Source organism: Coturnix japonica, chromosome 1 (genome assembly GCF_054131305.1).
Source record: "Coturnix japonica strain WE chromosome 1, WE-NBRP24, whole genome shotgun sequence".
In the NCBI taxonomy this organism is placed as follows: domain Eukaryota; kingdom Metazoa; phylum Chordata; class Aves; order Galliformes; family Phasianidae; genus Coturnix; species Coturnix japonica.
In genome coordinates this window covers 153293857-153438035 of record NC_140663.1, presented here as the reverse complement: position 1 = coordinate 153438035, position 144179 = coordinate 153293857, and the positions used below count along the sequence as shown (strand labels likewise).

Here is a 144179-nt window from a genome sequence, read left to right as displayed (position 1 = left end):
ACAGAAGACTGTTCAGAAGACACTCAGACATTGTGGTGCTGTGTTTACAGCAGACAAAAAGGAGATGTTGCAATGCTTACCTGAAGATCTTTTGACTGTATCTGTACAGGTTTCCATCACAGCAACATCCAACTTGTTAACACATACTGTTTACATTTCTGATGTCCAGATTAGAGTTACATTCTAAAATGAGACTTTAGATGCATGGAAGGTTTATGTATCTGAGTGGGAGTTACACTACCATAGCAATGGGGAGTTGAAGCTATTCAGTGTGGAATAGGAAGGTGACAAATTCCTGCCTTTTCTACACTTCAGGGATCTGCTTCAGGCCTACAGGGAGCTGCAGATGTGAATCCAGGGTTCACAAAACTTTTATACACAGCCTACACACACTATTACACACGGTGCATTCATGCAAGAAACTGGAAGATCTTGTTCTAAATCTCCTTAAGAGTCTTGGAGTGGAACAAGGGGGCACAGACCTGTCTGCTACAACTGGGCTTTGCTGGTGTAACCAGCCTCTGATCCACAGCTCAGGTACTTACCTGCTAGAAAGTATCTCCCATTGAAACTATTACATTAAGGAGTCCTTTGAGCCTGGAGGGAGCCATGTGAGAAAACAGCAGGGCACCTGGTCTCCTAAGAAAGCACTTACACCTACCCCTAGCTGAGGGGTCTTGTGCCCCTCTTTGCAAGTACAGAACCACAGAATAGAATAATGGAATCAACAAGACTGGAAAAGACTTCTAAGATCATCCAGTCCTACCAACAGCCCATCTCCACCACGCATGTCCCTCTACTGTACCACATCTACTCGGTTCTTGAACCCCTCCAGGGACAGTGACCCCATCACCTCTCTAAACCACCTGTTCCAGTGCCTCACCATCCTTTCTAACAAGTTCTTTTCTAATATTTAACCTGAATGGAATCATAGAATCATTAAGGTTGGAAAAGACCTTTAAGACCACTAAGATCACTAAGTAACCATGTTCAGCAACAGTGGAGCATGTCTGATTCAGTATTATCAGCCTTCTTTGCCAGCTTATGCTGTCTGACAGTCTCCTGGGCTCATCTATGGGACTGAAAAACTTAAGCATTGAGATGAGTCATTTCAGACATCCAAGTAGTAGCTGCTCTCTGGCTTCTCTGTCCTAATCTGGTAGCTGCTGGTATGGGCGTAGATGGTTGCAAAACTGATCCCAAAGCGATTTTACTGTGAGAGACTTTACAGTAAAAAATACCTCGTAAGATACAGGGCGTGTGCCCTGGGACTTCCTTTGATAAAGCTTTGACCCCTGATGAAATCATCACATAGCAGCCGAGCTGTGGCAAGTCTCCATGTGCTTGCAGCCCCCTGGGATCTGCAGGAGGGTTAGGGATGCTGCATGCCAATCTGAGCTATAGGAGCACACACCCAACTCCTCAGCTTAGTTTTTGGCAAGAGTTAGTCTACGGGAATTTCTAAGGAGCATCTGTGCTATCTGGAAAATGTAAGAGTTGCTTAGTTTCACTTACTTCTTGGTTCTTGTGGCAGAATGGACTGTGAGGGGCTGATCTGTGGGGGAATACACATCTCCCCTCTGCTGTGTGCCACTTTGCCTTAGTGACCTGCTTCATTTGGGATGCTTCTTTGGGACAGGCTGCTGGGGTTTGCTGTAACATCCCCTCCTGACAAATGGGAGGGACTTCAGGCTGACTTCACATCTTTATAAATAGCCACTGCCAATTTGATAAGCGTGCCAGCGCAGACTTGGAGTTAAAACTGAAGGGGACTGATCCTTATTTCTTCCTTGTAAGGCTTGTAGAATTTCCCCTGTGCAAGGGAAAAGCATTGCACTTAGGTTTTTCACTACTATCTATCACTACGAGCCTTAGATTTCATCTCTTTAAGCCTACATCCTGTGAAATGCTGTAATTGCATGCAGCTGTTTGCAAGGCATCCTCTGCAAATGCAACGTATGCAAAGAAAGTGTGTGAAAAAGACCCAAGCTCAACACCTCCAAAATACACCATGGAAAACTGCTGGTTTGCCCTCCCTCCCCCTTTCTCCCCCTAAAAATAAAAGCTCCTGCTTGGACTGCCCTCCCCTGCCGTCGCTACCTTGCAGTTTGTGACATCCAAATAGTGGGAGGTCTGACAAACCGAACGAGGCAGTGAGCAAGAAATTCCATTCCTGTCGAAATCAGTAATTCCTCCTTGCTGGCTGCTTTTCTTCGTGGTGTGCGTGCTTTCTTCTGTGTCACTGTGTGCGAAGGGCTCCGCTATTATTATTATTATTTCAAATATAGCTTGCCCCGGGGCGGGGGAATAGCACAAGGAAAGAGCCGGCGAGCAGCCTATCTCTCAGAAGAAAAGAGCGAGCCTCGCAGCACGGGAGCTGGCTTCACTCGAGTGTGCAGTTTAGAAGTCAAAACAAAACAAAACAAAACAAAGCAAAAAGATTGATTCCAAATGCCACCGTTTTGGAGGAGGCTGAAGAAAAAGAACCCCAAACTGGCTTAATGCTGAAGGATGCAGTCAGACAGGGCGCAGAGCGAACCCAAACGCAGTTTGAGCTTGGGCTCTAAAGTGCAATGTAAGTCTCTCTTAAATTGTTTTGTTTTGTTTTTAAATCATAGTATCTGGGTTTTTTCTTTTCCATTTTGAAGCCAGGCTGGGCCAAAAGGTAGAATTAGTGACAAAAATCAGCACGGAGCAGAACACGTAATCTCTCATCTGGGGCTGAAAATGATCCTGAAATGCAACAGAAGTCAGAGACTATGGGGCGTATTATGGAAGATGCACTATAAATAAGAGCATATCTAATTATTTCAAGAGAAAGATGCCGGACGGAATCTTTAATCAACTTTCTTAACAGGGAAGCAAGAGCTCTGCTGTTTTGTATGGAAAGCTATTTTAATACTGCTGTGTTCAAAATTGTGTGATTACAGTTACCAATAGCAATAAGATGTAGCTCCAGAGGGGAGTCCTAGTGGCTGCAAAAGTTTTTTCTCTCTTATTTCTACAACATCTTTGCTCTCTCAAGCCTCAAGTCCATGGTCTCTATCCTCCACTTTGGCTTTGCGTTTTACCTGGGTTTTCAGTGCCAACTCTGGACTTCCTATGGAACAGCAAACAAAACATTTGGGCATTTGGAGTAATTCTGGTATGCTTTTCTATGTTGTGCCAATGGTAAAAATGCAGTTGACGAAGAATTGGGCTCCACCAACTTCTGCCACGGACAGCTGAGGAATGCAAAGACTGATGGTGACGAAGGGTGACCATTTCCTATTTTTCACCATTTATCTCACCGATTTCGGACTTAGCAATGGATACCCTATGTGATGAGGAGAGCTCTGTGAACCCAACTGCAAACTCCTTAATACAAATAAATCACGAGAGGAGACTCTACAGAAACGTTTACGGACCAGGAGAGAATAATGTGTCACATTTCTGTAACTTGACTGCAGATTCGGAAAACCTGACCAATCTTTCATGTGAAACTCCACCATGCTACTCTTCCCTCTTTCAGCTCTCAGAAAAAAACTGGCCGGCTCTGCTGACAGTGATAGTGATCGTTTTAACCATTGCTGGGAATATTCTTGTCATCATGGCTGTGTCACTGGAGAAAAAGCTGCAGAATGCCACTAACTACTTTCTCATGTCACTTGCCATAGCTGATATGCTGCTGGGTTTCCTTGTGATGCCAGTGTCAATGTTAACCATACTTTACGGTGAGTACGAGCTGCGGGATCTGCTGCATGTTGAGGGAAGCTTTAAACATTGCATGCACATGTTGGCATTGTTCTTATTTCGTTCTTACTGTAATCACTCCATGCAAGAAGCAATAGGTGTGAGTGGTTAGTGGATGTAAGAATAGACTGATAGATATTTACTCATTTGCTGATGGAACTGTCTCAAAAATGTATATGAAGATGCTTTGTTCTCCTTATTCTTTCATTATTTTCCCTGGCTTATAAATGTCAGTAATGCTGGTGAGAATATAGGGTCCTGCCAGTTACTTTGCTTTGCAAAAATGTGTGGAGGAACTAATGACTGCCTTTAGAGTAAAAGCTGGCAACCCCTTTAATTTTTTTAATGAAGTAATTCAAACTTAAAAATTCCCTTAACACCAACATCTTACTTAGACCTCCACTTATAGAGAAAGGCTGCAATAAATACTGTGGGAGTTAAAAACTGGATGGGAACTAATTCTGCCTAATTTTTACTAACATTTACAGAAGCAAAGCTAAATATCAGCTACAATACCATAAGATATTTAAGAATTACATGGATTATGACTCACAGTTCAGCCCCTTGTAGGTGATTAATATAGCAGACCTTTCTTCTCGTTTGTACTGAAATCATTTGCAGCACAGCTCGCGTAGGAAAAAGCAGCAGCCTGTGTGTTCAGTGTCAATATTGTCTGGCTGTTATCATCCCTCAACTTTGAGAAATGAGTTTTCCAGTAGCAAGTGGCTATAGTCGAAATAGAAGCCAGACAGTGCCAGGAGAAAAGTGAGGTTGTTTGCAAAGGTTTCTATAGCTGCATGGTTTCAGGAGTAGAGCTGTCTGAGTGCAAGGCTGTAACTTACGAGAGGTTTCATCCAGCACACTGGAAGTTTATTTCCCAGTTTCCACATTTCTACATGGTGCTGACATCGGTTAGCGTATAAGGCTGTGATTCACTGCACTAATTGTGCAATCACTCCAGCATCTGGAAAGGCAGTGTAAAGCTGCAGAAACCATCCATTGCATAAGGTGAACATAAACCCTTCCTGACACTGCCTGCCTCCCTGAGACAAGCAACAGGGACTCCTGCTGGCCAGGTTCTGCTGCCAAGGAAACCCCAAAGGGCCCGAAGCCCCAATGGATGGGAAATATCTGGGAGATGAGGACTGGCATTCCTTCAGGCAGTCCTGCAAACCTCCAGGATGTGGGCAAAGCAGGAAGGCAGCCCACAAGCAGCATCAGAGAGGCAGTATCACATGGTGACAGAATGGAAGAGAATGGCTTCAAGGCATGCCAGGGGGGTTAGAATGGATACTAGGAAGAATTTCTTCATGGAGTATGTTGGTTGAGCATTGCAATGGGCTGCCCAGGGATGTGGTGGAGTCCCCATTCCTGGATGTATTTAAGAAATGTGTGGATGTGGCACTAAGGGATATGGTTTAGTGATGGAATGTAGCTCATAGTTGGACTGGATGACCCTAAAGATCTCTTCAAGTCCAAATGATTCTATGGTTCTATGCCATCCATAGCAGTAATCCCTAGTCAGAATAAGGGATCTTTGTAACAATGAGGGTGCTCCACCACTTGCTCTGCAGCCCCTTGCAGGGAGATTCTGACAAATTTGCTCAAAACAAAGATGATTTATTTCCCTAAACCTTATCATTATTGTGTGCAATTCCCATTGGGGTTCCTTGGTCAAATGTCCTGCCTAACAGAGGCCAGGCAGACTTTTCCATCTACACAACAGCTCCAGCCTCCCACTGAAAAGATATTCTGCAACACTTTCACATTATCCAGGAAAGGTGAATATGCCCACAGAGCAGAAAACATGGAGTTGAGCAGCACTTTTTCCCACTCAAACTTGTTTCGGAACATCTCTTGGAGATTTGCCCCATGGCAGTATGGAGATGCTGTTGGGTTTATTGGCAGATGCTTCTTACCTGCTGAAGCAGAAAGACCAGGTGCTTCAAAGGGCTCCTGATGAGCTCAGAGCTAACTCTGAGGCCTCAGCTGAGGTGCTTCTGACAAGGTAGGACAGTACACAAGTCCTTCTCAGCAATCATGCCTGCCTACAGACTCTTTCCATAGTCCTTCTTCACTCAGTTTTCCCATATCCCTGGTTACCAATCTTGGCCAGCTTCACTTCTCCACCTCCTCTCCTGAAAGGCCTTGGGATAAAACATTTATTTTCTTGATACTATCCAGGTACAACAGGAGAAAAATCTTTTCTCATTCCAGGTGTTATTTGCCCTTCCTCTCAGCCTCTCAACCTGACAATGCACAGATGCACAAGCATCACTTGCCTCTTCTGGCAAGGTTTATCTATAGAAAGCTGCCTGCCCCTACACCATCCAGGTTTAGAGCAAGGACAAGAAGTCTGGAAGGTGTGACAAATCTGTTCAGAAAGAGAACAGGTGCACGTTGTTGAGTGCAAAAGTAGTTTATGCCTTTTCCCTGTGCAAACTATCCTGGCTTCACAGAGAGGCTGCTAGGAAGACATGCTTCTGAAATCCAGCCCTCACTTAATGCTCTCCAGAGACTGGCTTCCTCTTTGAAAGACCAGGAAAAAGATAAAACTTGTCCATAAATACCGTATGGCTTATTAGAATCAGTCACATTACAGCCAACCAAGAGCACCAGGAAATAGGACTCCACGGTGCTTAGAGAGAGTAAATGTAATTAGGCACAGACGTAACTCCTCTGCCTCTAATCCTTCTGTTGCAAACTTGGTTGTAATGTGTTTCCAAATGAGCCAGGCACTGCCTGAAAAAATTATATCTTCACACAATATCAGCTTTACCATTGTCCTATGCAACACACTCTTGGGCAGCTTGGGTAATATGCTAAATTAAATCACCAACAGACAAGGGAAGGTTAACTGCAAAACATGCCCCAAGAAGACCTACTGGTGGTTCCTTAGGACTAGAAAGGACCTTAGAATGATGGTCTTGCTTAACTTGTGCCTGCTTAGCAACTTGGATAGACTATGAGCTTGTACGATTTTCTAAAAGCCCAAGGTAGGAGAGGCAACAAGCACTCAGAGGAACAGGATCAGAATCATCAATCCAAAAAGAGAAAGTCTAAAATGAACAAATAAAATTTAGAGAGGATAAATGCAAAGTTATCCACTTAGAAAGAGATATCAAACCAACACCTGCTGGGGAAATTAGTCCAGGCTTCAGAATGTTGAAACATATCTGACTGTCAAAATGAATCATAAGCTAAGTATGCATCATAAGTATGATGCTTTTATACAAAAGGCACTCATCATTCCAGGTTAGATAAGTAAGAGCATTCCCTGCAAGACCCATGAAACAGTTGGGAGGCCTTCTCAGCAGCATGAAGAACAGCATCCAGCATTGGTCCCTGCAGTCTTAGCAAGATAAATTAAAAAGATTCTGGGGCAGAGAAACAAGAGGCATAAAAGTTCTGTAAACATCATCTGCAAGCAGAAGATAAAGGAACTAACTGGCTTTGCTTAGTCTGGAATAGAAAAAGATAGACAAGACGTGATAGCCATCTTCCAATAGCTTTCAGTAAGGACAGTAATCAATTATTCTTCATTACCAGTGGAAAGAATAAGGAAAAAGAAAGGCTTAGTTTGCAGCAAAGAACATGTAGGATTGATACTGATAAACTCTAGCTTTGGATCGCTGTCTCTGGAGTAGCCTAACAATATTCACTGATGATATTAGAATATCCTTCTTATCTAAATATGTGGAAATAAGTTACTTAAAGGTAGGTGTCACAGACATTAATGATATGTAACTAAGCATATTTCCTTCTCCAGCTGCCACCAAATCTGAAGTTTCAGTTTCAGAACTGAGAAGACTTTGTAGATCAACAGGCATTAATAACACAGTAATCACACTAATGAAAAATTCTAATGGAAAACTGAGAAATTCCACACTTGCAGTGACAAAATTCTTTCTCCTTCCATAGATTTGCTGCCAATAATTCTTGATTACAATATCAAACATTAGGAGAAATAGAGAAATTGTCAGACAGCTTCCTTACTGCCAGCTTGTCCTAGGAGTACATGTGCAGTCAGAAAAATGCTTCACAACAAAAGATGTGACTACATCACATTATAGCTGATGTCAACTTTCTTTTGTGCAGGATACACATGGCCTCTGCCTAGGAAGCTCTGTGCCATTTGGATCTACTTGGACGTGCTTTTCTCCACTGCCTCCATCATGCACCTCTGTGCCATCTCATTGGATCGTTACATTGCCATTCGAAACCCCATCTACCACAGCCGGTTTAACTCAAGAACAAAGGCTTTTGCCAAAATAATTGCTGTTTGGACCATATCAGTTGGTAAGTGAGCAATATTGCAGTATGTAATTGCTGATTTCTAGCTTTTGAGATGCTAAGACAGATACACATCTCAGTCTAAAACTGTGTTCTCTGACTGCAATGCTTTTCTTGCCACAGCCACAGAAGTGCTGTAACATAGTAATTAAGCAATATACAATCAGTAATGACAACATGAAATGGAGTTGAAGCTGAGCAACACAGTTATAGAAGGAATAAACATCTGCAATAAGACTGTTAGGTTCAGTTTTGTCTTAAAAATGTTTTTATTTCCCACACTGATTATCCACCATTGCCATAACATCTGAAAACAAAAAAATGATATTGACTGAAAAGATTTCCCTGTAAGTGCATTGACAGCAAACTTATTCACTCACTGATCTCACTGCAGCCTTCCAGTACCTAAAAGGAGACTACTAACGGAAAGGGAGTCAACTCTTTACAAGTGTAGACAATGGCAGGACAAGGGGAAATGGTTTTACGTTGAAGGAGGGAAGATTTAGGTTGGATGTCAGGGGGAAGTTCTTTATACAGGAGAGTGGTGAGGTGCTTGAACAGGCTGCCCAGAGAGGCTGTGGATGCCCTGTCCCTGGAGGTGTTCAAGGACAGGTTGGATGGGAAGCCTGATCTAGCATTAGAAATGGAAGTCAGTGGCCCTGCCTCCATTGGTGGGGGTTGGATCTTGATGGTCCTTGAGGTTCCTGGCATCCCTCTCTCAGCCCAGTGTGCACTCCAGCATATTTCTGGGTTAGAATATCTGAATCTTCTGCAGAACATCAAGTGATAGTGGTAGCTCTCTCTCAATAGCAGGGCAGTTGTGCACTCTCCAATGTAACCCAGACCTAGTGAGGTCCAACAGCATCACATGGGGCTCATAGCATGTCCATCTGACCAGATGTAGATGTCTTGCACATGACATATGAACACCACCCTAAGAACACCTAGCTCTCTGTAAACTACACAAAAAGCCTAGGCCAACTAATTCTGCTGCAGATGTCTCCCTTTAGATGACATGAATCATACATTATGTTTCTATAGCCATAGAATCATAGAATGATACCCTCTGTACACCATAGTCCCTCTGCTTATTGATCCAGTAGAAAACACATCATCATCTCTGTTCTTTCTTTCCCAGTCTCAGGCATTGCTAAGTGTAAGCATTCTCTGCACAACATAAAAAAGTGAAGCATTCATTAAGTTTGTCTGTACTGCATTTGTTGGTATTAGTGTGTGGTGCCTGCACTAACAAAGTCACAGAAAGATCAGAAGGAGCAAATCAAGGGTCTGTGCACCTCAGCAGTTTTCTGTAGACAGTGACTTGCTAGCAGAGCTTCTGAATAAGATCACTATTTAAATGAATTTAGAAAAAAATCTATTACTTAAGCCCTTTTGGTTAGGATATGGTTTATGTCCTACAGCAGGAGCGGTTTGCTCTTTGATATCTTGAGCCACAGATTTTTCTTGTTATCACTGTGGCAAGTAATCAAACATAGACCCTATTTAATCTGAAAGATGTAACTCCTTGCTTTACTGAAAGGCACACAGTGTGGCATGAGTGAAGATGGTATCCACTTTTCTGCAGATGGATAAGGACATATGCAAGGCAGTGGTGGATGTTTGAAAGATGGGCTGATAGGATGAGCTCTGTTTCATTCACACATAGATCATCATCAATAGAACACGGAGGTTAAATAGATACAAATGAAATCAAAAAAAGGACCCTGAGGTGTGCAGGAATAAAGCAGTGCTCAGCTGTTAGTGCTGTGGAAGCAAGGGACACGAGGAAGTAGGCTGAAGGAAGACAGTGTCAGTTCCCTGCTTGGGAACTGGGTCAGGAATGATCTATGGAGAATGTGAAGTGCTATAAAACAAGCTATAAAGGGTTTTCTGACCTGCTCATTGCCAGTCTGAGCTGAGATTGCATCATGGCATGTTGCTATATTGAATAAAAAAAATAAATTATGAGGAGACTTGCTATATCCTGGATTTTTCATGCAACTTACTGTCAGTTGGTCACTGATCCTGTCTTTATCACAACTTGACTCAGAATAGATTGGAAGTGGTTTCTGAAGAATGAGGTCATTTATACATCATTTACTAATAGAAAATGGTTTCTGAACAAAGAGGTCTCTATGTATCATTTACTAATCTTCAGGCTCTCGGTGCTACTTAAGAGTGGCAGTGCTATAAATTATTTAACATCTTGCACGTTCACACAGGAGCAGCTAGCACAGCCAGAGACAGTGCCAGGCACAGCACACTCTCCCCAGCTCACAGTGTGGCTGCAATTTCAGTGACAAATACAGAGGGATGGGAGTTTCTCAAGGTTTTGCCCTCCAGCATCGGTTCAGATAACCTTTGGCTCCCCTTGCCTCAACAGTTTGCAGTTCAGATGGTGCCCTGTGAACTCACACGATGCATGAGATGGAGAGTAAGAAGACAAAGAAAGAAATGAAATGCCCCGTGTTCCCCTGTGCAGAGGCTCATTTTGCCTGGAGAAAGCAGGGGGATCTTTCAGTTAGCTTAAATAGCTCCCTCACTGTCAGCATTCTTAGTTAACCCTCTTGCATAGCCCTCTCTAATAATTTCTTTACCAGGCTGCGTCCCAATCCATTTTGGCTTTTTTGGCATGGAAGCATCCCATGTCCAGGTCATCTTTGTATCCCTCTCTGAGTCTCTTCTAGCACTTCTAACATTATCTTTGAGACAGGTGGCCAGTCTGTAATATTCAAAGCATGAACATATCACAAGTTCATCCAATATCATGTTTTCTGTCTTGTCATCAGTTCCCAACTTAATAACCATGCTGCTATCCTTTAGTACACATGAAGCTGAATGATTCCAAAGTCTCTTTCCTGGATAATGCACATATGGGAAGTATTCCCCTCCAACTCATGTACAACACTTTTCTTCCTGATGTTACCTTTCTGCCTGTTGGCTGAGGTTTATGAGGAACTTTTATAGTAACCATCCAGTCAAGGGCTACCAGCATGTTTACTCTGTTCCAGCATCCACACAGACAGCCATGGATGAGCTGACTGGCACTGGCCAACACAGAGAGCTGCCGGATTCTAACTTCCCTCACCATCATGGTGGGAATCACTCACCAAATCCTACTGCTTGTTTCCTGTCTTTCAACTCATCCTTCACATATGAGAAGATCCTTCTTCTCCTGCAGACATAGCTTAATTTCCTTAGCAGTTTTTGATCAAGCAGTGTTGTGCTTCCTGGAAATTCAGAAATGTTATACCAGCTGGGTCACTGTCATACACCTTTTTGCTCTTACCTGCTGACTCTCATAAATGATTCTGTCTGATCTGTGGGGTCGTGGCATTCTCTCTCTGCAGAGACTCTCCTCATATTTCCCACTCTACCCATATCTCTTTCATTATGACTTCTAAGATATGTAAGTAATGAAATTTCCACTCACTAAATGTTTAATTTTCCCTTTATTTTCTAAAAGCACAAATTCGTCCAGTGAATCTCATCCAAAGCCCAGTCCATTTGTGGTCATCCTTCTGTTAGCTGTTAGCTTCAGTGATGTGAGACATATATAAAAAACATATTGCATAAAAAAGGACAGGCAGTTTGATTGACTTGACTTCTGAAATCCTGATTTTCTTAGTAAAAAAAAAACCAACAAAAATACTGTGCTAACATTTGTTTTTGCATTAGTGGAAGAAGAGCATTTAGCCAGCAGCCTTTCTTTTACTAGACCATGTAATGCCACAGGCAATTGGCTTAAAATGGATTCTAATTACTGTAACAGATTCTAATCGTGTCTTTAATTCTTAAATCATCCAGTACCCAGGGTGGCTAGATAATTAGATTATTTGTAGCTGTTGAAGGCAAAAGCCCATTAAACCCTGAAAATTATTCCATTTGTTTTAAAGCACAGAGGTCATTAGTGAGAACAGGTGTAAAATGCCCAAGAGTTTTCTCTTCCTAGAATAAAATTACAGTGAAATGTATTCAACAGCATTTAGCTGGAATCTATAGAAATGTAAATGGACCTACACTGAAAAAAGACAGGTAAAGAACCTTCCAGTCCTAGGTTAGCCTAGCAAACGTACTGCTAAGCAAATCAGCATCCTCTCCTTTAAAAATTCTTGACAGGGCGTTGGGAAAGAGATCATGACCATTAAGCCCTTATAGATCTCATTCCTCTGTCCTTATTTCTCTCTATCCTTCTGTTAATGATGAAGTTTGATGAAGCTCAAATCCTCTTACTCTGAGTTTTCTCTTTGCTTATAATTTCTCACTCAGCCTACACATCTGCTCACTGCCTTCAGGCAGTCTCTGCTCTCCCCAGTCATCACAGCTTGGATTTATTCTGTGCTTCTCAAGCAGAAAAAAGAAAAAGAACGAAGTGGAGTTGGACAAAGTTGGTGAAATTACCCCCATATATCCCCCTCTTAGAGTTTTCTGGTTTGTTCAAGTCTAGTTTGGGGATGGTTTGGTATAGGAAAAGGACCGCTTGTTATTACATGGAACATAATTACCAGTATTGCAAGTGATTACACACAGTGCTGTACTCTGATAAAAGACTTAAAGTTGAGCACCTAAATATGGAAGAAGTCCTGCCGCTAACCCTAAAATATCTTCTATGCTACACTCTTTATCAAGTTGTCAGTCTCTTTGCTTCAATTTCTTCTTTTGAAAACTTGCCTTTGCAATTCATAGTACCATTTATCATCATTTTCTTAGTTAACACTTCTATATTTTTAATATATTTGTGAAATCATCTGAGAGAGTGGGCGCACAGTTTTCTCTGCCCAGTTTAAGTATCTTAAGGGCAAACGTTATAGCTTTCATGCTAGGACAATCCCTTGGAATCTTTTCTATATGTGAATGCAAATGTCACCATAAAAATAAAATACCATAAAGAAACTGTCAAAAACTGTGACACAACTCATAGAGAAAATTGCATTAATGATGACTAAGGGTCATGGCATACAATTTCATAAATACAATATTAAAGCTTCATCATCATCTCATAGGGATTTTCTTTGTTATATTTTAAAGGCACACCGTGAAGCTCAGTAGTCAGCAACAGTTATGCCAGTAGAGAATTCTTTGCCATACTAATGACCCCACCTGCAGTAACATCTAACAAGTAAATGAGCTCTTCATGTGCACGTTGTCTGAGAAAATCTAACATCAAATGCTGTGATGCACATTTCTGAGTTGGATAGCACATGTATTCTGGTTATAAGGCATTATTTAAGATGGTTTTGAGAGACATAAATATCATATTTCCTTACTGATGTAAATTTTTGCCATCTTTACCTCGTGACAGAATCCTTTGTTTGATTTATTCCTCCCAGAAGAGTAAACACTTCTCATCCACCAGACCAACACCTTACCTGGTATCTCTCTCATAACTGTGTATGTTAGAAAAGCTTGCATTTTCAGTTCCTGCATATGTTTACAATATTTGACAAGGAGGTTTTTACTAACCCTCTACTGTAAAAAGAGAAAAAAAATAACAAATTGGAATAGCATAAAGTAGAGCAGCATAGAGAATAGTGCAGTAGATTGGAGTAGAGTAGAAGATAAAAGTAGAGCAGAGTAAAATAGAATGAAATGGAATGGAATGGAATTGGGGTAGTTCAGTTGGAAGGAACCATCAAAGACCATCTAGTCCAACTGCCTGACCACTTCAGAGCTAACCAAAAGTTAAGGTATGCTGCTGAGGAGTTTGTCCAAATCAATCTTGAGCATGGCCAGGCATGGGACATCAACCACCTCTTAAGGGAGCCTGTTGTAGTACTTGACCTCTTTTACAGGAAATAAATGTTCCCTAATGCCTAGTCTAAGACTCCTTTGGTGCAGCTTTGTGCCATTCCAGTCCCATCTTTGTTCCCAGATGCAGAGCCCGGCACCTCCCTCTGCTTCCCCTCCTCAGAGAGCAGCAAAGAGCAATGAGGTTGTCTCTAGGCTTTCTCTTCTCCAGACTGGACAACAAACATCCTCATCTTCTCCTCAGCGGATGCACTCTCCAGCACTTTTGCAAGCTTTGTTGCAATCCCCTGGATGCTCTCAAGGACCTTAATACCCTTTTTTTATATTGCAGAGCTCAGAACTGCACAAAGCATTTAAGGTGTGGCCACAACAAAGCTAAATACAGTGGGAAAATCACCTCTTTTGACTGCCTGTCCATGCTGTGTTGATATTAGCCTGTGATGTCTTTTCTTTCTGCTTTGATTTTATTGATAAGGGCAAGTTTTACACAGCAGATGTGTATTTCTAATAGCACAGCTATGTGGAAGGAACAGGGTTAACCAGGGTACTGATGACAGAATTTTTTCATTGTCCTTTTCTTTATTTTCTTCTAACTTGTCTTCACTCAGAATATCATGAAGACTGTGTTCCTCTCATTGAGGATACTGGCAAAAAAAAAAAAACACCCCAAACCATTAAGTTCAATTGGCCCAAGCTGGTCCTATTATCAGGCTTCTTTGAATTAATAAGTAACTGTTCTTGGCTTGCAATAAGCCCTATAATCAGCCAGTCTCTCTTCTGTAGGACATTTCAGAGTAATTGGAATGTTTTAAGAAAAAGGGCAGTATCAGTACAGCGCCTATTATAAGTTAAGTTATTCCTCCTTCTCTGAAAGGCTATATTTTTGGCCAGTTGTGTACCCAGCACAGTGAGTAATACATGGAAGAATCTAGAAAGGATTTCCACGAATGGAGAGGGGAGAATGCATTTATGTCCTTCCCCAAGCCAACATTTCTGCAGATAGTGCTATGTGAGGTGTTGCAAAATGCAAAAGGGACATGTACAAAGGCTTCTTTGATAGATCTGGTAGATCTCTACAACAGTGTACAGACAAGAGAGGATTCTGTATTAACCAAAAAGTTATTTGAGCATGTCTAATCAGAATAACTGGGATTTCTGCATAGAAGAAGCCACTTGCAATACAAATAAGCAGGAAAGAAGTGTGCAAGAAATCACATTGGGATTTATAAACTCTGTCACCTGTACCCTGTAATTGCATTTAATGACCTTATAAATTAAAAAATGATGTTAAAGTAACACTCAATTGCATAAAGAAAAAAATATCAGCAAACAGAAGTTTTAAGTCCTTTTCAAATTACAGAGCCATTTCATAGCATCTGTTAAGCATTCTTAGGAATGAGATTTATTAAAGCTGGATTTTGCATTTTATAATGTTAGGAAAGATAAAAGTATCACAGAAGTGTGCTTTAAAATGAGATCTATGCATTTACCCCAATTAGCATGAACATTGCAAACTACTACTGACTTGGGCTGCAATTAAGTTTCCCCACGCATTTCCCAGCCTGGGCCATTGGTACCATTTCTTAGCAGAAGCCCAGCTAATACGTGTCATGTCAGAGCTGAGACAACATATTCCTAATTAACCTGCAACAAAGTTTGAGGCTGACTGTTCCCAGGGTAAAACAAGCCCCACTCTTCATCCTACTACAGGACATGAGGAGGGCCCTCCAGCAAGCAGAGTAGATATTGTTTGCAATAGATACAAGAGTAGTTCAGAATTTATTTATTTTTTTCATTGTCAGGGTGGTTTGTGACATTTAGCAGAAAGATAAGCCTGGAGAATTTTCCCCAACACATACATTGCAACCTGTAGGTGGCAAATATGGGCAGATATAATCTACCATTTTTCTTCTACTCTCTTAACTCTGGTATTTTCTAGATATGAGGAGAGCACTGCCTGAACGCAGAAAAGAGCAATTCAGTCAGTGTGAAGGGCATTATCCATCAGGTGGGCAGTGAAGTGTGAAGTAGAGTATCCTGAATCACTAATATTCAGACCAGTATATGTTGGTAAGCTGCTTTATGCCCCATTTTTCTTTCCAAATTATACACTGTGGTGGGACAGCTACTCAATAATAAGCCACTGTTGCAGTCTCTCTATGTAACTAATGTAACTATGTAACTAATGGAAATCTGTTCATTTGCTTGGTGAATGGTCTCTGCAAGAAGCCACAGGAGGCTCAATGAGATGAGACAAAGATTTGTGTTGAAGTGGAACCTTGGCAGAGCAGCTCAGCCAGAACCAGGGCAGTGAGGTGCAGAACATGGCCCTAAGGACTCAGCGGGCAGCAAAAATAATGTGCCCAAGGCCTAGAAAGTTCAGAGCAACTACAGGGGTGGTTTTCTATCTCAGTACAAAAATTGCTGTTAAAGAAAATAAAATATTAAACAACTTGTCTGCCATTCCGTGTCCAGCTGAACTACACGAGATCAAGCCAAAGTGCAGGAGAAACCTCAGATAGATACCAGCAGAAACCCCCCAGTCCAGTGGAGGGTTAAACCAGTGTTAAGCAGATTACCAATTGATAAAAAAAATTTATCAAATTGTACAAACTAATAATTAAAAGCCCAGAAGTGCAAAAACTGCGATACTGGAGGATCTTGTCACTTAGACTGCTCCAGGAGCCATCTCATTAGTTGCTTATGATAGTGGAATATCTAAGATCTGCCCGTAATTTCTAGCTTATTGCTACTATATTTTATAAAGCATTACTGCACGCTTAGCAGGTGGAGAGTATAATAAGTTAGCCCTGAGGAGCCTACAGGAGCTTCACAGCTGAACAGCAGACTGATAACATGCGAGCAGGGAAGGTCCTGATAAAAATGTATTGTGTGTCTTTCATTCCTGAAGTACAATTATACCCAAATCTGTTCTCCTGGGGGGCTGAACAGCAAACGTGGCAGGAAGCCACCTGACATGGAAGACAAAAAGGTGATTTGCTAAACAAGAGGAATGCCACAAGCAGATAAGAGTTGATCCTACTCAGAGCCTTTTGCTTTTCAAAGAGCAACATCCACAAAGACAGTGAAAACTACAAATTCGTAACTTCTTCCAAGTGAAATTAAGCCATTGCTACAGGGAACTTTGAAACACCAGTGTGATTTAAAGAACATTAAATGTACACACAAAAAGGGAAAAGGATGTTTGACCTGCTCTGATGTGTTTTTGTTTAGGAGTGACAGTATTATGGCAGACTCACAGAATCATAGAATCATAGAACCACAGAATGGCTTGCTTGGAAGGAACCACAAAGATCATCTAATTCCAACCCCCTGCTGTGGGCAGGGTTGCCAAGCCCTACATCAGACACTACATCAATTTGCCCAATGCCACAGCCAACCACTAGCAGATTTGTCCATCGTGGAGCTTTAAGGAAGGGTGAGGAGCACTTTGACCCTGTACAGAGAGTGAGGTTGGAGATCCATGGCACATCTTAACGTTTTTCAAACAAATCATTCAGCTCTTTATGACTAAGTCAATCACTTCACATCTTCATGGATCAAGTAGTTACACAGCCATAATCAGTCTGTGTCTGTCAGAGGAGAGCACCAAGGTCAGCCCCCACTGGATCCCAGTTGACAGCAGCGCTGTGGATGCCATCTGGATGCCTTGGGCTCAGAGCAGATCAGCAGCCTCCCCCAGGGTCTTCCTTCATCTTCTGTCCAAGCTCAGCCAGACACCTCTTCATTCCTTTCAGATTCAGGGATAGTTGCAATCTCATATGATTTGCCATTGATAGAATGGCTTGGGTTGGACTAACCCAGGAACTAGATCAGTCTGCCTATGGCCCCATCCAGCCTGGTCTTGAACACCTCCAGGGATAGGACAACCACAGAATAAACTTCCCTATCCCACAGATTTTTGGAGCTGCAGTGTGATTTCCTTTAGGCCCTGTGTAATGTGGCACAGCACTCTCTCTCCCTCCTGGGAGGTTTACCTTGGTTGGAGGCAGGGACGGAAGCACAGACAGATGTGCAGAGCAAACCAAACTTCATGTAGGAGAACTGGCTTGTGGGGCCACATTCCCTGCCCACCTCACCTGAAATGCAGTGCCATTGAAATGGACACTGGGGCAAGAAGATGCCAAGAAACCTCACCAAACCCATACAAAAAATTAAGTTGTGTTGTCAAACTGCAGGGCTACCAGTTTTGTAGAAGCCTCCACTGCTAACCTATGCCTTTTCTTTTGCTGATGTGTGAGTTGGCAGAAAATCTCCCTTGACCTAACAGACACAGCAGCACTGATACATTGCCAGTCTTCATGCTAAAGGTCTCACAGCATTGGCCCCACTGATCTTCAGGGTTGGCCCTAAAATCATAGAATCAGAGAATGGCTTGGGATGGATGGGACCTCAAAAGCAGGGTTGCTACCCACTAGTTCAGGCACTGGATCAGGTTGCCCACTGGTTGCAGTGTTTGTAACTACCTACACACACAGCTGTCAAAACAAGTCTGAGGCAAGTAGTAAAAAGCTTTGGATCATGAAAACACAGCTTATAGCTCAGTCATTTAGAAAATTCGGCACGCTTGTTCAGCAGGTGTGTGTTCATCTGTAAATGCATGTGTGTCCATGTGAAATTAATGCTTATTTTCAGCCCCACTTCATTTAATGTGATATATTATGGTATCCACATGCTTCTGAGATGAGTAGGAGGTAAAGAATCATCAGCTTTCCACTCCAACAGGTTTGAAAATGAACCTGAGGTCATAGGCAGGTATCTCTGTCCTCTCCTCCCCCAGGCACTTTCGAGTTCTAAAGCAGAAGGAAAAAGTGGGTTGAGAGGGAGCTAATGAGAAAGAGAAGCCCATTTCCAGATGCAAAGCTAGTCTGGTCCTATGCATGAACAGTCTACCCAGAAAGGCTGTGGGGTTTTCTCCTTGTGGTTCTAGGAGTGCCATGTGGACATGGCCCTGGGAGCCCTGCTCTGGTTGTCCCTGCTGGGGCAGGGGCTGGAGCGGAGGGACCCAGAGAGCCCTGACAACCTCAGCCAGGCTGGGGTTCTGTCCATGAGTTCTCAATATCTGGGAAGATGGGACTGAGCATGGAAAAGTGCTACTTCATCTGAGTCGTGACGCAGTAACAGTGTGTCACAACACACGTGAATCATAAATATTTCTTGTTGACATGGAGTGGGCTCCTGTAGGGATGAGCTAAGGTGTCATCCTGGGAACAAAGGGATGGTTCTTGTTCAGGTGAACAGGTCAGTGCTTTGTGCCACCATAGAATCACAGAGTATCCCAAGTTGGAAGGGATGCATAAGGATCCCAGAGCCATAACACACCCCTTAGTGGAGATCAGGTTGAGTAGGTTCCTATGAATCAGTAAAGAAGCAAACAATTCAGGAACCTTCTAGTGTTGGTTTTTAATCTTCTATGTATCCTCAGAGCCTTCTGCTGCAAAAGCAAAACTCAGGTGCATTCTTCTACCTTCTTCTCTGTCAATGCATTTATAATGCATTGTGTGTAAAGGCCTGTGAGAAGCGATGGCTTTAAGTAGCACCAAGGGATGTTCAGGCTGGTTATTAGGAAACATTTATTCCTAGAATGAGTGGTGAGGCAGTGGCACAGGCTGCCCAGAGAGGTGGTGGAGTCACCATCCAGGGAGGTGTTAGAGAACATTGTGGATGTGGCACTGAGGGATGTGGCTAGTGGGCACTGTGGCATGGGCTGAAGATTGGATTGGGGGATAGGGACTAGAAGATCTTAGTGGTCTTTTTGAAATTCAATGATTCCATGATTTGCAAGCAAGAGCCAAAGAAAGGTTAGGAAAGAACTAAAAAAACAGAAAGTCATGTTGAACTTAGGTACCAAGACTAGCTCTGTGAGACTCCTTGCTTATGACCATGCAGCACAGATTAATCCAGCATTTCCTTTCACCTTGGAGGCCTCCACTATGGCCATCATAGTGAACAGAAGGGGAAGGCCACCTATGCACACCTACCAAGCTAACACGTTGCAACAGCAAGGATCTCTTTATTTCAGCTTGGTCAATCAAACTGGGGTTTGTTCCCCATTGCTCTTTGCTGCACGCATGAATGGCATAATCTGAAATTCTCAGTCCCTAATCCTTTCTTTATTTCTTTCTAGTTGTTTGACAAGTGCAGGTTTCTGTTACTCCCCTTAGTGAGTGGATAATCATATTACACAGAAGGATAACAACTACTCTTTGTCTGAGATAGCTGCTGGAAGCCAGTAAGCACCTTGGCAGAAGCTTCTGCCCAAATCAAAGATAATGTCACTAGATGAAGAGCAAAGAGGGCTGGCAAAAATGGAGAAGCTCAAATGGAAATTGAAATGCAGAAATTGGTATCTTTTCCCTCACATGCTCAAAAGGATGAGAAAATCCAGCAAGGAAAATGAGAGTGACTGGACATGAAGGACACACGATTGCCAGAAACTAGTCCTGCTGCACAGATAAGAAAGGGGTTATGGAGTGTGTATGGGCAGAAATGGTACTTGGAATTGAGAGCAAGGAAACTGCTTCCCACTGTTTGATTCCTGCTGCATCTAGGAAATAGGACGGCATGTACATTCTGTAAGTGAACAGGATTATACTAAAGCAGTAAGAAACTCCATCAGCAGTTTCCTCTCATAACTTAGCCTACCCTGGAGCCCTGGATTTCTAATCACTGGGGTGATAAAGAGGCATCTGGCCTTCAGTTCTTGTTCTGTACTGCTCCACTAATTCTGTTTCTATTTAAATTATTATCACACTCCTGCAAATTAACTTGGACAGACAGATCTCTGCACTTTAGGAAACAGGCTACTTTAAGAAATAGGTTTCAAGATCACAAATACCAATATACCAGGGGGACATTGCTACTTTTCTGATTTTATTTTTCTAAACTGAAATAGACCAGTTATGGCATTATATTATAATAAATGATCATTTACAATAAATTTTTCACACGAAAAGAATTGAGTTTATCTGTCTCCCACTAGGCTAAATAATATGCTTTCCAAAAGATTTTCTGAGCTCCCATCAGCAAAGCCATTTCAAAATGTGCAGAATAATCCAGGTATTAGCTGTTGCCCCATCACATGAAGCTAAATGTAGCATAGCTTTACTTTTGGTTGTATTTAATACTTCACTAAAGGCAGTGTTCCAACGCAAAGCTACAGGAAGCCCTCTGTGTGTGCCCTCTAACTAGGCTTGGCCTATGGACAGAGATAATCTGGACCTGCTCAGATTCCAGCCCTTTGAGGATGGTGTCTCAGGGATGCAGAAAGGAGATGGTGCTCCACCAGCACTGTGAATTGCTTACCTCTTACAGAAATCTATCTGAAAGGAATATGGCGTGAGGGCTTGTGAGAGAAAGCTCCTCACCCTCACCCATCCCCATCCCCATCCCCATCCCTATCCCCATCCCCACCACCATGTATATCTGCCAAGGAGAAGTTCCTGATGGGGATTCTGGGATCCCCCGCCTAAGAAAGGAAGATTTTTCATGCTGAGTTACATGGAGACTCACATGGTGATTCCCAAAATACACATCGTTTTTCAACATATTCTTTCGCTGGTGGAAATTTCCTCTTCTATTGCCTCCCACCAGCAAACCGCACAGCCATGCTGTCAGCAATGTGTTTGGGACAATTTGAGCAGCAACGACATTGCAGCAGTGAAAGGTTTGTCATGACTTTAGATGAATCAGTTGGGAAACAGCACTTTCAGGTGCCTGCAGAAATCAGTTAAGTGTTTGCAGGTCTAGGGAAACAATTACCTCCCTGGGTAACGCGTCAAGCAGAGACATTAAGCCAGGCTGCATGGTTCTCCTGTGAATGTGTAAATGGAAGTGTACAGATATAAGAACCAGCCACATTTACATCCTTGATGTGCAGAGGAACATGATCCCCCTATGATCCCCCCCCCCCCCCAAAGTTGTTCCCTGGGGTCTGTGTTCCTGGAGCAAGCAGACTCATCCACACAGGAACATGGTAAATCAAAGAAATACACACAATATTTTGTGTGACTATTCGGGTCCAAAATATTAAAAGCAATGTGATGACAATGTTGCCCCAAAGCTGTGCCCCAGGATTTGGCCTTTGGCATGTCTGAATCAGCACAACTGCTAAATTTGATCTGGGAAAGCTCCATATCTTTTTCATTCAGAGGTGAACAAAGGTGCTGACTTTTGTTGAGAACCTATAGTGAGATTTCTAAAGGTATTACCTACTTCTTGGACTGTTGTTAGAGTGTATAATAATGCTCATTTGTATTCAAATCAATCAAAATGGGAATATATGAGCTGAAAGTAGAGACATACAGCATGTCTTACAGTTTCTGCTTGAAGGAGACTTTATGGAAGGAACCTTGACATGATGCATTCACTCCCCCTCCTTCTCTTCACCCTAGGTAGCCCAAGTTTGTCCGTTTTCTGGGCATATTGTATATTCTGGCTCTGATTCATTTATAATCTCAGCAGCTCAAGGCAGCGTCAAACCTAGTTTAGCTGTCCACTTAAAGTGGTTTTATGGCTGCTGTGCATCTCTGAAGATTTGCAAGCCAGCAGTGTGTACCACTAAATCAACTTCTGTCGGTTTTACCAGGCTTTTGGAGAGAACAGCAGGAAGGATGCTATTGCTATACTTATCAACCCTTGGTGTTCTTAAGAGCCTTTTGTCATTCTGAAGTTGTGCCCAAATGGTTGAGGTTTAAAACAGGATTTATTACCCCTCTTCACTGCTTTTGTTCTGTCTTGTGGTTTATTAAAGTCTACCGAGTTTGAAACAGCCACCTCTGTATAAATCAAGCTGTATAAATAAATCACCTTATACCAGAGGTACATGATATTTAGGGTTTGTCCACAAAGGAAAATGTGCTGATTTAAGTAGGAATATTAACTGGAAATGCAATAGCCAGCATACCTTCACAGCTTGAATGGATGCTCCCATTCTATATCAAGAGCTTCCTTGCGCCTTTTATTATGAAGTTAACTGGTGAATCAGCATAACTTTTTCCCTTATCAATGAATGCACGAATAAAGCATAGGCTGGGACATTTTATTATCTCCATCTGCAGTATGAGTTCAATCTTGTCCAGATCTCAGTAGTGTGTGGTTGACATTCACAGCCACGTGTGATACCTTTTAAAAACCCCCTCAGAGTGGTAGACTTGGGATGCACAGGGAAGCTTTTTTATTTACATTTAAGAATGACTGCCATTGAGTTTTTTGTCCTCACTGGGATGCATTTACCATCTTCATGCCACTTGTCAAAGAGGCACAAACTCTACTTCACTCAGGAGAGAAGTTTAGTCCCCACAGAGATATGAAAAGAGTCATGTTGGAAATTAATATATTCCACACAAGAATGCCAAAATATCACTTGTAGGATCCCCCATCTGGACTGGTAAGTACACAGAAAACAGGTTACAACTGTCAGTGCTCTCTGCTACCAAGCTGTTCAGATTTCATAGTGGCCAGCTACCTGTGGCTGTATGGCTGTAGGGTTGTCAGCGCCTGCTACAGCTCTGCTGTGAGCATCTCTTTTGCACTTGAAGGAATCACAAGGAGACATGATAACTCCAGCTACAAGCTGAAGCTCATTTCCAATCAGTCGCATTTCTAAGCCAGGAATCTGGATGTGAGGTTCCAGCTCTCCAGAACATGCTCACAGCAAAACAAAGCAGATGGAGAGCTGCTGCCCTGGTGTTTTGGGTGAGGAGTTATAACAGACTTTGGCCTTTTCCTTGAAAAAGCTTTCAATTACGCTAAAAATATTCCTCTTTCTAGTGCTGCTGACTCCTCTCCCATGACTCTTGGAACAGCTGAACCATAAGGTTCGTAGTAATGAAAGGCATCTTTTTACTCTGCCAACATCATTGCTTATTTTATCTCTGCAGCTCACACAAGGTCCTTGAATGAACTGAAAAAAACACAGCCCTGCTGTTATCTATGCTGGGCAGAAATGGACGGAAAACCTGTGGTATTGCTCTGAGAAGTGTTGTATTTCCACACAGCTTAGATGTACTGTTAGGAACACTGGGTGTGCTTTCAGTATCCCTTCATCTCATCCTATAAAATAAAGGGGGAGTTCGCAGCTTGCCCCAGTTCCTAGAAAGTGTTCATCACCTTCAACTATTTGGGCAACGTGGCACCTGTAGGTGACCTCTCCCATGGTGCCATCAGCCAAAGGGCAATTACTATAGGGAACCTGCTTTAGCAGGGAGGGGTGTTGGACTTGATGGTCTCCAGAGGTTCCTTCTAACCCCTACAATTCTGTGTTTCTATGATTTTGTGACTTCAATTTTTCTAAGCAGGATGATTCTCAGAGCTGCTGGAGCTTTCCTCACCCTAGGAGTGCAAATTTGCATCTCACACGTTGCCTTCTCAAAGCTCAAGTTCAAGCACATAGGCTTGTGTAGCCTTAGAAACAGAAATAGAAAAACAATACCACAGGCTATCCGTTGGTTTCTGCCCTGGGCAGATAAGGAGGGTACTCCTGTAAGATGGCCCAAGGCACTGCCATGACTCAGTGCAAAGCTGTGCAGATAAAATAAGCTACACTGCTTAGAAAAAGCGTGAGCCTTACCGAAGCCCCAGAAGAATGGAACATTTGAAGAGAACAAAAGCTTAATATTATTACTATAATTATTGTTTGTATCGTGCCTGAACTGCAGAGCATTCCTGCAGGACTGGAGATCTGTTGGCAGTGGAAACGCATGAAATGAAGAGACAGCTCGTGCTTTCACAGGACAATCAGTTTGTGCACTGGAGCTGGAAGAAGAAGGGGAAGGGAGGTAGAGGGCAAGTGCCATTTAAGTGCTGGTGGTGTGAAAGCGAATGTCAGGACTCATCTGGGAAACAGAAATGACATTCTTGGACACATAAGGGACAAGGGAGGGCACAGTATCACGCTGTCATGTCAGTCAGATCATAAAATGTTTAATTCATTTTTTCCCCAAAAGCCAAACATGGTACCCAGGGCTTCTCACTGAAGATGCAGAGGGGAGTGGGGCTCCAGCATGACACTGACTTTCCACAGGATCTGGATTCCCAGCTGCTTTTGTCCAAGCAAGGCTCTACGATCACTTCACAGCTCCACTTTTGCTGTCTTCATTTCACATTATCCCTTTTGCTGGCTGAATGTTGCCTCTCTTGGAGAGACAGCATCCGTCTGGGGGGAGGGGAGGAAAGAAATGATAAAGAAAAGCCCAACCACAAAGCAAACGTACAACAAACAGCAGCTGTTTGATTTCACATGGGCACTAGCAGCATGTGCAGAAGTCCCCAAGGAAATGTTTGAGTGGACTTGAATGAGGAGAATGGACTTCATCACCTGGCTTTGCTGTTCCTTAAAGAACAAGAACACAGCACAAGCTCCAGGGGAAGATGAGATTCATGCTGCTGCCAATGCCTCTGGGGCTGTGCTTTCAGGGGGCAGCCTGCAGTAGATGGCTGGCAGTATCCAAAAGAGATCCTGACCGTCTGCAGGGTGCACTGCTTCTTGGGCTGTCTCATATCCGTGTCTCTCAGCGCTTAATTTGTCCCCATCTTTCCTCTGGCCGTTGCCATGGAAAGTTTTTTTAGCATTTATATTGTCAACTGTATGGAGATTACAGGAAGGGAAGAAAATAACCCAATGGATGATTATTCAGACCTGCTAAAAAAAAAACACAACAAAAACAAAAACAACAACACAACTGTCTTTCCTCCTAAAAACAGCATTTTACAGTACCGAGGACACTTTTAATCCTCATACTAAATAAATAAATAAAGATAAAAACAGCCCAAGATAAGACAACTCTTAATTCTGACCTTAGAAAAGAAAAACAGGATGTCATCTTGATCACAGCTGAGAAAAGCCTTTGCCAAGGCAGTAGGACCAAAGGGCAGACCCTGAGATTGATGCAATGGGGCAAGACCAAAGAATGAGAATTTATGCTTTTGTTGACACCAGGTGTTATATGCCAGTTTGATGGCAGTAAACATATGTTACCTGTGGCTGAGTTTAGTTGGATGGGAGAGGGAATGGAGATTAGAGTAAGTGCAGAATCCTGTGTAATGCCTGCGCTGCTCTTCACCTGCCCTCCTTTGCTGGCACCCTCTAAAGCACAAACCACAGCACTGTTCAACAGACTCAGCATCCACAAGACCAACATTTTCCACTGCATCCTTTCTTAGCATGGCCCCAGTAAACGTGGCATGAGGACAGGAGATGTGTTGTGTTGCTGCCAAGACTTAAAATACCATTCTTTTCCCTTCCCCTGTGTAAATTCAGTTTCCTTTGGGATGTCTGTCAATCACAGTTCTACCTGCTAGCAGTCATTTACATTCTGTAACTGCCATTTCTTTAAGAAATAATCTGTGTACAGTTAAGGTTGTTTTGTTTAATTTTTCTTAAAGGTTGGAAAGCGGTCTTTTTTTGTTTCTGTGTTTAACCGTCCTTTTCTCTAACCCACCTTTAGGTATCTCCATGCCCATCCCTGTCTTTGGACTACAAGATGACTCCAAAGTGTTTAAGAAAGGCCACTGCCTTCTTGCAGATGAGAATTTTGTACTAATAGGCTCCTTTGCGGCATTCTTCATCCCTCTGACCATCATGGTGGTCACTTATTTTTTAACTATCAAGTCGCTGCAGAAAGAAGCCACGCTGTGCGTGAATGACACTGGCCCAAAGACCAAGTTTGCTTCTTTCAGTTTCCTCCCTCAGAGCTCCCTTTCTTCAGAGAAACTCTTCCAGCGCTCTTTGAACAGGGACATGGGGACCTCTGGGAGGAGAACCATGCAATCCATCAGCAATGAGCAGAAGGCTTCCAAGGTCCTTGGCATCGTCTTCTTTCTGTTTGTTGTGATGTGGTGCCCGTTTTTCATCACCAATGTGATGGCTGTAATTTGTAAGGAGTCATGCAGTGAAGAAGTCATTGGTGGGCTACTTAACATATTTGTTTGGATTGGGTACCTTTCTTCAGCCGTCAATCCACTCGTATATACGTTGTTCAATAAGACCTACCGCTCAGCTTTCTCTCGCTACATTCAGTGTCGCTACAAGGAGGAGAAGAAACCTTTCCAGCTGATTTTAGTGAACACCATCCCAGCGCTTGCATATAATTCTAGCCAACTCCACCTGGCTCAAATGAAGAGTTTGAAAAAAGAAGCAAAATTGATGACTAAGGATTATTCGATGGTCACGATAGGGATACGCCATATGGATGGTACCTCAAAGGGAAGCATTAGTCCAGGGAATGAAAAGGTCAGCGGCGTGTGACTCTACCAGCTGTTGGCAGCTGCCATGACAACCCCAAGTGTACACTGAGAATTTCATCTCGTGGTGAGATGCTCTGAGAGCGCAAGAAAATCAGCCCTGTCTGAGAGACCCTCCAGTAACATCACACACACCTCATGTTATCCTGTTGATGAAAGGCAGGGTGGAATGGTATCAAATGTGCAATTTTTTTTCATATAGTACTTTGGCTGTTTTAAGCACAGGCTTTATTAAACTTATTTTTTTAATAATATAAGGGATATATTTCTTAAAGAAAAAAAAATGCAGTTTCTGGTATTATAATTATGGGCTGTGAAGAAATCTACGCATTTCTTTTCTCTTTGCAAATGAAAGCTAAGCTGTCCTTTGATTTCCATGCAGGGTAGGCTCCAGCTAGTTCATCTTGCTGCAGTGGGATTTTGTTATCACTAACCGAATGAGCACTTTATGGAACTTTAAACAAAACGATGGTTAATTTACTAATATATATTTAAAATGCATTTTAAAGCATTAAAGAAAGATCTATTAAAACCTGTACAGATGAATTATATCGAAATTTTGGTAACAGTGTTTTTATGTCTATTTTTTTCTTCCGAGTGACCATTCTAAAATGTTAATGGACTTTTCCACTGCTTGTTCTGTGTTTAAATTAGCAGTCTTCAAAAGTAAATGATACTTGAATGATCCCCTTTTTCTACCACCATTCTTAATCTTCTATTTCATGTCTCGCACTTTATTTCCATTTTAAAAACTTCATCTGTTCTAAGGTAAAACTTCAAAGTAACTTTTACAAAAGTCATTATTGGACTTGATTCTCTGCTCCTTTCCACTGGTGTTGACAGGGAAGTGAAATGAGAGAAGAGTGGAAAATCAAGCACAGGACTGCTAAGTAATTTCAAGAGTGATTCCACGCCTCTGCTTGATTCCAACAGGGCCTGTTTTAAGTAATGTCAGTGAAAGTTTTTCATGAGAAAATCCTTTAGGTGAAAGCTTTCAGCAGATTCTCTCTCAATGTTTCTCTTTGGTTTAGAAGGTCATTATGAAGGCGCTCTTCTGGATTTCTTTTAGTGCTCATAGAGTCAGAATTATTCAAAACCCGTTACTTGTTCAAAATTGTTTTCCCTGTTTTGCTGTTTTGCTGTTACAGTAGATTGCTCAGGAATGTTAGGTAGCTTGCACTATTAGGACTCAGCCTTAATGAAATGTGTTGGGGAAAAACGGGCCCACTTGAAAACAACAGGACTTATCAGCTACACCGCATTCCACCTGCACAGCTCCAAGGGAAGAACGCATTACCTGATGAGGTTGGGGAGCGGTTTCATTCATGGGCATGTGGCCATTAATGCTTATCACCCAAAAATTGGAACTTTTGGATCTCATGACAAATCAACTGGTGTAAATATTGTGCTCACCAAGATGCTTGATGGAAACACTCAGACACCAGAATCAAAATAAAAGAGCTTTAGCAGAAAGAAAAATCAGCTCACTGTTCCTCCCTTCCTACACCCTCCCAAATCCTGCATGGCACATCAAGAGGGGTGCAAGCCCACAGCTCCACACAGGTAGAGAAGGGATTTTAGGGGGAATCTGAAGAACACAGCTGAGCATGAGGACAGCTGCAGAGCAGATAGGAACAGTGATTTCCCACTGTTCATTGAGGAGTTTAATACAGACCCTAAATCAGCAGGTTTGAACCAAGGACAACCACCAGCTCTTATTACACCATCCAGCCAACATCACTTCAGGGTACCCCACAGAACAGGGTGTTCAGAACATCCTGGGTCCCAGACATCTCTCTGCAAATGAAAGATGATTTTGAGGATTCACTCTTGAGAACTCCAGGGGAAATGTAGGGAGCAATAAAACCTAAGTACTCTGAGTAGGGAGCTCTGGATCCAGCACCCATCCAGACTGCCTTCAAATGAGGAATACTGACTAAAGGACTCCAAGTATGAGGAGAAAGGAAACATAGGTGCTACTAAAAGTGGAGGGAAATGCTTCCTTTAGTGCAATTCCTTCCAATTTTGTTGCATTTCTGTCCTTTCAAGAGAAATAAGAGGAAAGGATAGAGAGCCCTTTTCCTACTGCCCACCTGTGCCAGGGAGCAGAGCTGGCACACAGGTACCTTAACATGTATACGGGCGCCCTGCACTTTTGCACAGCTCAGTTCTTCCAGATCTCCTGTTGCTGTTCAGCAAAGTCTCCCCTACTCAGCTGCTCTTAATAATCTGCTGCTGAACATTTCACATCCAGTGCCGATGCTCTCTGCTTACCATCTGCATTTCACCCACATGGCAGTGTAAATCAGCCTGCTGTCTCTCTCTCCTTTCACCTTCTGTTCCTCCTTCACAATGTGAAATTGCTCAGGTTGCAAATACTGACAGGGAATGTTTCAATGCAAACAGAAAGGGTTTCAATTACTTGCTTGATGTTTCATTAGAAGACGACTCCGAACATGAAATCCTTTCCCGCTTATTAAAACAAAAGCTGTGTTTGGAGCCTAAGAGACTTGACAGCATTTCTTTAATTAACAGCTGGAGGCAACATAACATTTATTTTTTGTTAGAAGCGGGGATATCTGATGCCAGAGATTGTAGCACCGCTAGCACTCAGATCGATGGCTTTATTGAGCGGCTTCTGCCCAAGAAAGCTCTGTAAGCCAGGAATGCACAGCAGATGAAAACCACGATCTCCAGCTCCTTATGAAGATATCTGACAGTTTTGGAAGGACTGATTCTGCCACTTCGCACCAAAATTTTAATAGATTTTTTTTCTGTGGTTTTGCCTTAGGGATGATGACAGAGTCAATGTCTGAATTTGTAACACCCACCGTGCCAGTTCTGCAGGAGGCTGTTAATCAGGAGATGGCAATTAGAAGTCTCTATACTGCTGCCAGATGTCAAAGTTCAGCCATTTCCAACCAGAATTTGTTTATAGGCTTGGGATGAATGCTACTGTTTGATATGACCAGCTTCAGAGCAACAACTCCAACTTGCAAAAAGAAAGTGAGTGTTTTCATTATGCATCAGACCAGAATGGAAATTGTGAAAATTCCCAGGAAAGAAAGAAGAAAAAAGACATTCACGTTGACTAGATCAGAGGTCAGGGCCTTCCCCTGCCATACAGGAAAAGCATGACAAGTCCGTCTGTCACATCCACGTCCAACAGAACTGATTCATCTGTAAAATGCTTTAACTGACAATTTTTAAAGCAGTTCTACATTTTATTACTGCTGAGACTGCATCTGAGAAATGCCCAAAGACATGAAGCTCACCATGTATCTCCTAAGCTGGTGTGCATACTTTATATACTTCAGGGTAAAGCATCCTAAGTATCGATCCCATCCAGCCTATCATGCACTGTACTTATGTAATTATTGGCAAATGGTGAGATGCATTCTATTTTGAATACCTGTATCTTTGCTTATGTAAATACATAGAGAGAACAGTTTGCTGTATTTTGTAAATGCTAATGTAAAACAGTGTTCTAAAGCTTTATTGTTTTGCCAGACCCCACTGCTCATAAAGCAGATTAAAATATTCAAATGCCATCGGTTGTTTTATAAACTGGAGATTTGTCTTAAACAGTAATTTTCATAGAACCATAGCATGGCCTGGGTTGAAAAGGACCACAGTGATCATCCAGTTTAACCCCCCTGCTATGTGCAGGGTCGCCAACCACCAGACCAGGCTGCCCAGAGCCACATCTAGCCTGGAATTTTAGTTGGGTTTAATCACCCCATATGTGTACATAGTACAATATCTGCTGAAAGCAAAGGTTGTGTTAAAGCTCCTACTGAACTGGCAAAGAGGAAGAACATGTTGCACAATTTAACTCCATCTCAGTAGTCTGCAGTCCACAATGAGCCATTGCAATTATTCTTTCTACTAAAATAGCACTATTGGTGAAAAAGGATGCACTCTTCAGCCAAATACACACAGCTTAAAATACTGAGTCTCAGAAACAACGTAACAGTAATAAACCAATTATATAAATTTCCCCAAAATGTCACACAGTGAGATTAAAATTAGTAAGCGTCACATATAAATAGCATTACAACACTTTGTGAACATAAATAACACCTGAGTCACAGAATCACAGTGCCATCTATTGGTAATATTTCCTATTTCATACAGAGTATTATAGCAAGAACTCAAACTGGACTTTATTGCTACATGATTTTTTCCATGGCAATCCCCAAACGAATGTATTCCCCCAACCTGATCTTATGGCATACATGCTCTTGTTTACAGCTGCAACATATATTAGACTAGTAAGGCTGGTAATAAGAAGTCTCCTTCAAACCTAGGTTTGTCCTAATGATTCATCAAGCTATAAAACATAGCTTGTTTTATAAGAGAGAGCATACAAAGACATCTTTTAATCCAGAAATTATCTAACAGACGTAAACACTATTTTAGTTACAAACCCGTGAGGCACCATAGAGTGAAATGCGCCTGGTAAATCCCTGGCACGTTAACACTCATTTTTGCCTCTCTAGTACTGATCTACTGGACATTGGCTCCAAGATATGATTATTACTCACATTAATTGGAAAACCCACATGCCACATGTACCTGTTCTGACATACTTTGACCTGACCCTTGAAACAGAACAAATCTACTTTATCCATCTGGCACTCCAAGACCTAGAAGCAAAGAAGATATATGGAAAAGAGGATATTTGGCCTTCAGATTTACAATATAATCTTCTGAGGTTGAATTACATTGCTGTGTTTCTAGTACAAGGCAAGGCAAAATAGGTGATGTCTCTGAAGGAAAATTAAATACTAAAGCAAAGGATTTTAGTTGGCTGTGGAGAAAAATGAGAGTGGCCAGGTACTCTGTTTTACAAGCGTTGGATTTGTTCAGGTTTAATTTAAAACATGTAAGGTAATCAGTCTTGGTGTGAAATGAGTATGGAAAATCAGACCTAGGATCTTTCCTTAAAAGATCCTCATATGTTAGTAGAAAAATCTCCCTTTTTTTATTAACATCTGTTTTCATGGTGGGAACGCTTGGGAAGGATCCTATGCCAGCAGGCTTCCTAATGGCCACATGTCAAAAGACTTGCTTCCAATCAAATCATTAGCAAAGAGATGATGAAGTAGAAGAGCATGGAGTTTGTGTAAAGGACCTACATCAATCTATGGATGTATATACTGAAGAGAGTCACCGCTGATGTGCATAACTTTGAGCATAACTTTAAAAGATGAGAGAAAAGCTACATGGACAATCAAAATCAGAGAATGGCATCCATATCTATTAACCAACTTGACAGGGATTCTTCAAGGACTGTGTGAATTCATGAAGGAAGAATCCAAAAAGGACTCTTTATCATACGGATTATACGTACCTCCAGTCAGAGATCTCAGATTGCTAGACATTAGCTAGAGCTGCCTGCCAAATTCTTGTGCACATTCTTTTGCCAGGTTACGCTACAACTAAATGAAGTGTTGACTTGAATGTACCACTGGTACAACTGGCAACTGCAGTTGCTCGAGTTAAGATTTCAAACAAAAACGGTGATCTGTTTATGCATGTAATTAAGCAGTTACCCTTTTTCTATTCCTGCTCTTCCATAAACGCTTGTCCAAGTGTCTAGAAGATGTCGAGGAGTCAGTTCACAAATTCTTAGATCATGATCCACTGACAACATAAATATTAGTATTTCATAAGTTCACTTTTGTTCTTCCTGTTATATGATATATAGGAGAAGGGGAAATGGTTTCAAACTAAAAGAGATGCGATTTAGATTGGATAAAAGGTGAAAGTTATTTACAGTAAGAGTGATGAGACAGTGGCACAGGTTGCAGAGTTGGCACAGAGAGCAGTGGATGCCCCATCCCCAGGGACATTCAAGGTGAGGTTGGATGGGGCTCTGAGCGTCTGATGGAGCTGTAGGTGTCTCTGTTCATTGCAGGGGAGTTGGACCAGATGGCCTTTAAATGTCCCTTCCAACTCAAATAGTTCTATGATTCTATGATTCTAACTTTACAAAAAGCCTATTTCATAAAGTCATTGATACTGAATCATTTAAATGACAAAGAAATTCAGATGGTCCCTTTCTCTATGCAGCAAAAGCAAAACTCATTTTTCACTGTGAGTCACTCACGGAGGCTGGGTACTGATGAGAGTCTGCTAGCTAAGGCTCCATGTGTAAGCTGGCTGCCACAGCTCTGAAATGAAGCAGAGAAAGGGAGGCAGTCTAAAACGACTATTTACAGCAAATGGAAAGTATCTCTGTTTGGAATTTCCGAGAGAAAATCCTTCCCTTCAAATCCAACCAGTACAAAACAGTTCAGATGGGCCTAAGGGCAAGCCTGGAGGTGTCATACAGGGGATAATTTTCCCATTGCAAGAGAATGATTAACAGCTACTATTAGGATCCACAAGAGAGAGTACAGACTATTTCCTAAATGTGTCTATCGAGCAATAATCACCCAGGGAAGGATGAAAAAATTGAGCTGTGCTCTGATCTGATGTGTCCAAGCAGTGGGTGGATAATGCAGGTGGGTCAGATGAAGGCAGAAAATTTGACCTGATGTCTCTCAGTCACAATAAGTTCTTTCCTTTTTTCCCCTCATTTTAAATACCTGATATCATCAGTAGTTCAGAAGAGCATCATCCTTCTTTACTGCAGCTTCAATTTTTTTATTTACTCCAAAATCTATTTCTAACTGAAGCCTCTTCTTTTCACAAAGGCCTATTATTCTTGTCTCTGTATATTTCCTACTGCAGGAAATGCAATATTATATATATATATATATTTCCTTAGCTGTATATCTCAGATTGCACTTCATCCCATCACCCAGGTCGTTAATAAAATCACTAGACAGTCCTGGCTCTCGTATCGATCCCCAAGAGGTGTCACTCTGCCACCTGGACTCTGTACTGCTGATCAATACGCTGAGCCCAGCAAGCCAGCCAAGTTTCCACCCACTAATTGAGCCTGTAGCTCAACAGTCTGACTAAAAAAAGACCCAAGGGAAGTTGTTGGAAAGTCCTTGCTGAAGCCAAAGTGTTCATCATCCACTGCTCTTGCTTTGTTCATTGAGGGAGATTTCTTATCACAAAAGGTAATTAGACAGGTCAGATAAACCATGCTCTTGGTAGATCCATGTTGGCTGTTCCCAGTCACTTTCTTCATGTACTCAGAAATGGCTTCTGGGAGGATTTGTTCCATAACATTGCAATGGATGGTGATAAGGATCATGAGTCTTTAATCCTTTAGTTTGCTGGATTCTCCTTCTTAGAATTATAAAATCATTAATGTTGGCAAAGGTCTCTAAGACTGTCTAGTCCAACTATAGACCTATCAGAAATACTGTCCACTAAACCATGTTTCTTAGTAGCACATCTGCACATTCCTTGACCACCTCTGGAGACAGCGGCTCAACCACCTCCCTGTGCAGCCTTGCATTACATTGCAAACAAGACCAAAAGACCTATGGACTCAACTGCCTTGCTAAGTCTTTAATGAGCAAAAAAGAAGCAATACAAGCAAGAAATGGAGCAAAGAAGAAAAAAACTGTAATGGAAATAGATAAAACAACAGAGAGCATATAGTCTCCAGCCTCTGCAATGGGCTTTGGTGGAGAAGAAACAGCTTGGGCGAATCATGGGTAAAGAACCGCCTTGAAGGGAGAGCAGTGAAATAACATCACAAGTTGCACCGAGGTGAAATCTTGACAGTAAGGAAGGAAAGAGAAGGAAATAAACTTGAGGAGATCTCACTTCTATTTAAGACAAAAAGTAAGATGGATGGATGTGATAAAGAGTGGGAAATTGGAAAATAAATCAATAATAATGAAGTGGTAGATAAATTCCCTTTCTCCCCGTGTAAAGATTCTGCCTTGAAAAGCTCAACACTCAAAGCAGATTACGTCAATACAGTCAGCTTGAAATACACTGAGGAATCATACCGTTAACAGCCATATATGCTGCTTCAAAATGACAGATAGGATAATATTCATTTAAGACAATGTAGAAAGTGTGGCACTACTATCATAAATTACTGAATTATGAACAACTGCTATATGAGATTGTTACATCTGTCTTGTTACTTGTTTTTATGGCAGCTGAATGCCACAAAAACAGCTCTCTGGAGGGGTGTAACACAGCCCTCATGTTATTCTCCTATGCATTTATTTTGGTCAAATCTCCTGGCAAAGCAGGCAGCCAAATATGAATACAATGGTGTGAATAACCATGAAGATAATGAGATCACATGTGAAAAAGCTACAGGCTGCCCAGGGAGGTTGTGGATGCCCCGTCCTTGGAGGTGTTCAAGACCAGGTTGGATGGGGCCCTGGGCAACCTGATCTAGTAAATGTGTATGTTTGGTGGCCCTGCCAGGCAGGGGGGTTGGAACTATGTGATCCTTGAGGTCCCTTCCAACCTGGGTCATTCTGTGATCTGTGATTGGCCCAGGGGGTTATTTCTGTCTGAAAAGGCATGCAAGATAATAATCAAGTCCTGACGTCAGGGTGATGTGAGGAGGTCAGGTAAGCTCACCAGTGGGCTGCCAATTGGATCCTTCTGAGTACATCACTTTGAAATGGGAACAAATTGAATGGAGGTTATCTAAGAGACTTGGATAGGAAATCAAAATCTTATCAGCGTCAGTGCTGAGATAGGCAGGTTTTATACTGCCAAGAGAGAAATAGCTAAAAACAACTGCAGATACCATCCTAAACGAGATGTATGTAATGACAGCTGACTATATATATATATAGGAAAGAAAATAGCCTGGCTGAAGTTTGGATCAAGTAACTAACTGGGCAATGCCTCGGTAACAAGACAAGGACAGAATCACAGAATCACAGAATCACAGAATGACCCGGGTTGGAAGGGACCTCAAAGATCATGTAGTTCCAACCCCCAAAAGGTTGGAAGGACATTAAAAAACTAACAAAACAGACACAGATAGAGGTGCAACAAGGCCCTGAGCAAGGCGTAGCACTCAGGTTAAGGCAATATAATGTGTACAGACTGAGACAAGCGCTCGTACAGAGCTGCCCTTGGGTCCTGGTAGGTTTAAAACACAACAGGAGCCACACGAGGGGAGTGCCCCGGCCGTGCAGGCGGAGCAATGGGGGGCCGTGCCAGCCCAGGGGCCGCCCCTTCCTTTTCTCGTTCGCCGCTCGGCCTCTCCGCTGCTCTGAGGTAATGGAGCGGGGTGTGGGGCTGTCGGAGGGGGTGGAAGTAGGGGAGGTGGCGGAGATGCTTTGTGGGCCTTCAGGATTAACTATGGGAGCGAAGGGAGGGAGCGCTGCCTGTGGGTGCGCTCGGGAGCGGGCCCTGCGGCTTCCTTCAGGAAGTCCAGCCCCTCTGGGCTCGTAAAGGAGAACAGACAAGCCTGTTGGGGGGGTTATGTTCGTTCACTCAGCTCCTGTGACTTTAGTACGAGCCAAGTGCTGGAATGGTTTATTTTCAGGCTTAACTCGCTCCTTTTTCTTTTAACAGTTAAGGCCATGGCGCTGAAGCAGGTTTCTAGCAACAAATGCTTTGAGGGGTTTCAGAAGGTGTTTGAACACGACAGGTAAATGTTGCAGAGACAGCCGAGGTGTTTATCAGGGCAGCGAGTCGATCTCATTGCTGCCCATGTCCTCGGTGTGGCCTCCTCACTAACAGCTGTATTTCAGCAGGGGATGTTGCCTGTAGTTTTATCTGCCTTCCTGTATTTCTCTGTTAATGTTAAACATGTTTATTGTACTGAAATGCTGCAGACCTGAGATGAGGAACCAGTGTTTTTCCCTTTTAAGATGGAGCTCCCTTAGTTGAGTTGTCCTTTTGCTGTCTGTACAAAGTTCAGTTCTCTCTGCTGGGTATTTTGCTCCTGTGCACACTTACAGAGTGCTGCAAGCAGACAGACAAAAGGGATGGGTTCATACAGTTGGATGAAGGCGAACACGGAGGCATTCGTCTTCTCATTTCTGCCTTTTGAATGCAACACACTGATTCTGCTTTCTCTTTTTGATGTTACCAAACTTGCTAATTGCGTAGCGCTGATAACAAGGACTGTTCTATTGCTACAGCACAGAGCTAAAATGCAAAATGAGATTTGGAATCTACTTGCCTCCAAAAGCAGAAACTGGGAAGTGTCCTGTGCTGTACTGGCTCTCAGGTAAGTAAAATTAGGATTTCAGATAGATAACCTTCAACATATTTAAGCTACTGTAGCCTGCATGTTTATGGCTATAGGAATCCCTTCTATTTTTCATAACCTTTTCTGTCAGAAGGGTTTTGGAAACTGAAACGCTGTGGGCAATATGTAACAGAATGTGTTTTTTCTTTCTTCTAGGGTTAACTTGCACAGAGCAGAATTTTATAACAAAATCAGGTTTCCAGCAAGCTGCAGCTGAGCATGGCCTCATTGTAGTAGCACCAGACACCAGCCCACGTAAGCTTTCACAAATGACAGAAGATACTTCAGTCCTTGTAATAAAGTCTGCTGTCTTTTCTAATTCTTTTATCACACATGGAAAACACAGCTGCATAGTTTTGTTTGTTCACAGAACTGTGTTCAGCCAACATCTCAGGACCCTTTAAGCTTATCTGCCATGCCTTAAGTTAGCACCATCCTGTGCCCTGAGCCCTGTTTCCAGCCTAGATGGTGTTAATACCTGCCTGCTTAATAGCATACTGCTGAAAGTTTTACATTTGAAACCCTACACTAAAACTAGAACAAGGGGGCCATTGAACTGAGCACAGATGAGGAGAAGGAAAAGATGTAAAGCAGGAGGCGTGTGTTACGAGAGTTGCTTGTGCTTTGTGGCTTGCTGAGGCTTAAGGACCCAATCAAATGAAAAAGCCCACCTGTAACATCACATAAAGCCATCCTATTTACTTGTTACTGTGTATTGTCTTCTGTAGGCTATTAAGTGCATGTCTCCAGAGAGTTTTGGTCTCTAGAAAAGTTTAAAGCAATCCAGGGCTTTCTTTTGTGCACCTGCTGGTGAGATGGCTTTATGGATAACTTCATTGATGAGCCAAGGTAAACTGTATGAGTTTCAATAGGGCCAAGTGTTGGGTCCTGCATTTTGGTCACAACAATCCCAAGCAACCCTACAGGCTTGGGGAGGTGTGGCTGGAAAGCTGCCTGATGGAAAGGGACCTTGGTGTGCTGATGGACAGGCAGCTGAATATGAGCCAGCAGCGTGCCCAGGTGGCCAAGAAGGCCAATGGCATCCTGGCTGGTATCAAGTTGTCTTACTGGCTGGGGGGGGTAGAGACATACTGAGTGAGAAACTAATGTCCAGGGTCTCTGACTTGAGTGACAGATTCTCTTATTCTGAACATCTAATAGTGGTGACATAATAGCAATAGAATCCATTTTCATGGTAGGTGGCTGCAATATTGAAGGAGAAGATGAAAGCTGGGATTTTGGTACCGGTGCTGGTTTTTATGTGGATGCTACGGAAGATCCTTGGAAAACAAACTATAGGATGTACTCCTACGTGAGAGATGAGGTAACCTTGTTGCTGGGTTATAGTGGTATTGTTGGTGAAGCTGAAGAAGTAATGGCTGGTAGATGAAATGTTTCTTTTTGATTTTACAGTCTGTCAAAATTGGTTTCAGACCACAATTGTGAATATTAGGGTAGAACCAGAGATGTGCCTTTGGTTTCAGTGTCTTCCTGGCATTAAAATGTGTCAGTTCCTTAGGTGCTTCTCTGTGTAAATGTATGAAAATGGCTTTAATGTTTTTATCCCTCTCTTCCTTTACAGTTACCTAAACTGATAAATGCCAATTTTCCAACCAACCCTGAACGGATGTCTGTTTTTGGGCATTCCATGGGAGGTCATGGAGCTCTCATTCTTGCTCTGAAGAATCCTGGAAAGTACAAAGTAAGTTATCATACAGGTTATACAAGGAATGCTCAGGGTAATCATAGACTCATAGCATGGCCTGGGTTGAAAAGGACCACAATGATCATCCAGTTTCAACCCCCCTGCTATGTGCAGGGTCGCCAACTACCAGACCAGGCTGCCCAGAGCCACATCCAGCCTGGCCTTGAATGCCTCCAGGGATGGGGCATCCACAACCTTTCTGAGCAACATCTTTCTTAAAGATTGATGGGTTTTTTAAATTAATTAATTAATTTTCAAACAGACAGGGTATCTGAAGTTGCATTCATCTTGCAAAAACGAAGTGAACGCTGTGGTTCTAGGGAGAGTGTATAAGAGAGTCATAGAAAGGCCTGGGTTGAAAAGGACCACAATGCTCATCCAGCTTCAACCTCCCTGCTATGTGCAGGGTTGCCAACCACCAGATCAGGCTGCCCAGAATAGGGGAATAGGGTGATAGTTACGGCACTTAGATCAAAGAGCTGGTGGCAGACTCAAGAGTTCTGGCAGTAGTTTCTAAAGCTGTTTAGAAACACCATCAGTTTGATTGTTATCTGAAATTGCTTCTCGTAATTCATGTTGTGTTTTGTTGTTTGTTTTTTTCATGCTTTCTTTCCAAACAGTCTGTATCGGCTTTTGCTCCTATCTGCAACCCTATGCAGTGCCAGTGGGGGAAGAAAGCCCTTGGTGGATATCTGGGATCAGATGTAAGCAAGTGGGAGGTATGTGCTGGAACTTGCAGGCCTTTAGTAATGTGTGAATGAGTGATGTGTGGATACATTGCAGCAGAAATCTGGAACAAAACTCTTGAGTTGCCCATGAGCTTAGGAGTGTAGTAAACACTGCTGGGCTGGTGTTGCTGTTGCCTGATGGTGCATGTGACAAGCATAACGAGACAGAAAGCTCTCATCAGACTGACTGGTGAGCCTTGTGGTATCTGCTGGAGCAGCCTGGCAGAGGCAGTTGCAGAGGAGCCCATTGGTACTTGGAAATTGATATCCCATAGAACACGATTAAACCAGGAGTGAGGTTTTAGCTCTAGGTCCCTAATTTAGAAATAAAAAGTCTTATGAGCATTGCTAAGATATATTGATTGCTGTGTTATTTGGGCATACATCTTTGCGCAGGGTAGCGCACAGGAGCCTGATGGCTCTCCCAGGTTGTAATTCGATGTCTTGATCAGTATAACACAGCACTCTGAACTTACCGTTGTTTCCTCACGGTCAGTAAATTCAGCCCATTTTAACTCACATACGTGGGTGTTGTCTCCCGTTTACTTCTGCAGGCATACGATGCTACACAGCTTGTGAAGTCCTATCCAGACTCTCGCCTGGACATCCTGATTGATCAAGGCAAAGATGATCAGTTCCTATCAGCAGGCCAGCTGCTGCCAGATAACTTCATCGCCGCCTGCACAGAGAAGAAAATCCCAGTAGTCTTCAGACTGCAGCAGGCAAGTCACTTCCACAGACCCTGCTGTTGGGTTGATGCTGTGTGAGTTTGGGGTGTGAGGGTGTTTTGTCACCGGCTGTGCTTTTAGTGACCTGAGAGTCTGCCTGAGGAAAGAAACGTTGCAGTTTCAGCTTCCTTGTACCACTAGGTGGGGTCGTGATGGCACTTTCCTCACACTGATCTGATGGTATGTCTGGCTGCTGTTAAATCTGCCAGCGCTAAGCTGAAGAGGCAGCTTATGTAGCTGATACTGCTGTTCACAGAATGGCTCAGGTTGGAGGGGACCTTAAAGCCCACCCAGTCCCAACCCTCGGCCATGGGCAGTGCCACTCAGCAGCTCAGCTGGGTCCCCAGCCAACCTGACCCGGAGTGCCTTCAGGGCTGAGGCAGCCACAGCTCCTCTGGGTAATCGTACACATTCAGCCTCATGAGGCGGTCTTGATTTTTGCCTGGAGGTTCAGGGATGCAGGAGGTGTGGGAAGCCTGTCAGGGACTTCTGGGGCAAAGAACGCGTTGAGTACTTCAGCAGTTTCTGTGTCTGTTGTTGCCATCTGTCCCTTCTCACTTATCAGAGGCGGTAGACCCTCCTGGGCCTTCCTCAGCCGACCATTATACTTGTAGAATCCCTTGTTATTTTTCACACCCCTCACCAAATTCACTTCCATTTGTGCCTTGGATCGAGATCCTTTTCAACCCAGGCCATTCTATGATTCTATGAACTATCCGCACTTGCTGATTTCTTCGTCGTCGTTCTTCCAGGGCTATGATCACAGCTATTTTTTCATTGCTACGTTTATCAATGACCACATCAAACACCATGCCAAGTTCCTTAACGCTTGAACTACACAAATGGGAGCATGGGAGTCGAAGGGTACGGCTGAACGGAATGCAGATCATGTGTTGAAGCAGCACCTGTAAAATGGAGCTCTTCTGATTGCACTGCTAATAAAGTAAAAGTCCTGCTCAGTTTGTTGCTTCAGCGTGTCTTGGATATTCTTGTACGCTTGGAAAGTTTAACACCACGAAAGTGAATGTTGAGTTCTTGGTTGAGAAGAAAATTAACGAGTGAGTTAATGAGCTCTTAATAATATGAATGTAAGTATTTGGGACCTTAGGCCTGCTTCTAACACACTGTAGGCTAAGGCAGTGAGCAATAGCGTGCCTCTTTCATTAAGAAAGACCTGTGTTCATTTCATCAGTTAGCGCCACAACCAGTCAAGGTAGTTAATTAAGCTGCACGTTGTGGTTTCCTGTTCTGTACACTTAATGACCAACACAAGGGCTGATGCTCTAAGAAAGGAAGTAGTCTGTGCTAAAGGAGGCGGTTTGTCTTCCACTCCTTCAGTTTAATAGGATCGTTCCTATTCCCCAACAGGATCCTATTCCTACTTGAGCTCTGCAGTTCCTTTAGTTGGCTCACACATCCACCTCCTCCATCACCCACACTGTTAAGTTCTCCAGGCATCGTCTCTTTTACAACAACCTGCCAGCCAGGCACTAAGCAGTAGCCATTAAATGGTTTCTACAAATGATAGAGTTTAATCGTAACTACAGTAAGGATTTCCTATATACGTTATGTTCACTGCTTATGGCATTATCGATCCACCATGCATGTTTTATTGCACATATAAATAGTGTACAAAGACTCGTGAAGATCCTCTTTTTAGCCATACAGGTTAAGACTGCATTAAAAAAAAAGCCTTATTACAAAACAGGTAGAGCCATTTACAGCCAGCTTTGAGCAAATACCGACAGACGCAATCGGGAGGAAGAATGACATTTTAATTATGAAAAAACAAGATTCTGTCAAAAGAATAATTACAAAGCTGCCATATATACAGTGTAAAAAAATACTCAGGAAACCTGCATTTTATCACTCGAGACGCAGAAATCAATATTCCTATTTTATAGTCCAGCTTTGAATACTCTTTAAAACGTGATAAACTCTACCTCGGACACTTATATTTTCTTTACATTGCTCATGCTCTGTGACAAGACGGGTATTTGTGCAGCTCTGCAGAATATTAAAATACATTTTAATTCAGCGGTAAAGTGCACAGTATGTTTTATAGGAAACAATATGCCATAGCTGCCCATCCAAGTTACCATTGTAAGTAAGTAATTCGCCGTTCCCTCTATAAAACAAATGCTTTTGCTTTGGTTGAAGTAACTGCTACCCCGTGCATACTGGGTGCCTGCAGGCCTGCTCTAACTCCATACGTCTCAGTACAGACATGGGCAGTCCATGGTGTTACAACGCACAGCCTGCATCCAAATACTGTACTGAAGACTGAAAGCCTGCTGCGAACACGCAGCCATCTTAGCCTAGATGTGCAGTAGGGACAAGTATGCGTCGTGCTTTCAGAAAGCCCTTAATACAACGCTTTTCTCCACATTCACTTCCTGTTTGTTCTCCCACCACATCGCCTCATTTCCATCATGGTGTACATTTCCAACCACAGCCCCTGTGCAGCACAGGCTGCTCAGCTCACCTTTCCCTCCCAACACCTCTCCCACCCTGCCCACCCAACTCACACCTGCAGCCTCTGTCCAAGCTACGTAAAGTGGAAGTTCCAGACACTGTGATAATGGCTGCACTGGGACTTCTGGATCTAAAGATGACGTTTTCATAATAAATTATGCTCCTGAAAAACCTTTTCAAAACATGTAAAGTAGTAATAAGAAAGAGGAGCTTCTGTCCTATTGCTGACACGAATGTTTGTAGGATCAGACCTCTGATCCTACTACAGAACGTTGTGCTTGATTCGGGGGGAATCCAATGACCTCAGTGAGCATGTAAGACAGGCTCTTGGCCCTATTAATGACTTTAGCTCCTCTTAAAGGAATTAACGAGGGATTTTTTTTGACTCCCTGTTAGCGTTCTTGTGCTCTGTTCTATTCGCTCTTTACAAGAAAATCAAGTTACAGTGCAAAAACAAACAATCATATTTCAAGACCCACCATCCTAACGCACGTCGTTCATTTTGTTGCGGCTAAAAGTTAAACGGCTTGTGCATAGTAAAATAAGCAATCAAAAATATTCACATTTATTTTTTCAAGTTCACCTCTTTTTCCTACGTTAAACATCTATATACAAGTCATGGGTGTGCTCTGCTTCAGCCAATTGAATCGGGGTGTGGGTGTGTGGGGTGGTGGTTTTTTGGGGGGGAAAGTGCTGCTGGAATGTAGGAAATAAACGGAATGCAGACAGTCCTTCATTGGTGTTCCACACATTAAAAGCTAACGCATGCCGTTCCAGCTTAGCTGTCCTTTCAACTGAAGCACCTACTTGGTTTGCTTTTGCTCTTAGGTATTAGAGAGTACGGAGATGGAAAGCTACTGCACCCCTAGTAGAATAAAAATTAACTAAGTATTTATATTAAAATAAAGTGTTTAACCACAAAAAAAGCAGTAATAAAATACAGTTTCCTAATTTACATTTTGCATCCAAAGGATGAATAACATCTCGCTAATAAATAATATTCATATAAATATTTTTTTTTGTGTCTGGATATTTTTAAAAGGCAATAATAGCCCGAAGCGACTGCAGGAAAACCTGATGTGGCAGAAGTCTGATTTACTCTCCCTCCCTCCAAAAGTGATTGTGAGGACTCTTAGTTTAATGACACAAAGGTATCTCGCTGCAAGACAGTTGCGTACTCCACACATTTTTAGGTGGCAGTTTCAGTAAGTATTATAACAAAGTGAGCTAGAAAAGCAGTGAGGCTCCAGTTCGCTCTACAGAATGTTTCCTTTTAGTTTCTCGTTTGTAGTTGGGCGTACGTGTACAACCTCAAAGATGACTCTAAAATCAGAAGTGTCAGAATACTCTTGGAGCACTGTTATTTCAATGCAGTCTGTAAAGACGGGCAGTGATTTGATTCTTTGATGGCACAGTGGAGCTGGTAACAGCAGAGAGAGTAGTTTTCACGTGAATAAAGCTTGTTTCACTGTGGTTACATCTAGCAATGCTTGAACTGTTATGCTCACTTTTACCAAGCCCTTTTCTTCTAGGATGTGGTGTGGTAGGCAGAGCTTCTCCTAGAAAAAGACAAACAGAGGACAAGATCAGGTTACTCAGTACTCATTGCAAACCCTTGCTTCACACTGACACCCAACAAGCAGGAACCATTCCCTGTTTGCAGTTCAAAAGAGCTTCCCCAGGTTTGGATAAGTCTCTCAATTTGGCTCACATTAGATCTATAAATTAGCATGAAATCTATTCATATTCTGGGCCTACCAGGAAAAGCAGCATGTTTGGTGGTCTGTATGCAAACATCTTAACCTAGAGTGAGGGCTGCCAGGTACACACTGAACTTCTGCCTATGAAGTGAGATAATGAAGCATGGGCCATCATTTGGGGATGGAAGGCTGGATTTTATCATTCAAAAGAAGTTCTGCTGCTGAGCTCTAGGAGGGCAGGTCTCGGTCTCAGGATGTGCACCTTGAAGTCACCCATTAGAATTTACAGAAAAGCGTGTGCAATGGTGTGCATTCAACAGATGGAGCATTTCGTTCTCAGTAATTAGATGTTCATTTTGAAACGCCCAGGAATCAACTTCATTTACCATCAGGACACAACAGTTGTGGCCAGGATAAAACCCGCTAGCTGTCCACACAGGCTATTCTATCAGCAGGCAGTCAAATAAGAAATACCTTAGCTCCTACAGGTAAAAGGAAACCACTCAGAGAACAACTGCAGAAAGGCCTGCATGGAGAGGCAGCTTTGTCACAACTGACTACATCTCTAAGAAAGTTGTTAACATAACTGGGCGTTCATGTTAATGAAATACACGAGACTATGAAATCAGGCACCAGGTTCGTAATAAATGACTACACCACAAACCATAATTACAACTGCGAGACTTGTTGTCACAACATGGAAGTCAGAAGTGTAAAAATGGGATGACAAAAACACACAGAAAAATAAAACAGGATTAAACACAAACATGTGGATACAACGTCTGGCTCACAAAGCCCCTCCCTAAGCTGTGTGTTAGGTCACTCTAAATCACCATGCATGTGATGTGCTCTGTTCTTTCCCTTGCTTGTCTGCCTTCTGCTGAGTATTCTTGCATCTGGTGACGTGAGAGATGTCAGCTAAGAGTCTCTTATTTTACCTCTACATAATCCATGGTCATCCATCCCATTTCCTTACATGCACATTCTACAGTTTAGACATCACTTATCTCTTCAACATCTCTCCTCATGACCTCCTTCATGCACAGCCAACACTTGGCTTTCTTAAACCTCCATCAAGTTCACTGCAACCCCTTCCACTCTCAACAAAAGAGAACCTGAACATGTTACCAACTCACTTTTCACTTCCATTCCAAGTACACAACACGGTAACTAAAACGATGTGCGAAGCATCCAACTGATGACCACTCTATGGTGAGGAAAACCAATCACCCTCTACCACAATATCAACTCAATTCCATTTCACAGCAGTTCTTCATCTCTCAGACTTCTTTTCCTTAACAGCAAAATGACACCACTTTGCCCTGGACTTTGACCACAACAAAACCTCAATGGGAGATCCATCCATGAAGACATTTCCTCCTTTAAGAGAAAAAACTCCACAGTAATTTCTAATAAAACCTTCATCAAGAAGAGGGTTTTGTTTGAGCCCTACCCAAACTGCATCCGTGTTTGGTTTGATACAGACCTATTCTACTTCCAGGCTGTTGGACAGATTAAGACAGCCAACATAAGAGACAAAACTGCAAACTTTATTTACTAACTACAGTACCTCAAATGTAAGAGTAATTTTTTTTCACACTTGCAATGGCTGGAACTAATAATGAATCTATTTGTATTTTATGCTCACTTTGAAAATTGTATTTTCTGTATGTTTCAGGTTTTGATTATTATTATTTTTTTAAAGCTTAAGATTTGTCTTTTTTTGTTGCTGCCTTTTTTTTTTTTTTTTCCCTTAAAAAAGTTCATGTGTTAATGTCCATTGTATCTTGGGGCACATCAAAAGCAGCGTGGCAAGCAGGCTGAAGGGTTGGCCTTTACTCTTCTCTCACAAGGCTCTGTCTGCAGTACTCCAATGAGCTCCAGGGCCTCGACATAAGAAGGACATGGAACTGGTGGAGCAGGTCCAGAGGAGCCTCACAAGGATGATCAGAGGGTTGGAGCACCTCTTCTATGAAGAAAGATTATGGGAGATGGGCTTGCTCAGCCTGGAGAAGAGAAGGCTCCAGGAAGACCTCACAGTGGCCTTCCAGTAGCCAAGGAGGGCATACAGGAAAGATGAGGAACAACTTTTTTTTTTTTACAAGGGTATGCAGAGATGGAACAAGGAGTAACTACTTTAAAACTAATCAATTTTGTAATCACTTATATACACATTTTAACTAAAAGCATAAAAGGAATTCATGCCTCACTTCATATTAAAATGAGCAAAATAAAAACACCCCACCCATCTGATCCAACACAGGTGTTCCTCCTTTAACAGAGAATGCATTATCTACATCTTTTAAATATACTGTAGTAATCCAGTTTCCATAAAGAAACCTTCCTGTACCATCATTTACAAGATATACACTCTCAAGGGAAATTTTTTTTAAAGGTCTACACACAACTAGAACTGCACAACTATGTACTACAAGTCAGAAGCTTCAGGACATGTTACTTTTTATATTATACATCATTTTGCATTAGTTCTTGAAAGATGTACAAACGACTGCCTTTCTTTTTTTTTTGGAAGAAGATGGAGTCGTTTAATTTTGCAGTTATTTAAGCATGTGGCTATGATGAGCTTTCCAAACCTCTCAACGAAATCCTGCACCATCCACTTCTGAAGATCTACGTCTTAGTATGCCATTCATTAATTTACTTGTCTAAGCACTAATCGTTATCTCCAAAACTTTGCAAACAGCTTTCAATGACTCTGCTTCACGTATTTTTTAAATCACGGGTTTATTATAATACATTCAACTTTTCTCAGAGAAGAATCAAATCTTACTAAGGATGAAATTCAGAGTACACTGGTAATAAACTCAACTTTCAATATAACAGTGACAGTGGGTCAAGATCCCAGCTGTCTGAGACCTTGTACTCAACCACCGTCCCTGTGATATGGCATGTTCCCCATGCTTTGTTCTCTCTTACCCTCCACAATGAATTCCTTCAAGAACTGGAAGCCACTAATGATAGAATTCTCAAAACTTGTCATTCTGAGAAAATAAACCAGCAAAACTCACCCATATCCCCAAGGATTTTACAAGACTCATCTTCACTCATCTCCCCCTACCTACGAAAAGATTTCAGCTTATTTTACAGTAGCATTGAACGCATAACTTCAACACAGAACATGAATCATCTTTCCTAAAAACACCTTTGTTGAAACCATTCCTGAACAAAGCCAGAAAGGCAAAAGAATTTGCTACTAATCCTCAGTTTAGAAATCCTTAGAAATGATCACAGAGGGAAGGGCCATCAGTCCACTCATAGTCAATCCACTCTCTTCTGTCTAGTATAAAACGTAGACCCAAATTTTTGGTACAGATTTTCTCCCTAGAAGCACAAAAGAGCTTCATTATTTTCTACAGATATACATCCACCTTAAATAGAAACCTTCAAACTCCTAAGAAGCAAAAGAGCAAGTTTATCAGAAGACAAAAAACAACAAAGCATCCAGGCACCAGTCAGGTTGAGGCACAAAGCAACACCAAAAGACAGCAAGCACAACAACCATGCCATACACGTATATGTGTGCTGCCAAGGCATCTTTCTATTCCTGGAACAAAACTTCTGATTTAAGTAGTGTAAAATTGAAACAGGAATATGCTAAGAATACACTACAGGGTACATGAATCTTTACACATACACATCTATTTTCTCAGACATTAAATGTCTTGAAAGTCAAGCAACTGTCTGAATTGGATTATGCCAGGGGCAAAACAGCTGGCAACTCAGACCAGTTCATTAACAAGAAAATAATTGCTGCCATTATGTCAGAAGGGCAAGTTTGCACCATTACAAATATCCTTGGGCCCTGACGTTAGCAAAAACAGAAACAGAGAAATGGAAACCTACAGATTTGGCAAGAGATGTTCTGTTCTTCCTCAGATGTGTAAATATGTAAATTCAGATCAACAGGTAAAAATAAAATACTCATAAAACAATGAAATACTGGAACGTAACATTTCTCCAAATAAGTTTTTTCTTTTTCTTTTTCTTTTTTTCTTTTTAAATAAAAATAACTCCATACAATGCTTGTTATTTAATGTATGAAGCCAACCACTCTGAAATGGAAAGACACTAAAAGCCTTACATTTAAACAGGCATGTCAAATGCATAAGTCTTGAATTTCTGTTAGGTGAAGGCACATGGATTGCCCCATCCCTGGAGGCATTCAAGGCCAGGCTGGATGTGGCTCTGGGCAGCCTGGCCTGGTGGTTGATGACCCTGCACTTAGCAGGGGGGTTGAAACCAGATGATCATTGTGGTCCTTTTCAACCCAGGCCATTCTATGAGTCTATGATTCTATGAATATGAAATTATATATTTGTAAATATATTTTTGTTAATGTCTCACTGATGATGTCTGTAGATGCCCAAATGTCCTGAAGTTACCATTTGAAACACAACAGAAAAGACCAGAAGATCAAAAAGCACAGTAATCCAGGCTGCAGGTATATTTCATCAAGTTTCTCTTTTAATTTCCAAAGGAAAGATTAGTATGTTTTGTTGACTCATACACTTGTGACCAGATTCAAAAATGCTAAAAAAACCCAAACCCCAACAACCCAGAACTTCATGACTAGAGCTGCAATTCTGTAGTTAGAATTATAGCCAATGAGATACCTAAATATGTGCATCTTCGGAACACGTGATAAATTGCAAATATTTACATAACTGCATTTGCAGAGGATGGCTTTGGACCCTCTTACAAACTCTGGCCTTCAGCCTCACAATTTTAAGGTAGACAATATATTTTGCTAAAATGCCTCATAGTTGTGTTCTAACACACTGAGGAAACAGCGACCTGAATGTGGAGGGAACAGAAAGCTTGAAAAGATTACTAAAGACAGACACATGTTAAACAGTAAGAGAAAATGCACACTTACAGGGGAGATACCAGTTATATTGTAACCATATACATTAAAATCTAAGAGATGAAATGAAGGAATGAGAATGTTTTGTATCAGTCAAGTAGAATGGATCATTACCTGATTTTTTACTACTTTTTTCATATTGCTCTTTTCTGCGTTACACAGATTATGTGCTGGAAATGACAATGGACCACAAAGTCTGGTCTACCACTTTTTCTAAACCTGTATATAAGAGTGCTTTAATTTATTGTAGTAACAGGAGTGAGATGATAAAGAGTGAAAACAATTACACAGAAATTAGAAAACTTACTTATGTCTATGGAATAGAAGACTGGACTGAATATGTATTTACCTGAGTCTAGTCAAATTCCCACTCACATTAAGTGTAGACTTCCACTGAACTTGTTGGGAACATGATAGGATCTATAAACAGATCACAGCTGTAAAAGCTTGTTAATAGGTAAGTGCTGAAAAAAGGCATTTGAACATCTACTACACTGCACTTGAACGTACTTATCTTTTTTTTCTGGATCAAGGAAAAACAAAGCCAAATCCTCACATCAAAATCCCATCTGTAATCCAGTGCAAACACACTTCACTTGCATGCAAATTAAACGAATCCATTAGAATTTGTATTTATTACTTTATTGCACTAAGGATGTGATGACCTCCAGAGAATCAAAAAGTGATTAATACAGTGGGTATAGTACAGATCTGAGCAGATCAACTGATGATGAAATCACAGTTTGAAAATGCCTGATGACCATGCTGTCACTGCAAGGAAAAAAATCAATTGAATAGGGAAAACAATGTGGAATGTATTTCATGTCAGTGGTGAACAAATGAGACGCTGAACAACAGCCTAGGTTGGCCCGAAGTTATCCCCTTAGTCATGAGACTGACTGTAAACATCAGCTCTATATAACATTTCAATGCTGGGATCTCCTAAGAGGTGAAGAATCACCAGCCAGCAGAACTCTTGATATCCTGAATACACCACCACAGGAAGAATAGCATGGAAGTAGGATTCTGACTTTATCCAAGAGTCTATTAGAGCAGATACCTGCTATAGTTTCCACCTCCCTGTTTAATAGAATTACTGTCTTCAGGGAGGAAAAGACTGGCATTTTTCATACCCTTACTACATTTTAGAAGTATTTTGAGAAACATTACTATATTAACTCTTAATGTAAAGTAAGGATATATTCTACTGCTGTCTCCTTCCCTTTAAGATGCGTGTATTTGGAAGTGTTCTCAGTATCGACTAGGAAAAACACAAAACAGATAACCTTCATGTACGGTATGTATGGCTGTGCTTGTCACAGAGCAATGGACATCTTTCACAGTCCAGTCCAAGATGGCTTCAACTCCGTAACTCCAAATACTGCTTGTAATGATACACTTGCATTGCTGTACATAGTTAAGGCTGAGAAAAGTGAGAAAATATACTCCAAGTTAAAGACAACTGTCTGCATGGTAAGCATTTGTATAGTTCAGACTTTGGATAGGTTTGAGAATCATGCATCACAAGCACACAAGCAGTTGTCTATGCTGACACACCTCTACAAGACTGATCTGTTATTTTTCTCACCAACCTACCGAACACTGTGAATAACCATGTAATACTAGACAATGGCACAGATATGAACCTCAGGACGGTAGCAACAACTTTTGCCACTTGGTTTTCTCATTCCAAAGAAAGTTAAAATACACTCATACATGTGGATTGGTTCTACATAAGAAATGCACAAGACAAAGCATTAACAAGGGGACCTGTTTATCACACAGGGCACAGGTAAAAACCCAGCCCTACAGAAGATATCAACTTTGCCTTAAATACATACACTGGATTATAAGTAGCCATACATTAATAGCTTCTGAAGTGATTCATGTCACTTTCTCAGTTTCATGGAAAGCAACACTGTTGGAACAAGACAAAACCAAGACTTTCTGAAAGTGGGATTTTTAACATTAAGCTCAGACTCTTAACTTAGTGAGTGTGTTTGCTATTGGAACCACTGAAACTAGGTGCACAGTTAGAAGATAGGTCTGCACAGGATTGAGGGCACAAGCCCATAGCTATGCACCCAAACAACCAGCAAAGTTTCTGAAGGAATTAAGAACCTACAGGAATTAACTGAATTCATACCAAGTCACAGAAGCCACTAATGGAATCGTTATACATATGCACTGGAAGCTGCTAGCACTGATTTTATAATATATATATCAGTTGTCTGAAAGTAATTTTCCAACTTAAAACACCTAACTACATCCTTCACCCTTCATACGTACACATACACACTCTCGTATTAAAGCCAAGAAAACTGGAATAGAACTGCATTTAGAAGCTTTTTAATACATTTTTACAAGCATCTAAGGAATTCCAAGTATTTGTAATGTAGCCTTATATCATAATAATATTAGCAGAATAATCTGTAGCAAACAATTTCTTATACTAATTATCTCCTAAAAGTCAGATGGTAATTTTCGGATATAATAGCCAGTGAGAAATAAATACTTCCATTTCACAGCCACAAAACTGAGATGCTTTGGTTAGCTAGCTTGATAGTGAACTGAGAATTTCATCAGTAGCATCTAGAAGTAGTAAATATGGGCCTATACTTGAGGCTTTACAATTTTCAAGCCTCACTATGCCTATAGTCACTTTCCATTTGTGCATTTCACGTTGATATAAAATAAAATTAATACTTGTCTTGTTCAAGTTTAACATAAATTAACAGAAAACAGAACTGGAAGGGAAGTGGAAGTCATTCAGTCCAGTGCTCTAACCATAGGTAGAGTTCAAAGACACCAAAAGTCTTCCTGACCAGTGTGTCTAACCTAATTCTTTAAAACCTCCTAGAAAGGAAAATCCAAACTCTTCCTAGACAACCAATTTTCCTATGTACACCGTGTTTACTACACTTGTCAGACAAACAAACATTACCAGCAGTTTCACAGGTGATGAAACAGAGACGAGAGAAGTGACAAAACTCTCTTGATGTCACACATAAGAATGACAGAGAAAGGAATCTAACAGTTTGTTCTCAATCAAATTGTATCACACCGTCTTTCATGATCTTCGTTCTAAAATACTGTAAAGTGCCTTGCATATGAGGTGTTCCTCATGCCCAGTACTAATTTACAGTCATCTTCAAGTGTTTTAAAGCAGATAAATTCTGCTTTGTGAGACAGAGGAAGAAGATTATTCCATGGAATCTGGAGGAAAACAAAATATAAGTAGGAAAATAACCACTCCAGTATGGAATTTAATCAGAACAGTAGAGATGACCAATCATCTTTAAAATTACAGTACTCTTTGTTAAACTAAAGGATTTAAAACAGAGAGCTATCATTCAAATTACCGTTAAGTGCTCTTTAATATAATGCACGTTTAGATCATTGGCAGCAGCTCAGAAAATACTGTCACATCTGCTGAACGGCCACCTCAGTTGCTTCAATATCTGTAGCATTCTTGGATTTTCACAAGTTCTTCTGAATGCCTTTCACAAAAGCATACCTGTCTTTTCCTAGAATGGGTTGGCTCTCTTTAGCTTGATATACACCTAGACTTCATTCAAAAGTGGAGTAAGAGCTGTTTTAATGCTTTACCACATTCAGTGTATAGTCTAGGCAACATAAACTATAAAGAGGTATCTAAGTTCTTAAACTTGAGCTGGAGTGGGGGAAAGTGATAGGACTTGCCTTGAGATCAGTTCGTGATGCTAATCCCTCTCTCCCCTATTCCAAGAGATTAACAAAGATATTACAAGGAAGGGAAGTGAAGGAAAAGGGAGATTTTTTTTTAAGACAAAGGAAGGAAATTAAGTACCTGTAATTTGTCAGAGACAAAGCAGAAAGTTTGTGTGCACATGCGAACAGGTTATGCTGTTAGCACATTCCAGTGATAAGTTATAAACATCAAGACTACAAAAAGTATGTGGAAAAGACAAAAGCCTAATAGATCCCAGGAGCGAAAGGTAGAAGTTGATTGTGGGGGTTTCTCCCCGAGGGCGAGCAGAGTGTCAACAGTCTTTCGAATGTGACGAATATCCGACTGCAGGATGTCATACGGAGAGCAGAGGTCAGCCTATCCCGAAGGGCAGCCATTAGAACAGAAAAAGACAGTGCATAAAATTAAAAATACAAAAATATAAAGATAAATTATCACAATATTCTAGCATAAACATGTAGGAATAGTTTCTTCCTAATATTGCCATAGATACTAGGCAACCCAGCTGTCTTTGGTTTCCTCTAAATACTGAGGCTATCAAACAATATCTGAAAGTCAAGTTAGAAGAGCTCAGCCCTTCAAACTCTTCCAAAGTTATGCCCAAAGGTGTGTGTGGGGGGTGTATGCGATCCATTTATTCCAATGGGATCTACAACACCTTTGTCCCTCTATGCCTTAAATGCTTACATAGAATCAGCTGTAAAATCTCCCTTATACAATAGCAGACAGTGGGTTAGAAAGCTGTTAATAGTACAAGCAGCAGCAGCATAAAATCTCAGGGAAAAAATACTTTAAAAAAAAACTGTTAGAAGTAACATTCTCTAGCATAACATATAACCAAGAATCTGGTATTCAAATACCACTTTAAAATGACGTCCAGAGATGGAAACTGAGAACATCACCAGTTGACTACATTAACTTTAGCAAAGTTTCTAAGAATTAGACACTAAATTCTTTAACTAGCATTTAGAAAATGTATTAGCAGGTAAAACTTCTATATTCTTTTTGCAAAGTACCATTGACTTCATGAAGTATCTTAAGCTACCTATACAAAATGAGGTATTATACGCAAAAATAATACTGATAGACACACAAAATATTTAACATTACACCAACTCGAACAACAGATTGTACTTTCAAAATGCAGCAATCTAAAATATTGTACCATTTTCCAATGCAAAGGAGAACGTACTATCAATGAAGGTCAGTATTTTTGAAAGAAAATTAGACAGGTAAGGAAAAACATTATGTTTTGGAGGAATTTTCTGAAGTAGTTGTTCATTTTCACTTGCTTAATGAACTAACAGTGCACCCAAAAGGAAGAGATTCCAGTTCAGATGCCTCTTTTCTGTTACTGTGATGTTTCAATGTCAAGCTAGGAAGAAATTAACCTTTAAAACATTTAAAAAGCTCTTCTATCCTGAAAAGTGAATAGTGAAACTGGAAATGAGTGAAACTGTAAGACTTTATATTTACTTAGGCTAGCTGACATGTGGAAGGGGACAAACATGCCTAGCACAAGGTTGGTATTTCTTAACAGTAATTTTATTTAGAGCAATATCAAGTGCTGATGCAGTTATTATTTGGCTTTTGCTTTGTTTTTTAAGGATGAAACCTCAAAGATAGAACAAAACATGCCAATTTTGTTTAGAAGCAAAAGAGGTCTAGTACTGCATTCAGCATCTATGGCGGTAAGCTGCTTAGCAGAAAAACTAATTTCGGTTTAAACAAACAACTCATTGACCATGTAATAATGCATTGCACTCCCACTAAAGACACTAATAAGCCCAGCAAATGATGCTTTCATTCAGAATGAATCAAAAAACCCAACCATATTTGAAAACAGTCTCTGCTGCAGTTAAATGAAGAAGGAAGTAATTTTGGAGTTGGGAAATGAGAGCTGGTAATAAGTTGACTTTTTAAAACAAAGACCTAAGAACTTGCTACCACCCAGGGATCAACACACTGAGAAGTATACAGGAGATGCCAAAGCATACAATAACAGCCAACACGTGCTGAAAAAAGTTCCCATCAAACTGTCATGTGGTACTTTAGTGAAACTCAAGGACACTTGTGAAAGCCTTGTGAAATTTCTGATCATTGCTGCTTATATTTGTGTCCTGCATCAATTATTTGCTGTTACACTCCTACCTTAACTAAACACTCATATTCATCCATTTTAAACCTCTGTAACGCAACTCTAGAAGTTTCCATAATTACACAGATGTTGTGAAATGAGAATAGCAAACTAAAATATGATATCAATAGGTAGTGAAAAAATACGTGATATTTACTTCAGTGCAACCCCCACACAAAGAGAAACAAATAAGCAAGCATTCACCCACCTCAAGCATTGTCCTTCTCATTTAAGAGACTGCAACCAACCAGTAAGAACTACAAAGATTTGTATCACTTAACCATTACATTTATGGACTGACTTGTCAAGTCCAACATGGTTTCTGTGTTTGTGATATGGTTATATCATACAGCTACCAAAATCACGCATGCAGAATAAACACAGAAAGGAGTGAATGACAAAAGCACAAGCTGCTTGTGTGCAGAAACCATTCTCATTCTATGTGCTCCTGCAGTGACTGTGGAATCAGACATACACATTTCAAAACCAACCCCCCGAAACTTTGATCCTAAAAAAAAACCCAAGGGCAAGTTTTTAGAACCAGATAAAAGAATGAAGTCTGTAGTGTGTATGTGCTGTACTCAAAATGCAAGTGAAGGAATCTCATAACTAGGATTTAAATAGTGCAACTGGAATACTGAGCCACTTAAGTCCGTTCTGTAGGGCAAATAGCATTTATTACTGAGCAATGGGTAGAGAAAGTAATCCTACCTGATAAAACTTACTGTACCGCCATGGATGTCTGATGATGAAACTACGGAAAAGTAACTGATTGTGTGAATTGATCAGAAGAGAAGCATAAGCAGCACTGAAAAAATACCTCGCATCAAAATGAGAAATGTAATTCCTGGAAGAACTACTAGTAGATGAGTAGAAGATAAAGCTCCAGACACTCTGGCTGATTCTTTTACTCTGCTTTGCCAGTTTTAGCATACAAAACAATCTACTGGGTTTTTTTGCCCGTTTTACTTAATTGATAATTCCTACACTGACACAAATCAGTCAACTTGAGAAAAAATTTGGCTGACATTGTAACAAAGTGGAATTGGTTTTCAGAGGAGGTAAGATGCAGTAATAACCTCATCTGCAGGATTCTGAAGTCCCCAGAATGGTCACAGTGAAGGTCTTTTGTAACTTGAGCCTTCATGAGATTATTTGATACTAAAAAAAAACACACAACATTTCTTACCATCACTCCTATTTGTTCAATATGTGTACTCTAAATAGCTGACTGAAAACTTGGGAAACATTGCAGAAGGCTCCCATTCCCATCTGAGAAATAACTCTTTGTCTTACTAAATGCTGCTCACCACTATCAACATGCTAGAACACAGGAGCTTAGTAAACCTGCTGTAAAAAACAGCTGTGAAAGATTTTATCACCATCTTTTATCAAGAGAAATTACCCCGGTAATATTAATAATGATACCCTATCTTTGTTTCAAACTACATAAGATTTACAAGCTGTTCATGTGTAAGGAAAGTCTGTCTTTCCTTACAAAAGTAACTCCTCTACTGAATTTCATTGAAGTGGTCCCATAAAGGACTAAAACAGTGTTCACACTGCAAAGATATTCAATAAGTAGAAATACGCAACAGCACTTGCACAATTTTTGCCTTTCAAATAACACTTTGCATTTGTAGCTTTCTTTTTGTCTAAGTTTCACTTGTAGTAAGGCATGTAGTAAGCTGAGCACTACAGCTCAGCTGCTCTATTGTTTTGATACAAACTTTTGTTAACATCAGTGGATTAGTACAAATGACAACTAGGAGGAATGCTAACACTAAATTATGTTATTGATACATAGGTTAAAATAGTCTACTTTGCTACTAGAATAAATACAGATTTCAGTGTGGTAATGGTCAAAAATGGCACAATGTTTTCAGAACGTGTATGAACAGTTATATAAGAACTTCTTCTTGTAACTAACGAATATTGTCACATTGTTGTGACTGTTGCTAGTTTTATATTACAGTAGTATTCTCCCAAACAGAGACCAAAATATTTCATAACATTACACATATACTCATGTTACAATAATTCAGTCTCTCCTGATCGCTTTTAATGAGATAAGTTGTCAATAAGAACAGAACTGCATTAGAATTGGCACTTCTGAAACTTCAGAGACCACGCTTATAAATGTACAAAGATTTAGATAAAACCAAAAAATAGCTTTATTTTTGAACCCCAGAAAAATATGAGATGGTACAATACAGGTGGTCATGGTAAGCAATACAGTTGGTGTCAATGGTGGATTCACATGGCACTAACAATCCATTCCCAGCATGTACAGCACATCATTCTGAAAAGCACAGCAGGGCAGGCACTGCTACTTGCCACATTGCTGCCACTTGTTATCTTGGTATTAGCCAAGAACCAGGAATTTGCCATTCTATAGTTGTTAAAGAAGAGATTAGGCAATTTCAGTTTTTTAGCCAGCAGTGTAAAAGACAGCTTTAAAATACAGCTTTCTTTCACACTTTTCTGCATAAATAAGGTTGTGTTTTGAGGGTACTGCATAATATAATTGTCTTCACGATTTCAGATACTTGTCTGCCACTGCCACTTCCTCATATCAAGAACAATTTCTTTTTGTTTCCAAAAATCACAGTTTACAAAGATTTCTGATACCTTGGAATAAAAAGGCCCTGGAGGAAAAAAGTGGCAAAATAAGACATACTCTGCTTGTCCTACCTGCTATTCTCACTCTTTTCTTAGCTGACTTGTGCAGTATGAGCCAGGCTATTTAGCTGCTTATTAAAGGGTCAGTCATACCCTTAAAACATCACTCTGCACATGATCAGGAGCATTATACGGTCACTAACAAAGTGATCTCAATGGATGACCCACTGGTATTAAAGAAAACCCCAAACCTACCAGTATTAGGATCCCTCAGCAAAAGATCTCTCCAAATAATACACGTCCCAAAAAACATGAAGGGCTCACTGATTCCTTTTGTTAGGTGAAGCAGCAGTAAACAAACCATCCACAGCTCTTCAGAAACTTCCTGCCAGTTGGCATACAACTTGATTTTCCTTATTCCCTTCCCTCTGGCACACAGAAATGTTCTATTATCTACCACCTAGTTCTGCAACCCTAAGGATTTTTACAACATGTGGCAAACATATATTTGCCAATTATCAGCACTGAATCAAGTATGTCCTCAGAGTACTTACACATCTATCATAAATTTACAATTGCAAGCAGTTTACTTAGCATTTAAGTGAATTAGTATTTCCCTCAGGAGAAGGTAATGCTTCTTTAGATTCATAAGGATGGATAGTTTAAAAATTATATTGATAAAATCTGATCCTTAAGGGTTCTGTGCAAGAAAAAAAAGCTTTAATAAAACACTCCCTCAAAAATTCAAAAATTCTACATTAACTTTAATGCAAGTTATTAAGTGAAGCAATAAATACATCAAAAATGTCTATTTACGGGAAACAAAGTTGTGTTTCCAAAAAGTTTGTTTTTATAGAGATCCTGAACTGTTAACGACTGTTTATGAGGGTGGATACTGATAGTACAAGGGGGAATGGTTTTAAACTGAGACAAGGGGAGATTTAGGTTAGATATTAGGAGGAAGTTTTTCACAAAGAGGGTGGTGATGCACTGGAACAGGTTGCCCAAGGAGGTTGTGGATGCCCCATCACTGGAGGCCTTTAAGGCCAGGCTGGATGTGGCTCTGGGCAGCCTGGTCTGGTGGTTGGTGATCCTGCACATAGCAGGGGGGTTGAAACTGGATGATCATTGTGGTCCTTTTCAACCCAGGCCATTCTATAATTCTTTGAAGTAATTAAAAAAAAAAAAAAGTGTAAAAGCTGACCCTTCTATGATATGGGGTGCAAAGATTTCTAAAATTTTCTGTTTTATTTTTGTTTTTGAAAAGAATTCTTCATAACAACTGCTCTTGGCCTTATCTTTCCCAGGAAAAGAACCTGACGTGTATTCTAATTTACTCAATAACTTATAACGTACCACAAGACAATAGAGCAATAGAGCAGCTCAACAAACACTCCATACCTACTTAGCCCAGAAGCCCACAGCACTGAGATTTTCATCTTATTATTTTTCATCTTCTTTGAAACTAAATTTTAATGAAATTCTAAATAGTTCTAACATCATAAATTACCTAATGACAGCTTAGAGACCAGCCCATAACACTGAATTCGTCACACTTACTATGAATCATTCCCTAGCGCTGTAAGGTTAAGTCTCCCTCTCAGAATTTCTACATATGGCAAAAATGAACTGTTACTTCCGATTTCCTCCAAATGAAGTGCTAAAACGTGGGTAAAACATAAATAAAACTGGAATTCTTTTCCAGTGTGAAATCTCTGCATTCTCAAAGAGTCGCAAAGAGGCCACAGGGGAGGAAGAAGACGGACAGAATGTCCTTCTGTTCAAGTATTCTTGAAATATAGGCTAAAAAGCATTCAGTCTTAATCATAGTGTCATATGTATGCAAAGAAAAAAAAAAAAGAAGAAGAAAAAGAAGAAAAAAAAAGAAGAAAAAAAAGAAAAAACATGATGCAATTTCCACGTTTTCAATTAAAAAGACGTTGTATAGCACTTCTACATAATTTTCAGAATCCGGTATTTTAAAACAACACTTTTTTAAAGCATGCTTCTAGAGCATAAAAGAATCTTCAAACAATTTCCAATGAAACTCTATAGCTCACTACATTATTTAGAAGGGCATTTTCCCTTATTAATTTGAGAACAGATTACCCTGTGAATATTACCATCCTTAAATGGAAAGTAGAAAACACCATGCTCTGCAATTTCCCTGTTTCCACAGCTTATATACATATAAGTCAACCTTACTCACAGGTCCATTCCATCCTTAACACACAGAATGGTTTTCTTCACATCACTGTGGAAGTGTTTCAGTACGAGTGTGATACTAGTCAGTTTTACAATACATACTATTGAGTACGTCGCATAGTAAAAAAGGAAAAATCATCAATTCAACAGAATGAAACCCATCTTCTAAAAGCAGAGGGTAAAACCGTAGTTATAGTTGTATATATTGTATATAAAAGAATGAGTAAACTTGTGCTTAATGACAGCCTTCTTATTACCCATTTGGCATATTCCTTAGGGCAAACATAAGGCTGTGCTGGGGATAGAACTAAATTACCAATTCAATGCAAAATTTGCATTCATTAAGTGCCATGGCATCAAACACTTAAACGCACTAAATCAGCATTAAATCATACCATTAAAAAAAGGAATTAAGTTAGATGTCCTTATTCTTGAAAACTGCTATTTCAGAAAGCTATCCTTCAACTTCAAGATATTCACGTTTTACATATTTTATCATCTGGAAATGGTAGACAATTAAATTACCTCTGGTATCCCCAGTTTTCTACATGCATCCAAGAAGTTTTCAACATTTCTCCTGCATTTGGCCATGCTAAGTTTAGGCTGTAGAAACAGGAAAAAAACAATACATTACGGCAAAAGAACTTAATAAATCAATCCAATCAATAAATCGATCTCTTGTATTATTGTACTGATGCACCATTTCTGTTATATTTCTCCTCAAAACAGAGTATATAATTTTACTCAGCCCTTTTTTTTTTCTCCCCACACCCCCATCATTATAAAAACATACAAATACAGAGTACGAAAGCTGCGGATACTATGTGCTTTTACTTAGTAAAATCATCAACCCTTTGTAGTCTCTACTTATTTATCTCCAGTTTGTGAGGTTATAAAACCTCATGTTCTGTGATAGAACACATTTATTCTTCTGGACAGCAATTAAACTGATGACACATTTCAATGTACATTAAGTGGAACAGATTTCAATGTAATATAGCTTTTACATTTTTTCATGTTTTATGTACTCACAAATATAAAGTAGCTATACACAATCTTCATTTCTGAAGAAGAAACTTCCTGTTCCTGTTTAAAATTTGCCTCTTTAGGAACTATTTTCCCAGTACTTACAGAAATATCATGTTATTGGAAAAAAAAAAGCACCACCCAAATCATTACTTTACTTGTTCAATATGAGATATGAAACAAGGGTAACTACTGAATACCCATTTAAACCAAGAATTCATAATAACATCAGGGATTTTAAAGGATTAATTTCCGAGGTTCAAGTCATTTGAAAGAAGTTTCTAGCAAGAGAATATCATCAATAAAAAGCTGAAAAAAAATGAAAAAGGCTTTAAAATATTTACTATTACAGGTAATAATTCAAGTCAGCAACAGAACTTCAAGATTTTATACCAGGCAACGTCACGACTCCACCAAAGATTCAGCAGAAGTAACTTAAACTAAATGACAGTAAAAGAAACTTGATGAGACCACCTCAGAAAATGTTTTTTCTTAACACCTGTCTTCTTGGAAACTCTCGTTTTGTTACAATTTATGTAACCAAGTATAATACCAAATTAATCAAGTAAGCTTTGTGGGGGATTATTTGTTTTGTTTGTTTAAAACAACCCTCCCCTCCAGAAACAAAGAAAAACACAAAAAAACATTCAACTTACTACTGCTGGTGAAGGTACATGAATACTTCCTACTGACCGAGGTCGAATGTGATTTACTAAATGGCAGAGAACTACACCATCCATGAGAGCAGACCCCAAGTCCTCAGGCAAACATATTTTTAGCCTTGTTTCAATGTTCTGCAAATAAAGAACACATACACACTTCAACACAGAAACGAATAAAGAAAGAAAAAGCACCTATCTTTTCCTAATCTGCCATGCTGCTAGATAAGTATGCAGTTTTGGCCTACTGTTAAATGCCATTTGTTATGTAACTAATTATTTAACAACTACAAAGCAACCCTCTCTAGCCTATGTTGGTTGCTGAAGTATGTAAACTCCTTTAAATGAAGTCTACATTCCAAATGCTGCTGTCATCATTTGCATTTATTTTTATATGCCATCATTGAAATTGCACTCTTTTTCAAAATCTGCTGTACTACAGCAGCAGACTTGTTCCACTTATCACATCAAAACTGTTGATTGTGTACCCTTCAAGCGACAAAAATCAACCCTAATACAAGCATTCATTATCTGATTTAAAGAATGCCTGCATTCGTCCAACTTTCATTATGCCTTTTACTTGCCAGACTGAAGACTTCTCCAGTTGTTAGGAAATACTTTATAGATTTCACTCTCTCTCAAGTGATCACTTCATCTCTTCTGAAGAAGTTACATAAACTGTTAATTCTACCAGCACATGGAATGCTCTTTAACTGCATGCCACTCAGGCAACACACATGACAATTTCCCATTTACAAAAAGACCCTTTCTTAAGTACAAACATTGAACTGAAGCAAAGCACTTCAAGAACGGCCTCACCCACATTACTTACAGTGTTAATATTGTCCCATCTGTTGGGTTTCTTGTTTGCTTTTTAATATTTTCCTAATAATGCAACTTTCCCAACGAAGACAAAAAACAAACCCATTAGATTAGCACAGTTCTACCAACACTCACATACCTCACGCAGTTGTTCAACAAGCTCTCTCTCTTCTCTCATCTGCTCCATTTTCCTCCGGATTGTAAACTGTGGGTCTATCGATTCCAAATTTCTTTGTGGTCTTAAGAACACTGTGATGTTTAAGACAACAGGTTTCAGTTTAAAAACCAGCACTCTGATTTGTTTCTAAATGAAGCAAAAGCTTTCAGCACCATCTCTGACAAAAACATTCTCTGCCACGAGGTGGACAGCTCTGAACAGCACCAAATATTATCAGTGAAGTCATATTGTGAACACAACGTTGCATAAACACTCCCCAGTACTCCCTCTTATCAATCATGTGTCTGTGGATGGTATGACTAAATTTAACTTTTAGTTCCTTGGAATAATTACATTAAATCTCTGGACGTGTATGCCTGCATGTGCTGTCTTTTGATGAAGGACTTTTTGAATGGGTTTGAAGAACAAGAAGATGCATGTTCAATTATAGTTTCACAAAATGCAACCATTGCTGCTCAGACAATTTATGTGCCAGCCTGATAATTACAGCAAGTGACAGTGCTTGAGATAGTAGAATTATGTATTATTCATTTCCTGCCTCTCTCCTGAATGCAACATGACATCCTGGGCACCAATTAACAGAGTGCAAGGCCTATAAACCTTTTTCCACTTGTTTTACACACAGCTACCATTCAACCTTAATTTTGTTAATTTAAGACAGCTAAAGATTCAGACTCCTATCCCACTGAGTCATTATTAGAGAAAAGCTACCCACTAAACGTAACAGCCTGGTTAGAGAACTTTGTCACAGACTTCGAAGTGGCCTTGGTTTTTGTGAGTTTTGTGAGTTGGCACACACAGCACAGACTCTTGCATCAAATTCAGTAACAACCTTTTCTACCTCTCTAAGGAAGTTAACTACCAAGGACTAAACACATTAGAAGCAGTTTTTCCACAATATATTTTCATGGAATATTATCCCAAGCTCAAAATACTAAGCCCCTTTGCTCTAGCTATGGCTGTTAAGATTGCACTGAACAAAGCTGACTGCAAGAAGAACATAGCCTTCCCCCAGGTTAGTCTCTTCCTCCTTTATTGTGTAGTCAACAGGAGGATGGAAGGGAAGAAAGTTGCATCTGGGACAACTGCAGCATGCTGAAATTACAGAAGAAATGAGAACATATCTTACTGATTGACTCAGTGATTAATAGAACAGTCTTTTATTTCCCTACGGGGAAAGGTAGGTGCTCATTGATAGGCTGAGTTTTCAAAATCAGTCCCTAAAATACGTTAAAAAAAAATAAGAAATTGAGATCTTGGTAGAAGGAAATTTCACAAACATGTTAATGAAGCCCCAAAATCAGTAGAGGGACAACATATTAAACTGCATTCTCTAGCACCTAGCACTCCTGATATACTAAACAAAGTTTATATGTGAGAAATATTTTGAAATCCCAGACAAGTTCATGAACCTGGCACCTCATCTAATTTTAGGCAGGTGGAATAAGTAAAAATAATCTAAGCTACTTCTCTAGCCAAAGGGAAACAGACACCATCTAAGGGAGCTCAGCAAACAGGAAGCAATTGTTGCTTGCTTAGTAAAGATGGAGCTCCTTATATAGCCATAGGTTACTCACTAAAGGCACCAAGACACAATAAGTTATCACACTTGATTTCTTCCACTACTTGACTCACAGAGTCGTTATTTAACTATCTTTTTGGGCAACTGAAATCTGTTACTCTGCTGTTAAATCAGTAAATTTAGGAAATGCCATATTAAAGGCCACTTGCTAAACAAAACTGCTTTTAATTTGAACACTCATTCATTACAGAGTTACTAATCTTTACCCCACTAACACAGCAGGGGAATTTCCTGGGAAAAGATGCAAAACAGAACTCCAAATAATGCCTGTGGTGTGCTACGTAGCTATCACCAGTGTCACCACCAAACAGCATCTGTGCATTAGCACATGAACATGGTAACTAAAGTCATTTATTGTGCTGAGCTCTCAGAAATAGTGTGAATAATATAACCATGCTTTGAAATGCAGCACTTTCACAACTGTAGTGGCATTAAATCCATGCCTTTCTGTAAGGGCAGACTGCAACCCTGGAGTAGACTTCTGTTTACAAAGCACTCTGCATCAGCAGATACGTGCTTCATAGCATTCTGTACAGAGGCATATGTATAACTATGACTTCTGTATTATATACATATCGAAACATACAGAGGCTGTTAAAAATAACTGCTGTAGCAACTGTTGTCATGAAGTATAACAATCTATATACGTGACTTAACTAAGACATTTCAAAAGCATTACCTATTAATTTATATGACTTTAAACACTAGGAATTGTGGTCTGTGCACATACACGAAAGCATGCAAGGTGAAGATTAAACCACTAGAAATAACTAAAATGTTATTTAGCGGAGCATATGATTTATTTTTTCAGTTCTAAAGTAACTCCCAGGTTCTCAATGTACAGGAACTCTTAAACAAGGAGTTCTATTATGCTGCAGAATAGCATGGAAATAAAATTAGATTTTAGTTGCTTTTTTTTTTTTGGGGGGGGGGGGGAGGGATTAGAATATCTGTAGCAATTGATAGAAATCTTCTAAAAAGTCTTTATTAAAAAGGCACTGATTTTAAGTAAAGACTTGCATCTTAGAAATAGTCACTGCACAACTCTAAACATTATTTCTCCTGTATATTAAATATTTAAACAAACACTCAAAGAGTAATACCATATTTAAAAGGAAACTGAAGCTTTAGTAGCAGCAGCAACATGTTAAATTCTCTATTAGGGCATCATTTTCTCATACAGGAAGTTCTGGCATTGTTAAGCATTGCTTGCTTCTCTGCATTACACATGTTTTCCAGCAAGGGGAGCCCATACATCACAACATGCCCGAGGGTCTACTTCTTCCTCTTTTACATAGTAAAATAGAACTTTTGCTTTCTGAATCCATAGTGAAGTAGTTATGAAATTACATAGTTTCAACAAGCTTAATGTTTAATAATAAGCACTTAGGATGTATTTTCTATATTACAGTAAACAAGATTTCCTCGTGAAAATTTTCATTTTTGTACTTCTTTGCAATGCATATAGGTGTATTACTTAAAGCTCATCAAGGATGGCATATCCTAAGCACTTAGCTGACAACATTATCCATCAGAAAAGCAACAAAACAATTTAACTTGCCTCGACTAATATATGACAAGAAGGGTTAGACAAGTGCCGGGAAGAGCTGAAGCAAAGCTGAAAGGTTATAGTCAGATATATCTTTGCTTGTTTTACCCAGTCCAAACTTGCCTAAGTAACAGTGATTTATTCTACTGTTATCTGATAGATTAAAAACTAAATTTGTTTAAGTAACAGTGAAGTGATTATACTGTTATTTGGTGGATTAACAACTCCCCAGTGTTATGGATATTGGTCTTATGAGACCTGTCTGTTGCATGCCATATAATCTGCCAGAAATTCTGGACTCTTCCTCATCCATTACAGATCAGTTGCCAGAAATTACGCTGCAAAAGAATTTACACTGAGTGTAATATTAATATGTGATGTATTAATGTGATGGCGTTTCAATATCAAAGGCTACTTCTAGTATTACATTATATATTGTATGTTATATGCATCTAGTATTAGATATGAAGGTTAGCAGCCCTGCAGGGTGGCTGGAGCTTGATGATCCTTGAGGTCCTGTTCAACCAAAGCCATTCTATGATCTATTGTAGCAAGCTGCACAGCAATGGTGCACAGATTTGAGTACTGGCCTGTGAACATCCATGCCATTAAGTTATTGCCTCCTGGCACAGTTTTGGTCTGTGCAAACCCACCTCTCTTATACACAATGTCTTGGTACAGTTGGGAATATCCTTTGCACAGGCAAAGGTACTAAAAGGTAAACTGAATGAAGCCATCCTGTTTTGGAAAGCAAAAGTGTTTGTTTTGGTATGGATTTGAATCATGCTGTGCCAATTAACCTCAGGGCAATAGAATGATTTCTGGTTCATTTTACTCCCTAGCAGACAAAGATATGCCCAAGATAATAAACAGCCTTTCAAAAAATTCTGAATAGAAAGGCAACAGTCCTGATTTTAAAACAATATGGAAGGCTGTAAAAGCAGTTTTCTGTTGTAACTGCCAAAGGTAATAAACACTAATACTTGCATTTGTCTTCAGATTTGGATAACACAAGAGATGTACCTCCCCTAAACATATACGCACTAGGTAATCTTTATTGCTCACTTCATCTGAAGAGTAAAACAACAACAAATCTAGATTAACATAGACAATACTATTTACTGAACTCTTAAAAATATCACTAAGATTGAGACTGAATCATAAACTGGTAAATTATAACTGGAATTTATAGCAGTTTATATATAGAACTAAAACGTGAGTGCAAAAGCTCAGATTACACTGGAATACATTAGACCACCATACTTTGCAAATGTAAAATGACTACACAACTTGCAAGTCACGAAGAGAAACCCTTCATGTTTTGGAGTCCTTAGCCACTGCCAGCCTTCCACGACAGAAAATTCTTTAGTATATATCTAGATATATAGAATCTTGAAGAGGTGTAATACATTTATTTTCCATAATAAACCTAACAAACAAAAACATTATTTCTGAATTAAAAGCAGCTCATAAGGAAGGAATAATACAGCTTAGAAGGTGTAAAATGCCTGAAGAGACAATACTGCAAAGAAGAATTGAGAGATTTCTTTTCTAGATTGGGGAAAATGTGCCTATCACTAGAAATCATTCACTAGAGCAATAACGTCGTTTAGTAACAAACAGCTAGAGGTTCCATCCTGACTAAGTTTCTGTTGGAGGGATGTCAGTGGTCTCCTGCTTATCTGATTCTTTCAGCTTTGTTTCTTCTTTAATTCCTACTCTAATTAAGTTAGTTATACACCTGCATCAACAACCGCAGATAGGAGCTAGATATTTTCAAATCAGAGTTCATTTAATAAGTCACAAGTGCACAAAAGACAGGAGCAAAATCATTTGCTGCTTGAGTGCATAAACTCTTGTAAACAGACGTAGTAAATGTACCTGTATTGGAAACAGCTCTGGGAATGGGTATCACAGAAAAAGTTGTTTTGCCAGACTTGAAAACAGCAACTCTCTCCACTCATCTCTTTTTAATATTACATATTCGACAGAAAGTTAACACGCACCCCCTGAGGGGAATATCCCCTGTTATAAACATTTGCTTAAGAATTTACTAGCTTTCATCCTTGGCTTATGGGATATTTGCCATATACTGAGTTTTCTGAAAACATAAAATTAAGTAAATTATGTACGGAACACCTACCATTGTCACTGTCTCCTTCAGATGGTATACTGTAGCTAAAGCTGTCCCATGTTTGTGCCTGTGTAAGTGTGTTGAAGGAGACAGGAGGAAGACTGAGGGATGGGTCTGCTGGAGGGGAGTGATTGCCAGTCCAACCATGGTGGTGTAAGGACCGGGGTGGGGGAAGAGGGCGGGCAACAGCATTTCATATATGGCAATAGGGTTGTATGGCAATGAAGATGCAATTCAAAGGTGATTAATACAAAATGCGTAATTTTTGAAGAAAAGGATGAAAGAAAGGTGGTGCAGAATAAAAAGAACGACAGGTTATATGTTAGCATTTGCAAATCAGACATTGTATGTGCAGTTAAAGCTGTTAAGCTTAATAAGATCATTGTAACCACAGCATTTCACATAAATTGTTTACAATCATGTTTTAAGAAAAAGTACCCATAGATTTCACATGATGGTCTGACAAAAACCTTGAGCCTGTGAATCAAAAGGTAAATGCACCTCTGTGAAGTTTCAACATTCAAATTAAGCAGTTTGGCAAAGAAGAATTGAGTTATTTTTGCAACTGATAAAAGAACACTACAGCCCTGAGGATAGTGTGCATGTATACATGAAAATACTGTTACACGAACTTCCCAGCTAACTTCAGTAAGTAGCAACTACATGGAATTCTCATTTAATCCCCTGAATTCTTTCCTGTTGAAATACGTCATGTAAGAGCGTGCAGTAGAGAGGTTTTCCTTTTGCTTTCATCACTTAATAGTTTATACAGCACTACTTATTTCTCTCTAATTCCCACAACATTAAATCCCAATTTACAGCAGGCCTGGTTCTGGCCAAAGTCATGATCCTTAGCAACGTTTGCAGACTTTCCAAAGACAAGAGTAGAGATGTGCAGCACCTCCAAAGGAAGATCCAGAGTCTGTACTACAAATCTTGGCAAACCTGCTCTGTAGACAACATTATAACCAGCACAAAATCACTGATAATTCAGCTGGGCTCACTACAGCACATAAGACTTCATGTGTCCAGAGATGCTGCAACAACAAAGCCTCTCTACCCCCTCTCCCTTCTGCCCTCCTGTCTACACAGACAACCGGTTATCCAAACCTGAATAAACACAGCACCACTCAAACTCCAAGTAGAATTCAACATGAGGTAACAGAACACTGATTTATGGAGAATAATAAGCAGTCGTTAATTATACTGGCAACTAGGCTTCACATGGTTTTTCCAAAGTACACAGATAATGTAGCAAGATGTTTATATCTCATTTCAATGATTACAGAGAGAACTTTGCGAAACTCAGGTTTCTACAATTGGTACCACTTGATATTTTGATTAATTTGTTAATCAAGCACAAAAGATTTAAGGTTAGTAGCTATTCTGAGTGACCTCATTTCAGAGAAAAAGCACATCCCTAGAACAAAACTGTGGTTCTAACTGAACTTATAATTATTAATTCCTTTCAAGAATGAATACAAACTTGATAAACCCATTCACTATAATGTATTTATACGGATAAAATAATCTATTATTTTTTTTAAGATCTTATTACTTCCTGTGTAAGCAACTGATCCTTAAAATAAGTCAAGCACTATTATACCTTTCAAAACATTTTCTTTGGATACCAAATCAGCCATCAGATATGAATTTTCTCAATATTTTGCCTAGCTTTAAAATGAAAGATCCTCAGTCCTGAAAATAAACCAGAATGTACTAATGCAGCACACACTAACACAGAAGTTTAAACCACAGTGGTTTATCTTCTAGAAGCACTTTACTTTGTGTGTGTGATTCTATTCTTCTTTGATGCACTACCTGAAGCCTAGAACGTTTTACTTTCAGATTTGGAAGGGACATAAGTCATTACGAAACACAGAGGGGAACAAGATAAATAGAAAGCAACATTCATGAAAAATAGATGAAAACAAACTGAAAATAAGCTCTCCAATTTCAGAAAGGTATCTTTGCATACATTTTCATGGAAAAATTGTTTCCAATGAGCTCTACTAAATTTTCCCCTAAGGTAATGAAGAACTTGAATGCAAAAGCTATTAAGATAAACTATACACTAAGCTGAAAAACTTTTCTGGATCAGAGAACTGCTGGACCTCTGGACCAGTTAGCTCAGCTTTGGGGTATTAAAGCAGCATATAATTAAGAAGAGCAAATTAAGAAAGTGAGAGAATGGCTCAAACTTACACAAGATGCACAAAAAGCTATAAAAGAAGGACAGTGAAGCAACTAGTTGTGGCAAACTGGCAGGAAAAATGTACAGGATTCACAAATATGCCAATATCTTGAGCAACAAACTACTTCCATCTGTACTTTTTTCTTTGGTGCTGACAAAACAAATTTCAAAACTACTTCTACTCCAATTACAGAGCAACAAGATGGGAGGCAACAATATGACAATAGCAGGACTAGGGGAAATGGTTTTAAGTTAAAAGAGGGAAGATTTAGGTTGGATGTTAGGGGGAAGTTCTTCACTAGGAGAGTGGTTAGGCCCTGGAACAGGCTGCCCAGGGAGGTTGTGGATGCCCCGTCCTTGGAGGTGTTCAAGACCAGGTTGGACGGGGCCCTGGGCAACCTGATGTAGTAAATGTGTATGTTTGGTGGCCCTGCCAGGCAGGGGGGTTGGAACTACATGATCCTTGAGGTCCCTTCCAACCCGGGTCATTCTGTGATTCTGTAATATGCAGTATCCCTACCGCATTGCAAGGTTTTATTTTGCCATATTGCATTACATAGCTAATATACTGCTTTTTTATCTGATGTTGGACTTCAAGTTTTACTATTATCAAATTCAACTGCCTTAGCACAGTATAAATCTAAGGCAACATCACTGAAACTGCACGCAATGAGGTAAAAGACTGCAGAAATGGCTCTCAGTTGGTGACTCTGTAGTGTATGATAATGGAAAGGAAAACAAATTTAGATAAATGGGTTTTCTATATCCCACAGCTGTGACCAAACATTATAGTATTGGCATCGTCAGCGATTCAAATATATTAATTTGTATTGGTACAAAGCAGCAAAGCAGCACATTATAATCAACTGACGTTAGAATTCAATGAGGTTACATTGCTTCAATATATATGGAGGAACTGGAGGAGCTGTACAGGTCTGAGTCTCCCATCACAAGCCTTGAAGGAATGCTGCAGGAGACTGCAATCTCCACAATCCAGTCCTTCTGGAAGCTCTCTAAGAAAGATTAACTACACTATTTTTGGAAAGTATATTTTTCCCCTTATGTATTACAGTCATTAGACATAAAATGTCTTGAGACAAATGATATGCCAAGACTAGGAAATGTGTTAAATTAACTTGAAGACAAAGTCAGTCTTGCATTCTTCTCCTACAGTACTGCTTCCAGTCTCTGGCAGAAGAGTTCATTTGCAGTTCAGCAGAGCACAGGCTACCTACTATGAAAGCCTATATTCTGACATTGCCTTGCATGTCTCTCTTCTAGCAGTTGCCACTGGACTGAACAATATTACTAAATTGATGTCTTTTCAAGTCCTGAATGGTCTCACTTGCTCATCATTTAATCCATACTTTGTATGTTAAGAAACAGTTCTATTTCTAAAGCATCAGGAACAAAAAAGAATAGACTCAGAGTTTATGAAATTCAAATGAACAGATCAGCCAAACTTTTATATCCTATCAATGCAGGAAATTTATAATGTTTTCTTCACAAAACAAGGTTGGTTCTTTTCTTTGTAAACCTTTCAAAAAAACAAATCTATGGGTACAATTTCTTAAAATGCATTCAAACATGAAACTGCTGCCATTATTGCCAAGATACATTGTTATGGAAGCGACAAGCTTGTAGTGGTTTACCAGCATTTGACTAAAAGCATTTGTGGTGAATGTGAGAAAACAGAATTACAGCCACCAAATGCTGAAGCATAGTTAAAATATTAAGTCATTCTTTAGAGGTGACATGACTTAACAGCACTGATGATCAGTAGTGACCACATTAGCACAGAGAAGAAGAGTTTACCCATAGCTTGTCCAGCTCTTAAAGGAAGCCCTCAAATACATTAACAGTTTATTTGCTGACTCCCAGCTACTTTTTTCAACTCCCCTCCCATTAAGTGCTCCATGTTAATGATGGTAATACAAATTTGGTACAGTGCCAATTTGTTAAACTCAGTTGCTGGCTGAAGAAAGCATCTCATCTTCCTTTAACCACTACTTACACGATGCATAAGCATCTTCTAAACAAGCCTGATTATTCACATACTATTTTACCAACATATTTTAACATCCTGCATACACATATGTGTATAAAATGTGTATTTATTTTTAAGTGAGTGTGTATAATTTATAAACACCTGATTTATCAGTAAGGGGTAAAAATGTATATGCATTAAACAGTTATAAATTTGATCTCAAGTCAAACTTATAGACTTACTGTTCTACTCTTCAGAATACAGAAAGTGTTTCATCATTGAAAATATGTAAGAAAAAATAAAAATATAAATATCTATTAGTAGCACAGATGTGAAAAAGTAGAAAAACTTGTTGATTTTCTTTCCCACATTACCTGATCGTGGCTTCAGGCCAAAAGGGATTGTGCTGTTTGTAGTAGGAGACAGCGTTGGACTTTTATCTTTGTTCTGTATAATTTAAGAACATAAATTGAAATAAGAGCAATGTCTAGAATTATCACAGCACAACTGACTGAATAAAATACAAAACAATACAGCATGCTACAACTATTTCACCACGCTCTGATCATAGAGCTTTGAATCTGTAACAATCTCCCAGTTTAACCCAATACCATTCATTTACTCACTCATTTACTGGAAAAGAAGCTGAAGCTTCTGACTAAATCTGCAGCATATTGACCCTAACTATAAATAAGGTGTGATTGTTTCTCAGTGTTCTCCCACAAAACCATTTGTTTCCATTCAACATACAATTCTGTGGCACAGTACATTAAGAAGAACAAACTTAGATGTGTTTCTTTCACTGAATCAGAATTACCATTTTGCTTAGCTATTTTCCCTACAACACTGAATTCTGCCTAAAATGCAGAAAGGTGGAAATTAATCATAGAACTCACAGTAAAACCATGATGGTTATATAACAATAACAAAGGAAAAGTCTTATAAACTCCAAAAAACAAGTCCCATTTAAAAAACAATTTATGAGAATGGAAACTATGGGAGTACCGTCATAAAAAACTGGGTGCTCATGAGTTTGTGAGATGCTCATATAAAGTGTAAAGTAGAGGAAGAAACACTGGTTTTGTACAGAAAATAAGTAGAATCCATAAGGAGCCTACTGACCATCCACATACTGCAGACAAACAATGTGCACTATCATCTTACCTCATTGTGAGAGGGTTGGCCACTTGTATTCCAAACAATTACGTCATTCTGCATGATTCGGCAGAAAGAAAAAAGATCTTTTCAACAAATGCATTGCATATACACTGTTATAGAGTATTCTAATCACGACAGCCAGATACTCGTTTATATTTAATACTTTTCACATTTATATTTTTCAACATTGTGTTGATTTGGTTTTTTTACCAAAACATTTTTCACAATTGATATATATTCTGATGCTAGACTAAATGAAATATCATTTTAAAATCTTCCTGTAGAAATTCTTTGCACTAATTTGTCTTTAATTTCTTAGCTGCAGTCTTAACTGATTCATAAGTGCATTTGTACAACATAAATCTTTGTTCATTCAAGTGCATTATCTAACGTTGTTTCGGAGATCTTGTAATTTACCTGTTAGCAAGGGTTTAATAGAGGAGTAAAGATTTTAAATACAGGTTTGAAGAGGGAAGCTGGGCTATCTGGACTAAGGGAAAAACCTGGTGGTTTATTATATCAAAGATCGGACTCTGATAATACTTATTTTTGACAATAATGTTTATTAGAAGAAAATACATCATTTTCAGCCTTTTTCCTGATAGGTCTTACTTAACATCCCATTTACATTTAGGAAAAGGAAAAACAGAAACAAACAAACAAAAAAATCCCGCTACCAAGAATCCTAAAGTGCTTAAACTTCCTTACCAGTGAATAGAAGACAGTGACTCATTCCAAATGTTTCCATATTTATTGTATCTTGACAACTACGTACCTGATTCAATGACCATTTTTCACCCTGTTCACATGTTCTCATTTCATTCTTGGCTTTCTCCATAATTAATTCCCTCCTCCTCTGAAATTCTAGTTCCTCTTCAGCATTTTCTTTCTGCAAGATATAATACTCTTTAGACTGTGAATCACTGGGAATAGAACTGTATCTTTTTTTACATAACATTATTACATCAGAAGTATTTCTGACAAGTACTGTGATGAAAAGGAAACTAAAAAGTAAGCAGACACTACATAAGTACAATTCCAGTGCTAAAAGACCAGTTGTTATGTAAATCTAAATAAACTACTTGGAGGATATTGAAAGCTATTATGAGGTATACTCAACACGGACCCATAAAGGGGAAGTCTTGTATTAGTAATCCAATCTCCTTCCATAAGATCATATTAGGTGAGCAAAGGGAAGACAGCAGATGTAGTCTCCCTGTATTTCACTAAAGCTTTTGATACCACTCCTCATAGTGTGTCCCTCTGGACAAGTTTTCCAACCATGAGATAAAGAGGTTCATGCTACACTGGGCAATGAAATGGCTCAGAGGGTTGTATTAAGTGGAGGACTAGAACTGGCTAGCAGAAAGTTACTAGTGGTATTTCCAGGGCTCAATCCTTGGGCCATTCCTGTTCAATGTTTTTACAAATGACATGGATGCAGGAGTTGGATGCATCCTCACCAAGATGACCAGTGATGCTGTACCGAAAGATGCTGTTGTCTCCCAAGACAATTATAAGGCATTGCAGAGAGATTTAGATAGGTCAGACCACTGGGCCATCACCAATGCCATGACGTTTAATGAAGGTAAATGTCAGTCTCTGCACCTGGGACAGAGCAATGTTAGACACAGGTACAGACTGGAAGACATATGTCTGGAAGGCAGCCCTGCAGAAAGAATCTGAGACTGCTGGTGACAGCAGGCTCAGCATGAGCCAGCAGTGTGCCCTGGCAGCCAAGTGGGCTCTGTAATATGGAAAAGATGCTAAGGTCCTTTAGAGAGCATCTAGAAGATGGTGACAAAGCTGGTAAAGAACTAGGGGGTTTGTCCTACAAAAAGAAACTGAGGACAGGTGGTCCTCAGTCTGGAGAAAAGAAGGCCAAGAAGTGATCTCATTGCTCTGTGCAATTCCCTGAGGAGAGGTAGTAGAGAGGGAGGTGCCAGGCTCTGCTCTGGAGAAACTATGGCAGGAAACTGTGGGAATGGCACAAATCTGTGCCAGGGAGCTTCAGACTGGGTATTAAAAAAAAATTATTTACTGTGAGAGTCATCAAAAACTAGAACTGGCTTCTGAAAGAGGCAGTTGATGTCCCATGCTTGGCCTCAGTCAAGAGACATTTGAACAATGCTTGATTCACATGCTTTAACTTTTGGTTAGACTCAAAAAGGGCAGGTTGACCAGATGATATTTGCAGGTCCCTTCCAAGTGAACTACTGTATTCTATAAAGAATACTAATTCACCAGTCAAGATACAGTTCAAGTAACAAGCAATACATAACATACTATAAATTCCAAATCATAATTCATATACTCCCTCCGTAACTATGGTGACAGCACATTAGGAAAGGAGTAATAATTCTTTTACAAAGCATTTTGGAATTATCCTTAATGAATATTGTTTTCTTATGCTAGAGTAGGGATATTGGAAGAGTACAAGAATACACATAGCTGAGCTGCGAGCAGTAGCAACTGACTCTCATAGTCAACACAATACATGAAAAAGATGGCTGTATGGAAAGATGACTGCCTTTCTACAAACTGAGTGGAAAAAAAAGGAAAAAAATAACATGCAAAAGTAACTGATAAACCCAGAAAATAAGGTGTTTGTGTGGGTGTATATATATGTCCATAAACACACAAACACATTATATATATACATAAATATATATAATCTCTCTCTATATGTATACACACACATACATGAACAACAATTGCATTAAAATTTTGAAGAATTAGCTGTGTCCTCCACCCTACCACAGTTTTCCTGTACTTACTTGGTAGATTAAAAATGGATGAAATTATTGGCTCATTTCCTGTCTTACCCCTCAAAAACTTTGTAATATATTCATAAACATACCTGACCAAGGGAGGACATCTCCATCTGCATTTGACTGCTATGTATAAAGAAACAAATGTGAATATGTAATTTATTTTGTAGAAACTCGAAGAATTGAACAAATACTTTTGTTTTTGTATTTAAAAAAAAGGTAGATAAACACACTTTACTGTAGATTCCTGAAATTCTAAAGCTGTTGCTGGTTCCATGGGATACAGATTCACATCACTGCTTTCAGAAATATCCATGCTTAATCTGTAAGGTTTGAAATAAAAACATTGCACTGGGGTATAGCGTTGGTAATCATTATGTTCAGTATTCAGTTTCAAACAAATGGATATATAAAATATTTTTACTCGTGGTATCAACCTGCTCTATTTTATTTCTTATAAAAGTGTCGCCATCTTGGTCAAACCACTATTAATATCTGCAAAGTATCACTCTGAGCAATGACTTGTATCAAAACAAAGGGACCTGTTTACTACAAAGTCATGTCATCATATACAATACTGAAGGTATCTACATTCAACCTCTAGCATCCTGTGTTTAAACAAGATCCAAAACCCTGTTTAAATATCTAAATTTAATTTACAATGCATGAAAATAAAGCAGACCAGCAACAAACTCCTCATAGCCAACAATTTGAAATAAAGCAAAGAATACAGGAAAGAGAGTGAAGGAAGTATCTGAAAATACTGGTAATGATTGAGCCTGATATCCTTTTCCATTCCTGAACTGAATTGCTGTTAATGTGCACAGAAGATGTGCAGAACATTAAACTGTACAGTCATTGTGGTCCTATTTCACAAGTTAAATAGTCATGTTTGTAAATGAAAACAACAGTAGTAGATATATTCTATATGGAGCTCTAATCAGTGTGTGCTAGGTATGCTCCAGCATCACCTACTGTTTCAGCCCATTGCTGCAAGCAATGATTAGGCATCCACAAGACAGAGAATGCAAAAATCAAGCTTCATTTGATATGTACTAGGCACCCAGGAGTCTGTTAGCATAAAACAAACAGACAATTGAATGGCCTGTTTAGCACTTGACAAAGCAAAAATAAATACATGCATGAGATATTTGTAGTCATCTTTAAAAGCCATATTTCATATACTATTGTACTATTGAAAGCACATCTGAACATGCATGGAGAAATCGAGATTGTCTGTATTTCACTGCCTTTTGAAATTTCCTATGCAAAAAATAAATGTAGGAAATGTCAAGGCATTATCTGACAAAAAACAAAGTAACAAATTTTATAAAGGCTAAGAGATTTTTTACTGTCACATTCCCACAAACCAGACAATTTTTCAATCTTATCTGCAACACTTCTCCTGAAAACTAATAAGTTTCAGATGAGATACAGAAGCAACAGAATTTTATCTCACAGAAACCGCAGGACTGTTTCCAATTTAGATGATTTCTTTTTGTTAACTATTTAGTACTCAGTTCAAGAATTCAGGTATTCTCTGCATGATTTAAAATAAAGCCAGATAATTCCTTCGCCAGAAAAACTAACAAGAGTTTACTTCAGTCCTAAAAAGCAGAAAAATATGCTAAGTGAAAAAGGCAATATCAAAACAGACTTTGAAGCTACAGAACAGTGTAGTCATAAGAAGAAATGGCTACATGAACTGGCCAAGGAAGGAGAAACAAAGACTTTTTAGACTGGGGATTATAAGGAGGTGTCCATTCTTCAGAGAATTATAGCTATAAAAAAGCTACATCATAAAAGCAAGGATGAAAAATTAGTTTCTTAGTTTTAAAATGAGCTTAATTTTTGAAAGGGATCACACAACAGAAAGCAATAGCAAGCACAGGGACAGAAGTAACTGCAACACTCATCAGTTCTTTCAAGCAGGACAAGTTTAATTTTCTTTTATATACTTGATCCTTTGTTATTTACAGACCCAGAGTAATTCCACCTGACCTCAGCCACTTAAAAGACGCATGTAAATTATACAGCCTTGCCTTCCATAGCCAGGAGAAATACCATCACTAGTAGCCTATTCCTTTTTCTCTTTTTTACTTTAGAGGAAGACTACCAGAACTTCATCACTACCTCAAGTACCTTGTTTATGCATCCCAGTAAGATGGGATGAAACAGAGACAGAAAACCTTCCCCAGTTCCAACACAATGCCTTAAGTATTAAGAAGAGGAGTTTGTACAGACTAGAAGAGATATGACTATTCTACAGGAAACTCAATGAAAGTTATAAATACATAAGACACCTGCTATTTTAAGCATACCTGTTGGGATCTTGTAATAAATCTACCGCTTCTCTTAGTTGTTCTATCATTGCTATATCAATAGTTTGTTCTTCTGACAAATTTATTCTATAATAGAAAACAAAAGCATTCAAAAAAAAAAAAAAAAAAAAAAAAAAGAGGTAGAACAGCAATTATCAGGGGTTGTCTCATTTTCAATTTGTGAACTCTACCTTCTAACTAAGCATGCAGTTAATACAGCGGGAAGGTAAAAACAGCCTCTGTGCAAATTAGCAAGTGCTAAATTTATGTAAAGAGTGACTTCAGAAAAAATCACCAGCACTCTGCCTCTAACAAAACTTTCTAAACGAATACACACTTACATAAACAAACATGATGAACTAAGAAACTAAGATCATTGCATGTCCATTAAACAGACCGACTTCAAAAGCTGACTCCTACTAACCACATTCACCACATGTATTATTACAAAACGTGATGATTCTTTTGAACAGACCACAGCATGCTTTCTTCTGCTTTTCAAGATTTGATTTGTTTTTGGTTGCTTTCTTTTTAATGTATTAAAAAAAAAATCATCTGATATTTCTGCCAACTTTGGGAACATGCTTATTTTTCTCTCTTTAGGACTCCACTGTTCTGAAGTGAGAACTTCACAGTGCACTGTCACGCTAGATCTGTCTTACTTATGAACACTCATCATTGACTGATGTTCACTTACACTGCACTTGAACTACTACCTATGAACCATTGACTGCTTCAGGGCTAAGTTTATGACAAAATAAGAAAAAAGATTTTGGAAAGAAATGCTGTGCTTTAGATTTTACTGCACATCAAAATACCTGATTTAAAAACCTGGGCTCTACATTGGTTAAAAAATGCCAAATTACAGCTTTATTAGCACATATACATTAGTTGTAAGCTAAGACCCACTTTCTTTAACATATAGCACACCACATTCACACACAGAAAGCTGCACTGGTGTATGCTTTTAAGTCTACAAAACTATGAACTGAGAAGAAAACACCGGTTTTGATCATCTAAAAAATGATACAGTGAATTACTTACAGACAAAGAAATACTTACATTTCTTCTGTTTGCCATTGTGCGTCCTCTTCAATTCTCAGTAATTCATCACACTCTGCTGCTCTGCTCTGTAAGCAGACAAAGAGATATTAAGAACTGAACTTTGCAATTAAGTGAGTAGATAAGTTTTCCTTTCAGACTAAGCACTGACCTATTTTATTTAACAGTTTAGGGTGGCTAGTTGAAGCAATCCAACACTTCTGCTTCACACTTCGCTCTATTCCCTTTTAAGATACTCATTACATGATCTTATTTTCATTGTTGAGATTTTATTGAGGTCAACAGCTCTTACCCTCCTTTAACTGTTAAAACAAAGTCAAGTAGCATGAGAATTCTTCATTCTATGTCCCAGATTTCATTTGTGCCTTACTTGTGCATGCCAACAATGATTCAATTCATTACAACTCTAGCTCTCAGCTTATTTGCTCTCCTCCCACAAACAGCTATACTTACAGGGCAAGGAAATTCCAAATATACAAACTAACAATTACCTATTTAATCCCTAACTATTAATAGGATATATCCATAACTATTAATAGGATTCCTACTTGATAATTTTAACAGCTCTGTTTAAAAAAAAATCAATCAATCAATCAAAGCAAAACTGACACGTTACAATTCAAATCGGTTGGCCCGATATTTATGATGCGATGTAGGAATAAATCACAGCCTCCACTGTCCTATTTGTAACTGTGAAATGCCATGTATTAGAAAATTAAAGTTCCTTATTTATGATTTCATTTACATTTTTAACAGGAAAGAAATTTTGAAAATTTCTCTTTCTTGGATGAAGTACTGAAGTAATTCAGCTGTCACTAATGACAGCAGCTCTCTGAGTAGAAGTGTATTATACTAGTGGAGAATAAACAGCAGAGAACAAGCCTATCCTTTTTTTGTGTCATGGGCTTGGCACATCTGTCGCATCACCCTGTACCAATAAACACTATCCAATTCTGCCAGATGTGTCACTGAGGGGTATACCAGCTCCTTTAACATTCCCCAAGGATGACACAATTTCCAGTAACAATCCTTAGCAGAACAAATAAAGCCATTCTTCTCATTGTTGGTTTTTTTTTTCAAGTTACTAATACAGAAACGAAGCATATGATTTTTCCCATAAGATTTGTGCATTAAAAAAACTAAGAACTTTTCTAGAAGGCAAATCTCAGCCTCTGGCATATTTATATAGATACTACCTTACAGTATATATAGATACTTCTTCTGCACTACCTCTGGTACTGATTTAACACGTGGTTTTGTTAACCAGAAATACATTTTCAGAAGTCTCAAAATGCAGTAAATATAAACCAAAGAATACAACTGACTCAAATCTGCAAATGGAAAATGTCCAGAGCTCAAAATCCACTGGGAAAATAATAATAATAATAATAATAATAATAATAATAATAATAATAATAATAATAATAATAATAATAATAATAATAATAATAATAATAATAAATGATGCACTTATCTGTTCAAGTCATCAGCTACTGCTTTCAACCACCATAATATTAAGAAGATAACACAGAAAAATCCAAGAGCTTGCTCTAGCAATACTGTCATACTGCCATTTAATACATTAACCTCTTTTACTGAACCTACACATTACTACACATTATTTTATATAATACTACCTGATTACGTGACAGAGGCTATTCCCAAGCGAATAGTATTTGCTAAGGAAAATCAAGATGACGAATGGACATGAACAAGCAAATAACAAGCACACACAGACTATAATCTGTCAACTTCTGATGTCTGTACTTCTACATTTGTCAGGAAAAGATGCAAGTATTCTAATGCCCTTCTATCTAGTTCATTCACTTCAAATGTGTACCAATGTGTTAACCTTTTTCCAGCAAGTTTTTAGAAAATAAATCAGTAAAGAACAAGCCAATGAAAGGTAACTCATTATGTCCTAAATATTCAGCATAAATATTTCTCAGTCAGTGAAATTCTAGGCAATAAATCATTTGTCACCTTAAAGGCTGCTGAGTTCAGATCTGTACTTGTAATAGAAATAATAAGCAACATGTATGTACTGAGTAAATAAAGTTTCCTGATAACTAACAGGATGCATGTCTTCAGAAACCACAGCAGTGACAAGGGTGTTTGTTTCTTTGTCATGTTAATGCTATGCCTCTGTTCTTTACACATTCAAATGTCTGCAGTTCCCCACTCCTGATTGCTCTATACTTAGGAAATGGTGAAAATATTTTCTGCCACTAAGAACAGAACATAAACTTACCTTGATATAGCTCATAAATTCTGTACTAAGAGCATCTGATTCATCGAACCGGATTCCCGTTTCTCTTGATTTATCATTGACAATCAAGTGAGAAGATCCCTGATGGAATTCCACTAAAAACAATAATAAAAGAAGACAAAATTATTTCTGGTTCAGCTGAAAATTTGTTACTTGTGAGAACTCTATAATTATGTGCTCAAAACCAAACAAGTTCGAGTTTAATCTCAAACCATGTTAAAAAAACCTCAAAAAAGTTCAGACTCTTGCCTTCAAGGGAATTACGCCAATTCATTGCGAAGTTTTAATAAATCAATATCCTTTGCTCAATACATAGATCAAAAACAGCACAACAAGCACTGACCGCATCAGTCATGTCTCAGCTGCTGACGAGCAGTTTTTACGCAACTTAGAAATTATGATGCTGTAACAAACACCCAAAACTCTAAGTCAGAATGACTCAGCCTTGCAAACAAGACAAATCCACTGTTTAATTACACTGTTTTTAGGTCTATATATATCTTTAATCCTCTTGCTTGAAACAGTTTGATCCCATAATTTACTTTCTCATGTGGGATGATAAACTCTGCAGGATGCAAGTCTTACTATGTGAGTTGCATATTACAACATTCTTATGAGAATTTCAACTGAAATTCATTTAATCTAGCACGAAACATTCATGAAGTGCTGATCTCCTATTTATGTGGTTTCCAGTTCACTGACATTATCCTGCAATTTATCATTAGTATGTGCAGATCATAGGAACCATCTTTTATCAGCACATAGATAACATGAATGAAGGTGTAACATCACTAAAATATAGATATAACTACACACACAGTTACTCCACTTTTATATACTGCTAATTCAGAATCTGAGTAAGTTACGTAAAGTTATTAGACATTGAGATTACTGACTTGGAAGCATGGTCACTCCACTTTTATACATTGCTAATTCAGAATCTGAGCTGGTTAAGTAAAGTTATTAGACGCTGAGATTACTGACTTTGAAGCGTGGTTTAAAATCATGGAACGATTTGTGTTGGAAGGGACCTTTAAGATCACCTAGCTCCAACCCCCCTGCTACTGGCAGGGACACCTCCCCCTAGATCAGACTGACTCACTTTTCTTCCTCTAGTGAGAAACAGAATTTATTAACCCTTGAGACAAGATGTAAGAAGTTGATTGGAACCATCACAGAAAACGATGATACTCAGTATAAGTAAATAAGTAAACTATAAGTAAGACATTTTTCTGTTTTAACTGACTGCATAAGCATACCTGAAAGCCTCTTGGATAAGAAGGCATTTACTACAAAGAAATTAATTATAAAACTTCTTAATGATTGATTATAATATCAGCAAGAAAAATCAACTTAAGCTACTTATCCAGAATGAAATCAAACACTGAATATCCCAGTGAAAAACAGTGGTAATGATGAAGGTTCAAAGTTAAAGTTCATGTTTTTAGACTGAAAGACTAATCAGTACTCGCTGTGCTGTGACACTTTCAGACTCCATTTACAGTCTTATACAGACTTATCAACAAAAATTTCCTGTTTTTAACTTCCACTGTTTTAACATTCCAACCTTTTCTTGAGTTAGCATGGTGACCTGAATCTTCCTTTACAACCTGATCTTCTTCCACAATGTCTGACATTGGAACATTAAAGCTGATAGTATCTTCATCAGACGGCTAAGAATAAATCAGAGAAATAACAGTTTCATATTAAATCCAAGACTAACAAAAATGCACGCTTTCGCTAAAAAGCTATCAACTTCAGGAAGTGTAATAATGGCAAAATAGTTTGTAAGCCTCTTTGAATGGACTGCATGTTCATACAGTGATGTAAAGACTTGCCCAAATAATTAGCGACGACTGTGTTTATCTCTGTTTCTGTATTTAACAGAGTATAGCTGGATTCACTTTCTATGTGCTTTGGCAGCAATTGCAAATTCAGTATCTAAGCTTGATTCTTTCCAAACAAGTGTCAAAAGCAACAGACTTTTCCTCAAAGGAGGAGAAAAACACATGAAAATTACTGCAGTTATAATATATATGTTTTTAAGTAGGAAGAGGCCTCGTTTTTCATACTCAAGTCAGACCACAAATTCTTTTAGTTATATGTTTTAGGCAGATCATCACTGAACTTCAAATTAATTACTTATTTCTAATTACCAACTCCAACTGCTCATTTGAGTACCTAAGAAATTACTTTCCAGGAATTAGCGCTCTGTTCAGCTGAGTAGAGCCTCAGAAAGAAATTCTAGGAAACGTGTAGCTGTAACTGCTAAGTACAACACACTACTCTCAGGAAGTCAACCTTTTTCTTTGCCCAGTCACACAGAAAAACCTCAGTAAAAATTCTGAAGGCTTATTTCCAGCACTGCCTAACTGCCAGAGCATGGAAATACACAGCATGGATGCATATGAAGATCTGCAAAGATTCTGAAGCTCCTGCTCTCCAGTAAGCTACCATAACCACAACACCACAGAAAATATCAGGACTGGGAAAACTCTACTTCCCACATGAGAAATTCAGAAATCAGAGAGGAAACTAGTAAGAAGGAGCCAGATGTATAGCATTTATATAGCATTTTTTTGTTTGGACAGAGTAGACAGCATTCTGGTTTGGACTCTATTTTCTAGATTATCACTTAAAACTGGCCAGAAATTGTACTGAATTTTCTCTATTGTTGTTAGCAATTTGTGATTAAGTATCTCACTGCTATCTCCCAAATACGCAGATACAAAACTGGAAAAAAATTCCCGGTCTTCTTTTATCTTTGCTTTAAACTTCTGTAAGTGAGAAACTCGTGCAGTGGACATGGTTGTACAGTTTTCACAGCTAAAAACATAGCTACACATTTTAAGAAATAAGAGTGTGGAGGAAGGGGCAGCTTACCTCTGTTGCTGACAAACGCTTATCACCATTGTCACTACCAACACCTGAATCTGAGTCCTTTTTACTTGGGTAGAGGTCATCAATGCTAGATGTGAACAGAAAACAACAGAAAGCTATCAGAGCATGTACAGTTAGAATTCCATCCCATTTTCACTTGCAGAAAAATTCCAACAATTATCAATGTCAGTGAAGAAATCACAGAATCCTCTGAGTTGGAAGGGATCTCTGAAGGATATCTAAACCTATTCTCCTACAGCAAACAGGAACACCACCACGAGATTAGTTTGCCAACGGCTTGATCCAGCCTCACACTCAAATTCTCCAGGGACAGGACATCAATCACATCACTGGGCAACCTGTTCCGGTGACTCCCCCACCCACACAGTAAAAGATTTTTCCTTACAGCCAACCTAAGTCTATCCTCTTTAACCCTGAAGCCATTTCCCAGGTCTTTTTTGGCAGGGCTGCACTCGATCCTTTCCCTAGTTTGTATTGGTAGCAACAGATGCCTTGAGCCAGGTGCAAGATTTTGCAATTGAATTTGTTGAACCTCACGAGATTCACCCAGGCCCACTGCTCAAGCCTCTCCAGGTCCCTCTGGATGACACCTTGTCCCTCTGGTGTGTTGACTGCATCACACTGCTTGGTGTCATCTGCAAACTTGCTGAAGGTGCACTCGGCCCCACTGTCAATGTCACTGATTAAGACATTAAAGAATATTGCTCCCAGCACTGACTCCTGGAGGACACTGCCCATCTCTGATCTCCATCCAGACATTCAGCCGTTGACCGCCACTCTCTGGACTTGATCCTGCTGCCAGTTCTTTGTCCATCGAACAGTCCACCCATCCAATCCATATATCTCCAATTAGGAAGGCTGAATGTTGTCAAGTGCCATGTCAAAGACCTTACTGAACTAGAGATAGATGATATCGGTGGCTTTACCCTTGTCCATTGACACAGTGACAGCACTGTAAAAAGCCTGTAGGTTGGTCAAGCAGCATTTACCCTTGGTGAAGTCATGCTGGTTCTCCGGTATCACCTCCCTGCATTTCATGTGCAGCTTCCAGGAGGATCTCCTCCATGATCTTTCCTGACAGAGGTGAGACTGACAGATCAATAGCTCCCAGAGTCATCCTTTTTCCCTTCTTAAAAATGAATGCAATGTTGCCTTTTTTTCAGTCACCACCAGGGACTTTGCCTGATTGCCACGACTTTTCAAATATGATGGGGAATGGCTTAGCAACTACATCTGCTAATTCCCTCAGAACTCTAGAATGCATTTCATCAGGACCCATAAACTAGCTCAGTATGGATACAAACCACACATCTTCAGCCTGCTAGTAGTAAAGTAAGATGACAGAATGATTGTTTGCTTCATCCTGAAAAGGATTAATGAAAACAACTGAATAATCCATCCTAAAGGTTATTGCTTTTGTCTGTGCAATGGACAAAAATATTTCACTATTAGTCAAGTAGCACAGGAGTCTGACTGATATAATTAAGCCATGTCACAGAAAAACTAAACTAGCTGAACTCAAACTGGAGTCAACTAATTTAAAAGTAACCATCCTGGAGTCAACTAATTTAAAAGTAACCACTGATGCATTAAAAACGAACTGTTAACTCCCTGGAGCTTGGAGTAATTATTAACATAGAAACCTCCTTTTGAGGCTTTAAAATAGATTATGAAATTTAATATTTTCAGAAAATGGCTAAAATAATTGCAACTGCCATTTCTTCAGGCTTTTTTTTTTTTTTTTTTTTTTTTGTTTTAATCACCTAATATGACCTCTTCTCATTTTAAAGTCCACCAACACATGCAGTACACTCATCAGTGAACTATATTTTTTCCTTTACTTCCTTTTCATTTGCAGTTCTGAAAGCTGTAAACCTAAATTCAGATTAACACAGCAATTTTGAAAAGCACTTTAATATGAACAAGGTAACTGATTCAGCTTAATCTCCAATTATCTATTATCAGTAAACTCAAAAGACATTCAATAGCCATCTGGATGTGAACCTCAGCAACCTGTTCTTGCTTGGGCCAGGGTGGGCAGGCAGATACAGAGGGGAAGGGTGAGGTGTTAGATTACGCGAATCTATGGTATTCTGTGACTTTTATTAGTGCTGTGGAAATCTTAACCACGTTGGGGTGAAACTACAGCATAGGAAGTTCCGCACAAATGTGCGGAAGAACTTCTTTACAGTGAGGGTGACGGAGCACTGGAACAGGCTGCCCAGGGAGGTGGTGGAGTCTCCTTCTCTGGAGATATTCAAGACCCGCCTGGACACCTACCTGTGTGATGTGGTGTAGGGAGCCTGCTTTGGCAGGGGGGTTGGACTCGATGATCTCTAGAGGTCCCTTCCAACCCCTACAATTCTGTGATTCTGTGATTCTGTGTTTTTCCTTTTGAAGTTTGAAATAATTCTCTAAAGCAAAGCATTGTATTTTCCAACTGAACACAACATATACACGTTCAAGTAATTAACTGAATAAAATATATCATAAGAAAGATAAAGATTAAATGGTAAGAGTACATCCTCAAGCATCTGTTTTAGATTTAGTACTTACTCTGTGATAGAACACTGGACTGCTACTTATCAGCTGGTATCCTCTCTGTACTAGCCCTTTACCAGATGACTGACAGAGAGACTCCAAAACAGCTGGCAAAGAAAGACCTGGCTACTAATTGCTTTCCAATTAGCTACGAAGATTCCCATAAAAATGATCTCTTTCCCTATCTATAACTGATCTAAGAAATTAAAGACACTGTCTTTCATTTTGCCAAATAAATTAATAATAAAATTTAATTTCAGATCAAAAGAATATTAAGACCCACTCAATTCCCTTTGCTAGATGAATTATATTAGATGTTATGAGGAATTTATTTACCCAGAAGTGAGTGAGGCACTGGCACAGCTGCCCAGAGAAGCTGTGGGTGCCTCATGCCTGGAGACCTTCAAGGCCAGGTTGGATGGGGCTCTGGGCAGCCTGAGCTGCTGCGTGGTAACTCTACACACTGTAGGAAGGGGGGGGGGGGGGTTTAGAATTAGATGGCTCTTAAGATCCCTTCTAACTCAAGACATTCTGGAAAGCCTAACAGAATAATGAAAGTCTGATAACACATAAATCACAAAGCAAGAAGTAAATTTCTTTTTAGTATGTCAATAGGTTTACAGTGAAGTTCCAACACTACCCTCTTAATTACTTTCAATATATTCCAGTGGTATACTTGTAGGAGGTTAAATTTAAGCAAAGGCTTACTTCCAAGCTCTTTTCTAATGTGCTGCTGACTTTAATCAGAATCGATTGTTAAAAGTACTTCATTTTATTTTAAATCCTTATAAGGATTTCACAAGAATAAAATAAAGCAAAAGAAAGTTCTGCTTGGAAAAGAACTGTCTAAATGGAACCTAAACAGCAAAAACTGTAGAAGCTAAAGATAAAACCATTTTTCACTTTGTTCCAAGACAATAAATATTACATGCGAAAAGTAAGTTTGATCTTTATTCGTACCTTTCTTCCACAGGTTGCGGCAAATGTGGCTGTTCTATGGCATTAAGATATAGTGAGTCTGCTGTTTTAATCTGGCAGGCCTGTACAGTCAGATATTTGAATATATGCACCTTTCCCTTTGTACAAATCTGTTGGGAAAAAAAGATTTATAGGTTTATGTGTAGAAAAAAGTAAATGTATTCCAAAATTCGCTTAGTGTAAAACTACTTGAAAACCAACTCATAAGGTCACAATAATGTAAAGGAAAACAGATTTTATTTTTAAATAAATGATTAAGAACAACTTCAATAAACGAATCAATTGAGTGTACCAGTATGGATACTCTAAGAGAGAAAATAGCAAAATAATGTATTTTATCTTGCAACATCCAAACTCTTTCATAAAGGATTATGATTAATAAAACATATTTTACATACAACAACCTTCTTTTTCAAAATTATACACACTTAAAGTTTCAGGTGGAGATAGGAACAACAAAATGAACAGGCAGATAACAACAGATAACTTCTAAAATAGCATTGGTTCAAGTACTGTACAGACACACAGAATATAGGACACTTTGTCTTATTTATATATCCACAACTAATGTCTGTCATTACTTGAGTTTAGACACCTGCCATTGCAGAAGACGACACTTTATAGACTTTCTCATCCACCCAACGTTAAGGCACAATTCAAATGACAAATGTTACTCACTTGTGCTGGTGGAGATTGCAAAGGATTGTTCTCAAGCAGTAGTACTTGTAACTGTGTCATTTTTCTAAAACAAATGGGAATCACAAGCACCTTATTGCAGGAAAAGTCGAACTTCACCAAGGGAAGCTGTACTAGTTCTAAAAGCAACAGAAAAGACAAAAGATATTCTATCTGTACTGATTTTTGGTCACAAAATAATATTCCTAAATAATCATTTTTCTTTGTGTCATCAGAAAAGAAAAAGAAGGACTATTATTTCTCACATAATAAAATATAGGACATATAGGACTCTTTCCTTCCCCCTTCTTAAAAAATACAAATTCTGACAGGATTTTTTTGTTTTCCTGTACAGAACAGAGGAAAAGAATGATAATGATACACAAGTGACAATAGATTTTAAAATACTTTGAATCAGCTGACAGTTATCTGCATTCACAGGTAAGCATCTCTGCAGCTTAAGATACCTAGAATCATTCAGATAGTTAATTAAAATCTTTAACATTATTGTCTCCAGTCACACAGTGAACTCAAATGGAAAACACTCCAACACAAGGTAGTTATTTTTTATTATTACTTACTCACATGACTAAAGAAGACTTTCAAAGTACCAAAAATCCTAATGTCTTTATTATAGATCTTTTCATAACTCATACCTTGGGGTAAAACTTCGAGGTAATTTCTTCTGACATTCAGTTCTTTTAAAGATTTCAGCAGGCCTATCTGTTGTGGCAAAGTTGTGATTTCATTGCAGCTGACATCCTACAGCAAAAGAAAGAGAAATAATGAACCTCTGTCTCCAAAGTGAGAAATTGTAGCTAATATGTTATTACCAGTTTAACATGTTGTTAAACATAAAACACACGACTATCTGCTGCCTGCCTTCAGCGGGCAAGACAAGATGTGTGAGAAAATATTTACACATTATTCACAACCCAGAGCAAATATTTATTTAGTTTTGAAAATGTTGTAAATCTGTACAAACATTCAGAACAGATTAAGATGTTCAACACCTTTTTGCTCATGTGAGTATTTCAGCAACACAATTATATAAACTGAAATGTGTTTGGATGATGTATAAAACTGTCATTGTGTGAATTTGAGTTTTAAAAAGATTCTTCTAGAGAAAATATGTAAGCAAAATTTAAAAGTAAATAGAAAACAGTAATACCCTTCTGTAATAATGCTCAGAAAAGGCTTGTATTTGATCAAATAGTAAGCCACACTAAAATAGGGCAGGTCTTGCTTGTTATTACAAGGTATTTAACACATTATTGTAAAAGCTTATTCTTACAGATGTCTATTCTAGACAGGTTCTAAGCAGGTCTGATTTTGATGGCTAAATTCACCTGGTTTAAGAGCCTTGGAACCTATGTTCATTTAAGCATTTCCAAAGGAATAACTGCTGTAAAGTTGAGCTAAGCTTAGAACGTTGAATGTTGCAAAACAAGTGGGCATTATTTTAAGGAAATGTTTCCTATACACTAGCATTACTGTGAAGTATGATATTTTTGTGATATTATCACTATTGAGTTATCAAAACTGCCATTAATTAATTCTAAAAAAATAAAAATCAACTTATCAGTTTAAGTCAGCCTAAAACAAGATAGTTATCACATATTAGCTATCACTTGTACTGCCAAACTGTCTAAACTCAGTATGAAATCAGAAGGGCATTGAAACCTGTGGTTAAATGCCAAGTAATCTGTCAGTTTCAGTCACATTCCTTTCTGAATAGAAATTAGATAAAGCCCTCCATCATACGAGAGCCAAGTGGGGTAATGCCAAATTTTCCCAAAGAGTTTAAGGGTAAAATCCTTAAATATCTCTTTCAGAGGGATCATGAACATTCTTGATTGCGTCAGACAATGAATTTACATGGCACATGGGAGCTCTTCAATGACAGAATTCCTAAAAGTCAGCCAGACTTCCAAGTCATTTCCTTGAAGATGGCTGCTTTAAAACTAGTGAAAAGCAATACATTAACTCTGTACCTTCAGTTCTAAAAGTGAGTTAATAAAAACCAACAGTAATAGCAAGATCTGATCTGGCAATGACACTCTTTTTATCAGAGATGTTTCTTTCCATAATTTCACTGTTGCCAAAACTTCCTTCCCTCGTCAAAACAGAGTCAGGAAATTTTAGCTTTTACACAAGGAAATTAAAAACACCAGTTAATGAGTGCCTCTTTCACTATAACTATGGGGCTGTTAATTGCAATGTTCCCAAATCATTTATTTTTAAAGCTTTGCTGTCCTATTTTCAATTTACAAACTTTAAATGAGTTTCTAATTAGATACTCATTTTTAGAGCAAAAAAGAAAATGAAATTTAAAGTCACCTTGTGGTAGAGGAACTCTAGATCAAGTACACCTACACGTACATCAGAATGAGTCAAGGAAAGAGTTTTAAAGGAAGTGCAAATGGAATGTCTGGCAGTGCATAGCCTCAAAACATTCACATAAAGACTAATCTCTTATGACAGCATGTCAGTATTCACCAGAGCTCTACAGACAGTTGTATCCTAATAACCCAACTTTAGATTTTACTTTTTTTTTTTTTTTAATATTATGCATAAATAGAGAGAACTATTATATTATTCCCAGTTATTATCCTTCATGTGCCTATATGTGACAGTATTTATCTTAAACCTTCCAATTGCTTCGATAGTGTTGCTTTCGTTATTGCCAAAGTCAAATGCCTACGTTTTTCAAGCCAATTATACTTTGGAGAAATGTGACCATTAGCGGTTTGGAACTTCACTTGGTGGGCATCCACAGACAGTTGAAATCAAGTCCAAACTACTCAAGTTACAGGGCTAGTCTTTGCTGAAGGTCAGACTTCTTGCATTAACATCATTCTGTCCTCATTGGTTATTTCCTGGCATGACAACATGGATAATTTCTCACAATTAGAAAAAAGTAAAGCTCCCTGAAATTTAACAGCAACTTCTGTGGCATGCAGCTCAATGCCTTTAAGATGGCTATTGCACTACACAGAAGAACCCTACCTTAAAAATTCAAAGTAAATGTAAAAATAAACAGCATGTAATATGCCAGTCATTCAATGTCACAGCTACAAAATGTTTCTAAAAATGTAATTTAAAAAAAGAGAAAGAAGATAACTATTAATTGGAAAGACCTGACTTAGTCTGCAGCATAACTACTGTTACCTCTCTAGAGTGACCACAGAAGTAAAACCTGTTTCAAAAGTTAGATTAAAACAATAAAATCCATTTGCTATGTATTCAGATTTTACTGCAAGAAGCCTAGGAAAAGCCATAAAACACTGAAAAACTGAGGGTGCTCGCCAAAGTGCTGGTCATCCAAGAAATGAATGCAGCCAGTTGGTGTCTGTTGCCTCTCAGGACTGATCCCTTGGGCCAGGCCAGCATCAATACTGTGTGTGTACCAAAACAAGATCATGCTCTGCCAAAGGGCTGCCTGGTAGTGTCACCTGCAAGCCACATGCTATACAGGCTGGCATTGCTCTCACACAGCTGAACATTTCATGCAATAACAACTGCAGCATGATTTAATCTTTTTTTTTTTTCCTCTGTTAGTTCTAGAATAACAACCACCTTATTAACTAAGCTTCATCATGGTAAATATAACAACCCAGATACAGCTCTCAGTTCAGTGCTTCATCGTAGTTCAGTCATTCCCATCTCAATAACGTAACTTAGTTCACTGGAAATGTTCAAAGTACTCACAGAAATACCAACCTCAGTAATGAGGGCATCTGAACAGAAGCACGCCTAATCTAACAAGAACTGTTACTCACTCAGACTTCCTTCAGTTTAACAGGGGTAGAATGACTGGACAGAACTAAGTTAGGACATGCTCAATACCGCTCAGCCATAAATAAGGCTGGACCTATAATTTCTTACTGAACCTATTTTAAGCACAATAGCAACAGTGCTACAGTCTGACATGCTTTTGAAGGTAATTCAATCAAAACAATACCAGTAAACTGATTAAATCCCTTAAGAAAAGTACTTCAAACTGCTAGATAAATTATTAGTACTTACTTAAAATTAATAACAATAGAACAAAGCTGGCAGTGTTTAACTTGGGTATAAAAGGTAACTGCTTCCCTCCCCAAATCAGATTCATTACAATAAATATTATAAGCCTGACACCACAAGGTGCTGTACAAGAAAAATGGAAGAAAGGAGAAAGCCCCATAGTTGTTGCTTCATATGTGAGGACAAAGTAGCAGCACTGGCTCCTAAAGCAAGGTTAGCTCAACAGAACTCAGTAGAGAAATTCTTCCTATACAGATGTCAATATGATAAGCAGGTACATTCAGATAGCAAACAAGATGCACATAACAAATGCAGCCAGCGGTGATGTCAGCAGCTGGGAGAAAGTTCACTTTTCATTGTTTTGCTCTGCATAAACTGGCAGTTTCAGAAAACTGTTTGTTTGCCAGCTGAGAGGTCAAGGTGAACAGAAACAATCACAAGGCATTACACACATGCCAGAGTGAGTTCAGGAAGCACAGAACATAAAAAGATGTAGATAAAGGGGGAGGAAAGGGAAGCACTCATCTACATCATTTCTACATGCAAGCTTTTGGAAACCATATACAATTAAATACATTTTAAGTTAGGTACCAAACAATTTCTCCACTTTCTGATTCTTGTTTGTTAGACAATGTATCATAGGTGGAAGACTGCATTCAGAAATAGTAGTCAACCAATCAGCTTTGAAAAACCAAGAGGAATATAGCCTGTAAATCTGTTAAGACAGACGTTTAAGTAAAGCCGCTTGACAAAAACAGTTAAACAAAATGCAAACAGACTGCTAGGACCAATGTCATTAGCGGAATGCAGTGTGCTAAGCAGACAGCACTGAGAGAAAGAAGAAGAGAGGTGGTATTGGATGACAGAACAGCTTTGCAGAACCTTATGCCAGAACCAGAAACACAGCAAAACAAGGAGCCAGAGCACATACTCAGTACAATTGGTAAGGAAATTAAACATAGAAGATGAGTTTTGAATGAACAAAGGCAGTAACGCTGCTCAGAATGGTCCCAAAGAGATACACTTCAGAAGTCAAAATCTGGCATTACAGTATGAGGCATCTGTTCCAACATCTTTGCAAAGAGTTTTTTATTGAGTCTAATTAAATACAAATAAAAACAAAATAGCAAAATTAGTAACGTACCAGTTCCATTAACTGCTTTAGCTGACCTATCTCTTCTGGAAGGGAACCTAGCTTATTGTTACTTGCAATTAAGACTTTTAGAGGAAGACCACACAGGCAAGCTGGCAAAGAAGAAAGTTGATTTCGACTGCAACAAAACAAAGACAGAAAACAACCATTAAGTACACCAATGACATTCTACTGCATACTAGCATGAAGTTTTAGCTGCAAAACCCCTTCATTTTGATGGGTCAGATTTCCTGTAGATAATATACAGCTTCGGAATTGCAATCGTTAGGAAAACATTTGTAGATCAAAAATACCGGCAATTACTGACTAAACAGTATTGTGGAGAATTACCACTCTCCAACAAGGAGAATATAGGACCTAGCCTCTATGAGGATATATTAGTTATCATGCCATTTATTTCTCACTTCATATCAGAGTCCAACAAAACTAGATCAGCTCCCAGGCTTTCCTGAACACCATTGAGACATCTCTGCCAAGGACATCCTGGAGAGGTTTTCTCTCTTTTTCTGAAGGAAACGGCCTAAATGGATTATACTCTCGTGCTAAGCTGTTGCTGTGTTTATTTTTCAGACACAATCCCCAGTGCATCAAGATTTAAGCTTTTGTAGCATTTTTCAAGACCGTGAGCACAAGCATTGGATCAGCAAATATAAAGATTTTGACATTTCGCCATCAGGACGTGTCCAAATATAATAGAAAAGAAATAAATGCACGACTGTTTTCTTTTCCTGCATGCATATGTATCCATGCTAAAAGACACTGGATAAATTACTGGAGAGGGAAAGTAGAACATTTTCATCAGTTACTCAGAAGTGTCACCTTAAAATGCCAGCAGTCAATAGGGCTGTAACACAGAAATCAAGGTCTCCTGGCAGAAGATACTGAACAGTACCATCCTAATGTGTCTCATATTTATACAAACACTGATACTTTCCAGTATCTATATACAAAAGTACTAATTTTATCAATATATGCTATTAACAAATTCATTTAAATCATAACTCCCTCTCTCATAGACTACTTTTATTTTCCCTTCACATAAAAGCTGTAAATCAACATAAATTATACGTTAGGCTTCATTAAAGTGCAATTATAACAAGGAGATTTTTAATAAGGAAAAAATTGGAAAACGGGTCCACTTCAAAGTGCTGAGAGTTGGCAGAGGTGATTGCCAAGCTACTTTCCATCATCTATCAAGGTTCATGGTCAACCAGTGAGGTCCCAAAAGATTGGAGGCATGTCAATGTGACTCCCACCTACAAGAAAGGTCATAAGGATCCAGGGAACTACAGGTCTGTCAGCCTGACCTCAGTGCCAGGGAACGTTATAGAACAGATCACCTTGAGTGTGATCACACTGTATGTGTAGAATAGCCAGGGGATCCAGACCAGACAGCATGGATTCATGAAAGGTAGATCCTGCTTGACCAGCCTCATCTCCTTCTGTGACTGAGTGACCACCTGGTGGATGAGGGAAAGGCTACTGATGCAGTCTACCTAGACTTCAGCAAAGCCTTTGATGCTGCCTCCCACAGCATCCTCCTGGAGAAGCTGGCAACTCATACCTTGGACAGGTACACTCTTTGCTGGATAAATTGGCTGAAGGGCTGGTCCCAAAAAGTGGTGGTGAACGCAGATAAATCCATCTGGTGACCAATCATGAGTGGTATTTCCCCATGGACTGCTATTGGGGCCCATCCTGTTTAGTATCTTTATTGATAAACTGGATGAGAGGATTGAGTGCACCCTCAATAAGTTTGCAAGATGAAACCAGGTTGGGAGGAAGGATTAATCACCTGAGGCTGTACAGAGGGATGTGGATATGCTGGATCACTGGGCTGAAGCCAATGGGATGAAGTTCAACAAGACCAAGTGCTGCGTTCTAAACTTTGATCACAACTCCATGCAAAGCTACATACTTGTGGCACAGTGGCTGGAAGACTGTGTGGATCTGGGGGTGTTGTCTGACACTTGACTGAATGTGAGCCAGCGGTGTGCCCAGGAGACCAAGAAGGCCAATGGCATCCTTGATTATATCATAAATAGTGCAGCCAGCAGGAGCAGGGAAGTGATCATCCCCCTGTACTCAGCTCTGGTGAGGCTGTATCTTGAGTACTGTGTTTACTTGTGCACCCCTCATTACAAGAAAGACTTCACGGCCCTGGAGCATGTCCATAGAAAGCAACAGCACTGTGAAGGGTCTGGAGCATAAGTGCTATGAGGAGAGGCCAAGGGAAGTGAGATGGTTCAGTCTGGAGATGAGGAGGATGATCGTGGGAGATCCCTCTACTGCTACCAGGAAAGGAGGTGGTGGCGTGGTGGAGTTGGCCTCTTCTCCTGGGATAACTAACATTAGAATTGAGAGGGAACAGCGTTAAATTGCACCAGGGGAGGTTCATGCTGGATATTAGAATAAACTTCTCCAGAAGAGTGGTGGTACACTGAAACAAGCAGTTCAGGGAGGTGATTGAATCACTGTCGAGGAAGGTGCTAAAAAGTGTAAGTGTGGTACTAAGGAAAATGGTTTAGTTGGCAACACTGGTGGTAGGTGGATGGTTGAACTAAATGATCTTAGAGGTTCTTCCAAACTTAATGATTCTATAAAAAATAAGTGCTAGTTCTGTAATGCTGATGTTCAAGGACCAAAGAAATGCCCTGAAGTAGTTGTTCATCAAGAACAATGGGAAGCGTTAGCAATCTTGTTCAATCTTCTTCAGAATTATCCACAATACTACATAATAGCCCAGAACTGTCATTGCAAATCACAGGCAATTGTTTCTCTTGCTTAATGTATCACATAAAATGATGAAATAAGACCGACAGTAGAGAGCACATTCTCCAGTCACCCTTAAAGCTATCATAGAATCACAGGGTTGTAAAGGACCTACAAGATAGAGTAAAAGGTTGTTGTATTGAGGAAGGCTATATCAAAGTGAAAACGATTTCAGGAGATTTTAAGTGGACGGAAACATCTTTAATTAGTAAAACTTGTAAATTTTCCTTTTTTTTTTTTTTTTTTTGTGATCCTGATATTGATATATTGTGATTTATCATTGAATGTGATATCTGTTAATTTAAAATTTATTATCAAGTGTGAATGAAAAGAATCCATCCATGCTGTTTTAATTAGCATTTTCAAATTTGTTCAAAGAACAAGAAAGAAAAGGATGCATGTTACTTCTTCTGTCCTTAAATAATGAAGACTTTCATTTTAGCCTTTATAACATCTTCGTACAGAGAGCTACATCTACAAGCAACGACTTTTTTGCATTACAGTTTGCAATAAAAAGAAAAATGTAGTCAAATGTTCCAAGAACACAAAGTGCAGACAAAAACTCTTGACGCATTCGCAATTAAACAGAAAATGTGGGAAACAAACTTACCTCAAATTTAAGTAAGTTAGCATCTGTAAGTTCATTATGGCATCTGGTATAATTTTAATACAATTGTGGTATAGATTTAGTGTTTCCAGTGACACAAAATGGCACAACTCCGTAGGAATCTCTGTCAATCTGTTCTTTGATAGATCTGAAATGAGAAAGTACATATTTTTTAACCATCAGAAGTATATACTTTGAAAAATTATGCTTCTCTATTAAGATGAGGAAATAAATATAATCCTAAAGCCAGACAACAAATAAAGCCAATGTTTCATTACGCAAAATAAAACTAGCCATAACCTTTAGTACTTTGAAATGGAACAGACTGCATATAAAAGAGCAAACATTCAATTAAATTTTATTCAGTCTAATAAAATGTAATTATTTGCAGGATTCAATGTGCTGAGAAAATACTTGAAACCACAACCCAGTAAAGACTTCAAAGCTTATACACTGTGTCTCAAGACTGATACACAAATAGATATGTGCAAGAACAACCATTTTCTACCATTAGAAACCGCAAAAAGCCATCTAACTCATACAATCAGACTAATAACGTGATCTGGAAAATGCTCATCTCTTAAGTGTAAGGAACAGGAATATGCCTGAGCAAAAACAAACAAATAAACAACAACAAAAAAGATGTTCGATTGGAAGAATACAAGGAAAATGGATCTTGATGATTACTTCACATCTTTGCTGTCACTAGCTCAAACCTCCTTCCCTGCTCCTTCAGAGCTTGTTTTGAAGCTTACTTTCTTTAACTGCAAGAAGGTAAAGGATCCAAAGTTTAGCAGACACATTTCCAGAGCATCTCATCATTTCAGGACCATAAAAATAATTTTGCTTTTGTGAACAAACTGGCCGAGGCTTGAAAATCTTCATTTTGCCATGTTGGCTCAGTTTGCTGTACAGAGGTACAGCTTCAGCTCAAAACTATTGCCACTAGGAAAGCTTTATAACTTTTGGTGTTGTTCCTGTTTCCTGCAACACAAGCTGCAATTCATCACTCTCCATTCCCCTTGTCAGCCTCCACTTTGCTTCACTTCCAACAATAATCAAGTCTCACTACTCCAAACTTGACCAAGATAACAGCAATGGCCAACAAGTGCATAAAGGGAGAGCAGTCCCACTAACTCAAATGGTAACATGGTTGAATTGGGCACCTCAGTCAAAATTATTCACCCATAGATTACTTTTCAACAGTAAAGCGTGATATGTTCTGCTTTATCTTAGGAGACTTGGATGGTGGTTAGATGCAGCATTACCTCTATTTCAACTTTCCTTCACTTCTGCAATAAAGAAAAGAGATTGGAACTCTGTGAATGCCATTCTTTCTTTAAAGCGGAAGAAAGCTCTTCAATGTTCCGTAGTTTCAGTGCTTAACCCCCTCCTGTTTTCTGTTTCCCATGCGAGTAACATGGCATTCCAATAAAAAAACAAAAACACCAATGCAGCTTCCGTACCCTGCTGCCATGATGTCTGATAATAAATATATCTAGCAACAGTAGACTGACATGTTATTACTAAGAGTCATGCAAACTGATCTTCCTATTTTACAATCCGGTCTCAAAGAAAACCTTCCCCTTTTTTAAACCACGCTTTCTGTAGTGACATCCCCAAACCATCGCTATCATTTCATCCCATAGCAGGGATGAAGCAGGGTGATTCAGTAGAGCAAACTGAAACTCAGCCCTAGTTTGAAGAGTACCTCCAGGGACCTGGGTGGTATGTGAGGAGTAGCCTCTCACCTTTACTCTGATCCTCCGAAAGTGATACACACATCTAAGACTGGGAACACAACAGTGTTACTTCTCTCCATGCTACCAAAGCAGCAGCCTACCACACAGGCGATAGCTTCAATTCTGTTCTCATTTCCCTTCACATCAAATAAAACAGACTGTTGACTTGACCTTCCCCTTGACCCAGAAAAAAATCTCAGACTTCCAAGAAACTGAAAAGCAACTAGATTGACCCCATTCCTCTGAAAAACATTAAGGAACATAGTAAAATTAATTATTATCAATTTTATTACTATTTTTGTATTTTAAGAATCATTCTTATTGCTATCCTTTGTTCTCAAGGGCTTCAAGACTGTTAATCCGAAGAAGGACAAAACAAAATACCCACAGATTATAGCAGACAAACTCCTTCCTGTTATCCCTCAGGACATTGGGTTGTTGGACACAATGTGTACACAACAAAGGAATTCAATTAGCTTACAACAAAGGAAGTCAATTATTTATTATTGTCCAGTTATCACAGGTTTTGGTTCATTTCAACACTATTATATCTACTGTTGCTTCCTAAATAATAATAAGAAAGAAACTGTATCTGCTGAGTAAGGCGGAGAGGTTGTGGAGTCTCCTCCAGAGATACGCAAAACCTGCCTGCGTGATTTCCTGTGGAACATACTGTAGGAAATGTGCATTAACAGTGGGCTGGATTCTCTGATTTCCAGAGGTCCTTTCCAACACTTATGACTCCGACTCTGTGGAATAGCTATCTGTCTTATTAAATACTCTTATTTAATACTCAGTTGGCTTTATTCAATCAAAAAAGGAGCCTCTGTACATGATGCAGGTGAGAAGAAAGCCTGGAAGCTTCTAGGTACCTCTGAAAATTCCACAAAGTGAAGTACATTTTAAACACTGAAAAGTAAGGGAAACATTCTGCAAATGAACTCGATAATGTATCTTATTAACATATGTAAGCACTTACATAAACCTCTGAAAGAATCACACATCCAACCTAAATCTTCCCTCCTTCAACTTAAAACCATTTCCCCTAGTCCTGCTATTATCAGCCCTTTCGAAGAGTTTACTCCCCTCCTGGGAGTAAGTTCCCTTCAGGTATTGAAAGGCTGCAATGAGGTCACCTCGCAACCTTCTCTTCTCCAGGCTGAACAAACCCAACTCCCTCAGCCTGTCCTCATAGGGGAGGTGCTCCAGCCCCCTGATCATCTTTGTGGCCCTCCTCTGGACCCTTTCCAAAATCTCCATATCTTTTTTGTACTGAGGGCTCCACACCTGGACACAGTACTCCAGATGGGGCCTCACAAGAGCAGAGTAGAGAGGGACAATCACCTCCCTATCCCTGCTGACCACCCCTCTCCTGATTGAGCCCAGGATCCCGTTTGCTTTCCGGGCTGCCAGAGCGCACTGCTGGCTCATGTTAAGTTTCTCATGCATTATTAGTTTGATGTTACTTGTACCAATGCACTTTTGTCTCTTTTGGATAGAGACAGGACAGAGGCGGGTTAGGTTAGATATTAGGAGGAAGCTTTTCACTCAGAGGGTGGTGACGCACTGGAACAGGTTGCCCAAGGAGGCTGTGGATGCCCCATCCCTGCAGGCATTCAAGGCCAGGCTGGATGTGGCTCTGGGCAGCCTGGTCTGGTGGCTGGCATCCTGCACATAGCAGGGGGTTGAAACTGGATGATCATTGTGGTCCTTTTCAACCCAGGCCATTCTGTGATTCTGTCACAATTCAAAACATTTTTGGAAAGTTTTCAACAACGTTTTATTAGGTTCATTACATCAGGAAAGAGAAGAATGCAGAAAGTATTTTTCAGCAGCTATTGAAAATATTTTTAAGATACAGAAGTAGTTGGCAAACTTCCACTTTTCTATTGTATTTTTTTTCCAACTCCATTATTTCCCAAATCACAAAGCTGCACAACTCACTTGCTTCATTAATTCAAAAAAACAACACCTCAGGGCAACTAAAAATAATGTTGTTATCGTACAGACTTGCTTTTGCTACAGAAATAGAAAGGAACGGACACAGGTAGGATTTGGTAGACTTTAAAGGAGTTTTGACTAAGCTGATTATAGTTTCTAATCCACAGAGTAATTAATCCATTGTGGTACATGAATGGTCATTAAAACTACACACGGGTTTAACTCGAGGTGACTATTTCCTGTTATTCCATTATGGAACAGGCAACACAAACATAGACAAATAGCCCAGCAGTGGGGAGGGCACCACAGCAAGCTTTGTGTGTTTTACATGGAATACACCATTCATTATTTTATTTCAAACACTTTTTGGCTTTATTTCATCTCTTCCTGCCAAGAACAAGTTTGTTAAAACTCCAAAATAAAGGAATGGAACACACACACACACACACACAAATAAGCAAGTCAGTTTAGAAAACTATCAGACAGATTCTTGAACTTTAAAAGAATGACTCCAATTTTGGAGCAACGACGCTGCTTTTGTACAAAGAAATGTTACTATGTTGGAAGTTAGACAGGAACTACATGAAACGAGCACTTCCTCAGCTGGGAGTGAACAATGAAAAGCAAAATTTGAGGCCAGCAAGGAGCAACTCACAGCTGGCTCCAAGCCACTTTGGGGGACTGAGCACAAGGCTCCAGGCTGTCAGAGCAGAGATGGCTGAGCCCACACTCAGGACATAACCTCTTGGAGCCCCAGTGAAACCCCACTGCCGACCATAACCTTTGCAACTGATTTGTTGAGCACTTTGTAGACCATACAGTGCTTTAAGACCGGTCATCTATTAAACAAATAGGCCCATGCACTTCTATGTCACAAATCTTTGCCAACATTTTAAAAGAATGCAGTTTCCTAAAAAGCAGTGATTTTAAACGTTAATATTACAGAAAAATACATTATAAAATTGTATTTATAAAGTAAAAAGAAAGCCTTCAAAAGGCCAAAGTTGGAATTGAGAATCATCCACAACTAAGCTGGAAAAATACAATAGATGTTCAACTGAAATAGAAGAAATCTCTCTTAGATATGGAGTTTCAAAACCGAGAAATAGAATAGTAAAAAAAGTCACACAAACAACCAAGTTCCTATTTTTATAGTCTTCAGCTCTTACTGAACAGAAGACCCAAATGACTGCAAAGAAGGTATTTGCATTTGTACTATGATGCCATTCTTAAAAACAATGCAGTAAATTCAACCCCAACTTCAGAGGAAAGTTATTCAGGTAAGAACACTGGGAAACACATTAAAAAAATACATATATGACACACAATAGAAGCGTATGGAGCTTTACTATTTTTACCATTCCCATGTTTTCAGCTGTCTTTTAGGAGGTCTGCATTTCCATATGAGCTAACAGTACCATCACTGGTAATTAAAGACACAAACTGATGGTTCTGCATCTCAGACAACTGAAATCAGTACTTAAATGCACTTTAGGCCTTCAGCAACTCTGCATCCCACCCATACTTGCTGTGGCAAAGGCAAATGGTCTGTTATTAGCATAACTGTGCCTACTTTCCACCTAAGTTGTAGACAAACGCCATATATTAGCTGTGAAAACACTGAAGCATGATTATAAGGTGTTGCAGACTTCTGAGATACACCCTAAAACTTGGCGTTATTGAGCAGAACAGCACATCTTGCACCCAGTACTCCCCATCCCTAGCTGACACTGTCAATTGCCACAACTGCCATTGCAGTCATACGTTGACTGCAGTTACCAGACAGAGCCTAAATTCAGGATTTCAGATGTTGAAGTGATAGGAGCCTGAAGGAAAGGAAAGCAGCGCAGTGTAGAGCCAGGCTGAGATGTTACCGCAAGAGGGAGTCCCGCCCTCACAGACCCAGCCAACCCTGCAGCAGCGCTACCCAGACCACCTGTAAGGAATGGAAAGCTGAATGATACACTTGACAAAGACCTTGCAAACAACTTCTCTCCCCCCCAGAGACCTTCACTTGTTCTGCTGTATTTCATTTGCCACCCCATTAGAGAATACGTGGATTACTTTTCCAAAGTGCAACATAACCTCCCAATAAAGTGCATTCATTGCTGGTGTAAACTATACGCAATCCAAATTTATTCTCAAGTAGGGCCCTAACTACCCTGAAACAACCCAAAGTCATAAGCCATCTCTCCCTGAAGTTAAAGCTGAGCAAACTTCAAGGGTGAGCAAGAAAAGACGAGAGAGCATTCCTCCCTCTCCCATGCTTTCCGCACCACAGAGAAAACATAAGCCATTAACTTTCACGCTCCTTAACAAACAACCAGACTTAAGAAGCATCAATAGATTGTAGTTTTGTTCTAATTAGCACCAGTTGGGCTAAAACTTCAAGGGTCTTCTCAAACAGTAGCAGTAATGGGAAATATTCTCTCAGTTCATAAACTAGAAACTTACTCTTGGTTGTTTTCAACCTTCAAAGTTGGTTCATGGACAGTACTTGAGTGAGTGTTCAAACTACACACTGGCCAACTGATCGTCTTTATTGTACCAAAATATCTTAGCTGTCTGCCTAAATTGTTAGCAATGACGCATACAAGAAAATGTAATAGTGAACAGGTAACTCCTGTGGAAGCTGGATCTTCCCTTGATGCTGAAAAGCCCCCCAGATTCGCTTCAGTCATCAAGGATGTACTTTAACTATTAGCACAGAACACTGAAATTATAATTTGACCCCCACACACAGTTTACCTAAAGGGACTTTCAGGTACCTTACAGTCTTCTCACACGAATAACACTCCCATGAAATGAAGAAGCTCTTTCCTGAAAGAACAGTGACCACAGCTTTCACCAAGTTCAAAAGAAAAGTTCAAAAGCAGTAAACTGTGTATGCAAACACACAGTCGATTTCAGACAAGTCACTTACTGCGGGGAAGAGGGGAAGATCAAGTAAAAACACGCATTACATTCTATCGTAGAGATGGTGGTGGATCCCTGCAAGGATATACTCTGTTAGGCAGCTCTTGTCTCAGCCGTAGAGATCTCCTTCCTTCAGGTTGTTTCCTTTGGAAACTAACACTTTCCACCAGGGAATTCCCAATGATGCACTCATGCACAGCAAAAATCTGACCTAGCGGTCTACAAACTTTCCAGTCCATGGACAGAACGCTACCAGAAAGAACAAGCTGAACACAGTGCCATAGTTCTACATTTCATACTCAGTTATAAAGCCTATTACAATTTTTCCTCAAGCTGCAAAGAGAGGATACCATTTATGCTCTGCATTATCTACCTTGGTGACTATTCAAAGTAGGGTTATCTCATATTTTCCCCTTTGTAGAAGCTACAACATAACTGATTTCTGAGAAGAAATTCACCTGCCCGCACTACAAAGATGGTTATTTTTCATATCTGTATTTTAGTCTGTCAGATACGTTTATATGTAATTCATCATTACACCTGAACCGTGTCACATTCTGTAACAGATTTTCCTGCAAACAAGGAAATTAAGAGAAGTTATTTGATCTTTAGGCACATCAAAGGCATGTAGACAAATATACGGTTGAGCTATCTGATGCTAATTTACTGCAACAGAGAAAGCAGAGATTTCTCATTTAATTGCTTCCTTTTTTGCCTGTACGTCTCACACAGATGCCAGGGTTAATCAACCTTACTCACATTATTCACATACTCCCCCTACAACCACTCTTAAACCCAGCAAAACTTAACAGTGGCTTTTTACCAACGCAAAGCTGCTCTGTACTACGAAAGGTTACTTTATTTTGCGCACCCTTAAACAATAAGCTAATTATGTAGCTATTAGACAGGAGATATAACTTCATCTATCTAATCCAAGCAGGAATTGACAGAGACACGACCAGGGATTGAAATTCCAAGAAAGAAAATCCTGAAGTAAACAAAGAATTCAACTACAATAACTAACCAAGATCAGGAAGATCAGTCATATGTGATTATATATGTATAGCAATGTATATTGAACTTTAAGTCCATAGTTATGAGCTGATTCAATTTTGCAGTCATTAATATACTCCAACATTCAATAACTGATACTTTCCACTGTAATCCCATAACTAGCTGACTCACCAAGTAGTATTTTTGACCCCTTTTTTTTTTAGTATTTTTGATTCAAGGCTGATACAGATAGCAGAAAATGCACTGGAACACAAACAGCTGCTAAAGTGCCTTGTGCTGAGCCCTCTGCCAGCATCACCTGCAGAGACACAGAGGGCCTTATTCAAAAGGCTACATTATCACAAGGTATATGGGCAACCTAAGATCCTACACAACTGCTGTGCTATAAATTATCTGCAGTTGATCTGTTTTCTGCATGCAACAGTGTTTGATTTCACACAAAGCTAATTTTAGCAATTGACTTGAGTCCAGAAAAGCCAACTATATGTTATGCTTTTGGAGAACGTAAAAAGGTTGGTCAAACATTGTTACAAGGTTAGCTGAGGCTTGTGAGACAAGTATCTCTACATTCAAAAACACCAGAATTAAATATATTTAGGAAACTTAAACTACCTGCCATACATTGCACCTGAAACCTTCTGCCAGAATGATCTGCAGATGCCAAACTCTTCTACAGCTCTCTCCAGTATCTTATATGCAAGAGATGTTTTCAGTATAACAGTCTTGCAAATAAGGAAGATCAAAGGCATACCATGGGACTCCCTTAGAAGGTAAATCAAGTGAATACACATTACCTGATCATGGAATTAAGGGTGGTAAAGACCACTAAGGTCATCTAGTTCAACCATCAATGCACTGGAACAGGTTGCCCAAGGAGGTTGTGGATGCCCCATCCATGGAGGCATTCAAGGCCAGGCTGGATGTGGCTATGGGCAGCCTGGTGGTTGGCAACCTACACATAGCAGGGGGGTTGAAATTGGATTATCACTGGGGTCCTTTTCAGCCCAGGCCATTCCATGATTCTCTCTGCCACACAACTGCACAGCTTGCTGCAGAACACCGCACCTAATAGCAAAAAATATAGTGAAGTCCTGCTGCAATTCACACTTGACCATGTCAAAGACAAAAGTAGGAAAACTGAATAACACCTCTCAGTGAGTGCTGGAAAACCTGTTTGGTGTCTAACTTCAATAATAACCTCCAGCAGGATATATGACATAACACTTCAGAAGAAGATTTCAGGGTCATGGATCAAGGAACAACTACTGGAGTCATCAATAGAACCGTGAAATCACTGCCTTTGACAGAAGCAAAGAGAAGGCAGAGCTGGTCAATACTTAACTCATTTGTCTTTTTCCAAGGGCATAAAAGCATCGTTCCATTTTTTATTTGCCACAGCAGAAGCAGGGGCATATTTTCCATCAAATTCAGCCACAATTCAGATGCACAGCGCATACAAACTCCTTTCTTCCATTTAAGTAGGTAACAGTTTACCTTCCTCTACTTTGCACAGCAGATATTGAAGAGATAACAACTGAAAATCATCCCGTCCATGAAGATTTGGAATGCTGATATAGCCTCAAAACTGAAAGTAGTATTTTCTTTTTATGGATTACTAATATGGTTGCTTAGGATCACACCCATGGTTGTTTTAGGAAAAACTGATCAAATAAAGCTTACAGTATACAAACGTTCTGTTTTTTCTAAAGCATTCCTACAAATAAGAAGGTATTTTCTTTAAATGGCAATGAAAGAAGAAATCATCAAACACGTAAACACTTAAGAATGTATGCATACAGTGCAATAGAGAATTGATGGTGTATTAATATCAGTTATTCAAAGTCAATCCTCTTAAAATCACTTTATTATACCTTCCCATTTCCATAGTTGTACGTACATCCAAAATGCTTTGATTTTCTTCACAAGAAAATTAACTTCAATTCAGATATGTACATATATAGTCATGTACGGCAGTTACAACAGTTCTTCACTAATGGGAACAAAAAATAAATTCCTAATTCTTTAATTCAATTTTAAACACACTAAGGAACCTTATTACACATGGAATAGTAAATGCATTGAAATGATTGCATGAAGATGTGGTTTAAACAGAAATAATTCCTTGATGTCTATATTAATATCAATCTCATTTCTTTTCTTCTGGCACACGAACATAAATCAACTGATAAAACACTTATCACTGAGTTGCCTCTCGCTGCTTTTAGTTGGAGACAAGAGAATTTATTGCCAGAAGGAACAGTCTGCATTTTCAAAATTGTTTCCGCATTCCCTGTATACAGACGGTCACATTATTTGCACGTGGTGTCATTTCCAGCTGTTCTTTGGGCCTTACTGTTTTGCGCCAATTCACAACAGCTTTCAGTGCAGCCTGACACCTGGCCACTGAGCGGTACCTTCCAAAACCACAACTGAATACAAAATGCACTCTCCTTGTCAATGTTCTGGGCTTGTTTAGCTTGGAAAAGAGAAGGCTCTGCAGAGAGCTTAGCGTGGCCTACCAGTACTTTAAAGGAGCAAATAAAAAGTCCCTCCCCAGCTTTCCTGTAGGCTCCCTTTCAGATACTAGAAAGCTGCTATAAGGTCTCCTCAGAGCCTTCTCTTCTCCAGGCTGAAGAACCCCAGCTCTCTCAGCCCATCCTCATAGTGGAGGTGTTCCAGCCCTCTGATCATCTTCGTGGCCCTCCTCTGGACCTGCTCCAACAGCTCCATGTCCTTCTTCTGTTGGGGGCTCCAGAACTGGATGCAGTACTCCAGGTGTACCCCAGGTGGGATCTCATGAGAGCAGAGTAGAGTGGCAGAATCATCACCCTTCACCTGCTGGTCACACTTCTCTTGATGCAACCCAGGATATGGTTGGCCTTCTGGGCTGCAAGCACACATTGCCAGCTCATGTTGAGTGTTTCATCCACGGACACCCCCCAAATCCTTCTCCCTATGGCTGTTCTCAAGCCATTCTCCACCCAATCTGTATCTGTGTTTGGGATTGCCTAAATCCAGGTACAGGACCTTGGCACCTTGCCTTTGTAAGTTTGGCATGGGCCCACCTTTCAAACCTGTCCAGGTCCCTCTGGACAGCATCCATCCCTCTAGCAAAATATAAGTTTTTGTTGTCCTTAGTTTAACAATCTACACAGTTCACTAACACCATAATAAAGCTCAGTGAACTGGAAGTGCATTAAAACATCTGTCAAATCGACATCTGAGCAGCCTGAATCCGGAAATGAGCTCACGGGTTAAGCAGTAACCCACATAATGCTTAAACTGATAGTTCAAATCAAAAGCCTATGAAGCATGAGGAAAAAACAGTCCCCAAGTTAACAGTGTTGAATCACAGAATGGCCCGGGTTGAACGGGACTTCAAGGATCATGAAGCTCTAACCCCCCTGCCTTGAGTAGGGCCACCAACCTCCCCATTTAATAGCAGACCAGGCTGTGCAGGGCCCCATGCAACCTGGCCTCGAACACCAGGGATGGGGCATCCACAACCTCTCCAAGCAGCCTGTACCAGCACCTCACCACTCTCATAGTAAAAAACCTGTCGGCTGGACTCTAAATTGTTACCCTTTTTGTAAAACACAGACGAAGTTAAGAAATACAAACTAAGAATCCAGAACAGTTTCACAAGTTGGAGAAACTGCTGTGACTCTGAGCTTTCAGAATTAAAAAAAAGGCTTCTTCCCAAATTCAGTTGCACTGTCCAGACATCCACTCACATAAATTTCCAGCACAACTTCTCTCCAGTTTGCTTTGGCTAAGTTTCTTGGCTGCACTTTTTTGACTGAGGTTACGTGACCCCTGCCATAGCAACTTCCCAAATATGCTAAGCCAGAGACTCCTAATTCCCAAGGTTTTTCTACCAGTTACCACCCTGTTATTAATACCATGAATGAATTTGGATCAAATTCAGTCTGCCCTCTTTTCTGCTGAGAATTAATATTTTTATTACTGATATGATAGATATGATAGAAAAACAACAGCAATATAACTGCAGTCATTCACAGAGGCCTCTATTATACAATGATTATAAAGATGAATGTAACATCAAGCCCAATATGTAAGTCTCTCAAGTTTTACTTCTCTTACTTGCTTTGTTATTTGATTGGAAACTCTGATATCCCAATAATGCAGAGATAAAGAGGCCAGGGAAAGAGGTTAAGGGATTTTAGTTCTACTCTGAGCCTAAGCAAGACTTGATATATATACATACAGAATTACAGAATCACACATAATCAAGGATAATGTAGTTCCAACCCCCCTGCCTGGCAGGGCCACCAAACACACACATTTACTAGATTAGGTTGCCCAGGGCCCTGTCCAACCTGGCCTTCATGATACTTGAGGTCCCTTCCAACCCAGGTCATTCTGTGATTCTGTGATTTATCACTAGATGAGAGAGACTGTGTTTATCCACCTTGAATGTAGATTCACAAGAGTGAAAGGTGAGGGCTATCTCAACACTTCCCTTATTTAAAACTGTTCAGTGTTGTGCAAAGATTTTGTGTGCACACGTGTGTGCATGAACATGAGTCAGCAGGAAAGCAGGTCATAAGGCTGTCTTGCTTTACTTCTCTTCAAATAAAAATTCAAAACGGGCATCAGATGAATGAGAAAGTATGATAAAGTTATCACTGTATGATTGAAAAGTCTTCAGAAAACTTCACCTTTCAAAATGAGCTCTGCTTTAATGTTTATTTTGTAAGCTATTAAGTAATTCTATCCTCATCAAAGGGAAAACTTAAAAGCAGCTGTTCAACTGTACCTATATATATAGCCTTGGTAAGTCAATAATGCTGTCGGCATTCTTCAGGTCAAGTAGTGGCCCTCTAGATCAGGACCCAATAAAGCATGACAACCTACAGTTGATAATACTGCACTTCTTACGGCTGTAGAAACAAAAGCCAGTGTAACTGTTGTCAGCTGACCCTGTGACACTGAGTGACTACTGCTACACTTGGAAGATGAATGAAGTATTAAAATAATGCATAAGGCGGATGAGAATATAAATTGATAAATCAAATAACAGGATCTAAAACACTGACATTAAAAATTTTCATCTAACAAAACAGGAGGTGAGCAGAGTATGAAGTTCCCAGAAAAATAATTTGCTCCTACTACTGAGCAACGTTCATTTATTTACCATATTCCTTTAGCCACACACCAACAGAAAGCAAAATAACAACTTGCCATTTCATCTGTACAGATCATTTTTTGCCACCTCACCATGCACTTGCACATCAAAGCTGGGATACGGCACTTAATTCAAAGTCAGAATGACTTTTGAGACTGAAGTAGATATTTAATATACCACAATACAGTTCTTTAAGACTTTTAAGTAACTTCAGTGTGCATGACAGCCTGGCATTTTAAGATGATGGATAAATTGAAAGAAATAGAACTTATCATAGAAAATGGTTGCAGTCACTCTGTCAGTGTGATGATAACTTCGGGTTTGAATTGAATATAGAACTGGATATATCTGATACAGCCTCTTAAGAACAGATAAGAAAGATACACCACCAATATGCTCATTTAATTAGATAATGAAGAGTATTGTTTCAAAGCACAGCAGAATAAAAAGCCTTGACCCGCATATATATAAAGCTAACAATTCATATATATATGAAAAGCCAATATGTTTGAGTTTGCAAAGCAAAAAATCGTCTCTTCTCTGAAAAAGAGGTGTACAATGCAGATGTGTAATGTGCAGAACTTCGCAGGCATCATTCTCTGGCCTGAACCTCTGGAGAAAGGTTGAAGTGCCCTCTCTGAAGGCCTTCAGAGAGGCCTTCTGTGCAGAATTAAGCACATTTTATTCAATTAAACCAGCATCAGTAGCTATGAAGATGAGGAACTTTCATCTCATACCTTAGGGAGCACAGGTTTTCAAGCACAGTGCTGACAAAAAAAAACCCCAAAATCCAAGCTTCTATGAAGACAGAAAAGTGCATTAATTTCATTACATCTGGGATTTGATGCTCAATGTCAAACATTTCACTGGGACCACTTGACTAGTTACATTCACCATTCTGCAGAAATGACAAGAGCTCAACAGTAACCACTGACATTTGCTTCCTCCTTTGGATCTAATGCTATGGTAATTTAGTCACACAGTGCTCTGCTGTCTGAGGGAATCATGACCTAAAGAGAAGAAATTGGCTTGACACAGGATTATTCCCTTGGCAAATTTCGGCACAGTCAATCAATCCCCTGCAGCAACTTCCTCTGCAACAAGAGACAAAACCAAACCTTACAATAGCCCTGTGAGGGCTGATGAATTCTAGAGGAAAAGAACATCAAAAGTCAAGTGTTGGTATAAATTTAAAACATTAAAATCAGAAACAGTTTTCAACAACACCACACACTGACATGGGCTGAAATAATTTAAGTCCCGTTGTTCTCAAAGCCATTTTTAGATGAAATGGTGTTTGCTGTATAAATATTTGGGAGCTATTGGTAGTAGGTGAACGGTTGGACTGGATGATCTTTTAGGTCTTTTCCAATTTTGTGATTCTATGATTCTAAAAAGACTATGTTAATATTTTTAAAACATAATGACTTCACTGCAGATTGAAGGAAGACATCAATTAATAGAGTAAAACCCGGGCTATCTGGCATGCAACTTGATCAACCTGCAAAAAAGCGACACTAAACCAGATGCCAATTGCCTTTTTACTCACAAAACACATGGAGCTAATCACAAGATGTCAGAAGACAAGTCACAAACGAAGACAGTGAAAATAACTCTTTAATAACAATAAGTAAATTAGGGGCTTAGATGAAACACAACCTTTTCAAACTCACTCAAATGTGGCCTATTTTATACAAAATTATTCCTTCTCGGAAAGGGTAGTCAGGCATTGGAATGCACTGCCCAGGGAGGTGGTGGAGTCACCGACCATGGGAGTGTTCAAGAAACATTTGGATGTTGTGTTGAGGGATATGATTTAGCTGGGAAGTATTGGTGATGGTTGGACTAGATGATCTTCTAGGTCTTTTCCAACCTTGATAATTCTGTGATTCTGTGAAAAACAGACTTTGTCACATCCAGGTGTTGCATGAAATCATGGACTAATTTTAATTGGAAGGGATCTCTAGAGTCACCTAGTCACCTAGTCCAAGCTCCAGCTTAAACCACACGTCCCAACATCTGTCTGGGTCTTGGAGCAAGGTGCCTTATCACTGGCCTAACTCAGGTATTAGCAGACTGCAGAGAATGGCCTTGATATGAAGCTGGAGCGTCCACATCTCCAATAGATGGGTGCTACAAACTAGAGAACTCACTCCCATTAGTCAGAGCCCATACTGCCTGTAACTGTGCAGGTGGGAAGGGGAGGGATTAGAACTTTCGATGATCAGTTATAAAAACTGATATCAGTTGTGTAGGGAACCTGCTTTGGGAGGGGGGTTGGACTCAATGATCTCTAGAGGTCCCTTCCAACCCCTACGATTCTGTGAAAAGCATTTAGATATTTGTAGATGTTTAACTTTTCTTCTTATTACTATTATCCAGGAGTCTGGCTTATCTGTTACGTGGCGGCTACCCCTTCTGAGCATGCAGCTCCCTGATTCCCACTTAATTACATAACATCAATAAATCAATAAACCAGGGAGCTGTTTTTTGTTTTGTTTTTGCAAAAGTTGCATGAAAAGAACTGCTTTCAATACAACAGACAACAATTTGAGCCTTTGAATATAACAGCCTTCACATTCAATTCTAACAATCCTTAACAGACTTGTACAGATAATATAGAACAGCCTTCCCCCCCTCCCGCCGAATAAAAAGCCATAAACAGAACATTTCCATGGAGAAGATTTACTATTCAGCTGCATCCAGTTAACTCAAAAATATACACCTATTTACAAGATGTAGACTGAGAAATATCCACCTAAAGAGTCACTCTGTGCCTCCAAAAACTCCAAATGCCTTCATTGCTATCACAGAATCACAGAATGACCCGGGTTGGAAGGGACCTCAAGGATCATGTAGTTCCAACGCCCCTGCCTGGCAGGGCCACCAAACATACACCTTTACTAGATCAGGTTGCCCAGGGCCCTGTCCAACCTGGTCTTGAACACCTCCAAGGACGGGGCATCCACAACCTCCCTGGGCAGCCTGTTCCAGGGCCTAACCACTCTCCTAGTGAAGAACTTCCCCCTAACATCCAACCTAAATCTTCCCTCCCTCAACTTAAAACCATTTCCCCATGTCCTGCTATTATCAGCCCTTTCAAAGAGTTTACTCCCCTCCTGGGTGTAGGTTCTCCTCAGGTACTGAAAGGCTGCAATGAGGTCACCCCGCAACCTTCTCCTCTCCAGGCTGAATAAACCCAACTCCCTCAGCCTGTCCTCATAGGGGAGGTGCTCCAGCCCCCTGGTCATCTTCGTGGCCCTCCTCTGGACCCTTTCCAAAATCTCTATGTCTTTATTGCTATTCACACTCAAAGCTAATCTCTCTATCCTCTATGTCTTAGAAGTCTTACCCTAGCCTGCTTTCATAGGATCTGCCATTATATTCAGAATAATCACAAATCCCACGCACATGCATTTTAATTAAAAGCAGATCTAAAAAGGAAGAATACGTTGACATTAACTAGACAATAGCTGCATAGCTTTGCTTAACACAACAGTTCATAGATACAAATGAAGAAAGAGGCCCGGTTAAAACACTTGCATACGAACAAGTGTGTTTCAAACTCCTTTCACAGCTGCAAATGTTCGGGTTTGTTGTGCACTGCTGAATAAAGTATAAGAATTTTTACCTCTAGGGAAACCAAATGCAAAGTCAGTTTCAGGCAGACAGACATACAGGTCTTGCCTGAGCAAGTTTACCTCAGCAAAACCAAAATACCTCATCTATGCTGTGTTTTGCCAGCGCTGCCCACGCGCAGTTACCATGGTTAAAGAAATCCAAACCCATGCAACTCCTGCTACTATTTTCTTCCTTAATTGTGAAAATGCCTCAGCCTGGCCAGATGACTTTAGGTCTTCTGAATCAACATTTTTTTTCCCTGAAGAGCTTCTCTACAGTCATAATAGCTGAAGAAAACCAAGCATGAAAAGATGTTTAATTAAGTTGAAAAACGTTACATGATCCCTAACATCATCTTTATCCAGTGAGTGCCTTCATAAATGGAAACTTGGCTGGGTGAGCAAGGGAGACCTTGCACACTGCACACCCCACAGATCTTAGAGTTAGGGTACTGGTTAGGCTGCTGTTGGACTTGATGATCTTCAAGGTCTTTTCCAACCTGGGTAATTCTATGATTCTATAATGATCCCCCCAAGGATTTGCTTCTGTCAGCTGCCTCTCTCAGAAGTGCCTGGCAGGAACAGCCAGAGTTACAGACTCAAAAGCGATACTCTGTTAACAAGATCTTCTCTATCAGAGAAATAAAAACTAAGCGCATGAAACTCAAGTAAAAGACCCAACTTCCTTTCGAATTCCTCTCAGGGTTCCCCCTTAGTATTAACACTACAGTCCTACAATCTCAGTTTCACAATCCTCTCAGAAGAAGAATAGGCAATACTTTAATTTCTAGCATGAACCCTGAAGGGAGAGATGGAATTAAAACATTCAAAGCAGAATGTACTTGTAAGCTCTATCTTAGACGGGTTAAACTAAAGAAACAAGAGAAAGCAAGCAGCCATTAAACTATTAACAGATTCAGGCTGTGAAGCAATTCCTGGAGTAAGGAGTTCAGAGAAAAATTCACACAAATAACACAAAAATTACAACGTTTAATTTGGCAACATACTACCACTTTGCAAATCTGAAAGAAGGATATCGAACCTAGGCACATAATCTATTAAAATATATATCATAGAATCACAGAACATCCTGGGTTGAAAAGGACCACAATGATCATGGAGTTTCAACCCCCCTGCTATGTGCAGGGTCGCCAACCACCAGACCAGGCTGCCCAGAGCCACATCCAGCCTGGCCTTGAATGCCTGCAGGGATGGGGCATCCACAGCCTCCTTGGGCAACATGTTCCAGTGTGTCACCACCCTGTGTGAAAAACTTCCTCCTAATATCTAATCTAAACCTCCCCTGTCTCAGTTTCAAACCATTCCTGTTGCTACCCATCCTTGTAAACAGCTGTTTCCCTCCTGTTTATACCCTCCCTTCAGAATACAACTTGAACACTTGAAAATCTTGTCTTTGTCCTCCAACTGGTACAACTGGCTCCCTGCAAACTCAGCGCATAAACTAACCTCAGTGCTACTTCAAAACAAACAAAAATACATCCAAACACCCACACTAAGCAAAGATTGAAGAAAAAAACCATACCTTGTTTTCAAGTAGCACAACAAACATATTTAAAGCAATGGAATTCTGGATTTGTATAAGGCAAAAGAAGAAGTTAATGAAAGTGAAGATATTATGCTTACAACAAGGTCAGATACAAAAGAATCGGATCTCATTTCCTGAGGAACGTAATCAAGTTGTGGAATTCCTTAAATAAAGTTATTCTGCTATGGTAAGAGAATTATAAACAAAATTGAATAAATGAGTGTGTGTGTGTAGTACTTCTAATATTCACAGGTATGTTTTCAAATAGGTTAGAAACATCTGGGTCAAAAACAAAATGGGTGTCATATTCTGTAGTCGTTTCCATTTGAGGCTGTGAAGCTGATGACAAACTGCGTTTGCCAGTTGCAGAAGATACAGTATCCTGGAGTTTCCATAGGGAAAAAATAAACACTAAAAAGCAGAAACAAAACCAAGAAGATTTACTGTACAAGGAGCTCTTAACAACCACCATACGTTACAAAGCAGTCTTGAAGGCTGAGGCTTTGTGTACTCCTATGAATCAACTTCTTTAAAACAAATTTCATAAGATCTGAGATGATTTTCAGAGAGAAAAGTCACAAAGAATCTGTGGTATGCTACAGAAATGTACTATTTACATAGCATTAAAAAGACAAGCCCGTTGTTTCCAGAATGCCCTATGGACTGGGAATGAACTTTTCTTCTAACAATAAGTGTTTTGTTCCAATTAAACCAAAATTTTCAAGTTATGGGGCATTCAGAAGAAAAAATTATATTCCAGCTAAATGAAATCTATATATTTTCTTGCCAATAAATTCTGGCTGTATTTCCAACTAAATCAACAGACTTCTATTTTGCAAGGTAAAAATGATACCTCCTGCTAACAATATCACTATTCCAAAATGATGGGGAATATAACACAAGAAAAGCAGTTGTTCAATAGCCAGAGCTACTCAATCATTGAAAGTTTACGTGGTTTCAGAGGACAACTAAACAAGCTAACACTAAAACCACAAAACTTACTTCAGAGGTCCATAGAGCTGTTCCTTCTCTTACTGATTGTCTTTGCTAACTAGTCAATAAAGAAAACACAGAGAAGCCATGAATCGTATATAGCAGGTAATAAAACCCCTATGTATGTAACCCACAGAATACCCAAGTGAAAGTAATTGCCTTTTGTATTTTGCAAATATAACATCACTTAGAGACAAACATACAGAAATATTAATAAAATCAATAGTCCATCTCCCTTAGTTAACTTAGTAGACTTATGCTTCACTTCTTTATAATAGCTCATAATCACTACACCCATAATTTAGCTGTACAGTATTTGGTAATAACATAATACAAGCAACATACTTAACTAAGGGTACCCAGACTTCTACATATTATGTTCATTTGCTATGGACTCCTAAGTTGTCTTTCATGTGATAAAACACCCATTTGCATTCTAGAAATAGGCTTCTTTTTTTTCTGTTTAACAATGGTGAAAAACTTTGTAAGGTCTGTGGTGCTCAGGGATATGATTTAGCAGAGGGTTGTTAGAGTTAGGGTACTATGGTTAGGCTGCGGTTGGACTTGATGATCTTCAAGATCTTTTCCAACCTGGGTAATTCTATGATCTGATACGGGGTCTTAAAGAAATGCTGACATTCAGTACAGTGAACTGCAAAAAAATAAAAAATAAAATAAAAAAAAAAATCCAACTAAAAAACAGGAACATGTTTAAAAAGTAACCAATTATTTTTGAACTTGTTTGCTCATGAAGACATAAGCATGGTTTGAGTCTCTCCATTTATCTGTAACACTGTATGAACGTCAAATTCCATTCACCGTCTCAAAATGAGGCATTAATGGGAGAAAATGTTCTGAAAGATGCCAAGTCTTCACCTCAGTGGCTCAACAACACAATGAATAAAAACAAACACTGCCTTCCTTTGCTACATCAGCACACCTGGTGCTTCCAATATGCCAAAATCATTTTGTTTGTTGGCTACAGTTCCAACAAACCACCAAACAGAATTACCTCATGTCTGGATGGCTATATATAACACCTCAGTCTTACACATCAACCATTCTGAAACCACCAGAATGAACAAGCGTTATGAAAAACTCACCCCATTATGAACAACTGAAATTATTTCCCTTTAGGGTAAATTCATTAAGGTGCATTCTTAACTCAACCTAAAGCTAAGAGAAAGCGGGGTTGGGGGAAAAGATTTCCTCACAGACTGCAGATTTAGTGATAACCAGTCTGTTTTCTCCTTACAAACCTTTCTAATCTAAGCTTCCATACAAAAGCTACTTGGATTTCATTGACAAAAAATATGATTAGCCATGTAACAGCACTACAGCATGCAATGGTTCAAAGCAAACCATCAAGAAGAAGGCTTGCATAGTGCCCTTAATAAGGTGAAACCTTTCCATGCTGCTTGTAAATAATACTCACTGGTATTGCTTGGAATGGCTTGGAAGCAGCCCTGAGGAGAAAGATTTAGGGATGTCAGTGGATGAAACACTCAACATGAGCTGGCAATGTGCACTTGCAGCCCAGAAGGTCAACCGTACCCTGGGCTGGAGGATTTCAATATTCATATTCAATATTCATATTGAATATTCAATGATATTCAAGAGATATTCAAGAAAAGCAAAACCAGCAGGGAGAGATGGAGGTGGTTCTGCCCCTCTACTCTGCTCTCATGAGACCCCACCTGGAGTACTGCATCCAGTTCTGCAGTCCCCAACACAAGAAGGACATGGAGCTGCTGGAGCAGGTCCAGAGGAGGGCCACAGAGATGATCAGAGGGTTGAAGCACCTCCATTATTAGGACAGGTTGAAAGAGCTGGGGCTCATCAGCCTGGAGAAGAAAAGGCTCTGAGGAGACCTTATAGCAGCTTTCCAGTATCTGAAGGGGGCCTACAGGAAAGCTGAGGAGGGACTTTTTATAAGGGCATGGAACAACAGAATAAGGGGAAACTGCTTTAAACTGCTAGAAGGTAGATTTAGACGAGATATTAGGAGGAAATTCTTTACTATGAGGGTGGTGAAACACTGGAACAGGTTGCCCAGTGACACTGTGGATGTGTCTTCCCCAACCTGGAAGCATTCAGGCCCAGCTAGATGGGGCTGTGAGCAACCTGGTCTAAAGGGAGGTGTCCCTGCCTACAGCAGGGGGTTGGAACTACAAGATCTTAAAGGTCTCTTCCAACCCAAACCATTCTATAATTCTGTGATAAAATACCCTTAATTTCGTAAGGTACGAGGACCAGATCTTGTATTTTGGCAGTGAGACACTTCTGTAATGTTTACAGCTCATGTTTATGGTCTGTGTCAAAACCATAACAAACTATGCTTTATGTCTTAACTAGAGCTGGTAAAACTCACGTAACTTGCAATATTACTTGGCAACGTTCCATCACACTGTTTATTATGGAGTCCCTGAAGTAAAGGAAGCAATCTGACACTGTCCATATTATCCAATTACACAATAAAAAAATCAAAAAAGTTACTTAACAAACCTGGTAGTGACAAACACAAGTCAATCTCCCTTCATCAAACCACGATAACCCAAATTCTGTCAACAAAGAAAAAGTAAACAGAAAAACAAAGCAGGAGAGCATTGCATTTTAAGCCAGAGAAGGAGCAGATGACTATGAAGTATGTTATCTAGGAACTGAGAACCAGCCTTCTAAGAATACTGATTTACATAAAGAATACAACAAACCATCTGTGCTTCTGAGATAGAAATCATGTTATAGAGCTCTCTATTCCAGCTGCTGTCTCTGTTAGCAAAACTAATTATGATCTTAATCAACCACATAAGCTTTATTAAAATAAAATCAGAAAATAATAAGCATCAGTGCTTTCTGAAATTTATATCACGTGTAATTACAACTTCTATTCTGGAGGCAGCTTCTCTCACACAAAGAATTTCTCATGTTTCCAGTGTTTACAATGACATAAACAATGAATGACACAATCGCTGCTATTTCCTCCTTGGAGGAAACTGGATTCTTCAGGGGCAATGCTGAAAAACCAATTAATTACAGAACCATTAAAAAACCTCACATCCAATTACATCTTACAGATTTTCTTTCTCCTCACACGCAGTGCTTCACCATTCAGCTGTACAATAGCGTGGTCCCTTTGGAGTTCATAAGCTGGCCTCTTTACAGAGAAGAGACAACACAAGTGGGATGATAAGAAAGACCAACATACCTAGACTTACCTACAGCTTTCAGATAAAATCCCATATTAACAGCACTTGTGGAAGTGGTGTGGCAATAAGGCCTAGGAAAAGGAGAAACCTTAAGGCACGCTTCTCACCTAGTCGTGTTTACACATTTACCATGGTTTGTTTTAAAGCCCTTTTGTAAAAGTTTCTCATGTTTACAGCTAGAAAGCACTTGACCTCTCCCCCATTCCATTTTCAGTTTATTATGCAATTTTAATATATATATTATTAATAATTAATGTAGAATGTAGACTTTGTGCTACAATATAGTGTGCACTTATACCAGTAACGCTGTTTGTCTTTTACAAAGTTGTTAGGACTCTGAAAGCATTAAGATCCAAAAGTGAAAGCAGTTTAACTTCCAGAGGTGATAACCACCAGAAGGACATATCAGCTTCCAACACAGCTACGGGTGTCAACCATGTCTTTTTGAATATCAGGCCTTTAAGAGAGAAAATTTTGCTCTGTACGATCTTGATACAGAAAAGCTCGCAGGCAGCATCTAATACCAAGAAACAGAAGTAAACTAGTCACAGGTAATCAACAATGGAGGACGTAAACAGTTTATTTCCAACAGAGAGCCAAAAATGATGCACCAAGGGACTTCGGGATTCTTTCCTACCCCAGTAGAGCTAGCAGGAGCAGCTGCTCCCTAGCAACTTTCTAAGTCACATCAGTCACACAGCAGAGCAGCATTTCCAATAGCACACTGTACATCATACAGCTCCCTGCATGTAAATGCACAGAGGGGACTGTACTGCTCTGAACACCCACAGCAGCACAGACAGCTGTGTTTCCAAGGGGCAACACTCAGAAATGCAAAAAGTAGAAGAGCTTAGTAGGACAGGCTAAGCCTTGGTGATCAGGTACAGGGCACAACCAGCCCCTTTCATTACATTCCTTGCATCCTTTTTCCCATTCCTCCCCAGTCCACTGGGACTTCTATTATACTATTTAGAAGCTTAATAGAAAAAGCATTTAAGGATGATTAAATAAAATTTCAGGATATTATTGTCATTAAAGAGGTAAGAAGTTTTATGACTGATGAATGCAGCTGCAAATTATAGTGAACTATTAAGATGACTGCAGGGTCGGAGCAATGCTGCTCTCCTACTATAGCACAACTCTTCTTCCCTCCACTCTCATCCTTTTTGCATTTTTCTGTTCATTCCAGCTCTAGTTCATGTATTGTGCTGACATTTTGATAGGTCCTAAGATGTGAGTGCATCCTCCTTTATCTTGATCTCTTACGGCCTCAAGTTGTGCCAGGGCAAGTTTAGGTTGTATATCAGGAAACATTTCTTTGCAGAAAGGGTAGTTAGGTACTGAAATAGGCTCCCCAGGGAGGTGGTCGAATCGCCATCCCTGGATGTGTTTAAGAGCCGTTTGGATGTGGTGCTCAGGGATATGATTTATTAGAGTTAGGTTGTTAGAGTTAGAGTACTACGGTTAGGCTGCAGTTGGACTTGATGATCTTCAAGGTCTTTTCCAACCTGGGTAATTCTATGATTCTACAATTCTATGATTCTCATCATATTTCTAGCAACAAACGTCTGCTGTGTGTGTTCTACAGAGACTGAATGCACAGCACTAAGGACTGAGCCAAGCCCACACGGGATACCTGTGACATGCACAGGAATTAAGATGGTCTCTTTAGTAACCCAGGCTGTAACCTGTGGCCAAGAATCAATCAGCATTATTTACTCCTCCTAAAATCCTTCAGTATTTCTGGAGTTTAGGATAGATACTTGGCATCCCACAGCATAGAAAAGACTGACCCTGAGGTGGAATTTTATGGGTTTGTTCAGCCAAAAGTACTCGGAATTAGTTTTTTCCAAGATACCACACATTTAATTATTTGCTTCAAGTTCTGTTACCCATATTCATTTTGTAATGCAAGCCAACAAAGCTAGATTTATAGGGGAAAGACTGATTTGTCTGTCTCAGCCCAGATGTTGCCTCTCAGATGATGTATTACTTTCCTAAGGGAGGATTATCAGGTAGAGAGACTAGAAAAGGAATCAGAGAGGGGAAAAAGTGTGCAGCAATGACTACTGAAAGTGGCAGGGAAGGGATAAAGAAAAAAAGAGAGACAGAATCTCTCCCTTCTTTACCGTAGACAGGCACTATTCCAAAAACCAGGACAGGAAGCCAGCTTCTGTGTGAGGAATCCAACACACTCTGTTTATTTTTGGTTTTGCTGCAGTCTTAAGAATAACATTGCCCAACACTCACAAAACATAAGAGCAAAAGTTAGAATTCAGAAAACATGCCTACGCTGGCAAAGCTCAGACAGACACTCTTTACTGGTGCAGCTCCTCTGTAAGTAACAGTGTGGATTACAAGCCAGTACCAGCATACTATATCTGACCATACACAAAGTTCACTTAGCTTCCACTCCTAGTCCAAACAGACAATTCCCACCATAGACAAAAATGTTTTAAGGCAACTATCTTTTATTTAAGACTTCTTTCACAATTCAAAAGTGATTGCTTTGCTTACAAGTAAAGCCTGGGCTTTCATTTCATTAGTCAAAACATTTATTCTCAGCACTCCTGACGTGCTTACGAACAGGATTCATATCCAGTAATGAAAAAGGTTCAGGCCTGCTGAGATCACACAAAACAATGTTGTGCATAAAGGGTTAACTTTAGCCTTGGCAGTCATCATCATCATCATCCAGAAACTGTTTCTATACTGTGGTTAGTCTAATCATTATTGTCAGCCACAGAATACCGATTTGTTATGTTGTTTCAGTGTTTTGTTGTCTTTTTTAGTGTAGACCTCTATTTGCTTTTCTCTCCTTCCCCAGTGTCCCATCTTCACTCTCATTCATTTCACAAACAATTCCGCAAGGAAACCACAAGCACTGCCACAGCCTCAGCATAACCCCTAAGAACCTGCCTTTCTTACCTCACAAACTTTGGAAACTAAGCATCTCAACTATCAAGGCATGGACTCATTTCCAATTCCCAAATTAAATGTCGATCAGGAATATTCCCAAATGTATTTATAAATATATTCTCTTTTTAAGTTATTAGTTTGAAACTTGACTGTAAGCCAGATACACAAATCAAGTACCTTGTTGGGGAGAGTAAAACATTCATATCATGAGTGAAAAAAATTACTCACATGGATAAAAGCTATCGCTGCCACCAAGACACCTCTCTCTCCATACACTGTCACTGCAAAATGCAAAAACCTCGAGTAATATAAATAAAGCCTTCCAGGTGAATATTCTACTCAGCTTAATGCACTTTATTAATATCACCAGCCATAAATCACAGAATGACCCGGGTTGGAAGGGACCTCAAGGATCATGTAGTTCCAACCCCCCTGCCTGGCAGGGCCACCAAACATACACCTTTACTAGATCAGGTTGCCCAGGGCCCCGTCCAACCTGGTCTTGAACACCTCCAAGGACGGGGCATCCACAGCCTCCCTGGGCAGCCTGTTCCAGGGCCTAACCACTCTCCTAGTGAAGAACTTCCCCCTAACATCCAACCTAAATCTTCCCTCTTTTAACTTAAAACCATTTCCCCATGTCCTGCTACTGTCAACCCTTTCAAAGAGTTTACTCCCCTCATGAGTGTAGGTTCTCCTCAGGTATTGAAAGGCTGCAATGAGGTCACCCCACAGCCCTCTTTTCTCCAGGCTGAACAAGCCCAACTCCCTCAGCCTGTCCTCACAGGGGAGGTGCTCCAGCCCCCTGATCATCCAGGGGGATGATGCAACACCTTATTTAGTTTTTAAATTAAGCATGTTTATCTAGCTTTAACTCTTCAAAAATATAAATAAAAAACACAAAAAAAGTTTAATGCTCAACTTACAGAGCATTACTTAAAAAACTCTGGTGACAACAAGATGGAATATCGCTTATGTATTTCAGAAACAAATCTTAACTCCATCTCGCAGTCTGGGCTAGCCTGTTCCATTTGCTTATCTCCACTTCCAAAAGATAACGCATGTTCCTTCACTTAACAGACATCCTTGCTTAAGCCACTCTGGCTATGTTCAGGCTACAAGTTCCTTCTGGGGTTCTCACAAGAGCCATACGCCTTCCTCAATCTTCTTTGTTCCCTCAAGCTTGCCTGCCACTATGTAAACAATTCTGAGAAAGTTACTGCTGGAGTTATTCACTTCTGTTACTGGGACTAATTATAAACAAGCCCCATGTGAATCCTGAGATTAATGGAAAGTTCTCTCAACAGTCAGGTCCAGCTAAGACCCAGCCGTCAACTCCAAACCTCTCAACATACACAGAAGTGTAGATAACAGCAGGACAAGGGGAAATGGTTTTAAAATGAGGAAGGGAAGATTTAGGTTGGATATCAGTTCTTCACTATGAGAGTGGTGAGGTGCTGGCACAGGCCCAGAGAGGCTGTGGATGCCCCATCCATGGAGGTGTTCAAGGCCAGGTTGGATGGGGCCCCGGGCAGCCTGATCTGATATTAAATGTGAAGGATGGTCACCGTGCCTATGGCAGGGGGTTGGAGCTTGATGGTCTTTGAGGTCCCTTCCAATCCAGACCATTCTATGATTCTATGACTTCTACTGATTTTTAGCCATTTGTTAGGAACTGAAAGGAAGCAACAATACTCTAAGAGGGGAAAAACATTATCTGCGGTATCCCAGACAAAATCCACCTAGCTTTATCATTTACCGCTACACACAAAGTACATTGGTTGGTAGCAGACCACAAAGCCACTGCAGCAAAATAAGCTCCAGGCTTACTGTTTTGGATGCTGGGGGTATTCAAGGAATGACTGGATGTTGTGTTGAGGGACATGGTTTAGTGGGAGCTATTGGTAATAGGTAAACGGTTGGACTGGATGATCTTTTAGGTCTTTTCCAACCCTGGTGATTCTAAGATTCTATGTTCTGTTGCAGCTCTGAAAGAAGCAAGTCCTGCAGAGCCCCACAGCAATAACCAGTAAGAAGGAAAAGTGCAATTCTAGATACATACAAAGAAGTGTTCCTGCTCAGCTGGTTAAGCCAGAAGTGACAGAGCCAGCACTAAAGATGTAGAGAGACAAGGAGCGAAATTTTTCAGCCACTCTAAAACAAGCACAGGTTTCCTGAAAATAATATGCATATTTAAATAGTAGACTGCAGAGTTCTTATCAAACTTCTTCTTTAAAAACAGCAGAGTTGACATCCTTACTATTTGCAACTCTCACAACAGCATCATTCACTGGAACAGGCTGCCCAGGGAGGTGGTGGAGTCTCCTTCTCTGGAGATATTCAAGACCCGCCTGGATGCCTACCTGTGTGACATGGTGTAGGGAGCCTGCTTTGGCAGGGGGGTTGGACTCGATGATCTCTAGAGGTCCCTTCCAACCCCTACAATTCTGTGATTCTGTGATTCTTCTACACCTTTTCAATTCTGCCTGGATTAACTTAACCTGTCTCTGCCCAGGGTTTGCATTCACTCGTGAAGATCATCTGAAATTGGTAAGACTGAAAACAGGAAAAGTTCAGTTCTTTGAATCTCCTTTGAAGAGCTGCTTAACATTCAGTTTGGTTTTGTTTCTGGCTATTGCTTGTATTTTCAGTAGTTATAAATGAAAGAGGATGTTCTTCCAGGAAATCCTCAGTTTCGTGTCAAAGTTTCATAAACAGTTTGATTGGAATAGCACTCTGAAGCTTTTATGTAACTAGTTTTGTTCAGTTTGGAAGCTATTGTTCTAAAGAAACTCTCTCCAGTGAAAAAAATCAGCACAATGTCTCTTCTACCTTCAATTGCAATGGATCCAAAACACAGCAAGTCCCTCTGATACAGAAGGCCCAGTAAGACAAGTTCAGTGGGAAAGGTTTCCTACACCTTTGTTTCAATATGAGTTAAAGAATAATTGAGCAAAATTTCCATCACAGGAAAGACATGGAGGTACTGGAGCAGGTCCAGAGAAGGGCAACGAAGCTTGTGAAGGGCTTGGAGAATCAGGCCTACAAGGAGAGGCTAAGGAAGCTGGGGCTGTTTAGTCTGGGGAAAAGGAAGCTGAGGGGAGACCTTATCACCCTCTTCCAGTACCTGAAAGGTTCTTACAGTGAGAGTGGGGCAGGTCTCTTCTCACTAGTGACAAGTGACAGGACGAGGGGAAATGGCCTCAAGTTGTGCCAGGGCAAGTTTAGGTTGTATATCAGGAAACACTTCTTTACAGAAAGGGTAGTTAGGTACTGGAATAGGCTCCCCAGGGAGGTGGTCGAATCACCATCCCTGGATGTGTTTAAGAGCCGTTTGGATGTGGTGCTCAGGGATATGATTTAGTGTAGGGTTTTTAGAGTTAGGGTACTATGATTAGGCTGCGATTGGACTTGATGATCTTCAAGGTCTTTTCCAACCTGGGTAATTCTATAATTTTTAACAGTTATGTGTAAATAACATTACCATGTGTTAAAATATTTAGCCTAACACTAAAATACACCAAAGTTTTTCTATCAAGATGCATAGCGTACATCTGTTTTGACTATATACAGCCACCACTGAGTCCTCACCCCCACAGCTCCCTAAGGCTAAGGAGACTTTCAAGCACATGCATCCAGCACAGCCAGGCATACATGTGTGTGAGCATTACACCACCCTGACTTTCAGCAGCCACTATTTATTATACCCTGTGAAATGTTTAAGAACAACCTGGAAGTTACATAACTAAGGGACAGCCCTGAGAAGGGCAGAACTTTTCTCAGGTTTACTGCTTTGCAAATAAACAATCCAGTTTTAAAGCGTCACGGTGCCGATGGAAAGGAGGTCACATATACAAGTAGAACTTCTCCAGCTTCACAATACAACAGTGAATTCATGCTGATGCTTCCTGCTCGCTGAAAGGAAAACAGCGCTGTATAACTGCAGACTCAATGCCAAGTTTTTGTTAATATACTGAATTGCTTTAAAACAAATAGGTAGCAAGTCAGAAAAATCAAAATGAAGTGACAGCAATCCATTGGAAATCAAGAGCAAAACATTTGGTTTCTACACAGGGAAAAGCTGGGGGCACAGCATTCCCCATCCCATACAGGAATAGAACGTAATCAAATGATGGGATCAATAAGGAATCAGCAACAAGCTAACAAGATGGTCATAAATACTTTAGCACATTCTCTCAGATCCCAAGCTGTCTTGGAAATGTCACTATACCTAACATTAAAGCATATGTGGAAATACTGATAGATTTCATTAAATCACAAGTGGAGAGGGAAAAGAAGAAACAGTATTTTTTGCTATACTTGAGCTAGAATACTTAGAAAACCAATTGCACACGGATGCATACAAAACCTAAAAGGTTAGGTTAGAATTTTGAGACGCTCATTCCCCCAGGTTTTACTTTTTGTGTAAGAAGAAATAATCGGGGTTTTAATTCAGTTGGCAATAGCCTACTTCAAATGAGATTGCTATGTAACTTAACTATGTAACAAAGTATACTACAGTGATACATAACTACATGATATTGTAACCACGTTGAAGTTGCTACAAAAACAACACATTTCCTTCAGTGTTGCACACCAAGTAGCAACCAAGCTCAAAATGAAAACCCCGGCAAAGGAGAGAATGAAATGCACAATGACTGAGGCAGTTCTTTATTCAAGAACATCCTTGTTTGAGAAATCGCTTTACACAAGACCCTGGTAAACAGTGATTTCAACAGTCAGTATCGTTTGAAATATTTTGTCTGCGTATAATTGTAAAACTGAAAACAAATGTGCTTTTTTTTAATGTGAATAGTTACCCCAGGGAGCGGCTGTTCAAGCAATGCATTCTCAAGGCTTGACTGTGGCTTTATCTGGCACACCACCTCCCCTACACACACTTAGAGAGGCCTGTGCTGGAATAAAATATAGATACGCAAATCAAACAAGGATAAAAAGTAACAGTGATCCCCAAATTATTCTCCCTCAAAGTCTTATAGCAATTACAAAGTACATCTACCGGCCAAGCAGCCTCACCAAAACAGGGGAAGCTGATCTGGCAACGTCATGACACATAAGTATCATTTGACAGCCCACAATTTAACATACATTGTATATGTCACTTTGCTGATGTTGTAAAACATTGGTCAGGGTGATAGGAGCTATATCCCCACTTGTATTTATTTTGTTAACTTAAAATCCAAGATGAACTAATTCATCTCATTCACCTGAACCATACCAGAGAGGCAATTACGCATTGTTTGGCTCCCTTAATATAAATAAGGCACATAAAAGTAGCAAAAGATTTTTCCACACAGCCATAAATTACTAAACTCAGTTACAAACAAGAAGGTACTTCCAAGTCCACTGCAGCGTCCTTCTAATAGAAGCTGAAAGCTACTGTTTGCTGATGGAAAAAAAGAGATTTTTCTAAGTTAGATATTTAACTACTTAAAAAGAAAGTGACAAACAACAACTTAATTTTCATAGCTGTAAAATGAAGGTTAGAGCAAAAGAGGAGAGAAACGTATTTCCAGCAGGTGCCCTAAGATTTAGCTTTGATATCAGACTCCTGTTCCACATACAGTGCAGATATATTCATTGAGCTGTTCCAAGTTAACTGCTAAAACACTGTGCAAAGTAGATTCCTGCTATATAAATTACAAACTGTGTGGCAGTAAAAATGGAGAGGGCTGCACCTGTAACTCAGTGTTTACTTTGTAGTGTTCTGAGAAACCAAGAAGACAAAGATTCTTTAATAAATATAACTTTTACCACGGTGGAAATCCAGTGGAAAGTCCCTAAAAACATTTCAAATAATGCAGTGAAAAGCTGTTATTTAAGTACTGACTTCCTCCTATTAATTCACTGCCAGGTATGTGGACTGACAAACATTTTAAATTAAAATTAAGGAACAGAGAGTAAGCATAGAGTCACAGAACCCTTAGATTTGGAAGGGACCCATGAAGGCCATCTAGTCCAACTCCCCTGCAATGAACGGGGACAGTATAGCTACACCAGGTTATCAGAGCCTGATCCAGACTCACCTTGAAAGTCTCCATGGATGGGGAATCCACCACTAAACTGACTGTAAAATATTTTTTCCTTATATCCAACCTAAGTCCATCCTCTTTGAGTTTGAAGCCATTTCCCTTTGTTCTATCACCACATATCCTACTAAAGAATCTGTCCCTTTCCCTCCTGTAGCTCCCCTTTAGATACTGAAAGGTTGCTCTCAGGTCTCCCTGGAGCCTTGTCCTTTCCATGATGAACAGCCCCGCATGTCTCAGCCTGTCCCTGTAGGAGAGGACCCACCCTGTGGATCATTTCTGTGGCCCTCCTCTGGATACACACCAACAGATCCACACCTCTCCTGTGCTGAGGACTCCACATCTGGATGCAGTACCCCAGGTGAGGTCTCACAGTGCAGAGCAGAGGGGCAGGATCACCTCCATTGCCCTGCTGGCCACACTGCTTTGGATGCAGCCCAGGATACAGTTGGCTTTCTAGGCTGCCAGGGCACATTGCTGGTTCATGGCCTGCCTCCCATCCACCAGTACCCCAAAGTCAAGGGGGAATGGTTTTAAACTGAGATATGGGAGGTTTAGGTTAGATATTAAAAGGAAATTTTTCACTCAGAGGGTGGTGATGCACTGGAACATGTTGCCCAAGGAGGTTGTGGATGCCCCATCCCTGCAGGCATTCAAGGCCAGGCTGGATGTGGCTCTGGGCAGCCTGGTCTGGTGGTTGGTGACCCTGCACATAATAGGGAGGTTGAAACTAGATTATCATTATGGTCCTTTTCAACCCTTTTCAGGCCATTCTATGATTCTATTATGATTTTATGATTCCACATGGCCCACAACACATCATTTGCAGGAGTTCATGATAACACAGGAATGCCTGAGGTGAATTAAATGTACTTCAGCTAGCAAAACTACATTAAACAGGCTCACATTTGAACTTCCTTTGCACAGATGGTTGGACCAGATGACCCCTGGGAATCCTTCTTAATCCAGGTTATCCTATGATCCCATGAAAGTTAGACCAAGTCAGAATAAGCCTATAACACACTTTACTACGTTTTACTTTACTGCCATCACATTCTACTGAATATTGGCATCTCCTTTTATTGCAGCGTTTATGCAATAACAAGACAATCTCAGCACCAATATGCTACTGGAATAGGCTCCCCAGGGAAGAGGTTGAATCACCATCCCTGGATGTGTTTAAGAGCCGTCTGGATGTGGTGCTCAGGGATATGATTTAGTGTAGGGTTGTTAGAGTTAGGGTTCTGGTTAGACTGCGGTTGGACTTGATGATCTTCAAAGTCTTTTCCAACCTGGGTAATTCTATGATTCTATGCCTTTTCTGACACAGATGTTTGGATGCTTTTCTGTTTGTCTTCAGTCCTTCCTAAACTAAACCTCCAGCCCTATTTCTATTGCCTTAGGTAAGACCGCCTGGACATCCATAACACCAATTCACCTTAAACTGCAACGCTACATAGCATTCAATTCCTTTTATTCCACTAACATTTCTAAACCGGTCTTTATGTACAGGCTGCAGCACCAGCACGTAAGAAAAACTGACGTCATCTGCATTTCACCAAGGGCGGAGGTAAACAAACACTTTCTTAAAATGAGTTCCCAAGAAATCCACGTTTCATAAAACCAAAACATCCTGTTTCTATAAACGGAACTGTCGAGCAATAATGTTCCAGAAGAGATGGAACTCAAAAAGGAATTGTTAATTTAATAACTTCTACTGTATTTAAGGTGTTTTTAGCAGTCAAAAAACTCCTTTGCTTTTACGTCCCTAACTGATATAATAGAACACCGAAAGGATATACAAATGTTTGCTGAGGCAAGGAGAACACCTCAAATCACAGTACTCAAATAAACAAACCATGAACTGCATTTGTTCTAACACAAACGGCTCTTTGAATCAGGTGGTGCACCAAATTTTAACCAAGAAACTAAGGGATTTAAGGTCTTAACAGCAGCCACAGTCTCATTTATCTTAACAGCTGATTTTGAAATAATGGTTCGTATGGAGTTCAACAACTCAGATTACACTGCAATTACTAGACAGGTTCATGAACTGTATCAGATATTCATCCTGGTACTCATTTGCACCTTAGAGTCGGTGGGAGCTTGTGATCTTCATCTTGCCAAGCTTGCACTGTCACTTCCCAAGCCTATGACTGCAAGCTTCACACTATCATCACTAGCTAATTTAGGATCAACGCAGTATAGAGAAGCCGAACGCTTTTGGTCTAGACATGAAGATTCAACCAGGGTAATTTATGGCCGGCATTAGGCAGAGGGTCAAACTGTATCAACATAAATGTCTCTTTTAGTATTAAGACACGTCAGCTCTTCCATTCTTCAACAAATATAATGCGCTATCCCTGTTGGCTTGGGTTGGAAGGAACCTCCAGGATCACCAAGCTCCAACACCCCTGCAGCAGGCAGGGCCGCCAACTTCCACGTTTAATACCAAACCAGGCTATTTGTACAGTACACCCAAGCCTTTATCAAACCTTTTACTGATGTCAGACTTTTCAGATTTAAATAGCTGGCCTCTTCTGACTATTCCAAACTCAGACTCCCTATGGAGGTGGTTGAATCGCCATCCCTGGATGTGTTTAAGAGCCGTTTGGATGTGGTGCTCAGGGATATGATTGAGCAGAGGGTTTTTAGAGTTAGGGTACTATGGTTAGGCTGTGGTTGGACTTGATGATCTTCAAGATCTTTTCCAACCTGGGTAATTCTCTGATTCTATGAACTCCAAGTGATGCAATCACCCAAAGTATTCAATAAGAATTCAGAACACTTCATGTAATAGATGCATATATACATACACAGTAATTGGTTGGGTTTGGGCTTGTTTTGATTTTCTAGTTAAATCCTATTATACTGGACAGAAGCACAGGGAAACTTCAAAGACTAGCCCTGTTCCCCACACACAGAGTCTGAAATGCAATGCTTGTGTTTCACCATTCCCATAGCAACAGCATTTTAATTCTTCATTTCAGAGCCTTTCCCTGTAGGAGCTAAACCACACATTCATTCTTACTCTCCTTTAAAGTGTACTTGTAGAGAAGTCTCTCTTTTTTCAGGCTACCACTGCTTCCCAGACGAACATGACTTACACTTTTGTGATAAACTCGATGTTGGAGGTATCACGTGGCCATCTCTCCCACAGCTTAACCTTTAAGTGCATAACTGAAATGCTTCTGTGGGACTACCAATTACTGCAGCTCTTTTACTACCGCGCAAAACTGTTCAACACCAAACTGAGCTATAAGACTCCAGAATCCATTTTTAGCCTAGGGCTCTAGGCCAAGAATAACCTTTTCAGTTCTCTAGGAAGACAAACACACAACGATATAAAAACTGACAGAGGGAATACAGCACTTCTTGCCAAAGGAGTTATTATTTTAAAATATATGTTTTTGAAGATCATACTCTTTTATCTTACCTGATTCTTAACCTAGAGCACATCTACAATAACATCCTTTTAAAAACTAAGTATTTCTGAGCCATACTACCATCTTTCTGTAACAAACGCTACTACAGAACAGCCTCTCCATTCTTACATTGCATTAATACATTTAAAGCCACTCTGAGGACTTAGAACCGTAACGAAAGCTTCCAAGTTTCAATCTTTACAACAGCATCTTCCAGAAGATCTCAAGTAAAATGACTCAACACCCATTCTTATGGACATCTTATATTGTGCTCACTGAGATGTAAAAACAGAAGCCAGAGTACCAAGGTACCAAAACTAACTTCTTTTTAGAGTTTGTTTCTGCTCCTCATTCTCCCTATCAGTGTAATCATGGATAACTTGCATCTTTACAGAACATTGCTCAGTCAGAGCAAAGTTTGAAAGGTAATTTTTATACAGAACAATATATATAGAACAAGGTCTATGCTGGGACCAAATGAAACCAACTGAAATCATCCCTTGAAAGATCATTATATTAGCACTTAACAGAAATACATAAGAGGCTTTTACATTTATCAGTACACAAGACATTCAGCTTATTCTGTCCACCCTTAAGAAGGTCCTGATTGGTTAGAAGTTTAATTCAGCACACTCTAACATGCCAGTAGTTGATATATAATAAGAAGAAATATACAAACAGAGTAGCTGTCTTGTCTCTATATACAAACAGAGTAGCTGTCTCGTCTCTAAAATCCCTTATTACAATTTGAACAAACTCAAGTTCATTTTGGATATATTATCCTATAGACAAGACATTAGTATAGAGCAATCCGAACTGCCTGGTAAATGGAACACAGGCAAAGAGCAGGCATTCAGCCAGGCCAAAAGTCAAATCTTGGAACAGAGATGGCAAGCGATACGCACCAAGTAGGGAAACAACACCATACATAGTGGAAGGCAGTACAACAGTTTTCTTGAACTTGGATGAACTCAATAAATAAATAAATAAGCCTCGGAATCACAACATCCAGCAAACGTGGGAAACCTGAGTATAAGTCTCACCCCCTAAACTATCACAGCAGCTCCTTAACAATCAGGGCAGCCTTCAACCCCAGCTGCTGAGAAGACTTCTTTCATCAGAAATCCCATCCCAGAAGTCTTCACCCCAGCCAGTGTTCTGTCATTATACAACATGTGAATGACATGACACTCCTCCTCTCCCACTGAACAGCACTGTTACTATGTTTGCTGCGCCTTAAAGTGGTTGAATTGAACAAACTCATCTAGGCCTTGGTGCTCTCAGTAGAAAGAGTTATAGCAAGGGCATGACACATCTCATGTGAATTGTTTTATCTACCATTTCTCCTACTATATTTATAAACAGCTAAAGTCCAAAAGTAAAACAACAAGTCATTTACTAATAATTCTGCTTGCCATTGCAACAGTTTCACTATCTTTAAAACTCCAGACAAGGCTACAAACAAACTGCCATAATTGTATTTCTGATATCTTGCCTCACTTCCCATAAACCTCTTCTGAGTGTACATTCTGCTCCACTTCTTCCCTTACGAGATTCATCTCCAATTCAATCTTCTTTTTCTATCATATTTCTTGCCAGCTTTCCTCAACTCCTCCACCAGTTTCAGTGATTACCAGTTTATTTCTATGTACACCTTTTACAAACCTGCTCCTTTCAAGGCCAGGTTGGATGGAGCCCTAGGCAGCTGATCTAGTAATTGTGGAAGTTTGGTGGCCCTGCCAGGCAGGAGGGTTGGAACTTCCTGATCCTTGAGGTCCCTTCCAACCCAGGTCACTCTGTGATTCTGTGATTCCTTTCTCATCACCAGCAACAGATCCAGCTGGGCACTTGCACTATTCACGTTGAATGTCTTGTATTTCACAGCACTGAAACTTAGAAAGAGAAGTTTGATTTCCTCCCTAAAGCAGGAGTCTCAGATCTACCTTGCTGTTCGGATGTGGTGTTCAGGGACATGATTTAGAGGAGGGTTGTTAGGGTAGAACAGTCAGGCTGTGGTTGGACTTGATGATCTTTAAGGTCTTTTCCAACCTGAGCAATTCTGTGATTCCATGATCTGAAAATGGTTTCAGAAACGAGGGTTATCAAGAAAGGTGAGTAAGGTAACAGAAAAGAAACACCTTCTGACATACTTCCCTGTTTGTTCAGTACAAATAATTCCCTCCATTCAACAAGGAGTACAAGTTTCCAGGCTCCAGCCTCAATATGTAACTACTGCAACTTGCGCTAAGGAATGAAATCACTCACCTACAGAAAGCCAACAAAACCACCTTATCCATTCAGCAGCACAAATCACTTCAGAGTGCTCTATTTTCACATTCAAAACCTCCAGCCACTTCTAGTGTCCTCTCTAACCATACCCAGAAAAGCTACTTTACAGGCTTCTAACTAAGGGGGGGGGGTCACAATTCCCATAAGTTCAGCAGAACATGAAACATTTCATGTGTCTTCAGTAGCAAATGCAAACCTCAAACTTCAAATTAAATGCAGAACTAACCCTCACACAGCTCTGCCAAGATCGTCTTCTCACTCCTAAAGTTTGACTTCTTTCTTCTTTAAAAAGTATTTCTCATACGGAGCAGGACAGGAGGAAGAGAGACTGTTATTGTTATTTCTATTTTTAAATAGTTAGGAGGTTTACAGATATTATGGTGCTCTGTACCATACAAGGTAAAAAAGGGATAAAACAGCAAGCTGGCCAGCAAGATACCCTTGGGGGAAAAGGGCGGGGAGAAGCATTGACATTTTAGAACTGTTCTCACAGGGACGCATCTCCCCACAGATTTAGAAGAAAGCAATAATTCCTTCAGAAGCTTAACTCCTCGGTACCTTTACAAGGATCACTTTACAGGGACTGGTACTACTCCATTCAGTGGGTTTTTTGCCTAACAAAATACAGTCAGAGTGCTATAACAGATCAGGAGACAAAACAACCATCTCTACCTTTGCCACCAATCTGCACTCTAAAGTGAATCACAGAATTGTAGGGGTTGGAAGGGACCTCTAGAGATCATCGAGTCCAACCCCCCTGCCAAAGCAGGCTCCCTACACCACGTCACACAGGTAGGTGTCCAGGAGGGTCTTGAATATCTCCAGAGAAGGAGACTCCACCACCTCCCTGGGCAGCCTGTAAAGAGATGTGAAGATGGTTCTGGCTTTTTTCATTTTGCATATTGTTGAACAAAAAAAAATAAATGAGCAGGTTATTTTCCTAATTCTGGTCTCATGAGAAAACGATAATGATATTTCTCACTCCTGTTTCAGAAGTGCCATTTAAATTATTAAATCGTACTGATTTTAGCTGTGATTTCAGTACCTAACCAGTGTGGGAATTGTCTCCAATCTGGCAGATGCCTCACCAGCACAGTTTGCTGCCAGAGGAAACCGCTCATCCCATCCTTCCCAGAATGGTCATTCTGATATGCAAAACAAAAGCACCAAAGGCTTGGCTGCTCTTGCAACATTGTAGGCTGTGCCACTGCTGAAAGCCACTGGCCTCTCCTGCAGGCAAACGAATGCCAAGCTTTCTAAATTTAAATTCAGCAGTTAACCTTTTACAGTATGAATTCCAAACAATTATTTGCAGCAGAAGATCCGTAAATGTCATCTGTTAGTTCAATCATTTCCTCCATGTTTTTCTAATCTCTGTTCACAAAATTCTGATTGCTAACTTAACTGCTCAGAAAATCAGTTTTTCCTCAGTTTTACAGACACAAAGTATTCAAAGCCATTACGTTCAGTCAAGAACATAGAAGCTCACCCGCTTGCTCGCAGAGCCTTTCCATTTGCAGTCCAGAAGGCCAACTGTATCTTGCATGGCAACAAGAGAAGTCTGACCAGCAGGGTGAAGGAGGTGATTCTGCCCCTCTACACTGACCTCTTGAGACCCCACCTGGAAAACTGCATCCAGTTCTGCAGCCCCCAACACAAGAAGGACATGGAGCTGTTGGAGCAGGTCCAGAGGAGGGCCACAAAGATGATCAGAGGGCTGGAACACCTCCCCTATGAGGACAGGCTGAGAAAGCAGGGGCTCATCAGCCCAGAGAAGAGAAAGCTCCTTGAGAACCTTACAGTGGCCTTCCAGTTACCTGAAGGGGGCCTACAGGTAAGGGCATGGAATAACAGAACAAGGGGAAACTGCTTTAAACTCAGAGGGTAGACTGAGACTAGATATTAGGAAGAAATTCTTTACTGTGAGGGTGGTGAGACACTGGAACAGGTTACTTGCCCAGTGAGATTGTGGATTCAAGGCCAGAACGGGGCTTTGAATAATCTGTTCTATAAGAAGGTGTCCCTGCCTGTAGGAGAGGATTGGAACTACAAGATTTTAAAGGTCCCTTCCAAACCAAACCACTTTGATTCTTTCACTTCCACCACTTCATACATTTCCACTCAGTATTTCACACATTTTTTTCCCCTCATTTCTTACCTTCTGCCTCTGAATAATATCTTCTTTACACCCTTTTTTTCTGGTATTTTCTGATATTCATTCCAACATGGCACAGTCGATTCTGCCCTGGTCTCTTCCTCTCACTCAAGTACTTTATATTTTCAAAACTCTTGTATAATGACTGTAGTCAGATTCACACTGCCTCACCTGCTGGACAGATGCCTAAACCAAAATGTCTTTTGCATGAAGGACACAAAAGAAACAGACCAGAGGAAGAGGAGACATACAACCCACACAGGATTACTCCATCTCTGCCTCCCAACAAGGATTGTAACCACACGAGCCTCTCTCATGAAAAACACAGTAGTTTCACTAAAAGCACATGTAGCACTTCTACCACCACAACAGCACTTTCAGAGCTCCGAGCCAGTCATCTCTAAGACAAATGGGTCAAGGACACACAGTGACAAGATTTTCACAACAGAAATCAATTTTCATCCATCTTTATGCAGAGTGTGGTCAAACATGCTTTGTCCTGTTTCAGCCTGGAGAAGAGGAGGCTCAGGGGAGACCTTATAGCTCTCTATAACTTCCTGAAGGGGGGTTGTAGTGAGCTGGGGGTTGGCCTCTTCTCTCGTGTAATCAGTGATAGAACTAGAGGGAATGGTTTTAAGCTGCGCCAGGGGAGATTCAGGCTGGACATTAGGAAGTATTACTTCTCGGAAAGGGTAGTCAGGCACTGGAATGCACTGCCCAGGGAGGTGGTGGAGTCACCGACCATGGGAGTGTTCAAGAAACGTTTGGATGTGGTGTTGAGGGATATGATTTAGCTGGGAAGTATTGGTAATGGTTGGACTAGATGATCTTCTAGGTCTTTTCCAACCTTGATAATTCTGTGATTCTGTGATTCTGTCAGCTCTAGGTAGAGCTGTTTGAAAAACAGCTCCCCTAAATTGAAAGTTAACATTAAGGGTAAAGGTTCAATGAACAGCTGAGCTTGCTGCAGCTGCAATTCAGATGTTCCGCTCTCCTTCCCGCTGTGATTTCTATGCTGTCAATCTATTTTACCCTCAGCTGTTGTACTTTTGGAGCTTCCCTGCCAGCCAAAAATAAAAAAAAAATTAATAATAATTTAAAAATAAAAAGAAACATCACATTGGGGACGGAGATGAATACATGCACACAGCCCCTACAGCCAACAGTAGAAAGCCATTAATCTTCCCAAGCCGCATTCTGAAAGGGTAACCAGGCAATCGAGTACTTCTAATTTGCTTTCATGTAACAAAAGCCACCCTGAGCTAGTTCACGTTATTTAGTGCTGAGAAATGCCTACCGGCACCTGCAAAGTCACTGACCGCATTTCAGCTATGAGAGTATAAATCTCCTGACAAAAGAGGTAACTTCCAAAAGCACAACTCGCTACACTGCACGCAGCAAAAGAGCTAACAGACTCTTTTCAACAGGAGTCAATAGTCTTAATGTTTACATGATTCACAAACCAAGCGGACATACACTGCTTTGGGGAAGTGAAAACACAACCAAATGGTTTCAGAGTGGCACACAGAAGTTTTAAGTGCCTATGTTTATGGACCTTAAAATCCATTTAATTTGATAAAGTTTCTTCATGAAGGGAGCATTTAACAGGAGGGGGAACAGCTGTTTACAAGGGTGGACAGTGATAGGACTAAAGGGAATGGTTTGAAACTGAGACAGGGGAGGTTTAGATTAGACATTAGGAGGAAGTTTTTCACTCAGAAGGTGGTGATGCACTGGAACAGGTTGCCCAAGGAGGCTGTGGATGCCCCATCCCTGGAGGCATTCAAGGCCAGGCTGGATGTGGCTCTGGGCAGCCTGGTCTGGTGGCTGGCAACCCTGCACATAGCAGGGGGTTGAAACTGGATGATCATTGTGGTCCTTTTCAACCCAGGCAAGTCTATGAAATATCTCAGCATCAACCTTATGAAATATCTATGAAGCACTGCTCTTCAGAAAAAAAATACAGTTAGTTAAAACAGATGTCCAGATAGACAATGTTATAAAGGTAAAGTCTGAAAACTACATCTATGCTGATGGATAGATAATATCAAAATTGCGTTAAGTTTTTAACCTTGATATAGACACGATAATCTCAATAAAGAGCTGCATCCCATAAGTTTTGGCTGCAGAATAACATTCAATTCACTTGTGAGAGTTAAGAAGTGCACTGCCTCCTCTTCACTTAATACACAAATAACACCTTAAGTGTAAGGGAATAAGTAAGACTAGAAATAAACACAGGAAGGTTGTAGAAAGAGACCAGTCATTGAATATAAGAATAAATAACTTCGGGGTTTGTTTGTTGTTTCTTTTCTTCAGCTGCCTGGTTTTATGGCATTGCTTTATTGACATGAATTTTGGATCAGATAATCAAAATATAAATCCCAGATCATAAGCAGTAACTACTCTAGAGAATTCTTAAAAGGAAAGTGACATATCAAACCTCATGTCCGAATAATAACCAAATACTGGAGTCCATTTGATAGCTACTATGGGCTCACGAAAGTGTGCAGCAGCACAAATGAATAGGTCTGTATTGGTGACATCCGTCCTGGTGTAAAGAAGCCAAAGAACATTTATAGGAATCACAGAATGACCCGGGTTGGAAGGGACCTCAAGGATCATGTAGTTCCAACCCCCCTGCCTGGCAGGGCCACCAAACATACACATTTCCTAGATCAGGTTGCCCAGGGCCCCGTCCAACCTGGTCTTGAACACCTCCAAGGACGGGGCATCCACAACCTCCCTGGGCAGCCTGTTCCAGGGCCTAACCACTCTCCTAGTGAAGAACTTCCCCCTAACATCCAACCTAAATCTTCCCTCTTTTAACTTAAAACCATTTCCCCATGTCCTGCTATTGTCAGCCCTTTCGAAGAGTTTACTCCCCTCATGGGTGTAGGTTCTCCTCAGGTATTGAAAGGCTGCAATGAGGTCACCCCACAACCTTCTCTTCTCCAGGCTGAACAAACCCAACTCCCTCAGCCTGTTGCAATAGGAGTCGCAAGCTTCTCTCCCATCTCAACACAACCAAGAGCAAGTGCCTAACCCTGAAAAGGATGAAACAGGGACCCAGGAGGAAAAGTTCAAGGGATCTATCTTCAAACAAGCAGCCAAAGCCTACAGAGGTTGAAGTGATACAGGCAGCCCTGGATACACATTTAAGTATCAACTTTGAGGCTTTTTCTTCCTCTTTTATAAACTAACATGCTTATAGCATTCCCAGTGGTTCTGAGGAATATAATTGCATACTATTACTTAAGAACTATGTGATTATTGCACCGCGGTCTTCTGCTTAACCCACCCTGTAATAAAAGTGATAAGAATAGCAGTTATTGTTTTTGAAATGTTTTTTTGCAATTCATCCACATTGATGCGGTTTCAAACATCTGACTAGACTCAAGATCCTCTACAGAGAGGATGTACTTTCTTCTAACCATACTGCACACCATGCAAGCAAGATACTTCCATATGGTTCAGCAGAGCAGGTCATGCTCAGCTCTCTAGTGGTGACGCACTGGAACAGGTTGCCCAAGGAGGCTGTGGATGCCCCATCCCTGCAGGCATTCAAGGCCAGGCTGGATGTGGCTCTGGGCAGCCTGGTCTGGTGGTTGGTGACCCTGCACATAGCAGGGGGGTTGAAACTGGATGATCATTGTGGTCCTTTTCAATCCAAGCCATTCTATGACTTCATGATTAGAAAGCCGTACACACGCTCACAGAATTGTGTGCCTATGCAAGATGTATTCAATGCAAAGTTACAGAAGAAACTGCAGTAACAGAAACTGACAAGTGAGAAGCCTCCGCAGTTGCTGCAGAATGTAACTACAGTAGAAGTCAAATGATTCGCTCCCAGCTTTTAAGGCAGCGTACATTCCTTTTGCAAACTTATCAACTGCTACAAAAACTCTGACCCCAAACTTCAAGAAAACAAAAACAACACGAACAGAGAATCTCAAGTTTAAGGCTTCAATCTTCCTTAAAGCACTAAAAACATTTGCAGAAGACAAGCCTGATAACATTTTATTAAAGTCTGGAGACCATCATTGTCTCAAACTATGAACCCTCTGAGTACCTAATGCTAAGACACTGTCAAGATGCAGACAGGGTTTCATTCTTCTGAAAATCCCCTTCTCCTCAGAGAACTCAATCCCCTGCGCTTGTCTTCGAAGTCACAGATTGGCTTCGTTTCTCTGTGAGATTAATCCTCTTTAGCAAACAAAACGACTACTCCCACCCCGAACATGAGCTCAAAGACATCGGTACATCAAATCCAAAAGTAAAAGTCACTCGTTGCAAGGACACATTGCAAGTGGTCCAAGAAAGCGCTGTTTTTGTATCGTGCACGTTTACGGAGAGGAAGTGAGAGAGAAAATTCCCATCAAGAGTTTGTCCTGAGAGTTACAGAAAGCTGGATTGAAGCCAAGCGTCTCTTCTGTTTATATATTCTACTTATGTAATGTAACAAGTGGAAAGGAACACAGCTTTTCTTCGGGAAACGTATCAACACAGGACTGAACCCACAAGGCAAACAATTCTCACTAATAAGTTACAACACGCTGTTACAAACAACATAAAGTAACCATAGATTAGCACACGGTTTTCCTAATGGGAACGAGGAATAAAGGGCAGTTGTTACAGAACAAGTTTCACTGATGGATGAAATGAAGATTCCTACATATATATCTATTGATATATATAGATATATGATCTATTGATAGGAGAGCTCACACTAACTGTGAAATCCATTCAGCAACAAGTGACAGAGCTAAAAAAACAACTAAATCTTTCTTCACTAGGAGAGTGGTTCAGCCCTGGAACAGGCTGCCCAGGGAGGTTGTGGATGCCCCGTCCTTGGAGGTGTTCAAGACCAGGTTGGACGGGGCCCTGGGCAACCTGATCTAGTACATGTGTATGTTTGGTGGCCCTGCCAGGCAGGGGGGTTGGAACTACATGATCCTTGAGGTCCCTTCCAACCCGGCTCATTCTGTGATTCTGTGAAGTACTAGAGACGCTGCTCTGCTCCCTACAGCTGGGATAGACACCAGCAGCTATGTTTCTACAGAAACACATAAATATCCTCATGTGCAGGATTAAGTGGGAGCTGAGGCTCATGTTATCACATGCTTGCATGCAGGTATAGCACCTGCTGTGCTGTGGGACAGAAACAAGTGATCACTTGCCTGCTCCTTTACTGTTACAACACAACTATCTTCAGCAGGCAAACGGGGACACAAAAGGGCATGTGGAGGTGGTACAATAAATATCTTCAGAGCATACCAACATTCTTCTAGTGTGGGTTTCTACTGCTCTGCCAAGCGACACTATGCAAAGAACAAATCAGGTTCCAGCCTCTTACACAAACAGGGGCAGAAAACCAGATTACAGTCCACTGTTGGGAGCTGCTCCTTGAGATGTGAAACAAGTGGGCATTTTCCATGCTGGAAGGAGGCACAAGGACAAGGTGAACACAGACTGCAAATGCTTCCCCTCTCTACACCTTTCTACAAGGCTTTTAGGCCTGTCTCCTCTGTGAATGTATGTAATGATGGTGTCCCCTACTGTAAAGTGAGTACAGCGCATGTAAAGATGATCATTTTTGCCTTGGAAGACAGCATTACATACAGAGGTGGAAATATTGCTGTCTGACTTTGTACGATTCTACTTACACGGTCTGACAGCAATAGGACAAGGAGGGATGGCTTTAAACAAAAAGGGGAAATTTAGGTTAGATGTTAGGTGGAAATTCTGTGCTCAGAGAGCTGAGGCACTGGAACAGGTTGCCTGGCAAAGCTGAGGGTTCCCCATCCCTTGAGGTGTTCAGGGCCAGGTTGGCTGGGGCCCTAGGCAGCCTTACCTCATGGATGGCAACCCTGCCATCTTTAGGGTCTTTTCCAACCCAAACCATTCTAATAACTTTAAGGATACAACAGCAGATGTCAACCCTACTGTCTGACAGTGAGAACGACAGCAAGCTCCCTGTGGAGCAAAAGTGCTCCTCCACGTGTAGCGAGACATATTAAGAAGCATTCGTGTGCATCTTCACACACAGACCTTCGCCCCTCCATGACAGGCGGGTGCACCCACACTGTAAGAAAGTATCCAACCCAACATGAACGTGTGTTCCTCACACAACCACATCCAAAGGTGGGCTCCAAGGAAATACAGAGCCGTGCAGTCCTCAAGGTTAGTGCAGAAACCAGGCGTAAGCCTGAAACCCCCCCCCACTCTCACAGCTCTGCCTCACTCGATGCAAAAGCAGCCTACAAGTACATGAGTGTGCGTGTGGGGAGGTGGGGGGTGGCTGCAGCCATCTGGGAGCCAACACCTACCTCAAGCACCGAGCTGAGCAGGGGGCGAAGATAAGAGATAAGCGATAACGTCCACGCAAAGCTGCTTGCCCCAGAGGTTGAGTTGGGAATGGAAGCAATGTAACCTGAGGGGGCGAGAGCGAGGAGAGCGGGACCCCTCGGAGATTTAATGGTCACCCTTCGCCTCCTGAAGGTGGGACCCCGGCCGCCCCCATCCCGTCCCGTCCCCTGTTCCTCACCTGCCCGCACCGTGTCGGAGAGGTCGTGTGTGAGGGCGGAGGCGCTGCGCGGGAACTCCTTCAGCTTCCTGCCGCTCAGGTTGAGCCCCCCGGAGTGAGCCGCCTCCTCCAGCGCCCGCTCCAGACCGCGGTTCAGAGGCTGCAGACCCAACGCACCGCCGCCTCCACAGCCGCCGCCGCCGCCCACCCCGCCCGCTGCCACCGCCAAGGCAGCTGCGGGGAAGGGCTGCGGCTCGCTTCCCAGCGTCGCCATCTTTCCCCTCACCGAGGGGAACGCCAGGGGCCGCCGGAGCCGCCTCGCTCTCCCTCCTTCCTCCTCCTCCTCCTCCTCCTCCTCCTCCCGCTCGCTCGCTGTGGTGCTAAGGAGGGGCGGAGAGGGGGGAGCGGCGGAGAGTGCAGAAGGCGGAGGCGAACGGGGCGGGTAAAGCTCCAACTCTACGCATGCTCCGCCTCGCCCCCTCCGCTTTCCCTTTCCCCGACGGAGAGGAGCAGGGCGGGCCGCTGTGGTGCCACCTGCCGGCGGGGAACGCGCCGTGTTGAGGCGGGGAGCCTCATTTGGAAATTAAAGGCTGTGGAGGTTCCTACTGCTGTTCTCCCTGCGGAGAACCTGCCCTCAAGAAGGACTTTCTGAGGCTCGCTCCAGCCTTGTGCTTGTGTACGGCGCCTGGGGTTTGGTCTGCCCCAGAGACTCACTCTGAGGGGAGAGTCAGTGTGACAGACCAAGTGCTGAACATTTCAGCTCAGCTTTCAGTGCAGTGACTTTTCTAAGGGTTTTTTTTTCAGCCTGGAGGCCAAGAGTGGGAGAGCGGTGAGTCGTGGTGCTCTCACAGCGCTTGGAGATCTCAGTGCTATGAGGGAGCCTGTACACCATCACGCATGGCCTGTGCTTAAGGAAAGAGCTGTAAGGATAGATGGGTAAGAGGGGGATTATTTTACTCCAAATACTTTTACACTGCACATATAGTAGAAGCCCCTGGCTAAATCCAAGTCACACAGAATCACAGAATGACCCGGGTTGGAAGGGACCTCAAGGATCATGTAGTTCCAACCCCCCTGCCTGGCAGGGCCACCAAACATACACATTTACTAGATCAGGTTGCCCAGGGCCCCGTCCAACCTGGTCTTGAACACCTCCAAGGACGGGGCATCCACAACCTCCCTGGGCAGCCTGTTCCAGGGCCTAACCACTCTCCTAGTGAAG

General features: G+C 40.2%; 3 protein-coding genes and 1 long non-coding RNA gene across 39 annotated transcripts in view; 2 read left to right on the top strand and 2 right to left on the bottom strand.

Annotated features, from left to right (window-relative positions):
• Nucleotides 1-2235, bottom strand: part of LOC107308145 (uncharacterized) — a 19170-nt gene extending 16935 nt beyond the window's left edge. For 2 of the 5 annotated variants that reach the window (XR_014942124.1, XR_014942123.1), the window contains exon 1: nucleotides 81-218. This is a non-coding gene — a long non-coding RNA (uncharacterized LOC107308145). Of the gene's footprint in view, nucleotides 1-80; nucleotides 264-2100 lie in introns of those variants that run through there. The other 3 variants (XR_014942122.1, XR_014942120.1, XR_014942121.1) reach the window with 3 other exon arrangements.
• HTR2A (5-hydroxytryptamine receptor 2A) lies at nucleotides 2136-30587 on the top strand. 4 transcript variants are annotated; one of them, XR_014942119.1, is made up of 4 exons: nucleotides 2347-3713; nucleotides 7831-8031; nucleotides 26241-27208; nucleotides 29828-30587. XR_014942119.1 is itself a non-coding variant. In XM_015851787.3 (3 exons), exons 1-3 carry the CDS (start codon nucleotides 3308-3310, stop codon nucleotides 27038-27040), a joined length of 1407 nt encoding a protein of 468 aa, XP_015707273.1. In that variant the 5' UTR covers nucleotides 2136-3307; the 3' UTR covers nucleotides 27041-30587. The 4 variants fall into 4 exon arrangements, 3 of the variants coding, with proteins under 3 accessions (XP_015707273.1, XP_085392307.1, XP_085392306.1); XM_015851787.3 differs by having other exon boundaries at nucleotides 2136-3713; nucleotides 26241-30587; XM_085536181.1 differs by having other exon boundaries at nucleotides 2467-2575; nucleotides 26241-30587.
• A 5564-nt stretch (nucleotides 30588-36151) lies between these two features.
• On the top strand, nucleotides 36152-41306 carry ESD (esterase D). Of its 3 annotated transcripts, none has more exons than XM_015851785.3 (9): nucleotides 36152-36204; nucleotides 36505-36580; nucleotides 37077-37165; nucleotides 37343-37441; nucleotides 38386-38510; nucleotides 38769-38888; nucleotides 39512-39610; nucleotides 40174-40341; nucleotides 41100-41306. In XM_015851785.3, the coding sequence occupies exons 2-9, from the start codon at nucleotides 36513-36515 to the stop codon at nucleotides 41178-41180; spliced, it is 849 nt and encodes a 282-aa protein (XP_015707271.1). In that variant the 5' UTR covers nucleotides 36152-36204; nucleotides 36505-36512; the 3' UTR covers nucleotides 41181-41306. The 3 variants fall into 3 exon arrangements, with proteins under 3 accessions (XP_015707271.1, XP_015707272.1, XP_085392313.1); XM_015851786.3 differs by having other exon boundaries at nucleotides 37045-37165; XM_085536187.1 differs by lacking the exons at nucleotides 37077-37165; nucleotides 37343-37441.
• A 550-nt stretch (nucleotides 41307-41856) lies between these two features.
• Nucleotides 41857-143453, bottom strand: LRCH1 (leucine rich repeats and calponin homology domain containing 1). 27 transcript variants are annotated; one of them, XR_001552654.3, is made up of 22 exons: nucleotides 142979-143453; nucleotides 97470-97614; nucleotides 94079-94205; nucleotides 89565-89670; nucleotides 88912-89048; nucleotides 88216-88343; nucleotides 84697-84781; nucleotides 83381-83486; nucleotides 81796-81908; nucleotides 79545-79612; nucleotides 78483-78569; nucleotides 76395-76484; nucleotides 76251-76287; nucleotides 74166-74279; nucleotides 73397-73444; nucleotides 72607-72679; nucleotides 68061-68168; nucleotides 62748-62857; nucleotides 61784-61921; nucleotides 60627-60704; nucleotides 53237-53494; nucleotides 41857-44381 (listed from the first exon to the last, which is right to left on the bottom strand). XR_001552654.3 is itself a non-coding variant. In XM_015851781.3 (21 exons), exons 1-21 carry the CDS (start codon nucleotides 143229-143231, stop codon nucleotides 44268-44270), a joined length of 2265 nt encoding a protein of 754 aa, XP_015707267.1. In that variant the 5' UTR covers nucleotides 143232-143452; the 3' UTR covers nucleotides 41857-44267. The 27 variants fall into 27 exon arrangements, 9 of the variants coding, with proteins under 9 accessions (XP_015707267.1, XP_015707268.1, XP_015707270.1 ...); XR_001552655.3 differs by having other exon boundaries at nucleotides 68061-68165; nucleotides 142979-143452; XR_001552656.3 differs by having other exon boundaries at nucleotides 76251-76284; nucleotides 142979-143452.
• Nucleotides 143454-144179: the final 726 nt, after the last annotated feature.

Excerpts from the sequence above, each read along its gene's own strand:
- HTR2A (XM_015851787.3), top strand. The coding sequence starts at position 3,308 with ATGGATACCCTATGTGATGAGGAGAGCTCTGTGAACCCAACTGCAAAC. Across the intron at positions 3,714-7,830 it reads AATGTTAACCATACTTTACG|GATACACATGGCCTCTGCCT; the intron begins GTGAGTACGAGC and ends TCTTTTGTGCAG. Across the intron at positions 8,032-26,240 it reads TGTTTGGACCATATCAGTTG|GTATCTCCATGCCCATCCCT; the intron begins GTAAGTGAGCAA and ends ACCCACCTTTAG.
- ESD (XM_015851785.3), top strand. The coding sequence starts at position 36,513 with ATGGCGCTGAAGCAGGTTTCTAGCAACAAATGCTTTGAGGGGTTTCAG. Across the intron at positions 37,166-37,342 it reads TGTGCTGTACTGGCTCTCAG|GGTTAACTTGCACAGAGCAG; the intron begins GTAAGTAAAATT and ends TCTTTCTTCTAG. Across the intron at positions 38,889-39,511 it reads AGAATCCTGGAAAGTACAAA|TCTGTATCGGCTTTTGCTCC; the intron begins GTAAGTTATCAT and ends CTTTCCAAACAG.
- LRCH1 (XM_015851781.3), bottom strand. The coding sequence starts at position 143,231 with ATGGCGACGCTGGGAAGCGAGCCGCAGCCCTTCCCCGCAGCTGCCTTG. Across the intron at positions 97,615-142,978 it reads CTCCGACACGGTGCGGGCAG|ATCTATCAAAGAACAGATTG; the intron begins GTGAGGAACAGG and ends TTCTCATTTCAG. Across the intron at positions 89,671-94,078 it reads TAAAGCAGTTAATGGAACTG|GATGTCAGCTGCAATGAAAT; the intron begins GTACGTTACTAA and ends CTTTTGCTGTAG.